The following is a 121,896-nucleotide window of genomic DNA, read 5'->3' as shown; positions in this document are numbered from 1 at the left end:
TAAGGCCAGGCTGGTCAGAGTCCAGGGCGGTTTTTCAGTCCCAGTCCCGCCCCTGTCCTCAACTGAAAGCCAAAAATGACCACATTAACCTTTTCGTCACTATACGTGCTTTACGTTGTGAATGTAACGAAGCGCGCGTGAAGTGCACAGAGTCCCACGATCGCCCCGCCCATTCATTTTGACAGTAGCCAATAGCGTGCAAGTTTCATTTCTGCGCCCGGACTTTCTCTCTCTCCCCGCGTTCAATGAGCCCCACTCGACTCTATGAACCTCTTGTTGGCGCGCCGTGGCTGCCGCTCATTCAGACAGACTGCGGGGCCAGGGGAGGAGCGGGAGCGCCTCTCTCCATCACCGAGCGTGCGTGTGTCCGTGTGGAGGCTGCACGGGGAGCAAGGCGGGAGGTAAAACCCGCTCAGAGGGGGGTAAAGCCGGAGCGCGTTCCTTCGTCGGGCACTTTTGAGGAGGACTGCGCAGCGCGGGCGATGGAAGCGACAGCGGCGGTGCAACAAGGTGAGGAGGGCTATTTCACGTTTTCTGAAACTCTCAGCGTCGGACTTTACAAGCGCTTTCCTCCGCAGTTGTAAAATGTGGACTGTGACCAGAAATAAAGCGTCAACTCGGAAAAAACGAGACTGTAAAGCATTTCAGTTGTCATTATTGCACTCTTTGTTGTCCGCGCACCTGGCATTTTCAAGTAATTAAGTAATTAGGCTACGTTTCATCGCTCGTATAGCCGACGTGTAAGCACCGCTCAGCTCAAAAAACTGTTTGGCGAAGGAACTGGTTATGGTTGTGTTTTTAATGTGCATATAACGAGTTTGTGCCCATGTCCATCCATCCATCCATTTTCTTCCGCTTTATCCGGGGCCGGGTCGCGGGGGCAGCAGTCTCAGCAGAGATGCCCAAACTTCCCGATCCACACACACCTCCTCCAGCTGTTCTGGGGGGACCCCGAGGCGACACCAGGCCAGCTCGGAGACATAGTCCCACCACCGTGTCCTGGGCCTTCCACGAGGCCTTGTCCCACTAGGACATGCCTGGAACACCTCCCGCGGGAGGCGACCAGGAGGCATCCGAAACAGATGCCCGAGCCACCTCAGCTGGCTCCTTTCGACGTGAAGGAGCAGCGACTCTACTCTGAGCTCCTCCCGGGTAACTGAGCTCCTCACCCGATCTCGGAGGGTGCGCCCAGCCACCCTGCGAAGGAAACTCATTTCGGCCGCTTGTATTCGCGATCTTGTCCTTTCGGTCATTACCCAAATCTCATGACCATAGGTGAGGGTGGGAACGTAGATCGATCGGTAAATCGAGAGCTTTGCCCCCCGACTCAGCTCCCTCTTCACCACGACAGACCGATACAGCGACCGCATCACTGCTGACGCCGCACCGATCCGTCTATCGATCTCACGCTCCATCCGTCCCTCACTCGTGAACAAGACCCCGAGATACTTGAACTCCTCCACTTGAGGCAAGGACTCCCCACCGACCTGCAGAGGGGAAGCCACCTTTTTCCGGTGGAGAACCATGGCCTCGGATTTGGAGGTGCTGATCCTCATCCCGGCCGCTACACACTCGGCTGCAAACCGCCCCAGTGCGTGCTGAAGGTCCTGGTTCGTTGAAGCCATCAGAACAACATCGTCCGCAAACAGCAGAGATGAGACTCTGAGGCTCCCAAACCGGACACCCTCCGGCCCCTGGCTGCGCCTAGAAATTCTGTCCATAAAAGTAATGAACAGAACCGGTGACAAAGGGCAGCCCTGGCGGAGACCAACACGCACCGGGAACAGGTCTGACTTACTGCCGGCAATGCGAACCAAGCTCCTGCTGCGGTCATACAGGGAACGGACAGCCCTTAGCAGAGGGCCCCGGACCCCATACTCCCGGAGCACCCCCCACAGGGCACCACGAGGGACGCGGTCGAACGCTTTCTCCAGATCCACAAAACACATGTGGACTGGTTGGGCGAACTCCCACGAACCCTCGAGTACCCGATGAAGGGTATAGAGTTGGTCCAGTGTGCCACGACCAGGACGAAAACCGCATTGTTCCTCCTGGATCCGAGGTTCAACTATCGGCCGGATCCTCCTCTCCAGCACCCCGGAATAGACCTTACCGGGGAGGCTAAGGAGGGTGATTCCTCTGTAATTGGAACACACCCTCCGATCCCCCTTTTTAAAGAGAGGGACCACCACCCCGGTCTGCCAATCCAGAGGCACTGTCCCCGACCGCCACGCGATGTTGCAGAGACGTGTCAGCCAAGACAGTCCTACAACATCCAGAGACTTAAGGTACTCAGGGCGAATCTCATCCACCCCCGGAGCCTTGCCACCAAGGAGCTTTCTCACCACCTTGGTGACTTCAGCCCCGGTGATGGGCGAGCCCACCCCCGAGTCCTCAGCCTCTGCTTCCTCATTGGAAGACGTGACGACGGGATTGAGGAGGTCCTCGAAGTACTCCTTCCACCGCCCGACGACATCCCCAGTCGAGGTCAGCAGCCCCCCACCCGCACTGTACACAGTGTTGGTGAAGCACTGCTTCCCCCTCCTGAGGCGCCGGATGGTTTGCCAGAATCTCTTCGAGGCCGACCGATAGTCTTCCTCCATGGCCTCCCCGAACTCCTCCCAGACCCGAGTTTTTGCCTCCGCAACCGCACGAGCCGCAGCACGCTTGGCCTGCCGGTACCTCTCAGCTGCCTCAGGAGTCCCACAAGCCAACAAGGCCAGGTAGGACTCCTTCTTCAGCTTGACGGCATCCCTTACTTCCGGGCGCCACCACCGGGTTCGGGGATTGCCGCCGCGACAGGCACCAGAGACCTTACGGCCACAACTACGAGCAGCCGCATCGACAATGGAGGAGGAGAACAGAGTCCACTCTGACTCCATGTCCCCCGCCTCCCCCGGAATCTGGGTGAAGCTCTTCCGGAGGTGGGAGTTGAAGACCCCACTGACAGAGGGATCCACCAGACGTTCCCAGCAGACCCTCACAACACGCTTGGGCCTGCCAGGTCTGACCGGCTTCCTCCCCTGCCAGCGGATCCAGCTCACCACCAGGTGGTGATCGGTTGACAGCTCAGCCCCTCTCTTCACCCGAGTGTCCGAGACACGCGGCCGGAGGTCAGATGACACAACTACAAAGTCGATCATCGACCTCCTGCCTAGGGTGTCCTGGTGCCACGTGCACTTATGGACACCCTTGTGCTCGAACATGGTGTTCGTTATGGACAAACTGTGACTAGCACAGAAGTCCAACAACAGAACACCACTCGGGTTCAGATCGGGGAGGCCGTTCTTCCCAATCACCCCCTCCCAGTTTGTGCCCATGTTCTTCTGATAATTACCGAATAAGTAACTACCACCTGAGCCATGCACATTGTCTCCAGTTTGGCTTCTTGAAAATGAGTGCAAATAGCAATGAAAACGAGACATAAACGAAGATAAAAACACACAAAAGAAATGACCAAAAAAATGACAAAAAGCAACAAAAATGTATTCGAACAGTTACAAAAAACACACAACGAAAATGCAACAAAACTTGGTAAAAAAGTAATGAAAACACGACGCAAATGTAAAAAAAAAAAAAGTGAAAAAAAAAAAAGCAAAAACTCAGCGCCGCGGTCTTAGCTTTCAAATGAGGCGTATAGGCCCATAGGCTGTGAACTCTCCAGTCGAGCAGCTTTTTGGTTTGGGTAAAGCTAGGCCTGTCACGATCGCAAATTTGGAGTTCAGTAATTCGAGGCAGGAAAGTATCGCGATAAACGATATTATTGATTCTAACGATACTAGATACTGTCAACTCTCAAGCATAAATGACAGTAAAACTTTGTTCTAAAACTGCATAATCACATCCTAAAATACCACACACGCTGCAATAAACTTGAAATGTAATGCAACTCAATTTACTTGCGCTAGATTTCAAAGTTTTACAAAGAAAGAATGGGGGGGATGCTAATAAATGTACAAACGATAAATATCCAAAAGTGTATCGTTTATCTGTTATTCATTGAACGATAAGTCGATGTAGTAATTATCAGCATGCTAACAAGCTAAACATGGAGAAAATGTGCTCGGTTAAGGCGGGGGTCATAATGATAATGTGTCTCGTAGTTTTCCCGCGGTGAAGTGATAAGTTTATGAAGAAAAGCTGGAGAAAAAGGGTTTTGTTGATTACGTGTAAACTAAGTTGTAGGAAGAAGGAACATTTCTGCGTTCCAACAGATCAGACGGTGCACTTGATGGAAATATGTTGTACGTATGCGTGGTAAGATAATAAAAAAGCGCATTAAATAACAAAATCGATTTCCTTAGTATCAAAATCGAGCTTTAAGTGCTTTGTATTCACCTCACTCACCTGTATTTTTTAACCGGTTGCGCTTTGGACTTAGGGCAAGAAGAAGCTCCTCAATTAAATCAACAAAGTCCAGTCGATGGAATTTGAATCTCTATTACAGTGGGAAATTCAGAATAATCACGGTTCAAATGGATGAAGACAGAAGTCTGAAATGGCGTCCGACCAGAGAGTTTTTCTGGTTCCGTGTTTGCTCCAATGTGCTTTAAACTGAAAATCCTCACGAAGTTTATGTGACAAGTCTTGACCGTGAATTAGATCTTTTAAAGCTTCTCCAATTCTCCGCACATTCGGTGGAGTCTGGTGTCAGAGACATCATTTTTGAAAAGTGGAGAATGTCAGGTTTGTTTAATTAAGTGCAGGAGCTGATGCTAATGTTTGCCGTCAACCTTCCAGATTTTTATTAAAAGGAAATCCACTTAAGTAATCACATCACTGAGGTCTTCCATCTGACTGAGCTTCACCCATTCAGGAGGCTGCCATTGTTTCCCTCCATCCAAATTCCACACAAAAACTGTTAAAATATTTCATTTTCATGTCTCGAGTAACAAAGCAATTCACTACAACTTTATTACAGACTCAGAGTTCAAAGATTGACAATTTCTTAAAGGGGCTACATGCAAGTTGGTCATTTTTATACTCCCTGCTGCCACTACTGCCACCTCTGGTCTTGTGCATAACTGCAGCTTCTATATTAAAGGGATGTTTCAGGGTTTTTGACATAGGGCCTCATTTCCTAGTTATCCAGAGTGTTGCTGATTTCTGGAGATATTTTTTTTGTAATTCATGCAGTTCTTATATTTGAAGCGCTTCGTGGCGCTAGGCTAATGCAAGGCTAGCGTATTTCTACGATATCAGCTAGTCTGCATTAAAAACAGTCTGACCCGCTCCACAGAGCACCTGAGGCAAATCACTTATAACACCAGACTAACCATATACAGTGGGGAAAAAAAGTATTTGGTCAGTTTCACATAGACATTCTATTGGATTTTGGCCAAATACTTTTTTTTCCCCACTGTAAATGTCAGTGCACCACCACATGACATTTCACCCAAGATATAGAATAAAATACAAGCACTCATTTTATATCAGATGTATTTATTTTTGTCCAAAAATAGAATGGATAATGACAAAACAGATGTGGGTTTGCTGTGAGGAGCTCACCTTTCCTCAGACCTGACTGTACATTTGCAGGGAGTCTCCAGCTCATCTCCATGGAGATGATGCGTAAAGACAGCCAAATATGAGATTTAAAGGTCCATTCTTTGATTAACCACTGCTGGACTTTCCAGTGTTGGGCTGGTCATGAGGAGCAGCTTTTGCATTGGCACACAATGTACCTTTTTAAAGATGTACAGCAAAACAAAACAAAAAAAAGTCTGGAGTTTTTCCCTTGTAACGAAGCAAACTGCTCCATAATTCACCTGAGCCGAGAAACATAAAACTGAAAATATGGCCCAGGCTTCCCCTTCAACATGTGTTTGGTTATTACACTTAAAACATATAAGTATATACTTTTCCTGTTTTGCATGTTTTCCCCCCAGATCCTCTCAATCAAGTGCTGAACATTTTTCTGCTAAAATATCCACAGAATAAGAGATCTTTGACCGTAATTTGCATATTTTACCCCCCAAAAAATGTAACAGTGCCCCCTGCTGACTGAGATATGAGTGTGATATAACCAACAACAACAGTTTAAGACATTATTTCCCTAATTGTGTTCCATTTTAGCTTGGTTCTGTTTCTGGTCCTGGTCTTGAATTTTTTATGTCTTGTTTGGACATAATTGGATGAAAAACATCAATTTGCTCACGATGTCATCATCCCAATATTGAAAGCAGTTATCAAATATATTTTCTTGATCGTGCGCAGACCTAAATTGTATCATTTCTCATCCATGTTCGTTTTTAAATGAAACATCCAAATCATCAACTTGTAACGCGCTCTTCCCCGTCGCTCTCCTGACTCGCCATTATGAATTCTCCGAACATCGTCTGCGGCGCATGAACCTTCACACCTCTGTTTAAATGGAAGATGGTGTTTGCACAGAAATTGCCTCTGCATAAATAATGAGAAGTTTGAACGGAGTCGCCCTGGGTCCCGTCATGTGACTCTATGATTCCCTCCTTTTCCCTCCAATTTGTCAATCAATATTAAAGAATGCGAACTCAAAAACAATCAGTGTGTGTATCTGCGGCTGAGTAAGACGCTGTGATCCCTCTGTGGCTCATTGATTGGTTTGTCTTGCTAACGGAGTGAAGGATTGTCTCAAAGCGTCACATTAAGGCCATGCAGTGTTGAGAGATGTTTATTTATTTGTTCTTGCAGGCGCCGCTCTGACTGAACGGCACAGCTGAATGCTCCGCTGAGGATGCATTGTGGAAATCTGGATGTTTTTTATTGATTCTATGTGCGGCGAGCGTCACAGATCAGGTAAGTGATTACAAGGATGATCAGGTGGGGAGAAAGAGCAGCTTCCCCCCTTAGGCATAAACAGTACTTCAGTTTGCTGTTGTTCTTGAGGTGATGAGAACAAGAACAAAGTTTGCTTGGGCATTGCTATTTACACTTCAAAAGAGGCATTTTTTAGTTTGGCATTTTTAGTATTTAATCGTGTTGTGCTTGTTTTGACAGGCTAGTTAAAATAGTTTTAGGCCATATCCACTAGTTTGTTTTCAACATGATACTGAATGTCTGCAAAAATCAATGAATGAAGTATGAAATGTATTGAAAATGGCCCATGGCTATAATCTGGCGAGGCGTGTTTACATGCGTGAGTCCCGTGTGTGTTTTAGAATCAGAATCAGAATCATTTTACTGGCCGTTGTTTGTGAACAGGTTCACAACTAGGAGTTTTTTTTCACGAAACATAAAACATATAACACATAGCTTGGATAAATAATAAACTATAAAAGCTTTAAACTGCAAGACTATAAGGGCACGCATACGAAGATTCAATTTAAACTATGGCAAAGACAACAACAATGTGACATGGAACCACAGCGTGAGTGTATTCACAGATGTGCAGGTGTTTGGAGTGTTAGCAGCAGATATGAGTGTGGACCAGGGGCGGACTGGCCATATGTCCATTCTGGAAGAGCACAGAGGGGCCACTGGCTCTAGGTCCACCAGTCCCGCCTCAACCGAGCTTTACCCAAATCTAAAAGCTAAAAAGAAAAGCATCAAAATAGCGACAAATACAAAAAACAAACAAAAATGTGATGAAAAATGTGATGAAAAGGCGACAAAAAATGATAGAAAAAATAAACAAACAACAAAAATATGCCAAAAATGACGTGACAAAAAGTTTCCATCACTTTTGTAGGTCTTAGCTTTCAAATGAGGCGTTACATTGTTGATCTCCAGTCGAGAAGCTTTTAGATTTGGGTAAAGCCCAGTATATAAAAACATGAATCTAAAAGGAATTCCGTGGAGTATGGTGTACCACAAGGTTCGATTTTGGGACCATTATTATTTATTATTTATATGAATGATTTAGCTTCTGTTTCTATGACCACATTTCCAGTTCTTTTTGCTGATGATGCCAATAAAAATAATAATAATAAAAAGTCGAAAATGCTCTCGGTTAAGGCGGGGGGGGTAAGAGGTTAAAATATGTATTTGTGGAAGTCACAATTACGCTAATTTGGGCCAGGCTGGTCAGAGTCCAGGGCTGTTTTTCAGTCCCAGTCCGCCCCTGGTGTGGACAGACCACAGTGCAAATGGTGGGAACAGGTTATTACGTTCATGAGTCTAATACAGAGAAGATGAACAAAACAGGCACTGTTGTGACCAAATAAACAAATGCATAAATAGAATATAGCTGAGGAGTGAGTGGGTAGGCCATTCATAAGTGTTGGCCCTCTGCCTGTCTCGGTGTACGCTTAACAGCCCAGGATATGGCTTTCATTTTATGGCCTATGGTGACCTGACAAGAGCCTGATATACAGTTACAGTGCCAATAACATAAGCACTGATACCAATCTGGGTACAAGTCCTGCTCTTCTGAGGTGCTCAGAACAAGCCGCAAAAACTATTGAACAGGAGCTGCACAAACAAAATGACTTCATTTTTGACGGCTCTGGATGCAAGACCAAAGTTCTTATGAATATAAATAGGCCTTTTTTTTTAAATGGCCAATATCAGGCTTCATTTAATTTGGCCATAAAACTTTAGTACAATCATGAAATAAAAATCAGGATCACATGGAACTACATGTAGGTTTATCTTTATGTGCCCCCACGTGGTTCCCGCCTGTCCTTCCTCTCCCTGAGCGCCCATCTTATTGTCCAGGAAGAAATCAAGTGGGGAAACTGTGCATGTAGCCCATTGTCAGTTTTTCAACATATAACAAATTAAGAAGATTTGCAAAAAAGAAGAGGAGGAACAAACTGGGGACATGTTGTCAGAATGCATAGAAACAAGCCTGGACATGTGCTATGGAAAGGAAGAACGGCAGGACGCTCCGGCCTCGGGACTGGCCTCGGGACGACAGGGTCCACTGGAGAAGAGTGCTTTGTGCCTCATGTAAAACAGAGTAATTCTGTAATGTAAAAGGTATAGAGAATAGATATTGTGTTACTCTCAAAAGCGTCTGGAGACTCAGCAATGAGTAGAGAGCCTAAAAAACAAGTAAATATGGCCATCTTTTTTGAGAGCGGACGAACAGTTGCCAGAAAAACAGCAGGTGGTCGGGATCTGTGCAAAAATAACAATGTGACAAGATGGAGACTCTCGTGATTCATTTGGATCGTAACATGTATATGTGGGGGGTGAGCCGCCATTCCATCTCCATAAAAAGAGTGAGTCCCGCCCTGTTGATTAATTCATTATAATATATTGTATTTATAATCACTTCCGGTAAAGTCTGTACCTGAGTTCCTTTTCTCTGGTGACGACAAGTGCTCGCGTCGGAAAAGCGCTTCTCTAGATTGAACGTTGTTGCCTCATTGTACCCATCAGTCTGTGTCTAGCTGATCATTAGGAGCATGTTTTTTTCTTTGTTTTTAGTAGTTCTTTCAAGGTGGAAGAACTTGTGCTTTTCTGCGGTGGCTTAAAATAAGTAGAACGGGGAAAAGGAAGGGATTGAAACGAGGCTGAGCCGGAGGCTGTAGCGAGGGCAGCCAATGGACCATTTGCTTCTTCCACTGACCTTTGTTTTTCATCAAGGGAAATGAACAAGTAATGATTCTCAATGAACATCATAATAACAGTAAAAGCATCCAAGTCCAAATGTTCACCTGATGAGCAGTGTAATTAGCAGAACGGATGAGCTCCTGTCAGGGCTCAGAGGCCCATGGGCTTGATGTGGGCCCCGACATGGTGTTTGGATTTAGTTAAATTTTTTGAATCTGTGTTGGTGGATTTGACTCCATTGACTCTGTTGTGTTTTTCGGTACAATAGTCTTGGGAGAAACAGAAAAACGTGCTTTTCCAAACAGTGAAACGGTCTAATGAGCTGATTGGTCACACACAGCTGCATCCAGAAATCCCTCTGCACTCGGGCCATCTCAGGCGAGGAGTCGCATCCTTTAAACAACCTCCTCCCGTCTGAGATGTAAACTTCAGCAGTTTGAAAATAGCGTTTCTTTAAAAGTGCAGTTTTAGTGCCGACGAAGCGGTAAATTACCTCATCAGAACTGAAGGCTCTCTCGTCATGATTTTACAAGAGTTGTATGTATTTTGTCTTTGTATTTGGCTGTTTATAAATTCTGTCTAATTAATGTCTGAAAGAGTGGATTTTGTGCTTTTTGGTAATTATTTATTATTATACTTTGTTGGTTAGAAAATGCAATTTTAAAACAGCTGAGGGCTACTGTCGGCCCCTCCCACCCCCTCCTCTTGCTCCCCTTCGCTGCGCAACTGTTTCAGCGAAGAGAAAATAAAAGGGAAAAAATAGACTGTGATTTTAGTGAAGCCATCTGAGTGTTTTTACTCCAAGCTGCTAAAAACAGCTCCTGATGAAGAACCAAAGATTACTCAAAGATGCGTGACATTGTAACATTGGTATAAAGCTAAAACTAAACAAAAAAAGGTTGATCTTACAGAATACACCCATTTAAAACTGCAAAACAATTCTACCAATGGTTATAAGTAAAGTTACCTCAACCTTATTAACCCCCATCCGGGTGCATTTTCACCAGTTCTGCTGAACCCAAATCTAAAAGTTTCTTGACTGGAGAGCTGCTATAAGCTACGTTTCATTTGAAAGCGAAGACCAACAAAACTGTTTTTTGCCACTTTTTCCATCGTCTTTATTGTTGCACTTTCATCCTCGTTTTCGTCTCGTTTTTTTGTCACTATTTTGACGCTTTTTTCAAGAAGCTTTCAGATTTGGGTAATGACAAACTGGAGAAAATGTGCTTGGCTCAGGTGGACGGTAAGAGGTTAGCATCTTTCCACGTGAAAAACATCATCGCGTCCCTTCACCCTGGCCCGCCAAGGAAAAAAAGGGCACCACTAATTGCATATTATTAGATTCAAAGGCTGTTAATTAAATAATTAACTACTTTTGTTCCTGTGTGAAAACATGGCGTCCTTAATTAAGCCCAAAGGCCTTTTGCTCCTCTCCAGTTCGTTTGAAAAGTCCAGCTGTGGCCTTGCCTTTGTTCATTCTTCTCTGCATTTGTCTCTACATGTTTGACATTTGTTGTCCCATCGCCAACGGTTTGATGCGTTTTCTGCCAGACTTTCCCGTAATGAATGTAACTGAGCACAAAGTAAAGCCCTAATTAGCCACAATGCTCTGAAGGTGTGCTGGAATAGCTGCTTTATGCCTTCGCTGGAGCCGTGCCGAGCATCTGGAAGGTCCCTCAATGGTTGACAAAGGATCGCACGCCCATAATATATTGGCCTACAACTTGTCACAAACCTCAAATTTATGGCGGCGTCCTAAACGTGTTTCCAGCTTGCCCTCCTTTGTTTTTCTTTCCGCTCTGTCGGCTCAGCGCATAAACAAAAGTCATCAGCAGCACTTTGTTTTCTCATAAAACCGTGTCAAAAACAAAGCTTAAAAGATACAAAATCATGATCAAAACAAGGCCAAAATGGAACTGAATCGGGAAAATCTGCATTCAGATATGATTTAGCAGCTATATGTGGTGAAAGGTTCGGTTTCACATCAGCTTCTCTTGGGGATTCATCCAAGCGTTTATGGTACGGGCCAGAGAACATGCTCGATGTAAACCCTCTTGGCCTTTTCAACAGAACAACAGGTCAAATAGAAATGGACATTCAACAACCATCGCCAGCTTCAAGTATACAGTATCCCCGCAAACAGGAGCAGATGCTAGTGTGACCTTTTCACAATGCTGTTCAAATCTAGTGGTATTTGAAGACCCAACCCCGGGGAGCCTTCTAATCCCGTTTTGGTAATGTGTACCAGGGCTCGTGTGCATTGCTGCCCAAGTGTGAAAGTGTGAAGTCGACAGAGTGTGTGTGTTACATCGCGTCGACACCAGTGGGGACGGTTTATCCAGGGGTTGAGCTTTAGTTCAGTTCTCTCAGTCTTTGCTCAGACGTTCTGCAACAAAACATCCATTGCTTTTGACGCTTTTTTGTATCGGCTCAGGACATTCACGATGTTTGTGGAGGATGTTTTTTTTGCCAAAAGTCTTTCACGAATGTCACAATTCACCTCCTTCTCCCTCATCGGATGTGTATTGCCTTGGATATATTTCGTCATAGATGAAACACAAGCTCTGAGCAAAAGTGTGTTCACAGCGCCAGTTGCTAACCGCGCTCTAAGCCCTTCCCACTGCTGCCTGCAGAGGGAGCTCCAGGAAAACCCCTGACCATCCCAGACGTCTTTTCCACACCTATACATTATTTAAAATTCATATAATGTACATATCAATGCTGGGCTGCGCTAAATCATATTCTCAAGACTAAAATATGCGTGTGTCTGCTCAAGATCTCGTCATCTGTATTTATTTCCAAACATTGTCTAAAAAAAAATAGACAGAGAAGCAAGTATCAGGTGCCCTCAGTTTGATTGGTGGAGAATTTGACAGCCGTACCCTAGAGACGACCTAAAATATCACTATATTCAAATTGCACCTGCCAGATATCCTTTGCAAATGACATTTTTCTTCAGGGCAAAACATCCAGCGTTCATTTTCCAAGGTTGTTCTGTAAATACAAGATATGCTTCCAACACCTCCCTTTAGAAACTCCAAAGCTCATGCTGCCCATAAACCAAGACAAACACAAACTGTGTTTCTCCCTTTGGGCCGTTTTTGGAGACGGGACGCTTCACGGAGCGGCTTTCATCTTTCACGAGGCTCCCGAAGAACCTGCTCTGTTTACACTGCCCACGTAAGCCCATCAAACCTGCCGACCCCTGGGCCGTTACAAGAGCGCCATAAACTCCCCATTAAATCCACGGGTGTCAAAGTCAATATCCCAGCCTGTGAAATCTATAGGTTTGCCACAGCGGGAAATGTCTTGTGCTATAAGGTCAGCAGGTGAGATGGGGCATGGATTTATTGGTTGGAAGTGAGGCGTTCAGGGAAATGCAGTATGTGGAACGTGAGGGTGAAATACTGTGTTTTTGCAACAGTACAGTCTCTTTAAGAATAATTACATGCTCGTGCGTCAGGATCGAGGTCTGAGGTCATTATCGATCTGACCGGCTTGGCTTGAGCAAACATGCAACTTGCATAAACTGTGAAAACTGACCTAAGGTGTTTTCATGGCAAAATGATTGAAACGTTTACGCAATGTCCCACATCCCATGTTTTTGTGAGCATTCTGACCCAGCGTTTATAATGGCCTTAAATAGCATTAAAAGTCTTTGGTGTCATTATAAAGCAAACATTAGATTCCAAATGGCATTAAATCTACATTTCGTGGAAAACACTATAATTATAAGATTGCTTGACTATTTTTGCTGCTTTTTATACAAATACATTACACAACAGTAATATTGCCTGAAATTTTCCATAATTTTTTGCTCATAAGTTTCCCGTTATTTGCTTTTGAATATTGAAATTCCTGTCATTCCATTGATAAAATATTTCCAAGAAATGCACCATTTTTTTTTGTCTTTGTGGCATTCAAAATAACAGTATTTGGGCATTAAAAAGCATTATATTTGCGTTTCTGTTCCATGTATAAACCCTTGTTAGGGATAGTGCACCACAAAACAATGAATCCTGTTTTTGCCGTGAGTGTGAAGTGCTGGGAGACATGCAGGATCAGTTCCCAGGCCGGAGAAGCCACAGTACACAAACATCACTGAGGTCTGTCATTGGTCAGGCATTTACAGATGTTTTTCTAATACGCCAGACAAAGACACACTGACTTTAAAATGTGCAAAAGTTACATATATTTTTGTAAGGAGAATACTGTGTTGAAATTGTTAAGTAAAATATCATTATGCAATATTCAAAACAGCTGTCAAATATTTCAGTTTTCACGCAGCCCCGGCGTTTAACAGTCTGAAATGTCAGAAATGTTATGTTGACCACTCCATCCTGTTGATTATTACATTAGCTTAAAAAGTCTCATTATAAAATCCATTTTTAATATTTGCTCTTCCTCTGACGAGTCTAGTTCAGACTCAATAGAAACATGTTTGACCTTGAACAAGGAGAAATGTTGCTCTTGCAACATTCAATTCTTTATTTTCTGTTGATAATAAAGAAAATTTCATGTCTAAACATGTGGTCCTTTTCCCTCTTTATTTATTTGTTTATTTATTTATTTTTTTCAGACCTGAGGCTTTGGCTTCCTTTTAAATGAAATTCAGCGGATGTTTTATTTATTCCACAGTATTCAGACTCTTTGAAACTTACTTTATTCTGACATCATATACTTTTGTTACTTTACTATCTTTGCTGACATTTCTTTAATGGGCTCTCAGTGAATCACACCTTTTCGTGTTGGGTAATCCAAGAATGAATTTTCGCAACTTTCCTGCAACTGACATTTTCATCAGTTAAATCCGTTTTGCTTGTTTAATGAGAGTGTTGCGTCAACTGTTTTGGCCTGTTCCCTAAATCCATCCCTTCAATCCAGAAGTGCTCCTGAAACTTTACAAATGAAGCATTGGATCGGCTGTTACGCCGTGTGATGTGGCGCACGTTTATGTGATGTGGCGCACGTTCATGTGATGTGGCGCCCGTTCATGTGATGTGGCGCCCGTTCATGTGATGTGGCGCACGTTCGTGTGATGTGGCGCACGTTCGTGTGATGTGCTTTCTTTGCTGCACCATCTGTAGGAGTCACAAGTGGAGCGGTGCAGAATGGGCCAACAGGAGGCGCTGTGGGGCTACATTCAGGTCAATTAATGCAGAGTTAGAACTACTTAATACTTTTTGCCAAGTTTTTCATATTTATTTCAACTCTGTGCCGCTCTGTGGTTTGTGATTTTCACTCATAAGGCCAAGCAGTAGATGCTTTCTAAATGTTTCCAAACCAGAAACAGAAACGGCTTTTACTTAAACTAGCTTTGTTTTGTTAAACATTTATCTCAACATTAAGCTGCCATTCTCTTAGAACAAGACACTGATCACCAGAACAGGCGAGCACTTGGTGAAATAGCCTCTCTTCTCAGGCCACGACCCCCAAAATCACTCAACAAAGTAAAATATAATTAGTGTTTACTGTATAATAATTTAAAGATCAAAGAATCTTTTTCTGTGTTGTCAGTTGGAAACTGTATATGGATATGTGGCCTTTATTTCAATAAAATATGTTATTTTCAATACAAAAATGTTAAACAATATTCTCATATTCATCTTACGACCCCCACTCTGTAGTGAGGGTCCTGCGACCTTCAATGCCTATTTAAAGTCTTCTCTCATTCCCCAGAGCCTTTTGGGTTAAAATGATGCAAACAAAAGCTTCTTTCTGATGTAAAAAATTGGTTTTAATTTTTTTAATTAGTTTTTTTTAAGCAGAAAAAAAATCACAGCTTTTCATTATAACTCTTGGAAAAAATGGTCCGCAAAGTCAGGCATTTTAGGCTTGCAACAAAAACAAAAAATGGCTGCAGAACCCTGGAGGGACTGACTGGTGAATGAGTGATGTAAAGCGCTTTCAGGTTCAGGTTTTTTTTTCAGGATAAATACAGACTATTTACTTCTTAACATCAGGTGTTTTTATTCTAGCCTGTGTTGGTCAAAAGTGTTACTTGGCGATAAGTTGCACAGCTCTGGCTATGGTCTTCTAATAGACACGTATATGATGGATAAATGGGCTAATATGTAAAAGCTCTGGTAACGCTTTAGAATACAGCCCGTGTTCCAGGTATAAGAACGGGGTAACAAAAAAGTAATTACACATAACAAGGCAGTACAACATGTAACAACGTGTAACTACGTGTCAAGGTATTCATTTTCATTTTTTTCTTTATTTCATTCAAAAGTGACATCATACAATCATAACAAAACCGCCAATACAGCATGAATGAATCGGAACAATTAGTGGTGCTGAGCGATCACATAGTTGTGGCAAAAGGAAATGTGGTATTATGTGCATACATTTTAATGTTGCAGGACAGTATTACTGTGGTGAAAGTGAAGACATGACCCCAGGCATTTTTATTGATTGATCTTTCTTTTTTTATATTGAAAGTAATTACACATGTAATTACATGTAACAAGCAGAAGCAAGAGTGAACAGAGAAAAATAAGAACAAGTGTCCAAAAATGATCACGCTCAATCATCATTTCTAAGTCAGACGAAGCCTTTTTGTGCTGATGTGAAGCCTATTGTTTGTAGTTGTCGGAGAAACAGGAGGAAAAACATGCACATCTGCACAGAAAGGCTCCGTCTGAATTGAACCCGGGACTTTCTTGCTGTGAAGCAAAAGCGCTAACCACTGCATCATCATATCTCATGTACTTATGGTACATGCACTTTGATAGTGTGATCATTTTTGGAGATGTTTCCTCTGTTCACTGTTAACTCTGTTTACTCTCTGTTCAATCAATAAAAATGCCTGGAGTCATGTCTTCACTTTCACAACAGTAATACTGTTGTCCTGCAACATTAAAATTGATGCACAATTGATAAAACCACATTCCCTTTTGCCACAACTATGTGTTAGCTCAGCACCATTAATTGCTCTTTGAATATCTTTACTTCACCTTGACACGTAGTTACGCTTTGTACTGCCTTGTTACATATTGTTCCCCCTTGTTACACATGTAAGAGTACCTGTACTTACATGTGTAATTACATTCTTGTTACTTGTACTTACACCTGGAACGTGGGCTGTATTCTAAAGCGCTACCAGAACTCTTTATCTGTTTAGGTCAAAGTCACCATGACATTATGAATGTGTCTGCTCTGCTCAAAGGCCAAGCCCTGTTGTGTCTGGCTTTCTCCAAAGCAACAGCAAAGACACATTCCTGTCCTGTTGCCCTTTCGCCTGGCTCTGTTGAGAGCCGTTAAAGATAATGCGCGTCGTATCTACGATGACTTGACTGTCATCGCCTCGTTATTCATCCTGTCCCCCGTTTTGTCTGATCCATTCCCAGGCCGGCCATGACCGCCGCTGCGACACCATGACTTTGTTGAACGACTCCGACGAAGCGCCTTCTCCCTTCGCCGAAAACAACCTGTCCCTCTTTGTCTCGAATGACCCCTTCTCTCCCAACTGCACCGTCCCGCCGCTGGTCGCCTCTCCCCCGTACAACTTCTACGCCGTGTTGCTGGTCCTGCTCATCTTCTGCGTGGTGTTCGGGAACGTGCTGGTGTGCGTGGCGGTGTCGAGAGAGCGGGCGCTGCAGACCACCACCAATTACCTCATCGTCTCCCTGGCGGTGTCGGACCTGCTGCTGGCCGTCCTGGTCATGCCATGGGGGGTCTACCTGGAGGTTTGTATGAGTGAAGTGTCCATTCAAGCAATAAGAATGGAAAGACATTAAGGCAATTTTAAAGGGCTGGGGAATCAAAAACTAATCATGATCTGTTCCCAGTGAAAAACTGCCAAAGTGCCAGATTCACATTTTGTGTAATTTTTGTTATTAACCGGGATATTAAGCAAAAGAGTTAATTGTTTGGGGATTGTACAACTTTGGCTATCGGCCGATCTAGTGCGGATAAAAGTCGATATCCCCGAGACCGAAAGTGATTGAGACTTCCTTAGGTCTCAGGGGGGACTAGGGCTGAACGCTTAATCGTATTTGCGATTTTATCGCGATATTACACAACGCGATTTCGAAATCGCACAGACACGCGATTTTGACCCATGCAGCGGATGCCGCTGCCCATAGAAGTGAGTGTAGTAGCGAGAGACGCCACAGACGTCCAGCTCCGGGCTCCATCGCGTGCTTTTGTTTACTTCTCCGTCTACTTAAGGTGCGCGTAGATCGTGGATATACTGTGAAAATATCAGCGTGTATAATGCAGCCACCGCGAAGGACTATTGCTGATGCAGCTGATGGCCGCGGTCCATAAAAGTGAATGTAGTAGCGAGAGACACCACAGACGTCCGCTCTGCGCTCCACCGCATGCTTGTGTTTACTTCTCCGTCTACTTAAGGTGCGCGGTAGATCGTGGATGTACTGTTAAAATATCAGCGCATATAAAGCAGCCACCGCTCAGGACTATTGCTGTTTCCTCCGTTAGCATTGCGTTAGCTGCAGCGCTACACGGTCTCATCCACTGATCACAGAAACTTTCCTCCGGATTCACACGTCTCGGCCTCCACACAGATGAAGCTGAGCCTGGGCTGCTTGTTGAGAGCAGCTCACTTTGCGGCTCACTTTTCGAGGCTTATGTTTGGGAATGTTTTGGATAAAGATAAGAACTTATCTCACAACCACTGACTAAAACACAAGAGCAAATAGCAAGAAATTATTTAGGCTATTTACAAAAAAAAAAATCAATATAAGCCTACTGGAAATTATGTGGCTAAATGACTATGTGGACTATTATTATTATCTTCATGTGATTATAAAGGACTTAAGAGTTAGTAATACTTTATTAAATCAGTGGTAAATATTTAATTGTATTGCAACAAAAAGTTATTAGCGGAAAATCGCAATAAAATCGAAATCGCAATATTGATTGAAAAAAATTGCAATATTGATTTTTGGCAAAATCGTTCAGCCCTAGGGGGGACAGAGAAACATCAAGATCAAAATTGGTTTGCTACAAATTAGTTAAATACAAGTTTCACTAAACCTCAGTCAATATGTACATGCTGTACCGCATTTTTAGGCAGAGAACCTGGAGAATGCAGTCGGCGCAATTGCATTTTTGATCGCCACGCAAAATGCCGCGGTTAGTAATAGTTTGCTAATGCTAGCGGCAGCGTGCTAATGCTGGCAGCAACTAACCCAAGCTGGAACAGAAACTGGTCTATTGAAACTAGACCTGAACAAAACGCTCCAAGTTAACCTCTTAACCCAGCACAGTTCGGCTCTACTCAAATCTAAAAGCTTCTTGACTGGAGCTTACAGCCTATAGGCCAGTGTAACGCCTCAGTCGAAAGCTACAAAATGAACTGTTGTTGCCGTCACTTTTTTTTCCACTTTCTCTTGTGTTTTTGTCACTTTTTTTCTTTTAATGTGGCAGCTTTTTTGTTGACTTCTCATCACTTTTTTTTGGTCACTTCACACAGCGTTTTTGTGACAGTTTTGACGCTTTTTTTGTTGTTTTTTTTGTTTAAAGCTTTTAGATTTGGGTAATGCCAAACTGGAGAAAATGTGTTAGGTATGGGTTAAAAACATTGCACGTTGCATAGCTTTGCAAAACAACACGAGGCAAAAAAACCTCAGCCGAACATGTGCATCAGAAATTAAATACCTTCTTTTTCTTCTTTGTTGAATCTTGTGTAGTTGTTTTTCCAATAATGCAAACGCTAATAGGATTTTCTTGTGCTCTGCTGAAAATGATTGTTCACACACTTATATATTCTCTTTCTTCTTATTTTTACATATCAATACAGAGACTCGAGACTTTGAAATCTCTTCAAAACATGACGGCACCTCCATGGTGACGAACCCCCCTTACCCAGAGACACCACATTCCACTTGGATTTTCTTGTGCAGTAGAATTGGCTGAGGTTTAGTGCATGGGCAGTGGACATGACACGGAATAGTAATCCAGTCAGAGGCTTGTGTCACCTCAAAAGAGACTGTTGCAGCCCGTCTGCAAAAGAAGCGGTCGCCATGGCCCAAAAAAGAACAGAAGAGTGGCTGAAAAATGCAGTTTCATAGGAAGTTTGAAGGCCAGCGTGTACAGCTCTCAGTGCCGTTTGGGTTACTAATGAGGGCACATAAAAATTATTTCCTAAAGTTGGCCGAGCTCCTTGACAGACGAGCAGGAGGGTGTACAATATATATATACGTACAAAGACCTTTTTCTGCTTCACTACTTTAATTGCCTTGGCACTAATGAATGGACCTTTGTTACCCTGTTCCTTTTTTTTTGTAGTATAAGCAATAATTTGTCATTTCCTTGTTACCCTTAACTCGTATAGAAGATAATTCATTACAACTGATGACATCTAATCCCACTTTCATGAATAGTTTTATAAATGGGGTGATTCGAAGTGATGGAAATTGGTCTTGCTCTATTAATCAATCAATTTTTGTTCCGCTTCACGTCAAAACAGTGGTTCCTGATCAGATCACACAGGGAATAGCTTAAAAACAAGGAGGAAATGAAGTGTCCAACAGTGGAGCAGCAGATCAATCATTAAATTATTCCTCGTCATTAAAACATTACATACATCACATTCCAGGAGGTATTAAATCTAATGTCTTTGAATGAAGTATCACCACTTGATCTTTTATGCCGTAGATTTGTCAAAACTCCAAAAACATCTGGTCCAAAAACACTGGTCTAAAACTTTGTCTATTTTTTGACATTCTTGCGAGCGCACACAGCAGCGTGGGTATTCCCAGGTTACATTCTTGCATGAATGAAAATTAAAGTTTTAAAGGTGCCCATGATGCAACTTTGTACGTGTGGTCAGCATGGCGCCTATACTTTCAATCACGGTGGTCTCTAGGACGCTCCAGGATCAATTGTTTGTAGGTTTTCTGGTGAGAGACTCCATCAGCAAGAAGAAAAACCTTCCAAACCATTGATCCTGATTGAAAGTAAAGGCACCATGCTGTCCACTCATACAACCGCTGGATCCCTGCAAGCTCAAATATGGACAAATTTCTTTTTCCACATAAAAAGTTGCATAATGTACCTTTATGTTAACAAAACGTTATCATATTTGTTTATGGTTGGCTTTAAAATGTAGAACTGTGGTAATGCTGTAATCAAAGCTTAAGGCACTACAACCAAATATTAGGGCCTGTGACCTTATTTTTAACTTGCTGCTATCTGCACAAACCCTGAGCAAAGAGCATATACAAAAAGAAAAAGGGAAGAAGAAAATAAGTAAATGAATAAGTAAGTATAAAAGCCCTTTCGTCTTGATGTAACAACTGAATCATGTCCATTCTCCTTTGTACAGAATTGCTTATATAATTAATCTGTTTCCTAATTCATGTTTCATCTTAGAATACATATTGACACATCTACAACAGATGATTCCAGTTTATGAATGCATTATAAATGCATGGCAAGATCAACAGTAATTCTACAGTGGAATGTATCCAATTTGAACACGTGCATTATTTACGAGTCCCTTCATGATATTGTGACAGAATCACTTTTTTCTATTTATTTTCAAATGGTCTCCTGTCCGGACTCCCCCTCAGCTCTTCACTTTCCATTGCCTCACCCACCGACCGAGACATAGAAGCTCTTCCTGGTTATGAGTTCTGTTGCATGTTGGAATTTTAGTGCATACAGTAATCAGGGCCACTTTGGTGCCCAAAGCAGAACGGTCTCTTGAAACTTCACTAATAATATTTGTAGAATTGATTTAATTGAGTTTAGATTAATAGTTGGTGCCCCCTCCTCCTGGGACCTGAGCTTCTCTGCTCCGCCCCTGCAGCCACACTGCACTTCAGCTCAGATGTGTCCAGCCTGTCAATCAATCAATCAATCAAATTTTATTTGTATAGCGCCCAACAACAACCAGAAGGTGCCCAGAGCGCTTTCCAGGATAAAAACAAGAATCATAGTAAACAACAATAAATACAAAACACATAAAAACAGCAGTCGAGTCGGTGGCTCTGTATCGAAGGCTTTCCTGAAAAAATGTCTGTCTGTGTGTCAGCCTGTCTGTGCCTTCCCCTTATTCCTTTTCACATGGCGCTGCAAGACCAGGCACCAGAAAACACTACATGAGGCAGAGGTTTTCTCAGGAAATGAACTTAAGTTTGAAGCAAATTTACTCCGTTTGAATGAACGGGCCGTGGGTGAAGTGCAGCACAGAGCTATGTGCGTTTCTATAACTCTTCTTTCTCATCGTTCTCATAGAATACTGGACTTTTTTTCTTAGCTGCATTAATAAAATACTACACAGTGGCCTCGTGTGGTGCCCCAACGCGAGTTATGAGCATAGAGGAAGCGACGGCACCGTGTTTCATCCCCTCCTCTATTTAAGTTTTTTTTTTTGTGCTTTCCAGAATTTACGTTTCACTTTCTGCATTATTTATACTCATAAATAATAATAATATAATAATGCATTGGTTTTATATAGTGCTTTTCTGGACACTCAAAGATGCTTTACATTGCATTATTCATTCACTCCATACTTGCTGGTGGTAAGCTAACTATTGTAGCCACAGCTGCCCTGGTGTAGACTGACGAGGCAACCAGTCTGCGCCATCGGCCCCTCCGGCCACCAACCACTCGCTACATTTGTCAGGCTTCCCAAACGGTCTCCCATCCAAGTGCTGCCATGCCCTTCCCTGCTTAGCTTCAGAGGACGGACGGGATCGGGCATAGCAAAGGCGGTATGGCCACAAAATAAATAAACATTCTACCAGATCTGGAAATTTCAACACACTTAAGTCTGGAAAAGAAAAAAAAAAAAAGATAATGTTTTATTTAAAGTGGACATATGATGCGAAATGTTCCAACAATGTCCTAATGTGTAGAATGAGCTCAGACCTGTTCACCACAACTTCCTCTAAAATCCTGCACTGTCACTCAAAAAGTTGTTACTACGGGTCCGAAGTGCCGTCATGCACAAGCTTAATATAGAGACTGCAGTTACGCACAAGACCGGAGGTGGCAGTAGCAAGTGTAAAATCACCAACTTGCATCTAGTCTCTTAAATGTTGCATGTAATAACTTTGTTTAGGTTGAAAGTTTTAACATCATTCCAAAATGGAACTGGGTTGTATGTTTTTGCTCATAAGAAATAAAAAATGCACCAAAATCTGCAAAACTTTACATTTTTACAAATTTGGTACAGGAACCATAAAATGTTTCAATATCTGCAAAGCTTTCATTTCGAACCTGATAATTCTAGAGGGACAAAATCTGCATCGAGGCATCATCCAGACAGCCTCTCTCCAGAAGGAAGTGGGACAGAAATGTCTCCCGCTCACTTACTAAACACTTGTGTCTCGTTTGTTTGTGTTTAGGTGGTGGGAGAGTGGCGCTTCAGCCTCATTCACTGTGACATCCTGCTCACTCTGGACGTCATGATGTGCACCGCCAGCATCCTCAACCTGTGCGCCATCAGCATTGACAGGTGCATCATGGTCTTCCGCTCACTTCCCCAGACACCTACAGATCTTCACAAACTGTCAGGGTTTCTGGGGAAACCTTTGAATTTCCTTCCTCAAAGACACACTGTGTTCCAAATTATTATGCAAACTCAAATGAGAGTCTTTAACTGGTAGAGGATCATTGAAATGTGGTTGAAAAAACCTCCCAGTGATAACAGTATTTTTTTCAAAAATAAATATAGTAAAAAACTCCAAATCTGCTGTTCCAAATTATTATGCATCGTTTCGATACATTTTAAAGCTTGTAATTAACTGAAAATTATCATTTGTTGAATTTGCAGCATTAGGAGGTCACATTTACTGAAATCAAAAGCTATTTCGATCAAAAACATCTTAACAGGTGAAGTTATATTTTAACATAAGAGGCCTTCTTTGATAGCATCTTAAAAATGTTTAAATCCATTAAACTTGTGACTTTCTGGACAGTTTCTGCTTGGATTTCTTTGCAGGATGTTAGAATAGCCTCCCAGAGCTGCTGCTTGGATGAAAACTGCCTCCCACCCTAATAGAAGTTTTTTTTGTTGAGGCTCCAAAGGTTCTCAATAGGGTTGAGGTCAGGGGAGGAGGGGGTCCACATCATGAGTTTCTCTCCTTTTATGCCCATAGCAGCCTGTGATGCAGAGGTATTCTTTGCAGTATGACATGGTGCGTTGTCATGATGAAGATGATTTTGTTCGGGAAAACACAGCTCTTCTTTTTTGTACCATAGAAGACAGTGGTCAGTCAGAAACTCCACATATTTTTCAAAGGTCATTTTCACACCTTCAGGGATCCTAAAAGGGCCGACCAGCTCTCTCCTCATGATTCTGGCCCAACACATGACTCCGACACGTCTTTACTGACGTCACAGCCTTGTTGGGACATGGTGGCCATTCACCAACCATCCACTACTCCATCCATCTGACCATCCAGGGTTACACGGCCTCATCAGAGAACAAGACTGTTTGAAAATGAGTGTTCATGTATTTCTGAGCCACTGCAGCCGTTTCTGTTCATCAGCTTCAATGAACCAGCGCAGAACCAGTCGCTGAAATAAGCGTTCTTGTCACCGGTTTTAATCCTGGGTGTTTCGGTAACAGAAACACTGATGTGTGTCTTTGTAAAAGTCTGCTGTGGCTCCGGTTCACAACACATGAAGCTAATCCTCCATGATGACTCTGTTTAAATCTTAGGGCTAGACACTGCGGGGAGGGGGTTCTGCTGAGGAGCAGTGGTTGGTTACTCGGCTGGTGACGAAAGGTCGGAGGCGTCTGCGAGGAGATGGAGGCGTTCCGAGGAGGACTCAGGCGTTTTATCCCTAAAATGGCCGCCATCAGAGTTTTTACAGATTACTCAAAAATACGTGAATGTGCCAAGGCAACACTTCAGGCATGTGTTTAATGAGGGAATGACATAATAACATGATGTAAAGCTTGAAAAAGTCGATTTTGCACAATACCCCCCCTTTAAAAACTTGTTTTTTTTTACCTTTTTGACACTGAAATACAATTTGCATAATAATTTGGAACGCGGTGTATGTTCAGTGACTTTTAAGATAAGAGACAGAAATTCAGGTAACACCAAGGAGGTTTGGGAGTAGAATGCAACGGTAGCAAGGTTTCATCATCTGTACTTGGTTGTTTAAGTATTGCAGATGTTTCGCCTCTGACGAGGGTTTTCAGTTTCAGCACAAGAAAATGAGTGACCAGTAAAACAGCACAATGATGTGATTAATTAATGCATATGGTTTAAGATTTGAATAGTAAATGTACACATTTGTCATTGGGGTCAGAGGGTCCTCGTCCTGAGAGATTTTGTAGGAATCAGGGCTCCTTTCCTCTGTTTTGGTGGATTTTAGAGGTTTCATATGCAATAATGCCCTAATTAATGAAGGTTTCTTTTGCTTTAACTCCATAGTTTACAGCAATCTGATTAGTAAGAAGTGGCCGAACACATTTATTGATTTATTTGGTCACTAAATTAACAATAATTAGTAGCCTTTCTGTGATAAGCACTCTTCTTTTTTGAGCCCCTGTGTCCAAAGGGCACCAGTTTGTCAGGACAGCTGAACATTTTTAAGGAACCTAAATATACAGAGCTGTTGTGAGGATTCTGCCTTTCCTTTCCGTGCTTGTTTATCTACGAGTGTGCTGTATCTCTGTGGCCGACCTGTTTGTGCAGACCTGTTTTCATTAGACTTCTGAGTGCAGATTGTTGCGAATATTAGGCTGATTTTCATCATCTAATAAAAATGTCTTGAAGATTAGGAGCTGATGATGATGATGCACTGATTTTTTTTTAAAAGTACAATGTTCACCATATACACTTATAGAGAAAAGTCCACTCTGGACGCTCTGCTCTGTGACAAAAATATGGAACAAAGACCGTATTTGGCAAAGTTTTACAGCCAAATACGGAACAATTCCGTATTAAAAAGACGAGTAGCAACCCAACATGACCCAAGAAGCTTTGTCAGTGACTACTAGGGGTGTAACGGTACGCTAAAATTGTATTCGGTTCGGTTCACGGTTTTGGAGGGCTTGGTTCGGTTAATTTTCGGTACAAATAAATAAGAACTAACAAAATTTTTCTTTTGAAAAGCTGCCAATACACAATAGAATTCTTGCATAAAATAAATAAAAGTGACCCATTTGGGTGATATTTTAAATAAATTGCACTCTATAATGAGAGTTACTGTAACTCATGAGAACCATGTGGATTCAACTCAACAAAAGGGCCACAGTGAACGGCTTTTTACTCTCGTCTACTCGCCAAACTACTGTCCTGATACTCTAGACTCACCAGACACAGTAAGAAGAGGGTTTAAATGAGAGAGAGGCCCAGAGTCTGCGCAGAGAAAACATGAGAGCTGCGCCCGGGACACAGGTGACGTGATGCAGCCGCGGAGGAGCCGCGCATGAGGCGAAGCACCGGGAGACAGACGGCCGAGCGGGACACGAGCGGAGAAGCACTCGCGCTTTGGAAGAGACAGGGGGAAGGCGGTCGGTCTCTCCTGCTCTTTCACTTAAGCAGACTACTCCGTTTTGGTGTTATATGTGGCGAAGTAGGCGGAGAGTGAGTGCGCGCTGGAAGAGCCTGTCCCCATAACAACAACGCGTTGATTAATCAGTGAAACAACACTACGTAGTTTGCGTATAGGAAGAACCGGCTCTGAGCGCTGGTGTAACTTTTTGGCTGAAGTGCGGACGTGACGGGATATTGTAGCGAGGCTCAAGACTTTTAATCAAATACTTATAGCCAGCGCCTGTAGTTTCTCTCGGCTACTCATGCAGCTTCAATGTACGTCACTCAATAGCGTCCGTGCGGAAACTCGCGTAGGAACTTTGTTCCGCGGCACTTAATATGACGCTAATAATAAATTTACATTATTTAATGAAAATAATACACCGAAACGGTACGCAAGTGGACCGAACCGAACAGGCCGAACCGAACGGTTCAATACATCCCCGTGAACCGTTACACCCCTAGTGACTACTGATCTTTGTGTGGCAGCAGGTCAAATATACCGATCCTGTCTGCTACTCTGAACTTTCAGCAGTCACAGTTTGTGGTTGAGTTGAGTGATTTGCTCCACTATGGCCTCCTTTTGAGCCCGGCAGGAAGTGAGCAGACTCCCCTGTGGGCAGACTGTCTGCAGCTGTGGCCTAATTGCCCTTTCTCAGTTGACACAGAGGCTGAATTGGTTCCAGCTACAGTTTTGATTATTACTGAGATTCAAAAGGATGCAAGATTTCATTTATTGTCAATTTCTACAGACCAGTCCTGACATAGGAAGTAACCGAAATACCGCTTCTGCTCCCAAAGAGCGAGTGTTACAGTCAATACTTCTGCTTTATCTGAAGGGGGTCTGTTAGTGAATGCCAACTTTGAAGTGTATGCGTGTTAGGACTAATTAGCATGTCACCAACTATCATTCACCTTAAAGGACTAGAAGTACTGAGTGCAACAGGCAGAGGAGGACACGAATCCAAAACACAAATCCAAACTTAGAACCAAGAAAACCCCAAAAGAAAAAATCTCAGTCCGCGCTCATGTACCCACCCAAATGTTTGGGGATGAGGATTTGCCCTCATTACAGAATGATTCAATAGATATAACCTGTACATCACAAAATGTTCCTTTTCTTTTGACGTACGAGCGCGGGTCTGCCTCTTATACTCGGAGCGCCCGACTTGTAAACACAAATTAACGAGATTGAGGCCGACGCTAGTCTTCAACAAATAACGTCAATGCAATGCACATTTAGTCCTGTTTATTAGTGGCGCATTAAAAAGTTTTAGCAGTAATACATTAGTGCTTCACTTGCCATTAATAAGACTAAAAGTAGAATTAGCAACTTGTTTCTGAATAAACAGGGCATCTGTAATTTATTATCATTATATTTACATGTTTTCTGGAATTCATTTGTACGAGATTTAAATCGACGCCACATTAACTACAGTAACTGTTCAAACCAAATTTAAGAGCGTGTGACCTTTTGTTTTGTGGCATTTTCTTTTCTTTTCTTTTTCAGCGTCCACATTCTCTTGCTATATTCTGACCGAACATACTCCAATAGTTTGCTCAAGAATGGATTTGCTCTGTAAGAAGGATTTCATGCCCCCGTCTACTTTGTTCTAATGAATGCACAGACACAGTGAAGGGATCACACTGTGACCCTGCATAACGAGAACACGCGTGCCTGTTTTCACAGATACACCGCCGTGGCCATGCCGCTGCTCTACAACACTCGCTACAGCTCCAGGAGGCGGGTGGCCGTGATGATCGCCGTCGTGTGGTTTCTCTCTTTCGCCATCTCCTGCCCCTTGCTGTTTGGACTCAACAACACTGGTAAAATTCCATGGAACTTATTACCTACTGCACCAAAGCCAACCGTTTACAGCTCAGTTTTGAAAAGAGGCTCCTCACGAAAGGCTGTTTGTGTTCTTTTAAAGCAATGATTTGTTTGCGCGTGCACGGCTCCGTCTCTCAACTGTGGTCTTATCATTTCAAGACAGATGGCCAAACAAACACCAACTGTCTGCCACAATTCAAGTAATTCATTAACGTGTTGGAGAAGTAACTGCCGACCGCTAAATCAGGACTTCAAATTAGGTCGGTTGGGACTTTCATTTTCACATTACTTTAAATGCCTATGTGCATAAAGTTGTGAAATGACATCAAAATGAGCAGACTTTGGGAAATAACTTTCAGCAGAAGCGAAAAGGGCTTCAACAACAGTTTTTGTGAAATATTAATTCCGTATGGCCTGCTTATTAATAGTGATGCATATGCTGTACAGATCATCATTATAAGTTTTGTGAGCTGCAATGAGAACAAATGTGGACAAATGCTGCCTTCTGGTGGGGGTTATGCAAATGTTATGCTAACACCAGCTAAAGGCAAATGCTAATATCGGCAAAATCCCCTTTTAGAACAATCAAACTTTATTTATAAAGCGTTTTTCATACCGAATGGTATCACAAAGTGCTTTACAGATTACAACATTTAAAACAATGCGCCTGGCACAACCTCCCATATATATTATTTATTAGGACTAAATAAACAGATGTCAGTTAGCTAAGCTAAAAAGGTGGGTCTTGAGCTGCTCTTAAAAACATGAACGTTCTCTGCAGCCCTGAGCTCCTCCTCAGGTCGTTCCAGAGGCGAGGGCCGTAATATTGGAAAGACGCCTCACTGTGAGTCTTTTTGAACAGTGGTATGATGTTGTGAAATATTAAATCCATATGACCTAATAGTGAGGGCTGTTCACTCTCTCGCTGCCAATCAGAGGCCAGCAGTCTGTTCACGTCACATCAAACACGGATTAGCGCACTTTGGCCACAGCCAGAGGTTGGTCACGAAACGTATGCCTGGTCAGACCGATTTGGTCCTGGCCTGTGTTATGGAAACCTAACCGGGCTGACCAGGCTGAGTAGGGCCTGCCAGTGGAAACACTCCATGTACCCCCAAGTATTTGTGAAACTGAAAAATTACAAACAAAAAAACAAAACCACAAGACGTAAAGTGCATTAACACAGCAAAATGTTGGTTTAACATGAAGTGCTGTGTAACTGCTCCTGAATAGATATTACATTTAAGTATCGATACTTCCATTAATCATCGTTTAGCGACAATTATGAGCCTTTCCTTCGATTGTGAAGAAGCAGATAGATAATGTTTACCTTACCGGGACAGTATGTCTATATGTCAGTCTGCTTATAAACTTATCCCTGTGAAGAATTGGGATGTTAGAAATGAGTTTGTGTCACAGCTAGCGTTTCAAATTGACACACTCCCTGTGTCGTAATACCTCTACAATTAACTGGGGAAATCCTTTTGAGAGCAACCTGCTCTGAGGCTAAGAGTGGAGTCGCACACACTGTAATCAGTCATTTGTTAGGGCCTTTTGAAGGAGCAACTCAAAACAAGTGGCTTCACCTAATCCTCCATCTCTTCTAACAACAAAAGGACAAGGACGGGCCTGATGGAAGAGCCATTAAGATAGATAGTGTCTTGTTTGAGCCAGACTCTGCCATGGTAACAACTATTTCCTTACGGGATGCTTTCAAGGACCAGCGATCACTTTTTTTAACTTCTTCCATAAAAAGCTGAAACAATATATTGTCAATAAAATCATTCTGTTGTATATCATTTGTCTGGTATATTTGAGTTTAGGGCCGCTCCATTTGAGGGATAATATTGCAACTGTATTGGATATTACAATAATGATTTGATTGTGGTCTTTTAATTAACCATTTTGATAAGGCCCGAACGATATGGATTTTTGAGGTCCGATACCATGCACAATATTAGGGATTACTGTAGTTATATATTTTCTCTTTTCTCTCTTTGATTCTAATATACAGTATAACAAGTGTTTGCTCTTGTGCAAAGCGAATAGCACAGGCAAAAGTGGATCAGCAGCATAGTCATCATTTATGCATTTCTTTTTTTCATTCTGCATTGTCTTAGGGCGCGCTGTCGTCCATGCCACCTGAGACAATGTTTTATTGTGTGTCGTTTTTTATCCGTAAATGATAGTAACATACTTTTTTTTGCACCAAAACCGTAAGATTTTGAAGTTTGCGAGTCAGCGCCATTTTGAAATGCCTTAAGAAACTTCAGAATGGCGTTGTGGCAAACACTATCCAATCGACGCATCTCCTTTTTGCACATGGCCGCGGTTCTCCAGTTGTAGCGCAGGGAAGCTTCTACCAAGAGTAAGAGCTGGTCAAGATAGCTCTGACCTGGAAACGATGTCAGACGCAGAGGCAAGAACAGGAAGTGGAATTGTGTTACCCTCGCCCAAAACAAACAAGACCTTTGTGGATTTTACGCACAGGAACATGGATAATAAACCGCCGTAGGCCCGGAAAGGATCACACACCAGCAGCCCGAAATCTGCACTTGCATAATGTTTTTTTTGAGCCAGATGCTCAAAGGATTTTCTGAACAGAAAGATACTTGTACAATAGTTACAACTTTGGGCTCTTGTTTTTTGACCAATTGGACCACATGCAACAAAAATAAGGTAAAGCAAATAGGGATTGTCCAATATGAACATTTTCTGCCGATATCGATATCTGATATTTGCTTCGCTGCTGTGGCCGATATCCGATGCAGCCCGTCTACACTGCTGCTGCATTCAGGTGCGCTACGACATTACAGTGCAGTAAATAATTCAAAGAAGAAAAAAGAACGATGTGTGAAAATATGACAAATATCGGCCGCAAATATCGGCGGCGCCAATATATTGGCCATCCCTAATAGCAAATAATATAGAATATTGAAATAATAGGAAAAAATGTACAGTAAAGAGGAAAATATACAGGCGAGAATACCAAAATATACCCCTCGGATGCCTGGGGGTTAACTTATCAGATTTGGGGCCCTAACACTATAATACACACAACATCAAATGGTTTAAAGTGCAACATGCCCACAAACTAGCATATTTTAGTCCTCAGTTTATACCCACTATTTAACACCTGCATTGGTGAAAGACCCCCTAAGTGATTTGTCCTTTTGGGTCCCTTGTTTTTTAAACTTGAGACAAACTCAGTTCATTTTGAAGTCATATTTATAAACATTGCTGACCCTCTTCACTGAGCCGCAATTGTTATCTCATTTAGCTATAATTAAATTAGCACAAAAATGCGCATGTTCACTCCTTGTTTTCACACTTCTTTCACAAAACAGTAAACATGAGTTCTGCGAGTGGCTCTTCTAGAGAATAGACATGGCTTGAGAAGCTTCATGCTAACACATGCATTTATTCTCACTTTTATTTTGGCACTCTCTATAAAAACTGTAACATATGCTACATGTTTGAGAAAAAAAACAGTATTTCAATCAATCAATAAATCAATTAATCAATCAATCAATCAATCAGTCCCTTATTGTCACTGCATTACAGCAGTACGTAGTATGTTGTTGAAAGTGCATAAATAAATGGTGCAGATCCCATTTATAAATACCCACTGTGTAAACATGGCACAATACGATTATATCGCTGTTCAGGCACAAAATACAATAACATTCTTTCTTGGCAGCAGCAAAGAGGCATTACAAAACAGATGAAAGGGGCGTCAGAAACGGACAATATGGTCAAAATTGGACATAGATGTAATTAATTCAGCAATGCCAAGTCCAGTTCACAGTTATTGCAGAGTGGGGTATGGTTTACTGTCCATGGGGAGAGGGGAGAAAGGGGAGGGGGCCTCATTAAGCAGCCTCACTGCCTAATTGCATTGTTGCATTTACGTATCGAGTATGGTTTGGAATGGGCGATTGTGCAACAGCAGTTCTGAAAAAGGAGGGAACATTTTTGGACACAAATCTTCAACGCTATGTCACACAGCTTCTCCAAGCTGGTCCAGAGACCAATGAGGCATGAAATGGAAGAAAAGTCTCTTATTCATTTTCGTTTCGGAGATTTTCACAAAAGTCGGTGAGTAAACAAGCAACACCCCTATCTTGGTACAGTTGCGTTTTTCGCCTTTTTCTGCCAACACATTTGTGGCTGAACCCATTTGAGACCTACACATTTCTTCTTCTTAAACACTGAAGAGGCACCAAGAGCCCCCACACTTGCAGCACAGTGGAGGCAGCACATAAGGCGCTATGGGAAACAAGGAAGGGACAAAGGAGAAGGTATCAGGGCAAGACTCGCAGCTAAGCCTTGTGCCTTCTGGATAATGAACGTTCACTGGAGAATTAAACAGATTAACTGTTAAGCTTTTCCCAGAAGATAGTGTTGTGGAGGGAGCTGCGCAGGAGGAAGAGGAAGGAGGAGGTGCAGCTGAACAGTGCAGGACACCACGCTCTGAAACAGGGGCACACCCAGGAGGCACTGCACCGTTTCAGAGGATCACAGGAGCACTGAAGGCAGCTAGTCAGGTTTCCTCCGGGTGCTACAGTTTCTCCGACCTCCAAAAACATGCTGGTCACTTTGGCCCACAGAGGCAGTGTGGCTCAGTCGCAGCGGCTCAGGACTAACACCTGAACACTATTTCATTGTATGGTTGTACAATGATAAAGTACTTATGTACTCACTCACCTACTTGACATCGGCACAATTTAGCCGATATTTCCTCTGGGTGCCTATATCGGCCGATCAATGTGAACTAAAATTTAACTTTTACACGTTTATACTTACCATTAATTTTAGTTTTAGGCTGCGTTTGGAAAAAAAAAATCCTAAATCTCAGTCAGAAATAAGACCTCAGTGATTTTGCAAGATGTTGTGTCTTCTTGGGATATGGTTATTGCCATAACGATCATTCTGGTGACATATTTGGGGGGTTTCCCTTCCCTGTTTCTCACTAGCGGGTCGAGATGGCGCCACGTGCAGCTTTGCGGACCCGGCCTTTGTGGTTTACTCGTCAGTGGCCTCGTTTTACGTCCCCTTCATCGTGACGCTGCTGGTGTACGCTCAGATCTGTGTGGTGCTGCGCAAACGCGGCCGACGCACCGCCCCACCACGAAGACGCACCACGCAAGCACGGGCCGGCACTGAGGGGGCAGAGGGCCACAGGCATCGGAAGGTATGGTATTTTAAGTGTTTTAAGATTAGGCAGACTAGCGTCCAATAGATTTGAGTTGTTTGTGTTAGAACAAACTTGGCTGGAGGACAGTCCGCTGTGGATGATTCACATGGTTTAAAATAGCAATGTTCATGCTCATCTTTTGCTGCAACAGATAGGGCTCCATACAATACTTTGTCCTTAATAACGATACCTGAACTATGCTTTTTCCAATGTCTACTTGTCATCTAGAACCAGAAAACAGAACAATAATGTAATTTATTTGAGCTGAAACAACCATGTCACTTCCTTTAATGCTGTCCCGAGACCAACTTCATGAAAACTTCGATACTTGGTAGTGCCTACATTGTATTTTCCAATAACATACTGGTATTGCTTAACGGTGCCCAACCCTCAAAGGTTGAATAGAAGAAATCTCATTCACTATTTAAAAAACAAATATCCATAAAGAAAATGAACAAATGCAGGCCGTTATCATTTCTGTTCATGATTGGTCTCACAATTATGATGCCATATTAATCTTACATCTTAATGTCTCTTCAAATGGCTACAACTAGTACAACCTATAGATTCAGATGGCATTGTTGCAAATGCCCATATATGGCCATGTTGGAAGCAGCCACAGGGTGAAAAAGAAGAGAATAAACTTAACTTTCTCCCATTTCTCTAGCATTACTTCGAACACTGAATTCCGAATATATTTTTTGACTAAATAAAGATACAGAGCCCATAAATACTTGAAAAATGGGCAATGCTAACCAGGAAGCTATGCTAGCTTCATGCTACGTATGCTAACGTTAGCGAAGTAACGCTAGCAATTGCCTTTTTTCACTTCTACCGAACAATTTGCTGTGAAAAAAACATCTATATAGACCCGATGTTGGCTTGAATTTATTGATGTGTGATAAATATAGTCCGCCAGAAAAGGACTAAAAGAGTGAAAAATTATGATTCCCATGAGAGGTTTTTGTATGACACGTCGCTGTCTGCATCTGTTCAGTGTTTTCCCTTATCCTGTGAAAATGATCAGACTTATCATCTTGTGTGTTGTAGAGCAGTGCATGTGTCGTGTTTTCTCTTCCGTACCGCACTCATCCAGTGTCTACTGCATTGCATTTCAGAATAAATGCACCCAACCAGAAGACGTGAAGCTCTGTACTTTGATTCTGAGGCCGTCCACGGCTGCTCCTCCGAGAAAGAAAGTGGTCAGTTCTTTGCAATTTGTTCTGCTTTTAGTCTCCCCTTTAACTCTCTTATCACATATTTGAAAAAAGTTACGCTGTGCTTCGACACAAAAATGTGCTTGGTGTGATAGAGGGTCAACACAGTAGTTTACTTTATTACACATATGCTTGATGTCTCCAACCAGTTTTAGCCTGAGTGTTAACAACGATGACAGAGCTTTCTATCTTAAAAGGTCTGTCTTTAAAGGAGCACATCTTTATCATTATCTTACACTTCACTTCAGCTGTTTCAAAAAGCACACAAAGCAGGTGTTGCTTAACATGGTCATTTCAATCATGCAACAACATGACTGAAAGTGGCGATGGACACTCATCTGGGTGTCACGGGCCATGTGTCACAACAAGTCAATGTTGCATTAACATCACCGCATGTTTTCGTGAAACATTGCACACACATCTTTTTTAGTTCAAATAAAATCTGCAGAACTTCATGTCTGTGTCTGAACTTCCCAGACCTTGGTGAAGGAGGCGCTGGTCCACCCTCTGGAGATGGAGCCCGGTCAGTTCTTGCCGCAGACGGAGCAGACGTTGAGCGCTGCAGCTGCTCCTCAAACTTCCAGTCACAGTGGCCGTGCCAGGATCTCTCTGTCCATCTCCGTGGGCCCCTCCCCTGTTGTGCCCGCCACAGTGTCCCGCTCCGCCCTCACGCCCCGCTCGCCCACTCTGGACGACGGCATGAGGGGCCGCGAGGGTTGGAGGGAGCGCAGTTCGGCCAGAGACAAGTGGGGGCTCAACAAGGACCGAGTGAGAGGGAGGCTTTCGCAACAGAAAGAACGCAAAGCCACGCAGATGCTCGCCATTGTGCTCGGTGAGGAAACACAATGATGCACTGGCTGTAGCATTATTGCAATGCACTGTTGATGAGGGTCTGTTTGATTTTGAGGTAGAGTTTAGAAAGCTCCTAAAGCTGAACCAGATAGACTTGTTTTGGAAGATGGCGGCTGCAAAAAAAGTCCATCGGAACATGCACGCGCATGAGCAGACATTGAAAACTTCAGGGCCCGTTTTCTCAAAGCAGACATGTCAGACTCAAAGGGCTGGATGATTTTTGTTGGGCCCTGACATGATTCTTTCCCGGCCCGCGGATGAATTGTATTAAAGATGCCAGTAGAACTTCATTTCCTATAAGCCTCGAGCAGATGAAGATTTTTTTTGCGGTTCAAAGCTCAGTAAATCCGGCAGGAATTAGATATGAATCCCTCTGGAGTCTGTTGAACTAAAGTGGAGGTGTTGTTGCAAGCGTGGAAAACACACACATGCACATGTTAATTTCTCCTGACTTTTGCCGCGGCCACGGCCAAAGCCGTCTCTTAGGAAGGGAATGATTTGGATTACAGTGAAAAATATATCAGAAAGTAAGAAAGGGGGAGTTCAGTCTTTATTTTTTACTTTTTCTGACATTGAGAAAATTGATTAAAGATCCCGACCACTGTGTGAAATAATTTGTCATTTTACATGAATTAAGGAAGAAAAATCTTCTACCATTGGCATCATGAAGGTGATGTTTTTTGCTGTGCGTGGTGTTTTGTAAATGCAAATAAACGACCTTCACTCCGAGCCTGTTTGCTCAGCAGCTCTGCCTCTCCGTTTCCCCAGGCGTGTTCATCATCTGCTGGCTGCCGTTCTTCCTGACCCACGTGCTCAAAGCCCACTGCCGGAGCTGCTGCATCACCCCCTCCCTCTACAGCGCCGTCACCTGGCTCGGATATCTCAACAGCGCCGTCAACCCCGTCATCTACACCACCTTCAACATCGAGTTCCGCAAAGCCTTCATCAAAATCCTCCACTGCTGAAAAACGGATATGTGCGCGTGTGTTTTTTCCGGGGAGGAAATAGCCTGTCGTTCAACATCAAAGTTGTGAGGAAGTAAAAAAAAAAAAACTATGGCAGTATGCTGGAGATTGGTTGATGTGAACGCCAGACTGGGAAGTCACTTTTGTTAGAAAGATGACATGCCGGGATGATTTATATTTATGGAAATCTTTATCGTACAGAGACAAGTTTTTCTTGTGTATAAAATGTGGGAAACAGATCTGCAACTCTCTTTTTTTCTTTACAGAATCTCCAAGAAAAGATGACCTCCGTTTCCTTTTTGTCGCAACTCTCGATTGGTGCCAGACTCTCGGATATTCTTGTTACTTGTCCACATATGTCCAAAGTGTGTTTAAGTATTGATGCAAGTGGCCAGTGCAATGCTTATTTTTCAAAAGAACAAAAGGCTGATCTGTGATTGTCTCTGCTTGACTTGACAATACTTCATTATTTCTACCAAGTCTTTTCATAAACGTCATTCCTGAAGTGTGGGAGGGGGGAACCGTAGACTAGACCACAATGCAATAACAGTCAGAGCTATATTTTCATACTTGCAATGAAATAAGATTTCCTCATTTGACTTATATATACATATAGAAACTGATGAATAGGGCTGGGTACCGTTAATCGAAACCAGTCTGGCATCGGGAAAAAAAACATTTAGGTACTACCGGAATCGAACAAAATGAAAGTATCGACAGCAGGAACTGAAAAAAAAAATCCCAACATCTTTTGATGTAGTTGGTTCAGTGACTGCATAACAAGGAAGTGCCTTGGTTGTTTCAGCTCAAAGATTTATTTCTTTTTTCACCTAATTTTTTGTGCCTATTTTTTCCCATTTTTCAAATTTTTTTGCCCAATGTTTTCCCCGATACCGGTGTCGAAAAGAATGTAACGGTGCCCAGCCCTAGCGACGAACAAAGAGTTAGGACTGGACCACGTTGACCATTGTGTCACTTCCTGTTGCTCTCGGAACATACTACACCCAACACCCCCATCACCAGCCTCCTGTGGTAAAGTCTGCACTTTCTGATGCCTGTGCTGCCAGTGAGTCTGTAATAATAACCCCATATTGTTTTTTGACATGATTTACCCGGACTAAAACGGACGACTTTGCAGCGTAAGTGTGCCGCGTTTGTCTCGAATATCGAGGAGCTGTCACATCAAAAAATGATCCGAAAGTTTGCGAAAGCGTAAAGAAGAGTGCTCATAAAGAGTATATTTTTCTCTTTCCTTTGAGACACTGACTTGATGATATGGCTGCTGTTTGTTTTTGTAGATAATAATTTCCTGCTTCAGCGCTTACGCATTGTACAAACAATCGACTAGCTTAAATGTGTTCTTTCAGTCGTTGCTTTTTCAGCTGTGAAGACTCCACATCTCAAAAGGCCTGCGAAATGCATTAAATCTAATCTATCAAAACAAACTTTTATTACAGATGTGTTGATTTACATCGTAGCATTTTGAGAGACCGTGTCATTTTTTATTTTCATTCATTTCTTTACAGATCTAAGGCCAGTACTAAGAGCTTCCAAACGTCATCAGTTCTCAATTACTCGTCCAAGAGTCAAGAGGAGTGGGGTCAGTTTTAGTTTGTCAGCCAAGCCTGAAAATGATTTGGAGATACAGAACACATTCAGTCAGTGAAGATATAAACACATCAGCAGGTGAACATAAGAGCATGCCTGAGCCTGAGGTCACAACAAAGGGTCAAATTTAAAAGAAATGCAGTGGCAACACTACAAAACCAAATCTAAAAACTTCTCGACTGGAGAGTTTACAGCCTATAGGCCAGTGTAATGCCTGATTTGAAAGTTAAGACCTACAAAACAACAACTTTGTTGTCATCTAGCCTGGCATCCAGACTAATCTCCGATGTGTATTAATTAATAAACAGGAGACTAGTCTAAAAGCTACTGCTTGAGGCGGGACTAATGTGGGACAACCGAAGCGCAGCAGCCAATGGGAACATGGCGGATGTGACGACAGAAACAGCGACAAGAAAGTTGTATCATTCGGACATTAACAATGGCGCTCCCGGTTGCTTGTGTTGAAAAACTACAAAACAAAGGCGCAACAACGTGACATCTGTTCAGGGAGCTGCTCTGATTGGTCGGTATAGGCTCCATATCGCTGCGTCACTTCCTTTGAAAGTGTGCAATGGAGTGTTGCCAGACCCTCTACTGTAAAGAAGCGGCGTCTGGTTGGCGAGACTAGTTGTCGTCACATATTTCTGAAGCTTTTTTGTTGCTTTTATGCCATGTTTGTGTCACTTCTTAATGTGGTCATAAAAGTTGATATTTGTCAGTAGTGACCCGATGAGTGGTCAGCATGGTGCCTTTACTTGACATCACAATGGGTCTCTAGGACGCTCCAGGATCAGTTGTTTGGAAGGTTTTCTCTACTGACGGAGCGTTTCATCAGAAAACCTACAAAACAATTGATCCTGGCGCGTTGTAGAGACCGCCATGAAAGTAAAGGTGCTATTCTTACCACTCATGAGCCGCAGGGTTACTACAAGGTCAAATATGCACAAATATATATAAAAAGTTGCATAATGCAGCTTTAAGATATAACAAAAAGAAACCTAAATCTTGTATTTAATATATTCATGTGAAAACCTCATAGATTTATGACTTGAGCTCAAGTAACAAAGTGAACAATGTAAATACTAAACCCACATTTTAAAAGTGTCTTTGTTCTTACAGTAGGGGTCCTGGATTGTTTGCGTTGTCATTACGGGGGGGTCTCAGCTTGAAAAGGTTGGCAGTTCCTGGCCTAGAGGTGAACATTATCACCCAGTTATGTAAGAAAAGGCCAACTTAAGTCCTGCAGCGTGGGATCTTACAGTACTGATCCATGAAGCCTCTGGTGACTCTATTACTGCTTTGCCCCTGAATAAATGAACAGACTGATTCTTTCAAAGCTTAGGACTTTCTCAAGGATATCGCATAGATGGAAGCAATGAGGATATTTGGGTCCCAGTACTGGACCTGAGCGTTTTATATGACCATGGATTAGATATTTGACAAAAAAGGTCTGAAAACATTTCATTTTTTGGAGGCTAACAGGCTTTTGGAAAGACTCAATGATTGATTTGGCCTTATCCGCCACAGGTAGACTGACAGTCTGGTCAGGCGAGACTCAATTTGGAGAGAATATTTTCAATCCAGAGCAAGTGTTCTGTGTAACTGCTGCGCGCTCGCGTTTACACAGAGACCACGACTCCAAAAATCCATCACTTTTAATGAGCTGTGAATGTATCACACCGGTTTGGGTCACAGGCCTCTGAATGAATCTCAACTTCAGTTTGTCACAGGCCGTAACTTTCATGGCAGACTGGGTAAACATTTTGGTGAGATTTCCTCTGCATACAGTGAGAGTTTGTATTAACCTGTCAGGCTGTGTTGTCACCACCTCTATAAGCTGCGGCTGCTCGTTCCGATTGCAAAAAGCGGACTGTGTTGTTCCTTTTACTGTGACGGCGCCGGTCGCAGAGGTCGAGCCGAGCGGAGTCTGTCAGAGCCACTTTAAATTGGTGCAAGTTGCCAGTCACCGAGATTGGAGTAAACAAGCTCGCTGACTCCCAACACGGCGGCGGCGGCAATCCGTCCACTCTGGCTTTTATTTATTCATATATTCTGCCACTAGTTGGCAGTACAACAATACAATACAAGCTAGGACAGTGCAAGTTGGATGAGGTATCTACAGTATTTTTCCCAATTAGTATTATAAGCACGTCCAGGAGAATGAATGATGAATACTTTGAGAGACGTCTGCATCTGTACTTTCTGCTCCTATACATTTTGAAAAGTAGAAACATTTCAAATTCTGGTTTAAACAAATGTTTTCTCCACAGAGGTCACTGACCTCTCGGTGACCTCAGTCAGTGAATCGAAAGCTGCAGCAAAACCTTTCTGGTCAAAAATAATGAAGTCAGAAAACAGAAGCGGCTCGTACAACGACCAGAGTTAGATAACAACATAACAACAGCCCCGTTCTTTACCACACATCTTTTATTCTGCCACTTCAGTAGAATTTTAATATGATACTGATACTTTTTACTATACAGTATATACACATTTGCTAAGTCAAAGAACTTAGCAAATGTTTGAAAAAATTGGGAGGCTGGAGTGCTACTCGGATGTAAAAAGTTGTATAAGTTTTAGTCTTTTGGGTGCTCTTCAGTGCAGGGATCCGTTTCAGCAAAAAATCAAACAAACTGAGGCACTCCAAAGGTAGAAGTATTAAAAAGCCTTTATTTAAACATGGCTAGATAAGGTCAAATTGCCAACGCGTTTCGGCTCTAGGCCTTCCTCAGGGCGAGCTCGAGATGGCTGCCTCTGTATAAGCTTACAGCATTGGTCACATGTCCAAAGTGGGTTGGTCCAAGGTGGGTGTGTTCATAGTCACCTGGTTTGTAGAACACAAAACATTAAAATATGTACAATACACTGTTCTTTACAAGACCATAAAGAGAGATGCAAATAATTATAAAATCCATACATTTTACAAAAATACAGACAAATCTAATTCTCCATGTGGAGTGCCTCAGTTTGTTTGATTTTTAACTTAGCAAATGTGTTGCTACTGTATCTTGAAGTAACAATATGTTGTAGTACCAGTACTGTCTGGTTAACCTGTAGTTCCGTGTGTGTGTGTGTGTGTGTGTGTGTGTGTGTGTGTGTGTGTGTGTGTGTGTGTGTGTGTGTGTGTGTGTGTGTGTGTGTGTGTCCTTTTTCTGTCACTTATTACTCTACTTATTTTCTGACATTATTACTATTTTCAGTTTATATTTTGCCAAAGGTAACTCAGAAGTAACTTAAAGTAGTGTAACTCTCATTTTTGAAACAGTAATGTGTAATACAAACATATTACATTTAAAGATGTGTACTTCAATAGAATATATTACAGTTTTAAGTAACTTGCCCAACACTGTGGACTGCACCGACAAACTCTGAAGGGTGTTCACCTTAACTCTGCACTGAGTCAGTTCAGGGTCCCATGGCATCTCCTGCTTCAGCACTGAATGTAAAGTGCTGTGTGAAAGTTCTTTCTGATTTCAACACTAAACTAAACGTGTGGAGGGGCTTCAAGGATAATCAGGGCCTGGTCTAAACTGCAGGGTAACCAAGTTTAAAACCTAAACCTCCCTGAACAGAGCTCTCATATTATTTCACCTCTATAACTCACATGGCACAAGTCGAAAAAACAGTGATTTAAAATGCATCCAACCCTGAAGAAATTGTTTTTGGCCTCTTATATGACTTAATCAGCCTGGAGCTTCTCCTCTCTGGACTCTCTGTCTGACTTGTATTTTTATAAGGAGGCCTGATGGCTGCTGCACGTGGCGGCGTCATGGGAAACTAAAATGTCATGCGTCAGCGGCGCACTCGGTAATCGGGAGAGTCGGGGGACGTTTCCCTGTGGGCTGCGGTGCTTTTGGCCCATCAGACAAAAATAATTAATAACCGACTCCCACAGTTGTGCTACTCCAGGCTGAAAGGCTTTAACTGGGCTGCAGCAGAGGCCTGGGCTGCTTTTTGACACGCCCTAAAACTCCGTAGACATTTGGCTGGTCTAAATCACTACGATCACGGGCCAAAATGGAGTCCAAACTCAAGACAAAGTGTCAAAAGGGAGGGCAAAGGGTCAAAAGTGAGGACACGTACGAAAGCTTCAGAAAATAAGCCACTGTATTTTTAATGTTATGTTAAATTCAAATGTTCAGTGCATCAATATTGTTGTATTGTCGGAAAATAAAATGCCATTAGCCTATAAAAGAATCATTATTTTGTCACATGGTGCAGCTATGCCTTTAATCGTGAGTAAGAGGTCTCCCTGTCTGACCTCATCCACATTTACACTCCCTCCTGGTCTCTCCGCTCACTGTTCCCCCGTTCCAGGTTGCAGACCATGGGAGACAGAGCCTTCTGCGTCCAGGCCCCCACACTCTGGAGCTCACTCTCTTCACACATACAAACTGATGATATTAGTCATTACAAATCCGTCCTTAAAACACCATCCGTCCATCCATCCATCCATTTCTTCCACTTTTCCGCTTCCAGGCTGTGGGGGCGGCTGTTGGAGCTGCCCAGATCACATTGTACCAGCCCCTTATGGCTCCTCCTGCAGGTGGTGGGTCCACGGAAGGACGGCCTCATGGTTCTAAACGGGCCTGTTGGTCTCTCATAAGGGGCTTCTGAACCGCTCTTTGTCTGACCCGTCACCTATAGGACCTGTTTGCCATGGGACACCCTACCAGGGACACGAAGCCCCCGACAACAGAGCTCCCAGGATCCTTCAGGTGACTCTTTTTTTTCCTTATCGGTTCCCACACTTTGGTGAAGGACAAAACCAAACAGAGCAATGAATTTGTGATACCTCTATCTACCTATTGTTGATACCTGTCTCCTGGCTCAGAACCATGGGGGGGGGGGCAAAAGGTGAATGTTTCCCATAGCGATCGTGGCAAATCTAAATGAACACGCGATTTAAAGAGCCAACAGTGCAGAGAATAGAGCACTTCTAGGGAGGCATCGGTGTGCACTGATGAACAGCTGCTGAAACCATAAAACCAGACAATTGCCCAAAAAGGAGGTCAGGCTTTCTTCGTCCGGACACAAGGCTCAAAAAACTGTCCGGACGAAATGCCAGCATGCCTCTGCTAGTTTCAAACTTACTGCCCTTTTATCACATAGTTACTATCCTTGTGAGCTAAAACTACAACTATCTCCCTCATAGTTTTTACTGGTCTTTTACCCTGCACCAGACCAGCGATCATCCCATGGCCACGAAAACGGACATTTTGTTGTTAATTTGTCTCACTGTATGTCGTTCATCGTCACCAAATCACAAACTCGTCTTTAAAATCAGTCCTGTTTTATTATACTTGCTCCATTCGCTGTGAGTGGAAGTTGTCTGAAGTTCTGTCGACAAATAATGTGCCGAACGCCCTCTAAAGCAAAGTCACAAGGTGGAACCGGCAAAGATGCTGCAGTGTAACGTTACGATCAGCTTAATTTCTCTATCTCTGTCCTACAGGAAGCATTACGCGTATGGAAGTCATTAAAAGCACAAGACAACGAGGCGTACGGCTTTGATGCGGAAAACCGAGGGGTATTTGGCAGAGGACTTGAATCCCCCAATAACAATAAAGGCCTGAGGAATGGAACACTTCATGCGGAAGGTGACACGAGGTGAGAAAAAGCAACGCGTTTATGCTTATTATGTCACAGAGCCTGTAATGAATGACTTTTGGATGAAACCTAACCGGTGGCTGGTGTAAAAATGGGCTGCACCGAGAGGGCAACAGACAGCAGGTGTTTGCAGACGGGTAATTTCACGATCTGCTGAAATTAGCATGATAGCGTGACATGATGTTTACTTGTTTATTGGGGAAACCATTTAGAGAGAGACAGGAAGAAGAGTGAATAAAAGCCACTGCCCAAAGAGGACCGGCCATGGTGAGACATAACAATAACAGCTTGTCGAAGTGTTCTGTGAGTATATCGGGGGTTTTTTGTGAGTCACTTGACAAAAACACCATCCGCCGACTTACTGGATCATGTTTCTATGTCAGACTGAACCTGAAGTGAAGTCACAAACCGCTCATCTATCCTGCCTTTCTTCATGTTTTTCTGTCACAGAAAGGCAACAGAAATGACTACAACCACAGGGCATTGCACAGAATGTAGCCACGTCTTAAAGCGATAGTCTGTAAGTGTAAATGTTTTACAAAATGTGACCGCAAGTGATATGAAGTAACTGTATTTTTTCTTTTTGCTAATCTCTTTGCAACTAATTAGAATCCCCGGTGCCATCTCTTTGACCAATGAGACGAGCTTTCCTGTCAAGTGGTCTGTCAGGTCCAATCAGGAGGGAAGGGTGAAGGAGCTCCACATTTTTCAATCTTACAGAGTATCCTTTAAATTTAAAAAAATATATAATTATAATATGTAAATATAAATATATATATAAATATATAATATAATAGGTTTCCTTCTGGACTCCTCTGAAAAAGAGATTCTTAATCTCAGTGGGACTTGGTTAAATAAAGTTTAAATAGAATAAAATAAACTAAAATAATCCTTTTAAAGCAGGGGTGTCCAAAGAGCGGCCCAGGGGCAAACAATTGGCACACATCCCCAGAGATGGTACTTTTACCGCAATCTTAATAATGCCATACAATTAAAACCTCAAACAGCAACATTTGTTGTGAGACAGAGCTGGCATTATTGAGTTCCCTAATACATGAAATGCAAGGTTTAAAATAAATATGCCTTGCCTTTTGATTCCAAGCCTGAATAAAGGTGTGGGGCATGGCTTAAACCTCTCTTAAATACACACAGTTTTTGTTTTGGACAGTGCATGTTGATGAACATACATGGACACATGCATGTAAACACGACACGCTGGATTGCAGCCATAGGCTAATTTCCATCCGTCGTCCCACCCTCGCACTCTCAAACACACTCTCATTCATCCTGGCCTATTGTACATGTTTTTAGTGGAAGGGGAAACCAGAGTACTCAGAGGAAACAGACACAGGGAGAACATGCAAAATCCTCACAGAAAGGCCCCGTTCAGGTGGGAATAGAACCCGGGACCTTCTTGCTGTGAAGCACTAGTGCTAACTGCTGTACAACCGTGCCGTGCCGAGTTGAATGTTTGAATTCTGTGCCCCTCCACGCTGCATACATGTCAATATGCAGCCCTCGGTGAAAAAGGGCTCACGAGTGCCCCCCATTCGGTCGTTATTACAAACTGCATTTCCATGAGTGCGACTAAATATTTTTGGCTGCACTCGTGCACTTGCCCTTTTACCAGACATGATTTACATAAAGTTAATTCAATAAACTTGTTCATCTTAATACATCTATTTTAGACCAATTCATTGTCATTTATACCAAGAACATTGTTAAACATTTAAAATTATGTAAAATGTATTTCATAGAAGATAAACGATAGTATACAGCCATAAATAATAAGTGTGTCGACACTGAAGGATGTTTTGGGGGCATTTTCAAAGTGATGAGCTTAAAAAATGTCCAACCAAACCAAAATGTTAATTTGGAGCCCTGACAACTCATATCCCTGTCATGGGCACAGCTGTAAGGCCAATTTGGAGAATTTACTCGGATGAGCATTTTAGTATCAGAACAGTTATGATTAGAGACAGACTCACTGCTCTCGCCTGCTGCTGCTGTATTCTCCTCCATCATCAGCTTCACAGCGGACAAACTCAGGCTCTGACTGTCCACACTTGCCCAGTGTACATTGCATGTTTTTTTTTCTTTGTCTTGATTTTTAGACATCACATTGCATGATTGCAAAAATGAGCCTGCACTTGTCTCCACTGTGCGATAGATCAAAATGTTCAAACCTGGCTTTGGTTTAAGATTTTAGCCGAGTCCTCAACATGTGTGACTATGGAAGATGAACGGATCGAGCAAATTTCTAAATGTTCAATATTGTGAATCCAGCTTGTAGAGGTGCACCCAAATGATCTAACTGTGTGCTCATTCTTCTTTCTATTATTGATTATATCAGCAGAACCAGTATTTGTACATGTGTGTACCTCCCAACCCAGATTCGCCCAAAAAATCTTACATTCGCCACTTTGCAGTTATTCGATCAAGGGTATTGAGGGGGAAATGAATAAATAAAAAGAAAAACACAAACACAGTAATATGTACTGCTGAGTGTTGTGTGTGAGGACCCCAGCATGATTTTGTTTCCCCCGCTGGACTACTGTTTTATTTACTTTATTTCCCCCAAAACCTATCCCAGACACCACCTTGGGGAAACCACCAAAACATACTTGAATAATTGATCACTCTCAAAAAAATCCACCCAACTCCAAAATGTAAAGGCACTTTTAAGTAAGAACTTTCATTGGTATAAACACCGATGTGAACTGCAGAAATGTAATTAGCCACTAGACGACTCTCGGTCATTAATTATAGAGCAGCATTACTCCAAAAGTCTGCGGCGGATTATTGGTCCACTGCAGGGGGAAAGTTTGGCCAGGTGTTTTTCTCATTTCAAACAACGGTGGGCTGAGTCTCCTCATTTTCACCCATGGATTGGTCCACTACAGAGTCCAGATCTTAATCCCATTGAGAATCTTTGGCTGAAACAGGTCCAACCAAATAGCAGAGCGTGTGACCCTTTTTTCAACAATTGCTGCTCATCTACCGGCCTGGGTGTAATCATCTTGGGTGCCAGAAGACATAACAGATACAACTTTTAAGACCCTGGCCTGACTTTTCCATGGTCTACTGGGCTTTGAACCCAGCGAACTTCTGTAAGTATTAAAGTACTCTCTCTCTCTCTCTCTCCCTCATGCATTTTACATTGCCTGAAACTTCGAATAGAAAGTTATAGCTACGGTATCGTCTCCGTAGGAAAATGTGCCCTCTGCTTTTGACCCATCCTTCAACGCTGTCATGGAGCAGTGGGCGAGCGCAGACCATCACCCGTGGACCCGGCTCCAGATGAGACCTGTTCATTTTTAAGTATGAATCTCCTCTACAAAATTAAAATGAATAATTAAAACTGTAGAGCCATTTTATATTTGGAAAAAAAAGGAGTTGTTTTAGCACTGAAAGTGTAAAATGGGGAATAATCAAAAGTGTTCACCATTTTGCATACGGTGTCTATATACATCTCTTTTGAAGCAAGAGGTTATAACATACTGTGTTAGCTTAATAGGCCTGGGCAATCAGACACACCTCATCAGGGGCGGACTGGGACTGAAAAACAGCCCTGGACTCTGACCAGCCTGGCCCAAATTAGCGTAATTGTGCACTTCCACAAATACATGTTTTAACCTCTTACCTCCCGCCTTAACATTAACGAGTGCATTTTCCCCAGTTCGGCTTTTTATTATTATTATTTTTATTGGTATCATCAGTAAAAAGAGCGGGAAAGGTGTTCGTAGAAACAGAAGCAAAATCATTAATATAAATAATAAATAATAATGGTCCCAAAATTTAACCTTGTGGTACGCCATACTCCACTGAATTCCTTATAGATTCAGACTGGAGACCAAAGGAAAGCTAAGACCTACAAAAGTGATATTTTTTTCAGTTGTTTGTGTTTTTCTCACGTTTTTGTAGTTTTTTTTGTCCGTGTTTTTTCTCATGTTTTTGTTGCCTTTTCATCATATTTTTTGTCACTTTTTGTTGCTTTTCCAGCCCATTTTTGTTTTGTTTTCATCTTCTTTTTCTCGCTATTTTGATGCTTTTCTTTTTTAGCTTTTAGATTTGGGTAAAGCTCGGTTGAGGCGGGACCGGTGGCCCTAGAGCCAGTGGCCCTTCTGTGCTCTTCCAGAATGGACATATGGCCAGTCCGCCCCTGCACCTCATGACATTTCACCCACTAAACCCCAGACTTTTGCTCATAATTTCACCACCATAAGAGATAGTCTTTTGTTTTGGAATCTCTCCCTTTGAAGCACCTTTTAAAGCAGAACTAAGTAACTCTTGCCCCTAGAGGCCATAAGCGCCACTGCAGGTGTCTTAGCATGTTGCATTTTTTACTCATTAATTGTCCGTGAGAGTAAATACTACACTGACAGAAAAGACAAAGGGAGAGAGGGATATTGTACATTCAATTGCACAATTGTTTTTTTTCACACAAACTTGGCTGTAAATACAGTTCAAGTGGCGCTAGCCCGCAGTTAGCTTTGCCCGTTAGCCTGTTATCTTCTTCTTCCTGATTCTACTAGTGTGTATTGGTGACTCCGACCCGGTGGCAAGGATGGTGCAATTGTCTGACCAGAGACACCAGGGGGAGATGAAAGACCCTCCAATCATCCCATCAACACGATGTATGTATGTATGTATGTATATCGGCATTGGCCAATAAAATGCCAACAAAATCGGCATTGGTCTTCTAATTTAAATAGGTCCTCATCCAAATCCGTTCTCTGATTACCTACTGCAAAAATAGCATTTTCTGTGTCTTGCCGGTCAAGAGGAGCATGTGCCTTTAACCTCATAACCCCCACCTGACCCAAGCACATTCCACATAACAGAAAGCTGCTTGAAGAAAAATAGCAACAAAATGTGACGAAAAGGAGGATGAAAATGACAAAAATGTGACAAAAAAGCAACAAAAAATACAAAAAGGTGTCGACAAGGCAGCAACAAGATGAGGAAAAAGATTTGTCTGTAATGAGGTGTTACACTGGCCTGTACGCTGTAAACATTTAAATTTCAGTAAAGCTGAATTGGAGAAAATGCATTCGGTTTCATGAGCAGGTGGTTTATTTGTCTCGTGAGTATGAGCAGAGGATGCTTTTTGTTTTGCAGACTCTTTCACTTTTCTCAGATCTACATATACAGTAGGCTATAAACTACATCAACAACATACACTTTCTGTTCGCCAAGCTGTCAATATATTTCCTCTCCTTGTTGTTTACTGTTTGTTTACGCCATCCCCATGGACTTGAATCTGTCCCCTCCTCCTCTTCTTCCTGATCTTTGAGATGAAGTCACTGTCACCGAGAAGACGTAAGAACACCCTCGCTCAACTCGTCTGCGGCGGAGGCTTCACTCTGTCATCTCGGGTAACGCGATCGCGCGAACAAAACACCCCCGGTGAGATTGAGCACGCGGTGCTATCTGGAGAAAAAAAATCCACATCTGCGCCTTGTCAAAACTCCCCCTCCCCCAAAAAACCATCAGTTTGATTCTTGAGCACATCTGTTTGGGCTGTAATTCAATTCCTGGTTCCTTTTCCCATTGTGATTCAGAATGGTGTCGGTTACCGTTTGTCGCCAAACCATGACCTGGGTTTACAATTAACCTTATGCATATTTCATAGGAGGCCGATAGCGAGAATCCAGCTATCCGTTACTGACCTGGCTGTGAGAAAAAGGAGAGTGGCGAGCTCGGGAGTGGATGGACGGCGATGGTAATGAAGAGGCTGGCACAAAAGCCGTATTAGGTGGACACTGGGAGAAGGAGCGGAGAGGTGGTAGTAGCGGTGAAGTACAGTGAAGGACGACCGGGCCGTGGTGAAGGAGTGGATGTTTATCTGGGAAAGATGCAGCGCAAAGAAGCAAAAGGCACAGGCTGGTCGTTCGGGTCTTGTTGCTGATGTCGCTGTTTTTTTGTTTTGTCTCCCTCAGTGACAGGCAGTTTTATAAAGAGAAGGAGCTGAAGTCGAGCTGGATGAGCAAGAGTTTCAAATGATTCACGACAGTTTGTGCGAATGACGGCAGGTAAGGAATCAAAGGTGAGAAAGGCCATTGTTGTTTTCTGTGCTAGCAAATTATTTTTTGTTTTATGCGTAGCTTCAACCATATCATGATAAGTGAGGGGTCACACGAAATCGCAATAATGGTCAAATGCAGACACGGGATTACTGAAGGATCCATATGTTAGCTGATCCACACACGTCATCGCCAGACCGTGATAGTTGCGTCCCGTACGTCTCCGAATGTTAAGTCACAAACATTTAACCGATTCGAGAATCCTATTGCGATATTTTACTAAACCATTTGATTTAAACCAAAAATCTCCAAAGTATTTTTTTTCTTCTTTAGGAAATTGTGTCACTTGTTTTAAGCCGGGCCTATTCAGATGGCCCACCACCTGCTAATGCTACCCAGGCTACCGCTAATGTCCACTGCAGTTTTGTCTCTCTGAGGAGGTTCTGCCCCTTTAAAAGGAAGAGGCCACCGTTTTTACATATTGAGATGTTCTGACCTGAGCTTATACGAGTTGATGTGTACCTGTTTGGTCTTTGTCAGCATTTATCCGCTCCCGGCAAAGGTCCAGCTCCAAACTGGGGTGAGTCAGAAGCTACCAAGCTGTTCCACATTTTCCCTATTTAAAGGGGCTGGAAGCAAGTTCGCCATTTTATACTCACTACTGCCACCTCAGGTCATATGTGTAACTGCACCTTCTATATTAAGCTCGTGCATGACGGCAATTCGGGCCGAAGTGACACATTTTTGAGTGACCGTACAGGATTTTAGAGGCAGTTGTGGTGAACAGGTCTGCGCTCATTCTACACATTAGGACATGGCTGGAACATGTAGGGGGAGGAAAATACTTAATTTTAACATTTTTAAACTCCTTATAGTCCCTTTAAATACAGTTACGCGAGCCTTGACATGATCCAAGTCTAGTTACACAAAATGAAAGATGTCGATTTTCTAAGCGAATAAAAAGGGGCACTACGTTGTGAGGCGTAGTAACGCCTGTAGTACTTTGACGATATTACAGCACGGATGTGAATATTTAAAAACTGTGGCCTATTCCCTTTAAAAACATAGATATTACAGACAGTTCGAGTTACCTTTGCAGTGCCTCTGTTTAGCCTTAATAGTAAGATTGAGTCTTTTTGAATTGAGTGTTTTTAATGCAGGCTACAAGTTACCATAGACATGCGCTTGCCTAGCACCACTGAACTCTTCAATTATCAGGACTGCATGAATAAAATCAAAAAATAAAAATCTCCAGAAATCAACAACACTCTGGATAACTAGGAAATGAGGCCTGATGTCAAAAATCCTGAAATAATTTGTGCTGCAGGGCAAGTGACATCAGAGTTTGCCTTTAACATCAGATTTCACGGCTACTTCAATAGTGGCACCAAATTCAAAAAGCAATTGCAGTACAGACATTTCACCTGTAGAGGCGCCACACTGGTTATTTTAGGCAGAAAGTTGATCTATTTACTTTTTTGCACTAAATTGCACAAATTATGACCATGACATGTAGACAGCAGTATTGGACACTCATTTATACAATTTGTCAGCAAAAAAAGTGGATTTAAGGGCAAATTTTCCTTTAATGATTCATTGTTAGTAAAATGTATTACGGTTAAATACAGTGTAGTTATTTTAAAGTTTCGATCTTATACCCGAGTCGGGCTGAGATATCACGCATGACAGTCGGGTTTGGCTTGGGCTTGGGCTTCAAGATTTTTTAAACTTTCTTCTTCTTCTTCTTCTTCTTCTTCTTCTTCTTCTTCTTCTTCTTCTTCTTCTTCTTCTTCTTCTTCTTCTTCTTCTTCTTCTTCTTCTTCTTCTTCTTCTTCTTCTTCTTCTTCTTCTTCTTCTTCTTCTTCTTCTTCTTCTTCTTCTTCTTCTTCTTCTTCTTCTTCTTCTTCTTCTTCTTCTTCTCATTATACTTTTTATACTAATTGCATTTGCAGTTTTTGTCTTCCACATTGTTTTACAAGATGTTTTTGTACATCTTTGCCATGTTTTTGTGGAGTTCAGCAGATTTTTTACTGTCATAATAATAATAATAATAATATACCGGACAATGGAAGCTCGAGGGACCTTCCTGCTACAGAGCGGACAGAGTGATCTCCGAGGGAGGTAAGACGCGTGGAGGTGGACTCTGTGTCTACACCAATAACGCCTGGTGCCGTGATGTTGCCATGGTCTGCAAACACTGCTCACCCATCGTGGAATTTATGATCATTGAGTGTCGGCCTTTCTACCTACACAGGGAATTTACTGTTGTGCTGCTTGTGGCTGTGAACATCCCGCCCACCTCCAACATCAAACACAGGAAAGAGGCACTGAATCAACTGTTCTAGAGTGTCAGCGACCAGCGGGCAGCCCACCCAGATGCCTTTCTCACCTTAGCTGGGGATTTCAACCACGCAGACCCAAAGAGCGTTTTCCCCAAAGTCACCACTTTGACTTTCCAACAAGGGGAAACAACATCCTGGATCTGGTTTACACAACCAAAACAGCAGCTAATACACAAACTGCTCCACCTGGGGATCAGCACATCACTGTGCAACTGGCTGCTGGACTTTCTGACGGGGAGACCACAGGCTGTATGTGTTGGTGGCAAGTCCTCCAGAACCATCACACTGAACACGGGGGCTCCCCAAGGCTGTGTGCTGAGCCCCCTCCTGTTCACTCTGCTGACCCATGACTGCACTCCAAAGTATGACTCAAACCTCTTCATCAAGTTTGCAGACGACAACAGTGGTGGGCTTCATCAGCAACAGAGACGAGTCAAACTACAGGAGTGAGGTGAGCAGTCTGGCAATGGGGTGCACACAGACCAATCTCTCTCTAAATGTAGAGAAGACAAAAGAGATTGTTGTGGACTTTCGAGGAGCGCGGGTCCAACATGCTCCTCGCACGGCGCCAGCACTGCCTCCTGCCGAAGGAGCCTCCAGCGCATCGTGAGAGCAGCGGACAAGATCTGCGGAGCTCCTCTCCCCTCTATTGAGGACATGTACTCCACCCGTCTCACCCGCAAAGCCATCAAAATCATAAGGGACCGTTCACACCCATCACACAGTCTCTGACACCTTCAGGGAGGAGACTGCGGAATCTATGGGTCAGTTCCAGTCGACTGAGGAACAGTTTCATACACAGGGCCATCGGGAAGCTGAACTCCCGGCCCTCCCCCCAACCCCTCTTCTCCCTCCCCCCGCTCAACAATCAAGGATGAGAGAAACATAATTTCAAACCATTCACAAAAAATCTTGAATCTAGCTCAGCCTTTTTCCTCCTATGACACTGTCCGGCTTGCAGTGTGGGGAGTTGTGGTGACTAATTTAAATAGCTGTTTATCATATAAGCTTGGTTCCAAATGAATAAGAGCAGCGAGTGCTAACGTCCAGAACAGCTTCAATACACTCACTAAAGAGGCTCTGCACCTGCTAAAAATATCATTATTCCTTGGAAAGCGTTGCCTTCGCAGTCAACAAGTGCTTCCCTGTCGTCTTCAGATCAGTTAGAACTCTGGCATAAATGAGCCCAACAGCGGCAGTCAGAAGCGCTAAACAAGTATGTACTTTTTAATATGCATATTGTAGCCATGTGCTCTGTGTGCATCTCATACACCTTATAGGTTTAAAGGGGCTTTAGATACTGGGAAATTCTTCATGTTCATGTCCCAACTTGCACTCCTTCTCCCGTGTTTGAGCACGCGCCGCTCAAATCAACACTGACCTCGGCTAGCACGTATTTTGGCAGTGAGGAATTGAAAAACCCGGCTTCAGGCTGTGTTAGCAAAACATCAGCTCATTGTGCATCTCTTCATAAAATAAACTTCAATTACTTGCTCAAAACCACCTGTTTTCTTAGGCATCCCTTTGAGATAACGAAGCTGTGCTTAGAAACATGCTCGCATTTTAGATTAATTAGGCAATGGCGCGCTTTTACTGCACAAATTAACTTTTTTATTTTGTCAGCAGGCTTAAAAACCTCTTGCAACATCCAAATCTCTGAACTCTCAGTTTTCCAATCTCATCTTTTCAGGGAATAAGTTCAGCACTCAGATGTCATGGGAATGTGAATGTTTTTCATCAGTCATATTTAGCAGGCAGATCATTTACTCTTATGTACCCGAGTTGTTTACTACATTACTGTTGCGTGAAAAGCTGACAACCACATCCAAGAGCCTTGTGATTATGACTCCTTGCATTACTGTTGCAGAAAATAGTATCTAATGCATCTTTTGATGGACCTTTTACTTCTTTTCTCCACCTTATGTTTGTGAGATTCAGGACATGAATCACACGTGGCCACTTCACTCGTAGAAAGGCGAGAACGAAGGCTTAATAGAAGCCATTAACAAAGCATGAATTAGGACTTTTAAAAGGCATAGCTGTTGTTTTGTCACATCTACAAATAACCACTGTCACTTCTCATTTTCCTGTTTGTTTTTAGGAGAAAGACATTGCCATTTCTTCCGTCCTCCGACACACTGATCCCAACAAGCTCCTTATGTCCTGTGCCGTTCCAAAGCCACGCTCTGAACCTAATACATTTGAGACTGTATTCATGCGGTTGTGCTCAAAATGGCCAGCCCATATTCTCCGACAGGCAGCGACCCCTGCACCCCTGAGCAGCCCCTGCCTCCCATCGCACCAATCAATCTGAGCATCCTCCCTCCTTTAACCTCTGTACCACCGGCTGACCCCAGGAGTGACCAGACACCGAGCGCACCTTCGCTAGCCCCCCCCTCCACGGTCATGACGCTGGCCCCTGACGGTTATCCCACTGGGAGACTGTACCCCAATCTGCCCACCGTTTGCGCGCTAGTGGAGGACCCACATTGCCACAACACCGCCTGCTCTCAGAATCCCCCTGTGATCAGCTGCCCATCAGACGGGATCGCACCGCTGCCCACCGTTGTTCCGGGAGAGTTGGTGCAGAGGAAGCCGTCCAATGGGGGCCCAGTGGAAGAGGGGGCGGTGAACCTAATGCTGCCCAAAGATGCCCAAGCTGAGGAGCCAGGTATGATGATAACAGTGTTTATGTCCAGATATAGTTTTTGTAAATATTTGTAACATATGAGTAGGTAATGATAATATTAATAACGCATATGTTTTAGTTACTCAAATGCAGAAGACTCAAACTGCATATCATTCATTCATTCACCTTTTATTAAAATACTTTTGCACTTTGCCTTTTGATTTGGCCGAAGATGGCGATTTTCAGTGTGATATTTCTTGTTAAATTGAATGTAGTTGCTTACGGTAAGCCGCCATGTTGGATAAACCATGTGTTTATCTGTCAGCTAGTCTGACTGGCCAGGCTACTTGCACACCACAGTCATACTTAGGCAAGGTGGATGAAATGTTTTGGCCAAGAACAGAACGACGGTCTGCACCTGCAGGAGATGGGGTTTGAACTGCCACCCTCCCGCTCTACCATCTGAGCTCTCAAACATGAGAAATCGTCAGAAAAATCTCCAGTGTTAAGTAATTGCAATAATCAATAAGCAAAGAAACAAAAGCATGACTTACTTTTTCCAGGTTGTTGTTTGATATGACGATATTTTGGTAATGTTACATTGAAGTGGTGCTAAAGATCAAACTCCGCCAACATTTGCAGTTTGAAAACCATGGGTGGAAGCGAGAGGAGCAGTCAGTGCCACAAGAATCCGTTGTGTACAGAAAAAAAGAAGAAAATTCTACGTGCTAATGACACACACGCCTGATGCTTTGTGGATATAACACTGTAATAACACCCACACTTCTGCTTCCTCTTTTGCTGGCCGGGATCAGGGAAGGATCCACTTATAGATGATTGTGATAGCACCATCTTAGATATTTGCGCTCTATAGTTGAGGCCACAGTGCAGAACATTCCAAGATTAGAGATTAGAGGCTACATCACAAGAACATCTAAACTCTTCACGCAACTCATATCATCATATCATAGACACAAATTTCAAAGATAACAAAAGGTGCTGGTGGTGTCGCGCTCCCAGCAAAGTGTCCAGTCAGGTCTCAGACGAGGCACCGATAAAACCAACTATACTCAAATGAAAGCTCATATTGGTGACCAGACACAGAAAGTAAGGACACAAGTCAGTTCTGGGGCAGTTTGAGCTATTCACAGATTATGAACGTGTAGTCTCCAAGCTGTCCAAAGATGTGCAACACATGGATAATATTTGGGGAACCTGTGAACATTTGAAGCTAAAGCTTGTTTCTTTTTTCAAACTTTCACTCACCCGTCTGAAGTAACCTTTGCGTGCCTTCTGCTCTGCAAACTCGTTCACTATTGTGTTAAAATCCAGTTTCGTCACTCAGTTATTTTCAATGTAGAGTTATGCAAATCCGTGCCACATCCTTCTGTCTTAAAACAAGCTCTAAAGGCGAGTTGGCTCTGGAAACATAATGGTCAGCAGGGGGCGCTGTGCATGCTTTCAGCCAGGGCATCATCAGTCGCACTGGAAAAATTAGCCTGGAAAAGTTCACTGGTTTCACGCGGAAAAACTAACATCTGTATTCCAGCGTTAGCAGCAGCGCAGGGCCTCTGTCTCGCGTTCTTTCTCGCGTTCTTTCTGCGACTTTTTCACCCTGAGATTTCACGCTTTTAAATACACCAATACTGTTTTCTAAAACATGGTGAGGCTTCTTCGTGATCTCAACTGAACGATTCACCAATTTTCCAAAAGAACTCTTCTTTCTCGATTTGTGGGAAACTGAGTCAGATTAGAAACAGTCTTTAACGAGGGATGCCATAGTTCAAACCCCTCAAGTCATTGAGTCCGAAAACTTCAAACTTAGATCCATTTCATTGAAATACTTTGTTAATGTCCAGCTGTTTGGTCAACTCAAAGTGTTAACATCTGGGTGACTTACTGCAACAGGGATATAAAGCTGCAAAACTCATTTAAATCTGGTGGGATCCTGTCACTATAAAGTTTGGAATGTATCCTCAAGTGGAATTTGGACAGGGAAATACATTTTGCCATAAAAAAGTTAATCCCATTTTGATGCATATCTACATGTGCTTTGAGACCTTATGAAACTTTAACAATAACTTTATTTACGTAGCACTTTTTAAAACAAACTGAGGATGAAATAGAAGAAGAAAAGTGAAGGTAAACTAAACGATCAGACGCATAGCAAATCCAGGACAAGATTAAAGAATAATGGACGATAAAACAACACACTGCAGATTCAGACTCACTCAGATATAAAGTCCTTCCTGTTGTTGAGTCCAGAGGTTTTCTTCTTACAACAAACTCCCAGAAAGTAGTTTCCCCTGAGTGAACTGTAAATCTTTAAGATGATACTTCCAACATATCCAGCATCAAGGGCAAGTTCTATCACCCCTTTTTTTTAGGCTTCAAGCTTGAGTGGTTTAAGATTTCACTGCCTCCATGTAAAATATTAAGTGCCTCATCCTCTTCTCTGAGGTAATATGGACAGATGTTGTTTTATGTTGACTTTCCACCCAGATGGCACATTTAAATTCAGCACAGCTCCAGCTCCATGCCCACTTCTGCTCTTCGGTGGTGGTAGTTTGAATTAAATGTGTTAATGGAACGATAAGTACGCTGCAAAACGCCGTGTGTTTTAGATAATTATTGGATGTCACCTTTTCTGCCGCAGTGGTTGAGAGGTAGAGAGGAGGGATTTGGGGCTGCTGCAGTTGGCCAGGTCTCGGTTCAGCAACACTATGGATTTCTTTTTTCCCTGATGGCTCGGGATGTCCCGATCCGCTTTTTGGCGCCCCTGATCCGGTATTATGACTTCATGCTACCCTTTGAAAGAATGAGAAAAGAGAAGCAACGTACACCTAAAGTTATATCAGAGGTGGAGGAAAATCTTCAAAATTCAAAAAAGTGGCATCTAGGGCTGGGTGATTTGGCCAAACATTAAAATCTTGATTTTTTTTTTTTACGCAGTATGGGTGATTATGATTTTTAGCGATTTTATTGGAAATAAACTTAAAAGGGTCTCCTGATCTTTCATATGAAGAAAACCGCAGAGTCCAGACCATTTATATTAAGATTCATAATATAGCCTACAATTGTTTAAAAATGTTACGTCTGTTTTAAATATTCCTTGTCTGCTCCGAAGACCAAAACTTTATAGTAAGTCATGGAGTTTTCAAAAGCGTTTTACTTTTCTCATCCTCATGCCTCAAGTTTTGCTGTGATTGACAACCGTCTCTATGGAGACTCTGGGGGAAAGAGCGGAGTTAAGCTGTGTGTCTCACAGTGAGAGCAGGGCAGAGGATCAGACTGGGGGAAACTCTGTTTTAGCAAAGAAAACTCCATTACGCACTCTGAAAACAGTCGCTATGAAGCCATGGAGACATGGATTGACGGATCCGATTGTATGATTTAGCCATTTTTCCCATCGTCTGTTTTTAAAAGCATGAATGAATCAAATTAATTAGATTTTTTTCCCAGCCCTACCGATACCGATACTGAATATAAGATCGGGACATCTCTACTGATACTGATCCTTACTTTGCATATTCCAAAATGACGATGCCAGGATTCATCGGGCTCACGTTGTGAAAGAGCGGTTCAGGGACCACGAGACAAACCCTATTAACCCCTTAACCCTATTGAGGATCTTTGGGTTGTGCTGGAGAAGGCTTTGCACGGTGGTCACACTCTTCAATCGTCAATACAAGAATTTGGTGAAAATGAATGAACACTGGATATTTTGACATCGCTGAAGGTCATTGAAACAAAGCCACAGTGAATGTGCGTCGATAATCGAAGCTAAAGGCGCTACAGCCAGATAGAGTATTAGAGCTTGGTGCCTTTTTTGTTGTTGTAGCGGCTTTCTCTTGTTTTGGTCAGGCAGTGTAGACGGCACAGGTGGAGCAGGCTTGCATCTGTTTATTGCAGCTTGACCTTGACGTAGCGGTGATGCAAAAAGTCTTGTTGCGTGATTTGCTTTGATTGAACCTAAGTGACATCTGGATTAGAGCCAAAGCCCCGTACTGAATAGCAGCAAATTGATTATTTTTGTCTTCCTGAGAGGCTTTCTCAAAGCGATTGGCTTAATTACAGCCCTGTGGTGTAATGTGTCATTTTAATCGCACTCTTTACCGTTACAGCGTCAGACTGGAGGACGCTGAGGTCTGGCTAATTACAGCTAATGATTGAAATCAGCATGCAATGATAGGACTTTGGAATCCCCCAGCAGTAAACAGTCCACATCATTTCAGTCAACATTATTTGGCTTTTACATGTGATTTAGTTTGAATGTTATATTAGGTCTCCATTAAGCAGACTGTGTGACTATAAGTCCCATCATTTCAGCTTTCTGCTGGAACATCATGATCCGCTCAGTGACATGTTTTAGCTTTCAAACACATCACAATAGTTTTTTTTTTTTTTTCTTTTTTCATCTCTGCACATTCAAAAGCATAGGAGCTGTGTGCCACGAGTATGAATGAGCGCCTCTATAGCTTCCCATTCCCTGACCTATGACCCCTCATGATGTACGCGCTGTTCGTATCTGCCTCTCCGATTTAAGTTTTTTTTTTACTCTTCGATCTGCTCGAAAACGTTGAAACAGCGCGAACCTTTAAGTGAATAATGTTGAACTTAAATGAAAGAATGTGTCAACTTGAAGCTGAACTGAACAAACTGAAATAGGAAATGGAAAGGAAAGGAAATGTCTCAAACAGACTGAACCGGAAAATAAAGGTTCCTTTAATACAAGATTTAAAAAAGTGACAAGTTATCAAGTTACATCTATTTGTATGTATATTTATTATCAGTTAAAAGAATCACTTTGTGAATTTTACGACAAATACGAAATAGTCTATCAGCAATATCTAGCTGTAGAAAGTTTAGGAAAATTATAAACCAGGCTTTAAAGTTGTTTTTAACGTGTCTAAAGTGCAATGCATTCCAATAGGAGACTAGCAGCTAAATGGAGGTAGTACAGCAATGGCGGACCAATGGCGGACCATAGTGTCGTCGTCACAAAGCAGAGCAGAGCACTGCATTGTACTGGTTTATAGAATACTGCATGATGTGGCCCCGCCCCCTCTGCAGGAATTCATCCACCTAAAAGACGGCGTAGGCACACGAGCCCAAAGCAGAGGAGACTGAGCCGTTCCTTTCAGGAAAATATCTTTTGGTCAGTTGAGCTTTTCAATGAGGGCTGCTCACACTTGAAACATCCGTAACATCCAACACTGAGAGCCTTCACTAGATCAGCAAAACTCTAGCTCCAGGACGATCAAACCTGCAGGACATATAGGTTTTCTACCAATAGCGTTTAAAATGTCATATTTATTGTCTTATTTGTCTGTGTCGACTTGTTTATAATGTCTGCTTTCCGTTATTGTGTGTTAACTTACATGTGGACCTTGAGGGCTCATGTTAATTAATGTACACATCTTAAATAAATAAATAAATAAAAATCAATTTATCGATGGATCAAAGTATCATTTTCACCACCAACCCAAGACCTACAGTTAAGCATCCCAATTCTTTTCGCAGAGATGAGTTTATAAGCAAGTTTCAGGAATCAATACTGTCATCGCGATTGAAAAAACTCTAAATTACAATATGCTCAGGAAGTGATTGTCGTTAAGATTGCAATGAGAGGCAGATTTCAAACGTTGACACCAGGGATTCTGATTAGTTGCAGGTCCAGGCCGTCAATCATGCACATTCTATTAAAGTTGTAAAACAGCTAAACTTGCAGACTGTCACTTTAAAATTTTTATTTTTTATATCTATTTCTATGCCAGCACTTACACGCAGGGTCGTTTCAACTAAATACCGCGCAGTTCTTTAAGTGTACCTTGAACAGTGTTAATTTCGTCGACTAAAATATTTAGTCTTAATTTTAGTCAAAGTGATATTTTTGACGACTAAAATTGGACTAAAACTAAATTAAAAGTTTTTTATGAGACTAAAACTATGACTAAAATGTCCAGATATTTTAGTCGACTAAAATAAGACTAAATAAAATGAAAGGGAGAGACTAAAATCATCCAAACGTCTATTGACCGACAAGATTAAATATGATTATAATGAATATCATCAATGCAAAGTCGACTAAATTTGTCTTAAATTTAGTCGACTAATTTACTTGCAATTTTAGTCGACTAAATCTAGACTAAAATTGAAGATATTTTTTTGACTAAAACTAGACTAAAATTGAATTACATTTTCATCAAAAGACTTAGACTAAAAATAAAATAAAATATGTTGTCAAAATTAACACTGACCTTGAATGACAATACAGTTATTTATCTTTAGTGTTTGGGGAATGGAAACTTGAGGGGATGGGAAAAAAAGGAGAATCCAAGGCACTCTTCTTATATCAATGTTATATATTGCAATATTTGCATCCTCTAAAACTTTCTTAGTTATGTAAACTACATCAACCAGCCCGCTAGTTCAGGTTATGTACACGGCGCACAAAGGTCTATATCACAATGAACGACTTTACAATGAATGACAAAACAACAACAGTCCACTACCATAAAATGTAGCTACACCGTGTTGTAACCTGGTTTAAATTATTGCCCATTTAACATCCTTGTTTTCATTCCAAGGCCCTAATCTGTAATCTAAACATGTGTGATACATCATTATTATAAATATATGGCACAGAGCCCTGAAACTACGGCTTTAATGTCATAAAAAATGACATTGACCTTCAAACACTTGTGTTACAGACCCTTTAATGGCCCGTGTTGTCGGCGTACATTAGTTCCTGTCTCTAACAACAGTCAGGGGTAATACATTCCTGGCACTCTCAGTTTCATCGCTTTGACATTTACATTTCAGGGAGCAGTTGCTGTGAAGTCTGCCGCAAGCGGCCATCAGTCGAGCTGTAAATAGGTTTTGAATTATTCCCCAATATTATATATCAGCACCAGCGTACAGTGCCCTCTAGTGTGGCTATAAAAAGCAATGTGTGTGTGAAAATAGCCCCCATCTCCCCTACTTTTATCCAATTAAACCTAAAATTATTTCCTATTAAATGTGCATGCCTTACACTGCAGGACAATTACATTTGTACCAAAACTATCAAACACAAGATCAAACTGGAGTAGAAATGTAAATAAAATGACTGAAAGTTGGCCGTCCCAGGCTCATATTGTCGTCAGTTTAGGGGCTTTGGTTTGAAAATCGTCAAAGACTCTTGTGTTAAATCATTTTCAGGGAAGTGTGAAGTTATCACTAATGATAAGCATGCAGTGTTTTAGGTCTATATACTTTGACCCCCCCCCTCCAAGTTACACAAATGGAAAACACCTGCTTTACTGACCGTATTTGTTTTGTTTTTGCAGAACAGAGTTCTCGCCGCCGCACACGCCGTGACCTCCTTTTGATTGTGGGCATCACTATCACCGTCATACTGGTCGTCCTCGCTGCGCTGCTAAGTAAGTCTTCATTCTGCCGTCTGCAGCACTTAGATTTATAAATCAAACAAATATCAGAATAACTAGAGATTACCCAGATTACCACTGGCATTAGCACAGATGTCTTTGGATGCGCGTTATTAATTTTACTGCTGCTAAATCTTCAAATGACAAAATGTGCCAGATGGTGAAGGCTGTGGTGTAAGTCTGAGAGACGTTTAGAAACTTCTAAGTACTTTAACGTGAAAAGATGTGCGTGTTGTTCTTCAGACGTCTTATTTGATCAACGAGATGTTTAGCTATTAAAGTGAAATGGAATTATATGATGATTCACTGAACACACACACATAAGTACAAGAGTGTGCTAGTCTCACCTCACGTTATTTGAGGCTAAGTTACTGATGAACATTTTGTGTTTTAAGAAAAGATAGATAAGATAATCTTTTATTGATCTCGCAATGGAGAAATTCACTAAGAAACTAGACAGTAAATGTTCAGACAGTTAAATCGTAGAAAAAAGAGGTATCTTATGTACTGCATCTTCTACTTTTCATGGACGATACAGTGATATTCGCAGCTTTACGTGAGAGTATGCAGGACAAACTGAGACAACAAATGGAGATGACACAACCCCCTTTCAAATAGACAACATCACCATTAATTACACAAATAAATATACTTACCTCGGGGCTTCTGTGTCGAATGATGACATCTCTGAGCAGATCAACACACAAATTGCCAGTAAGAAAGCTCACGTGACAAAATTCATATCATTCCTTTCAAAGAACAGCGTCAACAGCGTCTGGTCGAGCGCTCTGAATGCAGCAATCATGTACTCCTCAGAAACATGGGGAACAACAAACTTGAGAAAAATAGAGCCCTGCTACACCACAACTCTACTGGGAGTCCGATTACAAACCTGTAATGACCTTATATATGCAGAAACAGGATACCTGGATGCTAAAACCGTGATAAGGTCAAGACAGAAAAAGTTTCTCCAGAAAGAACAGAAGAATGCACAATATTACATCATTCACACCATGAATGAAGCCATAAGACAAAAGACTCCAATGGGACGAGTGATGAAAGATTTCACCAATTCTAAAAATAGCCCACAACAAAAAAAAATCAAAGAACTACGAGACAAAATCAAACTCTCCACCTCAACCAGACGAAAAATGTACACTCTGTCTAGATCAGGGGTGCCCAAACTGTTTGTCTCTGAGGGTCAAAATGAAAAAGTGCCTGTGGGTCGCGGGCCAAACATGGCGATGTCAAGGATGAAACACATATAACTGGATATAATAATAGTTACTTTGTTTTCTTTTTCGGTATACATTTGCATCTAATTCTATATATGCAAATACCATGCTATGGCAAAAGCCTAGTTTTAGTAGAACAAAATCAGCTATTGTAGCAATATAGCACAAAATGTAAACAAATACACCTATATCTACAGTACCTACAGTGACTTTAGCCCATAACTCAAAGAAAATGCCAAAATAGATCATTTGAAAGTGTCAATTCAGCATACATTCTTTTATAAATACATTTTTGACATGTACCTTTGTTGATGTCAACAACCTTTGCAATAAAAGTTGGAAAACTGGGAAAGTTGATGCTACAACGCTGTGATTGATAAACACCAAGACACCATAACTGTGTTACCTTAAAGGGGCTGGAAGCAAGTTTGCCATTTTATACTCACTACTGCCACCTCAGGCCATATGTGTAACTGCACCTTCTATATTAAGCTCGTGCATGACGGCAATTCGGGCCGAAGTGACACATTTTTGAGTGACAGTGCAGGATTTTAGAGGCAGTTGTGGTGAACAGGTCTGAGCTCATTCTACACATTAGGACATGGCTGGAACATGTAGGGGGAGGAAAATACTTAATTTTAACATTTTTAAACTCCTTATAGTCCCTTTAACTTTGCGAAAGGAGTGAAACAGCGCCCCCAATTTGACGCTGGTGGCCAAAAAGTGTACTGCATCCATATTTACCATTGAGAATAAATGGGAGAGAGTTGGTATTAATCATACTAGCGCAAAAGTAGGTCACCCTCAGGAGGGCCAACAGAATTGTTTCGGAGGGCCACATTTGGCCCGCGGGCCCCACTTTGGGCACTCCTGGTATAGATCAATCCTGACCTGTCCCCGAGTCCTGTCCTGTCTTTCAAGTTAAACAACCCGATCAATGAGCAAGACAGGATAGCCTTCACTCAAAAAAAGATGGTCATGGATACCTCCGGACCGAAGAACTTGTCCAAGCGGTCTGGACATCCAGAGTGAGATCCATGTAATCTCTAATTGTTGTAGAGATATAGAGAACTTGTACAATGTTGCTTTGTACTGCAGACAAATCCTAAAACTGTTTTGCTCACCTGCACTTATTATAATTACTTTGCCCGTCTATTGTTGTTTTAACGTTTTGTATATTTTAACTTGTTTTTAACTACAATAATAAGTAAAAGAAAAAATCCTAGGGAATTATAACAATAAGGAAATAAGAATAAATAAAAATAGAATAAAAATTAGAACAGACTCTAAAAAGTAGAATGTCGAGGTGCATTTTCTTCAGTTTGGCTTTACTCAAATCTAAAAGCTTCTGGAGTTTACAGCCTGTTTGAGTTTAGAATTTAGGCCAATTTTTTGTCACAATTTTAAAAAGGTTCTTGTTGTGTTTTCATTTCTTTTTTGTTGTTGCTTTTTTGACGGATTTTTGTCACTTTTTGTTTTTGTCACGTTTTGGTCACTTTTTTATTATGTTATTGTTGCTTTTCCGGCACATTAGTGTTTTTGTGCTTCTCTTGTGTCTTTTTTGTGTCTTGTTGCTTTTTCATAATTTTTTTAGTCTTTTTTGTGTTGTTGCTGTTGTGGGGATACGAAGTTTTTAAAAAGCAACGAATTAGATTCTAACTGGCATTAAATTTTATTGGAAAATTATGAAATTACTGAACAATATTTACTGTAGTTCATCGAAATGACCAACATGATTCTGTGGCTTGAAAATAAATGTGAAAAAGTGACATGTACTATATATCACATACATAAGGGCTTTTTAGAATTACTTCTGTGCCCACTTGCATTGGCATCATTGATTCAACAGTGTGAGAAATGAGAATATTGTGCTTCATTTGGATTTCAGTCAGGACTGGGAGCGCACTCTCTGACACAGCACTTGACTACAGATGGTACAACATCCTGGAATGATACTTTGGGCATTACTGCGATGAATCCACTCTAATTGGTTTTGCAAATTTCAAATGTCAGATAATGTCCTCTCATGAGCCCCCTCTCATTAATTTAGACCAAATCTGAATCATTTATGAAGTGAAAAGCTGCACCCAGGAGGGACAGAGATTATTATTTTTAGCTCGGAAACATTCAGAGCGTTTTATGGGCCCGTTACAGTTTGCTGCATATCAAAATGTCCCAGTTACAGGCTCCATTGTTTTTAGATTCCAGTTAGATCTCACAACATTAACAGTCAAAAAGTTGCCCAACTGTTTTCTGAACTTTGAATCTCTCTTTGTCTCCCTCTGCCAGTCAAGTTTGTTGCGTTTCGGATGGATTCGGAGAGCCATAATCCCTTGCTCTGTGAAGTGATAGGAAACTGCAACGACACGAGTCAGATTCCGTCCCAAAATCCAGCTAATAAGACCAACCAAACCAACACTGGAGGTAAGTGTAGACCAGAGAGTGCTCTAAACGTACTGCACTGCCAGAGCCGTGGGAAGACATTTTAGTTAGGGGATACTGAGGAAAAAAATGTACCCCAAAAACGTTTTTTCTGTGCACATTTCCTATTTATTAATATTGCCTGCAGTTCACAAACTATCCACCAGGGGGTGCTGCTGCGCCCTCAGCGCCCTGGGTTCCCACGGCCTTGTGCACTGCCAATGTCGTCAACCAATATATGAGATAAACTGAGCTGTTTTCATGTTCATAAATAGAAATGGAAAAATAGAGATAATTCTTATTATGGAATGGAAGGTCCGGTTAAGCAGCATTGAAACTCAAAATATGAATGAAGAGTACCATGGCCACCAGTGTCACTTTAAAGCAGGCCTTCTCAAACTCTGGTGACTTTTATCACCATAGCGGTTAAAGAGGGGGTATTATGCTTTTTTCTATCATATAGCACCAGTCTATATCACACTACAATGATGACCAAACCTTCTGTTGGTCTGTAAATTAGAATAACTGCCTTGTATAAAATGTCTCTCTCAAAATGGCTGTAGTGAATGTCTTGAAATAGGCCTCTGTCTCTTTAAGAACCTCTGAGCCTTTCAGACACGCCCCCTCCACACGCTGTCTGTGGCATCAGTGGGGAGGGGGTTCTGCTGAGGAGCAGTGGTTGGTTACTCGGCTGGTGACGAAAGCTCGGAGGCGTCTCCAGGAGGTGAGGGCGTTCCTAGGAGGACTCAGGCAAAACCTATCCCTAAAATGGCCGCCATCAGAGTTTTTACAGATTACTCAAAAATACGTGAATGTGCCAAGGCAACACTTCAGGCATGTTTTTAATGAGGGAGTGACATAACATGATGTAAAGCTTGAAAAAGTCGATTTTGCATAATACCCCCCCCTTTAACAGAACTTGCAGCATTACCATGAGTGCAGTTGCAACTTTGGCCTGTAGGGGGCCATCATGAAAAGAGAAGCATGTTCTTTAACCTCTTAACCAAGTGCATTTTCTCCAGTTTTACCCAAATCTTAAAGCTTCTGGACTGGAGCTTACAGCCTAGAGGCCCGTGTATGCCTTTTTTGAAAGCTAAGGCCTACAAAACTGATCGAAGATTTTTCCTCGCGTTTCCATGCACTGTTGCCGCATTGTCATCACTTTTTCGCTGCTTTTTTGTCACTTTTTTGCTGTGTTCTTGTTGTTTCTCTCATATGTCTCACATGACACTTTTTTCAGGAAGCTTAAAGATTTGAGTAATGCCTGGATACCTGGATGATAACTGAAGAAAATTTGCTTGTGTAAGCGGGGGTTAAGAGGATAAACATAGCTGCGAACACTATGCTCTTGAGATGCCGTTGCTTGTATAAAAATCATTGAATAAAGATAGTGTAATAATTGATATTCTTTCAACACCCTTAACTGATGATAGAGCTGTAAAAATTAATATAAAATGTGTCCTGGTGATGAAAGCACAAAGCACTCCCCTTATTCGAAAATGAATAGCTCTCTTTTGAAACATAGTGATCGGCAAACTAATTCACCTTCACTGGCATAAGGTTTTGTTTGAGAAAAATGTGGAGCTTTTAAAATTTGAAATTGGTATGTAAGCCTATGAGAACAGTGATCTGGCTAAAACGAACAGGAAAATCTAGAGAAAGGGTTATTTTGGACAAAACAACTTTATCATAGTGCCTGTGCATGCACGTTATAAAGAACTCCAATCACAGAGTCTGCGTGATGTAGCTTCAGATCAGTCCCTTCTTCTTGCAACAACATCCTTTGTACCACGTTTTAGGAGCTTACAGACAACAGGCAGTGCTATGTCTCAGTACAAAACTGCTTTTTACTATTTTTTTCTTCTTAAAGCAGTACTAAGTAACTCATGCCCCAGAGGCCATAAGCACGTTACGTTTTTGTTACTCATTAATTGTCCGTGAGAGTAAATACTACGCTGACAGAAAAGACAAAGGGAGAGAGGGATATCGTACATCACATTACACAATGGAGATCATTTTTTTCACTCAAACTTGGCTGTAAATACTGTTTAAGCAGCGCTCGCCAGCAGTTAGCTTTGCCCATTAGCCTGTTAGCTTCTACTTCGTGATCCCATTAGTGTGTATTGGTGACTCCTACCCGGAGGCAGGGAAGTTGCAGTTGTGGTTTTCTGGCAAGAGACACCAGGGGGAGATGAAAGACTCCCCAATCAACCCATTAACACTTGGATTACTCCCAGAGGGACTACGGAAAGGATTTATGAAGATTAACAAGTTAGGTTTGGTTAGGTTAGGCTAGGTTACATTATTTATACCCGTGGGTGAAATCGTCTTACAATTCTGAGAACTAGTCAAAACATTAAAACACATTATACAAAGATAAAACATCACACATATCTAAATATGAAGCTTGTAAGTGCTCCAGATACTAACAGGATGTGCCTTTGGTACAGATACAACTGAAATTTAAGCCACTGGACAGAAACAAAGATAAAAAGCTGTGTCAGGGGCAATTTGATCCCGACTTGTTCATCAAGGAAAGGGCAGCGGGAACAAAACCTTTCTAAAATGGTTCATATGGCTTGTTGGCATCAAAAGCCTACGCCCAGATGGAAGCAATCGAAACTCTGAATGCTAAGGATGCTCAGTGTCTTTTATGATGCTTCGTGCCATCCTCTCTAACTGTTTATCATGCAGAAAGTCCAAACTGGTCTGAGGCTGGCCAGTGACTTTACTTGACCACTTGACCAGCAGATTCAGGGCGTTTTTGTTTCTAACAGAGGGGCTCCCATACCATGCGACCAGGCAGAAAATTAGGGTCGCTTTGATGAATAAAAAAGTGTCATCACAGTTTTATCTACAAGAAAGAAGGACAGTTTCCAAAGACAATACAGTGGTTGGTGACCCTTTTTTCCAAACAACAGCACAGTTTTCATTCAGTTTACAATCTATAATTGTTCCAAGATACCTGTAGGACTCCACTGGTTGTCCCTTTATATATGTTACAACATGTGGTGAGTCGATGATCATATCTTTTGTTTTTGCAACGTTTAAGAGAAGATACGACTCATCACACCATTTGACAAAATCCTCAACAACTGGGCCATGCTGACTTTCATTTTTTTGGAGTAGACTTACAATAACTGAGTCATCTGCGTATTTTAAGATGATTCTGTTTTTTGACGGTCACTCTGACACATGCACAATGTGTACAATATAAACAACAGGGGTGAGAAAACAGAACCTTGGGGTGAGCCTGTCGAAACAGTGCACTGGTCAAAGAGTTCACCATTGACTCTCACTCTTTGATTGCTTTTAGTTAAAAAGTCAAGAACCCAGATGACAAAGTTTAAATCAAGATTAAAAAGTTCCATAAGCCGTTTGGCAAGCACATATGGTTGCATCGTATTAAAAGCTGACGTGAAGTCAATAAAAAGAAGGCGTGCATAAGTCCCTTTTCCCCTCCAAGTGTTTGAGGAGCAGATGAAGCAAGGTTGTAGTGGCATCCTCAACGCCTCTTTTCGGCCTGTAAGCGAACTGATTTTTTTTTTTCTGATTTGAAAGTCCTCCAACCTTTTGGGTCTATTCGATTTAGGGACTGGGACAATCACTGAATCTTTCCAGATTTGCGGTACCTGTTGCTTTTCCAGGGACAAATTAAACATGTGCAAGAAAATTGAGCTCAGTTCTTTGGCACAATTTTTAAGAGTGTGGCCGCAGATGTTGTCAGGACCCCGACTCTTGTTAACATTGGTCAACTTAAAGACATTTTCCACTTGTTTTTGTGAGGTTTCAAAAGCGAGAATGGAGATCATTGAATGCATTTGTCAATTTAATGTTGGATTTAAAACCTTCAAGGAGCATCTGACAACTGCCTTCCTTGTGAAGACCAGTCGTGCTACACCAAAAAGAACCCAGTCTGTTGTCAGCCATCTTTTTCTCCAACTCATTTTTATAGCTTTTTTAGGCTCTTAAAATTTCAGTTACGTAGTACTGCTTTAAATAAATTCCATTTATTTTTTTGTTCAAACATTTACAGTTTTAGTGCAATAAGCATTTTTGGTTTAGTAAAAAACAAATTTTTCGGACCTTTTGATTTAAAGTTTGAGAATCCCTGCTTTAAAGCCTGGAGCACACATTTCGCAGAGTCTCAATCGCTGTTTAGATTTTTTGATAGAACTTAAATCACCTCTGCTTATTCTAACTTCCTCCCTTTACTGTGGTTACTGTGGTGGGGGAATCCTACACAGACACACAGCGAGGCCCCTCCTGGCCCAGAAATCAAATTCAGGGCCTTCTTTGCTGCACTGTGCCTGACAACCCATTTTTTTCTCCCATTTGTTGTTGTTGTTTTGTTCCTTTTGTGCTATGTCCCTTCGTGCTATTGTGAAATGAGAATTTTTTCTTGCATCGAGTTTTTGGGGTGGGCGGTCATAAGCTTCGTGCTTTGGCCCACTCCTTTTGAGCAGAATGTTTATTGCTCAAATAGACTAAACTAAACCCCTACACATAACACATGCACATCCATTCATCCACATATGCTGTGCTCATGTGTGAATGCATTTTATTGATGTAGATTTATTATCTTCTCATAAATGCCTCATGTCTATGTGCATATGCAGTGAATGTTGATTTGCATACATGCACATAATTAGAGACCGTGGCTCAGGGAATTAGGAATTTGCCCTCTAACCCATAGATGTCAGACACAGATTTTTGTTTGCCCTGACATGATTTCTAACTCATAACCGGCTTTCCGATCAGTTGTATTAAAGACGTCAGAGCTACATTTCCCATAAGCCCTGGCCCCGCTCCATCTTCCCCCCTGCGCCTTTGCAAATGCAGCTCTTTTACTGGGGCCCCCGGCTTTTCTGTTTTTTATTGTTGTTTTTTTAAAGAAATGGACAAAGAGCAAAAGCTTTGGTCGTGATGATCTAGGATGTACCGTAGCATATTTTATTGTTTTCTATTGTATTCTATTATTGATTAATCGTGTTTTCACAACAGACTTGACATTCATTCACTCCTAAGGCTGCCAGTCTGGAAAAAGAAATTAGATAAATAGATAAATGTCCTTTATGCTCTTCCATTTGCAGATTGTAAATTGGCCCTGGACGACAGACAGCGGGTAGTGGGAGGCTCGCTGGCGTCCAGAGGAGAGTGGAAGTGGCTGGGCAGCATACAGTGGAAGGGGAAGCACATCTGCGGAGGAGCCGTCATCTCGCCGCTCTGGGTCATTACGGCTGCCCACTGCTTTGTCGAGTAAGACACAGAGCAAATTTTGCCAATTTCTAAAAGGGCTCATCAAAGGCTTTGCACATGTCTGTGAAAGCTCTTCTTCTTCTTTCATTTGAGTTTTTTAGTGAAACTTTCTTGAGATGTTGTCCTCAGAGAAACTGACGTTAATGCTAGCCAAAATAAAATGTACCTGATATTTTATACATGTATTAAACCAAGGTTTAGCTTTTGAGATGCTGACACCAAATTTAAATGTTAAATGTTTCTGAAAATCAGATAAAATACTGTTTTTATTTGCTGTCCTCAAAAGCCCAACTTTCTGACATAAAAATCACATGAACACAAACCAAGTGGGGACAATAATGTCACATCTCGGCCAAAAACAAGCTCTGCAGTTCACACGAACGCAGCATTCACAAACGCAACTAAATGGTGTAAAAATACTGAGTAAACATGCTACTGATAATCAGACACTGACACGGCTATTTTTGCAGTGGGACTGTCATTGTAAAGCAGGGGTGCCCAAAGTGTGGCCTGGGGCCAAATGTGGCCCTCAGACTCATTTTATTGGCCCTCAGGCCTCTTGCTGAGGTGGCACACGATGCCAAAGATGGTCCTTTTTACTAAGCTTGATCATTTTCATTACTTACTACATTAAACCTCAATCACTAACATTTCAGTGTGAGACAGAGCTGACATTCATGTTTAAACAAAGGGCTGGTGTCACAGTTAAAACTTGCTAAAAGCCCCCAGAGGACTGTTTCTCTGCATCTGTGGCTCTTTTATATTCACATCAATATGCAGATCACAATGACAAACGTTTGAATACCTCTGTTGTAAAGCATTGAAGGACATTATTTATTGAAACTTTTTGTTTGGCTCGTGGCTATTGGTCCAAGCAATGCAGCAACATCTCCATGTTGTCCTGCTCCTGGCAAATACAAGGTCTGAATTCCATCTGATGAGAGTCTAGCCTGGCCAGACATACTCAGTTCTTTCTCTTTATAATTGAAATATATTCAAAATAAACTCATTTTAGAATAAACAGAGAATAGTATGGCTGGCCAGCGCATCTATTCAGCTCGACTTGGTTGACTTACTCGGCTTCTCATGTACTTCGTGTACCCAGCACACACGAGGGTTTTCTCTTTAATGCTGGACCACATTTGTAGAAAGTAAACCACAGAGACACCTGCTGTAGGCAAGAGGTCGGAAAAAGTCTTCTGTTACATAAAACCTTTCACTTCCTGCGACACAGAATCACATGTAGAGCTTAATGTTGACAGTGTATTACACTGAAACTTATTCTCAGTTAATGTCTCCTTAACAACTGAACACATGCTGAATGTATGTAATTGTTGGTTTGGGACATTTTTAGGGATTGAATTGCAGCTTAGACTTCCTCCTCCGCGATCCGGCCCTGGATAAAGCGGAAGAAAATGGATAGATGGAAGAATTGTGGAAACGCAAAATTTAGACTCGTACCTTCATATTCAATACCCAATGACTCACTGTGGGTGCATGTGGGGGCGTGTGGAGGCGGTGGGAAATGTGTGGGAGGCTCAAATAGTCGTCAAAAATACGCATTCAGGGACAATATTTGTGGTGGCATGCATTTATAATGGAAGTCTATGGGGCACAACAAAACAAACTGACTATACACAAAAGCAAAACAAAAAACTAGTAGCCATAGTAAAAAAAAAACCACAGTGTTTACCATCAACAAACAACAATTTTACATAACATGCAGTAATTCTAAAATAATATGTACATATTTTTTTGTCTATTGTCTGTTTGACCGGCCTGTCATGTGGATAATCAGTAGGAAAATTGAATTGCTTTTTTTGTGTGTGTATAAAGTCAGTTTGAAAAAAATGTCTCTTTTGGGAGATTTTCATGCATTCTGTGTATTTCGACATTTAAACTACCATAAAATTATGAGTTATTACAAAGAAATGTCCTCTATAGTCCCTATAACCCTTCACTCAGTATAGCTGTGGACCCACACTAAGTAGACCAGTGGTTCCCAACCCATTCCAAAAACTATGGCCACTACAAATGTATAAAAGAATGAAAGCTCAAAATAATTTCAAACAAACAAAGCTTTCCTCACGGAGATGAGGAAGGTAATGGAAAAAGCAAGTACCCAAAAGGTACAGCCAGATGCCCATACCTGAAGCATTGGAAACTGCCAAACAAAGGCTCCAAGCCTTGGCCAGCCGCCTAAAGAGGTACATGAGAGACAATGAAGCCAGACAAGTAAATCGGCTGTTCGCAACTCAACCAGCGAAAGTGTACGCTCAGTGGCAGGGTAACAAGAACAGAGCAGACCCACCAAGGCTGGAAACTGAACAGTACTGGAAAGGCATATGGGAGAAGGAGGCAGCACACAACAGTGATGCACAGTGGCTGGTGGCTCTGAGAGAGGACCACAGCAACCTCCCTGAACAGAATCCAGTTACCATCACAGTGGCAGACGTCCAAGAAAGAGCCTCAGGTATGAAAAACTGGACAGCACCAGGCCCTGACATGATACACGCCTACTGGCTTAAGAAACTCACAGCACTCCATGAACCAGGGAATCACCCTGAATGGTTAACCGAAGGGCGCACAATCCTGATCCTGAAGGATCCCTGAAAGGGTACAGTCCCATCCAACTATCGGCCAATAACCTGCCTCTGTCCTCATTGAGGACAGTTACAAGTACCTCGGAATCCCACAAGCAAATGGCAACCTTGAAGAGGTGACAAGGAAAGCGGCTACGGCCAAATACCTCCAACGAGTAAGGCAGGTCCTAAGAAGCAGCTCAATGGCAAGAACAAGTCCCGGGCAATAAACAGCTACACCCTGCCAGTAATCAGATACCCTGCAGGAATAATAAGCTGGCCAAAGGATGAGATACAGACCACAGATGTTAAGACGCGAAAGCTCCTAACCATGCACGGAGGGTTCCACCCCAAATCCAGCACTCTGAGACTGTACGCTAGACGTAAGGAAGGAGGCCGAGGACTAGTGAGTGTGAGAGCCACTATCCAGGATGAAACATCCAAGATCCATAAGTACATCAAGGACAAGGCTCCAACAGATGACGTGCTCAGTGAATGTCTCAGACAATGGGGAACAGAAGATGAGGTGCTGGAGGTCACGTCATGGGAGGACAAGCCCCTACACGGCATGTACCACCGAAACATAACTGAAGTGGCGGATATACAGAAATCCTACCAATGGCTAGACAGAGCCGGACTAAAGGACAGCACAGAGGCTCATCATGGCTGCACAGGAGCCTTGAGCACCAGAGCAATAGAGGCCCAGATCTACCACACCAGACAAGACCCCAGGTGTAGACTGTGCAAAGAGGCCAATGAGACAATCCAGCACATAACTGCAGGGTGTAAGAACATAACTGCAGGTGTAAGAACATAACTGCAGGGTGTAAGATGCTGCAGGGAAAGCTTACATGGAGCGCCATAACCAAGTGGCTGGTATAGTGTACAGGAACATCTGTGCAGAGTATGGGCTGGAAACCCCAAGGTCAAAGTGGGAAACACCTCCAAAGGTGGTCGAGAATGACCGAGCCAAGATCCTGTGGGACTTCCAGATACAGACGGACAGAATGGTAATGGCGAACTAACCGGACATTGTGTGTTGGACAAAGAGCAGAGGAAAGCCGTTGTGGTCGACATAGCAATACCAAGCGACTTCAACATCAGGAAAAAGGAACATGAGAAACTAGAGAAATACCAGGGGCTCAGAGAAGAGCTGGAGAAAACCTGGAGGGTGAAGGCATCAGTGGTGCCCGTGGTCGTTGGGGCACTCGGGGCAGTGACCCCCAAACTGGAGGAGTGGCTCCAGCAGATCCCAGGAAATACATCAGACATCTCGGTCCAGAAAAGTGCAGTTCTAGGAACAGCAAAGATACTGCGCAGAACCCTCAAGCTCCCAGGCCTCTGATAGAGGACCCGAGCTTGGAGGAAAAAGAGACCGCCCGCGGAGGGTGAGGAAGAGTTTTCATATATTAAATATTATTTGTTTTTAATTTTCTTTTTTTACATATTAACTTTATAAATCATATCAATTGTATCCGATGATGTCTGACGTACTCGAACTACAAGTTTCCATATGTCGAATAGCGTTATCATCTTGCCGTCCCTCCTCATTCTGTGATTGGTCCCCAAATCCATGCGAAGATTTCGGCCATGGTCCCCAGGCTGATGTGCAGTTCGAAATGATTACAATCAGAGATGTATTAAAGCAGTACTAAGTAACTCTTCCCCCTAGAGGCCATAAGCGCAACTGCAGGTGTAGTAGCAAGTTACGATTTTTTAATTTATTAATTGTCTTGGAGAGTAAATACTACGCTGACAGGAAAGGCGAAGGGACAGAGGGTTACTGTGCATCCAATTATACAACGGAAATATTTTTTTTCACTCAAACTTGGCTGTAAATACTGTTTAAAGTGACGTTAGCCGCAGTTAGCTTTGCCCGTTAGCATGTTAGCTTCTTCTTCGTGATTCCATTAGTGTGTATTGCTTTCTCCGCACCGGGGGCAGTCAAGTTGCAAACATGGTTTTCTGGCCAGAGACACCAGGGGGAGATGAAAGACCCTCCAATCATCCCATAAACACTTGTATTACCCCCACAGGGACTACGGAAAGGATTTATTAAGGTAAATAAGTTACTTAGTACTGCTTTAAGATTAGGCACCAGCCCACTATCCTTAAAAGGGCTAGATGCAAGTTAGCCATTTCATACTCACTACTGCCACCTCAGGTCATACGTGTAACTGCAGCTTCTATATTAAGCTCGTGCATGACGGCACTTCAGACCCGAATTAACACCATTTTGAGTGACAGTGCAGGATTTTAGAGGCAGTTGTGGTGACTATGTCTGGGCTCATTCTACACCTCAGGACATTGTTGAAAGATGTAGGGGGAGGAAAATACTTAATTTTAACATAACTCCGTAAAGTCCCTTTAAAGAGGGGGTATTATGCTTTTTTCAATCACATAGCACCAGTCTATATCACACTACAATGATGACCAAACCTTCTGTTGGTCTGTAAATGCAGTAAATTAGAATAACTGCCTTGTATAAAATGTCTCTCTCAAAATGGCTGTAGTGAATGTCTTGAAATAGGCCTCTGTCTCTTTAAGAACCTCTGACCCTTTCTGACACGCCCCCTCCACACGCTGTCTGTGGCATCAGTGGGGAGGGGGTTCTGCTGAGGAGCAGTGGTTGGTTACTCGGCTGGTGACGAAAGCTCGGAGGCGTCTCCAGGAGGTGGGGGCGTTCCTAGGAGGACTCAGGCAAACCTATCCCTAAAATGGCCGCCATCAGAGTTTTTACAGATTACTCAAAAATACGTGAATGTGCCAAGGCAACACTTCAGGCATGTTTTTAATGAGGGAATGACAGAATAACATGATGTAAAGCTTGAAAAAGGCCATTTTACATAATACCCCCCTTGAAGTTAGTGGCTAGGGCAGGGTCAGGGTTAAGCTGATTGGTTGATACATGTATGACGTTTCACTCTCATGACTTGTGACTGGCTGATCTACCAACTATTCTAGGAAAAATATTGTCGCTCCCAGGCTAGGCTCAAAGCATCGGAATACACAGACTGTACGAAACATATAAAGTCAGCAACAGGACAGTGTGGTTGATCCATTTCACATTGACATTTAACATGTATCTGGGACAACATCTGCCAAAAACGTCAGGTGCTTCACATTTGTTTTATTTACTTACATGTCACATTGGGTTTTTTGTCATGTTTTTTGTTGCATTCTTCATCGCTTTGTTTCCTGCTTTTTTTAAAAACGCTTTTTAGTTGTGTTTTTGTCGCTTTTCAATTGGATGCTTTTTTTTTCCTGCACGTGTTCTTTGCTCCTCTGTGGCTTTTCAGTCGTGTTTTTGTCACTCGTGTCTGTAAAATGACTGACCTTTTTAAAACTAGGTTGGGAAATCCGAGGTTGAAATGGAACTTTCCGCCTCATACACTTTGACCCCCTCAACAACATACGATAGGGGAAGCACCATTGTGGTTTTGCACGTGTAGATTTAAAACGCTGCGAGGAGGGGGGGCGTGGTTTCACCTCCTGAAAGTGGTATACAACTGGAGCGCTTCAGAAAGTTGCACAGTACCTCAACCTCGACCACCACGAAACAACACTTCTGAAGATCACGGTCTGGATTATCGAGATGGAGGATTTTGACTTGTCTCAAGCTTTGGACAAGTGAGTACATGTTAACTTTTTACTAAATTACTAAATCCTTGGTTTAGTAATGGTAGAAAACACAATATTGTATATGTTTTACTTTGGTTCCTGCTAAAACTGCTAAAATCTTGTGTTCTACTACACAGCACGCCTTTGGAGAAACCACCGCGTTCCTGCTGCGGCTTTACAGCACAAGCAGAGGTACTGAAACATTTATGTAGAGGATGGAGAAAGAAACACAGAGTCATACCTGTTGATTTATTTATTTTTCCTAAACACAGGATGAAAGCTGCCCCTATGACATGCGACTCGTCATTTCTTGCAACCACAAAACTATGCAGCGTGTGGCCGACCTGACCGTGGTGATTCTCAAGTTCAAGAAAGCCCTGAGCAATTTTGGAGAGTTGAGCGACAAAGAGCAGTGCAATGCCCTTTTTGAGAGGTTGATTGAAGGTTTGCGCCATAGCCAAATGTGTTTTATTTGTTGTATTTACCGAGTAAATAACCTTTTTTCTACACAGAACGGAGTACAGAAATATTGGAATCAAATGTGAAGAAAAGAGTGTACCAGCGTGTCGACAGTGTTAATCAATGCACACTGTGTGATGGAGCACAGAAGGATCTGACCCATACGCCGGGGGAAGTGAAACTACACGCCATAACCCTCAAAGGAGGAAACTGTGAACAAAAAGGTGAAATCAACCACAACAATGCACAAAGAAATGGCATGACAGTTAACTATTTAATTGCACAACAGCCACGGACCCAAAACAAAGAGACACGCACTGCTGCTGTGTCCTTGTGTTCCTCACAGAGTGGTGGCCACGTTTCAGTTAAACAGCTCCAGGGCAGATGTGTCAGCGCATTTCCGTAACTGTAGAGAAATGTTTGTCAAGCTGTTGTGCTGAAGGGCCTATCTCACCGGCCTGGAGACTAGTTGGAGACTCGAGTTGCCACTGGTCACAGAGATGTCTCCGAGATAAAGCGAGTATCCAGGTTGTCTTAGTGAAAACAAAATGTTCGATTTCAACGGATACTGTATAGAGACTTTTCTCCATGTGGTCTCCACATGGTCTCTGAGAGGTCTATGTTGGCTCAAGCAGTTGTGTCGCAAATACTATTTGTTGTCCTCAACCTGTGAGACGTTTCTGTGACGTCCCTGCAATGTCTCAGAGACCTGTCGGAGACCAAGGAGATCTCAATCAGTCGAATGGAGTCTCTTTGAGATCTCCTTGATCTCCTCACAGGTTGAGAACAAAAAATAGTGTTTGCAACATTGCCACTGCTGCTTGAGGCCACGTAGACCTCTTGGAGAACTCTCAGAGACCATGCAGAGACTGCTGAAATCGAACCTGTTCGTTTTCACCATGGCTACCTGGAGACTTGCCTTATTGCCAGGAGACAAATCGGTTTTACTCACTTTTAGGTTGGTCTTTGTTCAGGAGTACTTAGTCAAGCGTAGACCTAGGACGGTCTATGATGGTAGACTATTGGTAGACTATCCCACAACAGTGCCACAGTTGGTAGAGTGGGTCCTGAAGGTTCCCACTGTCGTTGTGTCTTTGGGCAAGACACTTCACCCAGTCTTCAATAATGTATCTATATTGTGAATCGCTCTAAATATTTGCTCTAAACATTTGCTATTCTTCTTATGCTCCCCTCTTCTTTTCTTTTTTTTTTTTTTATATATATATTTAGTAAGGTTTGAGCTGTGCAAATACATCTCCACCGAAGCAAAAGGAACACTAGTTCTCCTGACCATCATAAACAGCGACCTGCACCTTACATGCTCTATGGAAGGCTCGCAAGCGGTCCTGAATCTTGAGGTAATAAAGTTATTAATTAGGTAATCAAAAGTCACGATGATAACAGAAGTGAATGTTTCAAGTTTTTCATGGTCTGTATGATACAGGATTGTACGGTGTCAGAGCTGAAGAGGATCAGCAGTGAAAACAACATGGACCGGTTCCTGTTTTACAAAATCATCACAGGAATGGGGATGAGAAAGTTTGAGTCTGTCAGCTGCCCGGGCTGGTACATCAGCACGTCTTCGACGGATGAGAACCAGCCTGTGGAAATGTGCCGAGTGAACAACGCAGCCACACGACTGACCGAATTCAGAGAGCACTAGCACATGTTAGTGAATAATTGAGAATTAAGAAGCCCAGAGCAAGTGCCACGAATGAGGTCCACTACGAAGCTTATGATTTAATGTGACCAACCACTAGAAATCACTGTTACCTACGAATGTAAGATGGCTTATTCCTAAGGTCAGAAAGACAGAAGCTTCTTTTTCTTTACTTCTTTTCGATGTTTTTGTATTTAACATGTAAAATTGCTGCAAATAAAGCCAAAGAGTTTGACTTTATTACATTTTGTATCATGTCATTGTCCACTTTTCAAAATAAGCTGCAAATCAGTAAATGTACCACTCTTCTAAACTGGTACTGATGACCATTTATGTTCATAAACCTTGGAAAAACATAAATGCTCTTTGAAAACTCACTTGCAGGTCTCAGGGCATTTTTGAACCATGTTTCTTGCCTTTTATTGCTCATGAAACATCACCTTATAATGCAGTATTATGTAAACCTCATAACGTAACAGCGCGCGGTGATACTGCACTATTATGTGTTGTACATCTTTGGTTTCAGGGCTCTTGATATTTTCATCATACTTACTGTATGTTGCAGAAGGGTCGAAAGATTGTATAACACTTGATAAAGCCAAGGAATACAACACAGAAATCAGAGGGAAAATACATTTTCTGCACAATCAAGGGTCAAAAATGAGGGGTGGGATCAGTGTGTTTCAGGGTAAAGGATCTGGGAGTGATTTTGCAGGATATGCGATAATAAAATGGTGTTTAAAGGTGCATAATGCAACTTTTTATGTGGAAAAAAAAAGTGTATGTGTACAAGGTCAAACACCTAGAAGGCATTTGACCTTGTAGTGACCCAGCGGCTGTATGAGTGCAGCATGGTGCCTTTACTTTCCATCCCAGTGGTCTCTACAACGCTCCAGGTTCTATTGTTTGTAGGTTTTCTGGTGTACAAACCTTGCAAACAATTGATTCTAGAGCGTTTTAGAGACCACTGATGGAAAGTAAAGGCTCCATGCTGACCACTCATACAGCCGCTGGATCACTTCAAGGTCAAATACCCACAAACATAAACTTTTTATTCCACATAAAAAGTTGCATAATGCAGCTTTAAGGAGAGTTTTCTTGTACCTGTTTGGGACAGTTCCCTGAATCAATCACATCCATCCAAAAGTGTTCCTGGAACTACTAATTTACAAATTAAAGCAGAACTAAGCAACTTTTGCCCCTAGAGGCCACAAGCACCACTGCAGCTGTTGCGGGGTTTTTTACTCATTAATTGTCCGTGAGAGTAAATAACTCGCTGACAAAAGACAAAGGGAGAGAGGGATACTGTGCATTGTACCACAAGCCAATTACACAATGGAGATATTTTTCTCTCAAACTTGGCTGTAAATACTGTTTAAGTGACGCTAGCCCGCAGTTAGCTTTGCCCGTTTGCCTTTTAGTTTCTTCTGATCGGGATAAACCAAATAACATTTTGCAAAATGTTCATCAACAAACCGAAAGCTGTAGACAGAATACGGTCAGGACTTACCTGTACCATGTCACAAACCTCAGAAATGCGAGCCAAAAGTGATTTTGTAGACAACTGAGAGCAGCGAGGGAGATGTTTTCTATTAGTGTGTATTGGGGCTGCCGGGTCGGAAGCAGAGAAAGTTGCAAGAGTTGTTTTCTACGAGAAACACTTGGAGGAGATGAAAGTCCCCAATCATCCCCCTCAGAGGGCTACGAAAAGGATTTACACCTAGTTCTACTTAAAGCTCTGGGTGAGATCGACGTCCAAGATGAAATTTGGAAAATTTGCGTATCATTGGTAAATTGTATTGTATTTTTGTAGCTATATTAAAATGAAGGCTTTTCCACAGACTAATTTCTAATGATGATAAACTTCCCAAGATGTAGGCAAGGCAAGGCAAGTTTATTTGTAGAGCGCAATTCATACACAAGGCAATTCAAAGTGCTTCACAGTTGCATAAATATAAGAAAACAAATACAATCAATAAAAACATCAACATAGAATTAATCAATTACAGTAAGAGGCAAGACTGTAGATAAAATACTTTCAGTTATATGCATTTTTAAGTCTTGTTTAGATTCGCTCTGTCTTGAGAACTATTTCACTCTGTCTTGAGCACTATTTCACTCTGTCTTGAGCACTATTTTTCTTGCTCGTTCACACAAAGTTACCTAACCTCTGTTTTGTCGCTCCTTCTCCTCTGGACATCAACATAAAATTAATCAATTACAGTAAAAGGCAAGAGTGTAGATAAAATACATTCACTCATATGCACGGGCAAAAAGAACTGTTTTCAGCCTGGATTTGAACATTGTCAGAGTTACAACTCATTCAGTTTGTCCCAGATGTAAAATGTCTGTGTCCTTAAATTATATAAAAACCCTTAATGAAAAAAAATGTCTTGAATTTGATTCTATTTGTTGGGTGAAATGTGTTGGCTTTAATTTTGTGTTCACTTATTTCATTTACTCAGTGATAGTTCTAACAGAGTTTTTCCTCCTCTTTAGAAACGGCATGTTAGATGCCTCAGATTGGCACGTGCACGTGAACAGTGTGACCATTGGAGAGGGCTCCCTGGGGAGACGCTACAGGGCGCTGCAGGTGGTCTATCACCCCAAATACCACGCCGCCAACAACGACTACGATGTGGGTCTGCTGCGGACCATCACAGAGATCAACATGAACGGTAAGCAGGGGAAGGTGGCGCCATCTGGAGGAATACAGGCGGTGATGCAGGCTGGTGGGGGTCATGTCCGGTCATTTTTTTTTCTTTTTCTTATGATTGTTGCTACACAGGCGCGGGTACATGTACTACTATATGTACATACTCTTGCATGTAGTGTTTTCTCGCCGTACGTTTTACTTCTACTTGAGTTCTTTTGAAATAAAGTAACTGTTACTCTTGAGTAAAAGAAATTGTTGATACATTTTGTGTTTGGTTTACTTCATTTATAATAATTTATTTATTTTTATTTTCAAATGTTATGGTATTTCCAATGTGCACATTATTTCAGGTTTTCTTTTCTCATCATTTATGTCACAACAGAAACATAAATCAAACTTTTACACTCAAACACAGTACTCACACTATACTCATTTTTACTCTTGAGTAACTATTTGGGCCACTACTTTTTACTTCTATTCAAGTCAATTATTTCAAAGTAACTTTACTCTTACGTGGGTAAATATGTTAACTACTCTACCCAATTCTGGTACACAGTATACATACTGTATATCAACTGGTTAGGGGGTCCTATTTTTTCCCAACTATCCTTGGGAGGGAAAAAAATTGTGTCCATAAACATAACAGTAATGTTAAAGGTCGGTCAGTTTTAGTCCTAATTTTACAAATTCTTATTCTTGTTTAGGTCTTAGATAGTATTTTGTTTATTATCTTTTAACCCAATTCAACCTCTTAACCCCCACCGGTACCGAGCACATTTTCTCCAGTTTGCCATTACTCAAATCTAAAAGCTTCTTGAAAAAAGCGTCAAAATAGTGACAAATATTAAAAGAAAACCAGGATGAAAATGCAACAAAAAAAGCATCAAAAAGTGACAACAAAAAGCAACAAAAGAGCAAAAAAAGGAATCAAAAACGTAACAAAAACATGACAAAAAAGCATCAAAAGAGTAACAAGTGATCAATTTTTGCAACAAAAAAAGTGTCAGAATTGTGATGAAAAAGAACGTGGAAAAAGTGACAGCAACAACGCAAGGCATGAGATCAGTTCAACCTGGACAGACTCAAACAGGCAAAAGTGGCGACTAGGAAAATGTATTGACATGTATATTAGCTTTGGCGATCACAGCCCGGAGGTCGACATCGATGTATGAAAGTCAGTATGGAGGAACAGCTTGGAGTTAGGGAAGTCTTCCCCCGGAGCCTGGACACTGGTGGTGGTATGGAGACCCGTGAAGGATGGAGCAGGGAGAAGCCGTGGGCAGCAGAGGTGGAGACGGGGCGGAGGTGGGTCGCAGCACGAATGAACCATGATTGCTGGGGCTTAAAGGAATAGGCCACCGTTTTTACATACTGAGATATGCTCTTACCTCACTTTAGTCGAGTTAATATATCCCCGTCTGGTCTTTGTCCGTGCGCTCTGTCATGCAAACGGAGCACATACGCAGCCTCTCCCACATGTCATATAGCTCCAAAAAAGCTCACGATAGAAGCTACCAAGCTCTTCCACGTGTTCCCTATTTAAATAAAGTTACGTGAAGTGTTTTCATGCGAAGTATATTTACACAGAAATGTAGCATGTCGATTTTATAAGCAAATAAAAAGGGGAACTATATTGTGAGGCGTAATGATACGAGGAGCAAAACGTCCGCGCAGTAACTCCTAAAGGTTATTGACGGAAGTGAGCGGGGGAAGTCTTTTGGAGTTACTGCGCGGACGCTGTGCTCCTGTATCATTACGCCTCACAATATAGTCCCCCTTTTTATCTGCTTATAAAATCGACATGCTACATTTCTGTGTAAATATACTTCGCATGAAAACACTTCACGTAACTTTATTTAAATAGGCAACACGTGGAAGAGCTTGGTAGCTTCTATCGTGAGCTTTTTTGGAGCTATGTGACATGTGGGAGAGGCTGCGTATGTGCTCCGTTTGCCTGGCAGAGCGCACGGACAAAGACCAGACGGGGATATATTAACTCGGCTAAAGTGAGGTAAGAGCATATCTCAGTATGTAAAAACGGTGGCCTATTCCTTTAAATGTGGGACCAATGGCAATGATTGGCTGCTACAGAGGTGCAGCTCTTACATTGATGGCTGAGATGGGGGTGTGGCCCTCTCAGAAGCGATCATTGGCCGCAGGCAGGTGATGCTGAAATGTTTGTAGGTCTTAGCTTTCAAATGATGCGTTGTACTGGCCTTTAGGTTGTCAGCTCCAGTCGAGATGCTTTTAGATTTGGTAAGGCGAACTGGAGAAAATGCGCTCGGTTAAGGCGGGGGGTGGAATTCCTTCCAGTTCGGCTTTACCCAAATTGTTACTGTGTTGTTGTCGCTTTTTTTTGTAACCTTGTTGTCGCGGCGGTTAGCACTCACACGTCACAGCTAGAAGGTCCTGGGTTCGATTCCCATCTGGACGGTTCCTTTCTGTGTGGGGTTTGCATGTTCTCCCCGTGTCTGCGTAGGCTTCCTGTAAACCCAGAGTTAGAGTTTCCCCTAACTCTAAAAACATGTACAATAGACCAGGATGAATGCTGTGTGTGAATGCATGGTAGTGGTCGGAGGGAACGCTGGCACAGATGTGTGCAGTCACGACACTTTTCTGTCAGTCTCCCCAGGAGAAACTGAACACCACCGAGTCTGGAGTGAATGTATAATTGTCTCATTCTTCTTCTTCTTTTTGACGGTCTTTTATGTTGCGTTTTCATAACGTTTTTGTTGCGCTTTTGGCTTTTAGATTTGGATAATGCCTGGATACCTGGATAAAAGTAACTGGATATGTTGGTGGGGTTAAGAGGTTAATGAACATAAAGTTGCTTTCAGTTCTGTTTAAATTTAATGGAAAGATAATCCTGTGAGAAGAAAAGCTTTCTCTGAACTCGCCCTCGTTCGACCATCAATCATTTACCGAATGCAGTCGTACAGTAGATCATTAGATGATCCGGTGATTGTAAACACTTGGCGATCACAATGAAATGAAAAGTCTTATCTTGTGAACTTTGGCAGGTGGCGTGCGTCCCGTGTGTTTGCCCCGAGCGGAGGATTCCTTTTCCCCTGGTGCCAACTGCTGGATCACAGGCTGGGGCCACACGGAGGAGGGAGGTGGGCTGCTGCAAACATGAAGTATTTTAGTCCACTCTAAAAGCAAAACCACGAGCAAGTCTTTGTGATCGACTTCTAGTATCCATTTAGTTCAGCACACGTATAGCAGGTAAATTATTTAAGTCCCAAACTGGTACTCGGGGCAATCTGCAATAGATTCAATTATATATACATTTATTTATGCTTTACTTTTGGTATTTTTGGGGTCTTGACATGGTTTCCACCCAGCCGTGGCATAATTTAGTCCAAATTAAGTGTCTTTAGCCCCTTTTTAGAAACGTTTTAAGCCGCACTTGATCTTGATCTAGGCTTAGCGGTGCTTCCGATATCAAGTGTCTTATGAGGTTGTACTTGGAAGGTCAAGTCATTTCTAAGGTGGTGCTTTGGGTGACTTAAACACTGACCTAAGCCATTGATAAGTATTAATCATATTCTTACATTGCAAAAAAAAAAAAAAAAAAAAATGCTGTATTGCAAGTACACAAATTGTATTGAAAAAAATAATGCCACATGCCAGGGTGTATATTTTGTTTTAAAATCTTTTCTGTAATCTGATCCTCCCAAAATGATCATATAAGAGAGAATATCACAGTAAAGTATGTAAAATTGGGCATCTTTGTCACAGACATAGAGCAAAAAACACCCATGTTTTTTTTACTTGTCAGATAATTACTGTGCCATCGACAGACCAGGGAAAGACAGTTTCACATAACCCCTGATTTTATATTATTTGTAATGGCCCTGGCTCTGTACCTTGATGGCCTTAACTTGATGTGATCTGAACATGATTTCCACATAATTGCTCTAGTCTTGAATGCATTGTATCCTATTGTAACATGGATCGGACTCAATTTATTTGTCCTCTCTTTAGGGTTTATAACCACTGAGCTCAGGCAGGCTCAGGTCAAAGTGATCGCCCAGTCTGTGTGTTCACGTCCAAATGTCTATGGTGCATTCCTTACTCCTCGCATGATGTGCGCCGGCAGCATGAGCGGAGGGGTTGACTCCTGCCAGGTATAGCCTACAGACAATGAAGTGTCCTCGATTTGGAAACCTGTCTGACAAGAAACCTTTTATTTATTTATTTGTAATGGTCCGAAGGGAGACAGTGGAGGGCCTCTCATATGTGAAACCGCCATCGGAGAGTGGAGACTGGCGGGAGTGGTCAGTTGGGGAGAGGGCTGTGGCCGACGCAACAAACCAGGAGTGTACACACGAGTGACACACATGATGAAGTGGGTCGGGGGATACTTGGAGGTATGCATAATTGTACAAAGTGATAAAAACCTACAGCGGCACTTGTTTTCAAATACTAACAGCCTTGGCCTTTTGTAGGGCTCACCCTGACGACTGCAGCGCACAACACCTGCCCTTACTGATAAGACCTGGACTTAGATAATAAAATATAAAGCCAAGGGACAAACCCTGCGTGTTGTGTTTTCTTTAATCATTCTCTTAAATGTCCCATTTTAGCCCAAAGAATAAAGTCTATAGCCGCAGAAGAGTGTCTCTTCAGGTGTCAGATAGGTCTGTAGTCTCGGCCAGATATGGCCAAGGTTTTTGATGCCAGGGTCACATTGGATATTTGAACTTTCCACACGGGCCAGACCGATTTGGTTGTTTCAAACAATTACTATTCTCATTAAAAGAGCAACATGCGGTGTTTAAACCAAAAGCCTTGTCACCACCGTTCCAGTAGAGGGCGCCTCATGCCCAGTGGTGCATCGTTACAGGCGCAGAGCAACTTATGTTCTATTTCATCCCTTCTGACCGCCAGAGGCGGTGCTACAAGCACTGAATGATCATTCAAAATAATAACACCACAGTCACCTGTGACATCCGGTGACCTACGTGAGTCTATAAAGTCACGTGACACCGGAACCACAGTCCCTTTCATTCTTCTCGCACATGGTCGAGTGCTATCGGATTGACGGACTCCACTGCTGCGTTTCTTCTGACTCCACTGCTGTTTTCGGCCCCTTCACCGTGGTGGGAGCTGCGAGCGTGTCTCGCCCTCCTGGGCTGCGTGGACTGTTGTCGCCACGTGGTGTGCGTCCCGGTGAGTATCCCTGTTGTCGTTTACGGTTTGGGCTGTGTTTTTCAGTGTCTGGTGCCGTTTTCGGCGGGACGTTTCATTATACTGCGGCCAGTTTTGTGGCTTGTTTTCCTTTCGGAGCGGCGCTGCCGTGTTCGGCTGTCCTGTTTTTGTTTGTCTTCGTGATATCTTTATCGGCAGTGGTTTGTCCCCTGCTCGCGTTGTTTTGTCTACACCAGTAGCATACTCGCTCGTGTGGTATTCACTTGTTTCGTTATTTATTTATTTTTACGGGTCGTGAGTGCCGTTTACGGCCGCATTGGCCCGGAGACATGCTGGGCTCACCTTGTTGCAAGGACTGTGTAGCCCCGCTGGCATTGGACGACGGGCACGATCTGTGCGCCTCGTGCCTCGGTGTTGGTCACCTTTGGGAGGGCCTCACCGAGGCCGCTTGCATGGACTGCCGGGTGATGCTGCTGTCGCTCCGTGAGGCTCGCCCGGCTGCAAGCGGGGGCGCGGAGACGTGGACGCAGGGGCTGGTCTCTCTGCTTCCTGCTCAGCGGGCACCGGACGTGGAGCGCTCCGCTGCTGGAGCTCCTACCTCCTCTGCCCGGAAAAAATGCAAGGTTGGTCGTCCTTCTTGGTTGGCGATGAAAGTCGACAGTTTGTCGTCTGAACTGGCCCAGATGAAGGGTCTCCTTCAGGCCCTTCACGGGGAGGGTCCGCGTCAAGAGGGGGGATTGCAGCGGCAGGAGGACGTGGCGTCCCTTCACGACGATGACGCCCTATCGGTTGCTGCATCGGACTCCCAATTTCGTGATGTGGATCCACGTTCCCCTGACCCCGTGGACGGGCATACGGAGGCGTCTGAAGTGGGCAGCGGAACTTCTGACTCCTCCGCCAGGGACGTTGACGGCGCGGCGATTTCTCCTATGCGCACCGCGCTTGTGCGTTTGCAGCTGGCATCCCTGGAATACATCGGCCAGCTTCAGGCGTGCTGGACCGATGCCAAGGCTTTTTCTAAGCCGACAGCGGAAGGCAGGGCACTTGCGTCCATGCAGGAGGCGGCCAAGTTTGGGCTGGACCGCATGCCGTCCGTCGAACCTGCGGTGGCCTCGCTGATAGTGTCTCCGGATGAGGCCCTGAGGTCTGATGCGAGGTGTCCACGTCCTCAGTGTCGCGCCACTGATGAGCTATTGTGCAAGGCATACGAGGCCGGTGCGCGCATGGGGCGCATCGGGAACTCCTTATCCCATTTGCTGCTGGGTCTGGCGTCATCTTTGGAGGACGTCGGCTTGGAGTCCCCGACGCAAGGCCTGGTGGACACGTCCTTGCAGGCCTTTGCCTTCATGTCCAGGGAACTCGGCCGCCTGTTCTCCAGTCTAACGCAGGCTCGTAGGCAGGTCTGGTTAGCCCAGTCTCCTCTGACTGAGTCGTCTAGGAGGACTCTGCGGTTCGGCTGCGCTGGAGGCTCTACAGCGGACTGCGCAGGCCACCCAGACGCGTCAGCAGTTGGCGGGCCTTCGCAGGACCCCTTTGTTTTTCCTCAGAGGCCATTTCCGCGATGATCGACCTAGGACGCAGGCTTCTCGTCCGCCCCGCACGGGGCAACAGTCTCGGCAACCCTCCCGGTCCGCTAGGGGCAGTGGTGGTCGACAGTGAGACCCACAGGCCGGCGGTCGGTCGTTTCACCCCAGAACAACTCCGTTACTGGGCAGCTCACACCCGGGACGCCTGGGTGTTGTCCACATTATCCGGGGGTTACAGGCTACAGTTCCGCCACCGGCCTCCGGCTTCTGGCCTGGTCCGGGTCACTCACATCCGCGACCCATCGAAGCCATGACACTACAACGGGAAATTGGGACCTTACTGGACAAGGGTGCAATTATACCTGTGGATCCCCTGCGGGATCCAGTTTTTTTTTATTCACGCTACTTTCTGGTCCCGTAAAAGACCGGGGATCTGCGTCCCGTGTTGGACCTGAGAGGTCTCAACATGTTTTTAAAGGTCTTACCATTCCACATGTTGCGCACCGCGGAAGTGCTTCGCACTATTGCGAGGGGCGAATGGTTCACCAGCATCGATCTGAAGGATGCGTATTTTCATGTCCCGATCGCTCCTCCTCATTGGAGGTTTCTATGCTTCGCTTTTCAAGGCCGCCATTATCAGTTCAGGGTTCTCCCGTTTGGTCTCTCGCTGTCCCCCCGTGTGTTCACGAGATTTGTGGCGGCGGCATTGGCACCATTACAGGTGCAGGGTTTGAAGATACTTCCCTACATAGACGATTGGTTGGTTTGTGCACCGTCCCGTGCACAGGCTATTAGGGACACGGAGACTGTACTTGCGCACGTACGCCAGTTGGGGTTCAGAGTGAATCTCCCCAAGAGCAAGTTGGTTCCGACCCAGGCCACGGTTTTTCTGAGGATTGCTCTAGACACGGTCTCAATGACCGCTCGATCCTCCCCTCTGAGAGTCGACGGCATCATGGAGGCCCTCTCTGCGTTTCGGGGGACCAGCAGGTTGCCTTTTATCAAATTCCTGCGGCTCTTAGGCAAGCTGGTGTCGGTCTCCGGTGTGGTTCCATTGGGACTGCTCCGTCTGCGCCCCCTGCAAATATGGCTGAACGACCGCCATCTGGATCCGTCGCGGCTTTCACACCGGCGCGTGCCCTTGCTGGTGTCTCGTCCATGTCTGGCGGCTCTGGCTCCATGGAGGGACAGGCTTTGGCTCGAACAGGGTGTCCGACTGGGGGATTGTCCGTCTCGGCGGGAAGTTGTGTGTACAGATGCGTCGTCCACAGGCTGGGGTGCGACGTGGCAGGGCCGGATAGCGCAGGGTGCGTGGTCCCCTCAGTTGAGGCAGGAACACATAAATGTCTTGGAGCTGCTTGCGGTGCATTTTGCTCTTCGTCATTTCCTGCTGCATCTGCGGGGCCGACATGTTTTGATACGGTCGGACAACACGTCGGTGGTCTACCACATCAACCACATGGGGGGAACCAGATCAGTCAGGTTGACGCAGGTGACGGGTCAGCTGCTTACGTGGGCTTGGCCTTGATTGGCGGGGTTGCGTGCAACCCATATACCGGGACCGCTAAATCAAGTGGCCGATTTCCTGTCCCGCCATTCGATGCCGGCCGGGGAGTGGATGCTCCATCCGGAGGTGGTGAGCGGGATATGGATGTCCTTCGGCAGGGCGGAGGTGGATCTCTTCACCTCGAGAGAGGCAAACCATTGCCCACTCTGGTTCTCTCTGGCGGATGCCTCCTGTCCGATGGGCCAGGACGCGCTGGCACACGACTGGCCGAGAGTGCTGCTGTACGCCTTCCCACCGCTGTCGCTCGTTTTCCTGACACTTCTGGTTGTCCATGAAGACTGCGTTCCTCTTGGCGATGGTCTCGGCAAAGTGGGTGGGTGAATTGCAGGCCTTCTCTATTGAGGACTCCTGCTGTCAATGGAACCCGGATGGTTCGGGGGTCACTCTTTGGCCTAATCCTTCTTTTGTTCCCAAGGTGCCCTCTGCATCTCCGGTCGGGCCCTTGAAACTCGCCCGTTTTGAGTCTGACTCCGAGCATCTGTGCCCTGTCCGCTCACTGACCGCTTACGTGAGGGCGACCACGGCAATACGTAAGTCTGAGCAACTGTTTGTGTGCTTTGCGGGACCCAGAGTGGGTCAGCCGCTGTCTAAGCAACGTTTGTCGCAATGGGTCGTCGCTGTTATTGCAGAAGCTTATGCACAGTGTGGTCGGCCACTGCCTGCAGGAGTGAGGTGTCATTCCACCAGGGGCGTCTCCACTTCCTGGGCTGCAATGACGGGCGTTCCACTGGAAACGGTGTGTGCTGCGGCTTCATGGACATCTGCGAGCACCTTTGCCCCCCGGTTCTACAGGGTAAATGTGGCTTGTTTGCACCGTTAAGGCCGTCGGAGAAGAAACTCGCGGAGCTAATTTAGCTCATGAAGACACATTTTGTGCCGAAGACCAACTTTATTGCAGAAAGATACAAGTTCAATACAAGAAATCAGTGAGACAACGAATCTTTAAGTGAGTACATGGCAAGCCTATGGAAGCCAGCAGCCACGTGTAAATTTGGTAATTTCCTAGATGACGCTCTCAGAGATAGATTTGTGTGTGGGGTCAACAAGCTCCGTGACCGGGTTCTGCTCACACTAAAGACCTAACGCTTGCAGCAGCAGCATACGCCCCGGGACTGTTTTCGAGGTAACACAGCAAAATGCCCAACAGTGGTCCCAGAAAACGTACAAAGCTAACGCTATTTCTAAGACGAGCACAAGCAAGAAAGAAGAGCGAGGGAAACCATGTTACCGATGTGCGGGCCACGGACACGCGCCATCTGACTGCAGATTCAGAGACGTGGAATGTCGGTGTGTAAGGGACACATTGCAAAAGCCTGCAGGTCCCAGCAAGATGGTAAAAAGGACACACCAACGAAGTGGACAAAGCACCTGGATGCTGTCGTGTTCTTAGGTTTGATGAAATAATACGTGGGACAACTGTGTGCTGTTAACATGAGGCTTTACTGAACAGACTGAATCAAACAACGCATGTTACGTCACTACGTCAGGTGTGTGACCAAAGATCATTAGAATGAACAAGATGATACTGTGTCATTGAATACACCACATCTCCCTTTTTTTATAAAAACAAAACAAAAGCAGTTTTTTCCCTTCTTCTTTTTGTTTCACACTTGTAAGGGTGCATATTCAACTTTCCTTTTTTTTTGTTTTTTTTTTGTTTACTTTATTCTCTTCCTATGACATGTAAACAATGAACTTTGCGCTTGGGTTACCTCTTAAAACATAAAGCTTAGTACCATAGTTGAATGGTCTGTGTATTATACAGCGTTTCTTACAGATCTAGCCTTTTAGGTTGAACAATAGCTCGTCCTGATCTAGTTCTGACAACATCAGTGTTTACAGGAGTAACTGGAGGTTCATTCAGTGTTTTTGACACATGTTCAAATGGTACATCTGACACTCTCTGCTTTATCTCAGACTTATGCAAAGGAATCAAATGCAAGCGATTGCGTCTCACTGTCCCATGTGGTAAGTCGACTGTGTAAGATCTTGGTGTAGAGTGACTTTGGAAAACAGTGCCTGATGTTTTAGCATCAGTCACCCACACATGTTCACCTGGTGACAACTTGCACAAAGGTTTTGCTCGATGACGCTTGTAGTTGGAGATGTCTGACATCCTCTTCTCCCTTTCCTTTTGAGCCAGTGTGGCGCTGTCCGGCAGTGTTGGGGCCAGCTGCGAGGGAAGGGTCGGAAGAGTTGTCTGCAGGCGTCGGCCCATGAGAAGTTCAGCAGGGCTGTATCCATTTTGGAGACGAGTAGCTCTGTAGGCAAGGAGAGCTAAATATGGATCGGATGCTTTTTTCAGTAGGTTTTTCACAGTCTGAACGGCACGTTCCGCTTCTCCGTTACTTTGCGGAAACCTTGGGCTACTCGTGACGTGTTGGAATCCATAAGCAGCGGCAAAGTCTGTGAAAGTCTGTCCGGAAAACTGTGGCCCATTGTCTGACATTAGGACCTCGGGGACGCCATGAATGACACCAAAAATGATTTTAGGTGAGTAATGATGTCGTTGGATTTTGTTTTGTTTAGTAGGGCAATCTCAACAAACCTGGAAAGATAGTCCACAGCAAGAAGGTAAGTTTTCCCCCCTAGCTCGAACTGATCTGTACCCACCCTTTGCCACGGACGGTCAGGGCATGCTGTTGGCATAAGTGGCTCATTGTGGTTGTGTCTCTCTTGAATGCACGTTCTACACTCCAACACCATTTCACTAATTTGCTGGCTGAGCCCAGGCCAACATACTGTCTGGCGAGCTCGAGCTTTGCATTTTACAACGCCTTGGTGTCCTTCGTGTAGTTTTGTTAACACGTCATTTCGCATTGTTGAAGGAATAACGAGTCTTGAATCTTTCAACAGCAAGCCATCGTTCACAGTGAGTGTGGCTCGGTCTGGCCAGTAGTTTCGCAGTAGAGGTTCTTGTTTTGCGTGATCTGGCCAACCTTGACTGCACATGTCCATTACTCGCGCACACACACTGTCCATTTTTAGCTGTTGCTTGAGTGTTTGCATATATGATGAACTGACGGGCATATTTTCAATAATGCTGTCTACATATATGTCTGTGTTTTCCATTAAGTTTTTTTCAGATTGTGTCGCTTTTGCTACCAGTGGTGAGCGGGACAGAGTATCTGCTGTTTAGAGCGATTTTCCTGGAGCTTCCTCTACCTTATACGAGTAACGCATGAGCCTCATTCTGAAGCGCTGAATCCTTGGTGGAAGTAGATCCAGGGCTTGTCCTCCTAGTAATGAAACAAGAGGTTTGTGATCTGTTTCCAGGCAGAAGTGTCTGCCTAATAGGAAATTACGGAACCGCTCACATGCCCATGTAGACGCTAAGGCCTCTTTCTCCACTTGTGCATAACGTTGTTCTGTAGGAGACAGCGACCTGGAAGCATAAGCTACTGGTCTCCATACCTCCTCCCACAGCTGTAGAAGAACACCTCCTAACCCGTATGATGAAGCATCGGCTGATACTTTAGTGTCTCTGTTTGGGTCATACATTGCCATCACTGGGGGTGAGGTTAGGGCATCTTTCAGTGTTTTGAACGCTTTGACTTGATCTATGCCCAATACCAACTGTTCTTCTTGGACAAAAGATCTCTCAGTGCCTTGTCTTTCTCTGCCAGATGGGGGATGAACTTGCCCACCTGATTTACCATGCCCAGAAAACTTCTTAGCTCTGGTTCGTTTGTTGGCTCTTTCATCCCTGAGATGGACTCTGTTTTCTGTGGGTCGGGACTTATGCCTGTGTCTGCGATGACATGACCTAGGAAAGTCACTTTGGTCTGTGAAAGATCGCATTTCTCCACATTCAGGGTTATACCTGCTCTTTCCAGTCTCTGCAGGGTGGCATGGAGTCGGGCATCGTGCTCCTCCTGGTCGCGACCCCATACCAGCACATCATCAATGTGGCAGACCACCCCTTCAAGTCCTTCAATGACCTCTGACATCATGCGCTGAAAATGCTCGGGTGCAGAGTTGATGCCGAAAGGTAGGCGTTAAAGTGGAACTGCCCAAAAGGTGTTATGAACTTGGTCAACTTGGTGGACCCCTCTGACAAGAGAATTTGCCTGAGGCCCATGTTGGCGTCCAGTTTGCTTAACACTTTAGCTCCCGCACGCATCCCAAGGCTTTGTTCGACAGAAGGCAGCACAAATTTCTCTCTGTACACGTACTCATTTAGTCCCGTAAAGTCCACGCACAGTATCAGCCTGGGACTGTTCTTCTTTGGAACAACGACCATGCCGGCGCACCAGTCCGTAGGTTCCTCCACTCTCGTGATAACTCCAAGCTCTTCCATCCTGCAGAGTTCCTCCTTTACTTTTCCCATTAAAGGTATTGGAATCCTCCTAGGGGTGTTGAGCGAGTACGGGACAGCGTTTGGTTTGAGTTTTATGTGGTAGGGTTGCTGCACTTCACCGAGTCCATTGCACAGTTTGGGGTAAGTTGTTTTCAGAGTGTCCATTGAAACAGCATTAACACGCACCAGAAGGCCAAGAGCTGTAATGACGGGCAGGCCTAACAGTGGTGTGCTAAGATTTTTCACTATATAGACCTTCTCTGTTGTCAACTTTGTTCTGTACCTGAGCTGTAGATTTGTGAATCCTGCAACATCCACTGGCGTCCTCCCTGGGCCTAACAAAGGTTTCTCTGGCTGCTGGAGAAGCATAGCTTTTGGAAATACTTTGACCAAGTCTGCTTCTGCTATTGCAGTCACATCTGCTCCCGTGTCCCGAGTTTGAAAGTCATTTTTGTGTCTTTCACCTGTAGTTCTGCTGTCCATGCCTGGTTGTCTGTAGAGACTGAGCCAAGGAAGAAACTTTGCTCCTCTTCCTCCTCAATACATTGCACTGTCTTACTTTGTCTGCAGACACGCTGGTAGTGGCCTTTCTTTTCACAAGAATGACATGTTGCATTGTTGGCGGGGCACTCCTGTTTTGAAAGAAGAGAGCCTCCGCATTTGTAGCACCGTGCATTAGGTGTGCTTTTACTGTTAAACTGCTGGTGTGCTTTCACTGTTTTAAATCTTGACTTAAACTTCGATTTGTCATACTGTTTGTTTTTAATGACTGTCCTCAGAACTCACGTTCATTTGCATCACGTTGCTTTCACTTCTCAGAGCACTTTGTTGCTTTTTGATCTCTTCTGATTGTCTTGCCATGTTTACAGCTTTTTCCAAGTCCAAGTTCTTTTCCATTTGCATGCGCTCCGACAGCCGTGTGTCGGCCAAGCCCACTACTATTCTGTCTCTTATGAGCTCATCATGGAGTGTACCATAGTTGCAATGCTCCGCTAATGCATGCAGGGCAGTTACGAATGCATCTACAGTCTCATTTGGCTCTTGTTTGCGCATATTGAACCGTGCGCGCTCGTACACATTTTTCTTGACAACGAAAAAGTTATGGAAGCCATCTCTCACTTTGCTGTATTCCCGCTGCTCTGCTTCAGTTAGCTTTAAGCCTCTCAGGACGTCATCCGCTTTGTCTTCCATGCAGTATATCAATGTGTTGACTTGATTTTCCTCCGAACTTGCTGACAGATTACTTTCCTGGCGAAATCTCTCGAAGCGACGTATCCACTTTGTCCATTCGTGTGATTTGGAAAAATCAAAGGGCTCCGGTGGCTGTATGCTGAACGTAGCGCTGGGAGTGCTAGCCGCTGTGCTAACTCCTGCCCTCGGCCGTCGATCTTCATGGTCTGACATTTCTGCACACCTCTCTCCCTTTTTCCACTTGATGGACCCTTAGTGCCTTTCTTAGCAGCCACACAGCACTTCTGACACCATGTCGTGTTCTTAGGTTTGATGAAATAATACGTGGGACAACTGTGTGCTGTTAACATGAGGCTTTACTGAACAGACTGAATCAAACAGCACTACGTGCGTGATCAAAGATCATTAGAATGAACAAGATGATACTGTGTCATTGAATACACCACAGATGCCATGAAGCAGAGTGACCGCGACAGGATGAAGACAGTAAGATCCAGTCCGGGAGGGCCAGACCGCCGGAAGATCTGCCGGCAAACATCAACTCTTCAGAGAGAGAGGCTTCCACCTCACCTACAGAGCCACAGCCTACAGCCAGGGAAGAGAAGGTCAAAGCCAAGCCAGGGTTTGCCACAGGGTACCGGGCAGGTAACATCAAAGATGTAGAGCTGTTTTCAGTGAAAGCAGACGGTGAGGACAGTGACTCTAAAGCAGACATTGTAAAACCTTATGTGTATTTAAGGGTGAATGACAAAGTAGGAAGTATGGAAGTAGACACAGGAGCAGCTATATCTGTGATTTCTGAAAGTCTGTACAAACGTGGGTTCAGGAAGCAAATGTCGATGCCTTCAAACTGTGTGCTGAGAACATACAGTAAGCAATCTCTGAGACTGAGAGGGAGTATTTCTGTTACTGCTAAATGTAATGGGATCACTCGGGTACTTAATCTACTTGCGGTTAAGGCTAACGGTCCAGCTTTATTGGGAAGAGACTGGATAAAAAGGTTAAAACTAAATTGGTCATTTGTGAACAGGGTAGCACCCCAGAGTTGTGAAGAACTTTGTGAAAAATACACATATTTGAGCCAAGCCTGGGTAAAGTAACAGGAATCAAAGCAAAACTACATGTAGTGCCAGAGGGCATTCCAAAGTTTTGTGAGCCTCGCACTGTGCCTTATGCTCTCAGAGAAGCAGTTGAAGGGCAGTTAAAGAAAATGGAAGCTGTTAGAGTTATCACACCTGTCAGTTATAGCGAATGGGCTGCACCTGCTGTGAATATTCCAAAAGTGGATCAGACGGTTAGGATTTGTGGTAGGGGTGGGCGATATGGCAAAAAAAAGAATATCACGATTTTTGAATTATAAACGTACAATTTTTATAACGACGAAATTACTAAAATTGCACACTGAAGAAGAAAAATACTACACTCATTTATTCAACTTTGTGATAATCAACACAGCATTAATAGACTTAGGCCTAAAGCAAACTCACTTTATAAAAGAAAAACACAATGAAACTTCAGATAATAAAATTAAGTAGAAGTAAGTAAAAGAGTAAGTTTGATTAAAGCTTGTTTGTTGTTGTTTGGCATCTTTTGGTCTCTCCCATGACGTCGAGCTGCTGTAAATGTAATGTAATGTCACTGTTGGACCCTTTCATAATAAGAGTCTTACTAAAGGGATAACATGCAGTGACTTTTATTGTGTAAAACAGGAACAGTTTGTTACTGTTCGGCCACTTGATAAGGAACTGAGAGTCACGGTGTTTTTGAAGAACTTTATTAAAGACATGGATAAACAGCGCATTTGCGAACAAAGCCCAGCATTGACGTTAGACAAATCAGAAGGATGTGCATCTGACAGAACTGTACGGACAAAGGAGACACTCGCTTCTTCGCACATGTGCCAAGTGAATAAATAAACACACGCGGCATCTACGGAGAGCAGAGAAAAGAGTAAACTGTGCTGAAGTGCAAAAAAAGGTGATAAAACGATCCCACAAAAATGACAGATCGTCAACTCTGGAGATCGTAAGACGGTCTAATATCGGCATATCGCCCAGCCCGAATTTGTGGGGACTACAAAGTGCCTATCAACCCATGGCTTGAGGTAGATCAGTACCCCATACATAGACCACAGGATCTGTTCACAAAGCTTGCAGGAGGTGAGAGATTTACCAAACTGGACTTGTCACAAGCGTACCAGCAAGTAGAGCGAGATGATGGTTCCAAACAGTACCTGACAATCAACACACATAAGGGACTATACCAAGTGAACAAATGTCAATGAAGACATTGGTGTTTTCCCCGTTATTATTATTGACATGTGCATGATCCTTATTGGATCATACAAAGACTACACAGATACCCCAATAACAGCTGGGATATCTGTGTAGTCTATTTAAAAAATATTTTAGGCACACATTTTTTAACTTGCACACATGGAGTAGCTATATATGCTAGTAGCTAGATATGACACTGTTTCTGTCCGATAGATACTTTTTGATAACGTCATGTAGGGCAGGGCGACTATGGCCTAAAATCTCTATCACGATATGAAAAAGAAATATCATGATAATGATATATTTCAATCGACAACAGACAAACTACTTCAAAATTCCAGCATTATGCCTATGGAGATTAATGCAAGATATTTCATTCTTTTTTTTTTAGCGCCATACTAATTTCCTCGCAAATTTGATCTAATCAAGCAATTTACATCCTTCATTTCATTTCATCGTGTCCACAACAATATAAAAAATTACAACGATATCAAAATATTATATCATGATAACAATATGCAATACGATATGGCCCAACCCTAAAGTCATGCACATTAATGATGCAGCAGTGCTCCACAGTTTTCAGTCAATAATGATCAAGAATTCAGTCAGAACAGCAGAGGGCAGCACTTGGGCCAAACACTGTCACACAAATATATCTACTTTTAATGATCGTTTTCAAAATTATGAATAAGATTAACCTGTTAACCCCCACCTGAACAGAGCACATTTTCTCTAGTTTGGTGCTACCCAAATCTAATAGCTTCTTGAAAAAATGACAAAAAGCTATCGAAAACGTGAGTAAAAAGATCAATTTAGAGGAGTTTTGTCGGTCTTCACTTTCAAATGAGGAATTACACTGGTCTATTGGCTGCAACCTTTTAGATTTGGGTAAAGCTGGACTGGAGAAAATACACTCAGTTAAGGCAGGGGTTAAGAGGTTAATTTGGGGTTGATTCATTCTTTTTGAAATAGGTCCGTGGTTTCTTGTTTATTTAAATGTAAAGTTTAGTGAGGCCATTGACAAATCAATAGACCCAATTTCAGTAAGTCAGGGACCATTTTTTCACTTTCAGTCTCTGCCCTAATACAATTTTCATGCATTTTTTTTTCTATCCCCCCTCCCTCCTCTGTTTAATAAACGCTGTATCTGAGCAGGACTGTGGCTGTTTTTTCATGTTGACAGTAAACACACACTGCCATGCCGACCACATCACGAGCACAGGGCTCTGGAAGATGCAACTGTTTGGGCTGAAAAGTGCAATATGTAAACACAGTGGTGCCGCGGCTGACGTTCTCCTCAAAGAAGGGGACAAGATCACCTTTGGGAGACATGTGAGGATCAACTTCAACTGCCTTATCTGCCTTTTTGCTACTTTTTAAGTGACGACCGCATGTGTGATTTCCACAGTGTCTGGTCGCGAGGGAGACCCCGGGGCACACCGACGGCTGCATGACTCTGGTGACCGGCGATGAGAGCATGGCTTTCACTGGAGACGCACTCCTCGTCAGGGGCTGTGGCAGGACAGACTTCCAGCAAGGTAAATGATGAACAGCTCACCAACCATGACAATGTGTGTTTTGTAATACCTCAACACGTCCACTAGAGAGCAGTGTTGTATAATGTTGTTCACACACAGTAAGTTTAAGACCTACTTTTAACATGTTTGATGAGTAGCTGCAGACCCGGAGCCGAGACAGAAATACCATGACTCGAATCCACCATGATAGTGCGCCCTCTCCTGGTAAAGACGGATATACGACGGTATTGGCTCTTGGGAAGACTGAACTCAACGAACGTGAGTAGACTTTAACCAAGTTATTTAACTTTTTTAACTTTTCTGATTTCTTATGAACCAATTTTATAATCGTAGATGCTTCTATTGTTTGGTAAAGCTAGCACTTTAAACAACATACGAATTAAAAAAGTAATAGTAAAAACAATAAATAACCCCAATTACATGCTACCCAAAAAATGCAATTGTAGGCTGTAAAGTAGGCTAAATATATTATTCATATGTATTAAGGGTATCTACCTTTTATTTTCTGTGGCAAATTATTGCATATTTTAATTTGAAAGAATCTTGGCCAGGACACTCTTGAGATTTTTAATCTCAACGAGTTTTACCCTGGATAAATAAAGGACTTTTTTTTTTTTTTTTAAACGTTATGGCACCATTATTAATGGCGCATCGTTGCATGTATATGTCATTCCAGACTTATTATTATTATTATTAGGCCCAAGCAACGGACACGCAGTGTCTCGCGAGGGACTAACTAAAATCAATAACGGGGGAAAAAAACGCAAGAATTCACGCAGCAAACGTGAGAGAAAATACTAGAAGTTGGCTCAGTGGCGCCCACTCAAACAGGCAGTTTGCATTGAGTCAATGAGCCAGGTCGCAAAAAAAATCATCGTGCAAAATTGACATTGGCCAGGGATATAGACCACATCAAAGCATGTCAAAAATTATATTATTACAACGCCCTAAATGCTACAGGAAGTCGGCCATCTTGGCCTGAACCTCAAACCTTCAAAATCGCACCTCTTGAACTTCTGGCCCCTGATCCCCGAGTTTTCAATGGAAAGCCTCCAATTTTGACTAAATGTCCCAAACCCATGTGGCTTTCAAAATCATCATTTCAATTTTTTTTTAAATTATTGGGCGTGGTCATGACAAGGCCGCAACTGAGAGGCCATTTTCAGCAAATTTCAAAGCCTCATATCTTTGACAGACTTTGTCGGATTGGAACGGACACAATCCAGCGCGCGTGCACATTCCCGACCTGGACCTAATGGTGTGCAAACACAGCCGCTATCGCTATTGTAAGTGGCCCGCCCATCCTCCGTGAAAATAGCAGAGTTCTTAGCCTGACAGAGTTTCTCCTGAAATTTGTCACTATTCCAAATTTCCCCCTTTATTCACAAAAGCCACTGTTTTAGACTCGTACAGACTTATACTAACCCTCTGTCATCGAAAGAAGTTTTAATTTCTTAGTGTGTCTGCTGAGTCTAGAGTCAGGACAGTAGCTTGGTGAATAGACGAGAGTAAAAAGCCGTTCTACGTGGCCTTTTTTTTAAGTTAAAACTTACAGCACAGAAACTTACAGTAACTGGTTCTCTGAATGTGCACAGTCTAAAACGAATTGGGCGACTCACAGGCTGATTCTCAGTGGTCAGACAGAAATAACCGTCAGGTGCAGGTTTCAGTTCGTTATAAATCAGCGGTTCCCAAACCGTGGGTCAGGGACCAGAGGTGAGAGATTGGGACCATTTGCCACATTTACTATTTTAAAAAGGGAAATAGACTAGTAGTCATCCTAAATACCAGTCTCACACTGGCTTAGTGGTTAGTGGTTCTCACACGGAGGGGCAGGGCCTGAATTGAGGTCTGTATGTTCTGCTTCTGCCCTGCACTGCTGCACAGTTGAACCGTTTTTGGATTAGCTCTTCGTCGAATAGCCATGGGGCGCATGCTGTAGGGCCCCCATGTGGATTTTTGCTTTGGGCCCCAGAAGGGCCAGCATCGGCTCTGAAAAACAGCGACATCAGCAACAAGATCCGAACGACCAGCCTGTGCCTTTTGCTTCTTTGCGCTGCATCTTTCCCAGATAAACATCCACTCCTTCACCACGGCCCGGCCGTCCTTCACTGTACTTCACCGCTACTACCACCTCTCCGCTCCTTCTCCCAATGTCCACCTAGTACAGCTTATGTATCAGCCTCTTCATTACCATCTGTCCATCCACTCCCGAGCTCGCTCCACTCCTTTTTCTCACAGCCAGGTCAGTAACGGATAGCTGGATTCTCGCTCTCGGACTCCTACGAAATATGCATAAGGTTAATTGTAAACCCAGATCATGGTTTGGCGACAAACGGTAACCGACGCCATTCTGAATCACAATGGGGAAAAGGAACCAGGTATTGAATTACAGCCCAAACAGATGTGCTCAAGAATCAAACTGATGGTTTTTTGGGGGGGGAGTTTTGACAAGGCGCAGATGTGGATTTTTTCTCTCCAGATAGCACCGCAAGCTCAATCTCACCGGGGTGTTTTGTTCGTACGATCCCGTTACCCGAGATGACAGAGTGACACCTCCGCCGCAGACGAGTTGAGCGAGGGTGTTGTTACGTCTTCTCGGTGACAGTGACTTCATCTCAAAGATCAGATGAGGAGCAGGAAGAAGAGGAGGAGGGGACAGATTCAAGTCCATGGGGATGGCATAAACATATATGTTAATCTCTAAGCCCCACCTGACCCAAGCACATTCCACATGACAAAAAGTTACTTAAAAAAAAGTGGCAAAATAGGAAGAAAAATGTGGTGAAAACGAGGATGAAAATGCAATAAGAGTGACAAAAATGTGACAAAAAAGCAGCAAAAACACCACAAAAAAGCAACAAAAAAATGCCAAAAGTGAAAAAAAGCGTGGTGAAAATGTGACAAAGTGACGAGAAGAAAACAAGATGAGGAAAAAGATCTGTTGTGTAGTTTTGTTGATCTTCGCTTTCAAATGAGGTGCTACACTGGCCTGTAGGCTGTAAAGAGATTAAGATTGAGAATTAGATTGTAATTCAACTTTTTTGAATTTGTCAAACTGGTTTCTCTGTCTCGTGAGTATGAGCAGAGGATGCATTTTGTTTTGCAGACTCTTTCTCAGATCCACATATACAGTAGGCTATAAACTATATCAACAATATACACCTTCTGTTCGCCAAGCTGTCAATATATTTCCTCTCCTTGTTGTTTACTGTTTGTTTATGCCATTCCCATGGACTTGAATCTGTCCCCTCCTCCTCTTCTCCCTGCTCCTCGTCTGATCTTTGAGATGAAGTCACTGTCACCGAGATAATGTAACAACACCCTCGCTCAACTCGTCTGCGACGGAGGCTTCACTCTGTCATCTTGGGTAACGTGATCGCACAAACAAAAACACCCCGGTGAGGTTGAGCATGCGGTGCTATCTGGAAAAAATAAATAAAAAAATCCACTCCCCCCCAAAAAAAAAACAATTCCTGAGCACATCTATTTGGGCTGTAATTCAATTCCTGGTTCCATTTCCCATTGTGATTCAGAATGGTGTCGGTTACCGTTTGTCACCAAACCATGACCTGGGTTTACAATTAACCTTATGCATATTTCGTAGGAGTCCGATAGCGCGAATCCAGCTATCCGTTACTGACCTGGCTGTGAGAAAAAGGAGTGGAGCGAGCTCGGGAGTGGATGGACGGCGATGGTAATGAAGAGGCTGGCACAAAAGCCGTATTAGGTGGACACTGGGAGAAGGAGCGGAGAGGTGGTAGTAGCGGTGAAGTACAGTGAAGGACGGCTGGGCCGTGGTGAAGGAGTGGATGTTTATCTGGGAAAGATGCAGCGCAAAGAAGCAGGAGGCACAGGCTGGTCGTTCGGGTCTTGTTGCTGATGTCGCTGTTTTTTTAGGTCTCCCTCAGTGACAGGCAGTTTTATAAAGAGAAGCAGCTGAAGTCGAGCTGGATGAGCAAGAGTTTCAAATGATTCACGACAGTTTGTGCAAATGACGGCAGGGGAGAAATCAAAGGTGAGAAAGGCCATTGTTATTTTCTGTACTAGCAAATTATTTTTTGCTATATCGTAATAAATAAGGGGTCGCAAGAAATCGCAATAACGGTCAAATGCAGACACGAGATTACTGAAGATTATATTACGTATTGTCTCGTACGTCCCATCAGCAGTCTCCGAATGTGAAGTCACAAACGTTTAACCAATTCGAGAACTTGAATCCTATTGCAATATTTTACTAAGCCACTTGATATAACACCCAAAATCTCCAATCTCTTCTTCTTTAGGAAATTGTGTCAAAACAAAACTTAACTAAATCAGGACTAAGAGCAGTAGTTAATGTAAAAATAAAAAATCTGAAGTGAACTTTTGCACATTTTTCAAGTACAATGTGCACTTGTTTTAGGCCGGGCCAATTCAGATGGCCCGCCACCTGCTAATGCTACCAAGGCTATTGCTGATGTCCACTGCAGCTTTGTCTCTCTGAGGAGGTTCTGCCCCTTTAAAAGGAATTGGCCACCGTTTTTACATATTGAGATGTTCTGACCTGAGCTTATACGAGTTGATGTGTACCTGTTTGGTCTTTGTCAGCATTTAGCCGCTCCCGGAAAAGGTCCAGCTCCAAACTGGAGGTGAGTCAGAAGCTACCAAGCTGTTCCACATTTTCCCTATTTAAATACAGTTACGTGAGCCTTGACATGATCCAAGTCTAGTTACACAAAATTAAACATGTCGATTTTCGAATAAAGAAAGGGCACTATATTGTGAAGCGTAATAACACCTGGAGTACTTTGATGATATTACAGCGCGGATGTGAATATGTAAAACTGTGACCTATTCCTTTTAAAAACATAGATATTACAGACAGTTCGAGTTACCTTTGGAGGCTCTGCATCTGCTAAAAACATTATTGCAAGGAAAGCATTGCTTTTGCAGTGCTTCCCTGTCGCCTTTAGAGCAGTCACAACTCTGGTATGAATGAGCCCAACAACGGTAGTCGGAAGCACTAAACAAGTATGTACTTTTTTAATACTGATATTGTAGTCATGTGCTCTGTGTGCAACTCAAAGCGATACAATAGAACTGAGAAAGGTTTAAAGGAACTTAAAATACTTCATGTTTATGTCCCAACTTGCACTCCTTCTCCAGTGTTCCGCTCAAATCAACACTGACCTCGGCGAGCACGTATTTCGGCAGTGAGGAATTGAATAGCCCGGTTTCAGGCTGTGTTAGCAAAAACATCAGCTAATTGTGCATCCCCACAATTTCTTTTGTTTTCTTCTGCATCCCTTTGAGCTAACTAAGCTGTGTTCCCATGATTTACCCTTACACTTAGAAACATGCTCGCATTTTACATTAATTAGGCAATGGCGCGCTTTTACTGCACAGATTAACTTTTTTATTTTGTCGGCAGGCTTAAAAACCTCTTGCAGCATCCAAATCTCTAAACTCTCACTCAGATGTCATGGGAATGTGAATGTTTTTCATCAGTCATTTAGCAGGCAGATCATTTACTCTTATGTACCCGAGTTGTTGCATGAAAAACTGACAATCACATCCAAGAGCCTTGTAATTATCCTCCTTGCATTACTGTTGCAGAAAATAGTATCTAATGCATCTTTTGATGGACCTTTTACTTCTTTTCTCCACCTTATGTTTGTGAGATTCAGGACATGATGCTGCACACCGTAAACAAGGCTCACACGTGGCCACTTCACTCGTAGAAAGGCGAGAACGAAGGCTTAATAGAACCCATTAACCAATTTTTAACCCATCCATCTCCCTTTTCCTCTGATAACACCTCTTAGCCATTAGTCAGATCAAAAGCTCCATTAATAGGCAATGAAGTAGCTGAAAAAAGCCTGTATAAAGCATGATGTAGGACATTTAAAAGGCGTACCTGTTGTTTTGTCACATTAAAAACCATTGTAACTTATCTAATATTCCGGTTTGTTTTTTCGAGACAGACATTCTTCCGTCCTCCGACACACTGATCCCAACAAGCTCCTTATGTCCTGTGCCGTTCCGAGGCTACGCTCTGAACCTAATACATTTGAGACTGTATTCATGCGGTTGTGCTCGAAATGGCCAGCCCATATTCTCCGACAGGCAGCGACCCCTGCGCCCCTGAGCAGCCCCTGCCTCCCATCGCACCGATCGATCCGAGCATCCTCCCTCCTTTGACCTCTGTACCACCGGCTGACCCCAGGAGTGACCAGACACCGAGCGCACCTTCCACGGTCATGACGCTGGCCCCTGACGGTTATCCCACTGGGAGACTGTACCCCGATCTGCCCACTGTTTGCGCGCAAGTGGAGGACCCACATTGCAACGACGCCGTCTGCTCTAAGAATCCCCCCGCGGTCAGCTGCCCATCAGACGGGATCGCACCGCTGCCCGCCGATGTGCCGGGAGAGTTGGTGCAGAGGAAGCCGTCCAATGGGGGCCCAGTGGAAGAGGGGGCGGTGAACCTAATGCTGCCCAAAGATGCCCAAGCTGAGGAGCCAGGTATGATGATAACAGTGTTTATGTCCAGATATAGTTTTTGTAAATATTTGTAACATATGAGTAGGTAATAATAATATTAAAAAGTGTTTGTTTTGCATGTTTTAATTATTTTTTTCCAAGACACTGTACATTGCATCATTCGTTCGATTATTCTTACCAATCCCAAAATGTCTCAACTGAATGATTCTGCAAAAAAGTGAAAATCACCAATTTTCCAAAAGAACTCTTCTTTCTCGATTTGTGGGAAACTGCCCAGTTGTGTCCCTGGATTCCACAGCGGGGCACATTTTGTACTGTTTTCTTGGTGCAATGTCTTGGTGTGGTTTTGAATTACTCCCAGATTAGAAACAGTCTTTAACGAGGGATGCCATAGTTCAAACCCCTCAAGTCATTGAGTCCGAAAACTTCAAACTTAGATTCATTTCATTGAAATACTTTGTTAATGTCCAGCTGTTTGGTCAACTCAAAGTGTTAACATCTGGGTGACTTACTGCAACAAGGATATAAAGCTGCAAAACTCATTTGCACTAGTTTACATCTGGTGGGATCCTGTCACTATAAAGTTTGTATCCTCAAATTGAATTTGGACAGGGAAATATATTTTGCCATAAAAAAGTTGCTCCCATTTTGATGCGTATCTACATGTGCTTTGAGACCTTATGAAACTTTAACAATAACTTTTTTTACGTAGCACTTTTTAAAACAAACTGAGGATGAAATAGAAGTAGAAAAGTGAAGGAAAACTAAACGATCAGACGTATAGCAAATCCAGGACAAGATTTAAGAATAATGACATAAAAACAACACACTGCAGATTCAAACTCACTCAGATATAAAGTCCTTCCTGTTTTTGAGTCCAGAGGTGTTGGCACCTCTGCAGCGGGTCGTCTACCAGGAGCTGAACCCTGTTCTCCGGATTCAGTATCGGACATCCTTTCGGAAGATCCACCTCAGTCGCCAGGCAATCATGACACGGGAGACATGTTTCATATTTGGTAGTAGCCACACTGCCCCGGTGCTCGTGCTGAACTGAACCGCATGGGGAGGCTCCGCCTTTATTATTATAACGCTGCGCGTAACCCTGCGCTGCTGAACAAAGTAGTGCTCACAAAACAGTGGCAAAACATCGCACTCTAACACCCCCACTCGATGGTGCCACTCACATTGTTATAGCACTAGTTACCAAAAATATAACATTTAAACTTTTCTATTTTGGCTCTAGTGGCAGATTTTGTAAACACATCTGCGACCATGTTATCAGTTGGACAGTACACCAAAACAATTTTGCCCTGTAACACATTGGACCTGATGAAATGATACTTAATGTCCACATGTTTGCTCCTTTGACGGTTCACAGGGTTCTTTGCAAGGCATAATGTCCCCTGGTTATCCTCAAAAACTTTTGTTGGTTGCTCAAAACTGTGGTCCATGTCCTTTAATAGTTGAGTAAGATAGAGCGCTTCTTGAATAGTAGCTGCCAGCGCTACATATTCCGCTTCATATGTCGACAGTGCCACTGTTTGTTGTTTCTTTGTTTTCCATGAAACAACAGCACCATCCTGACTTAGGCTAAAGCAGTAGCCTGTAGTGCTCTTTCTGTCCTCGACGTCATTTGCCCAGTCCGCATCTGAGTATCCACTCAGCTCCAGATTAGTGGTACCCTGGCTATAACACAGTTCATAGTGCTTAGTCCCTTGTAAGTACCTGTACACATGCTTTAAAGCTGTCATGTGTTTTTCTCTGGGATCTGACATGTACTGTGACAGTCTACTCACAATCCAACTGATATCAGGCCTAGTACAGGTCATGATGTAGATGAGGCTGCCCAACATTTCTCTGTATTTTCTTTGATCAGTTTTATCCCCTTCTGGTGACAAGTCACATTTAGTTTCACTGGGTGTGGCTCTGGCTTTACACTCGGCCATACCAAACCTTTCCAGAATTTTCTTAATGTACCTGGATTGGTTCATTTTGACAGTGCCCTCTTTTTGTGTGAAATCAATCCCAATGAAGTGTGTGAGATGTCCGAGGTCTTTCATTTTAAACTTGCTCTTTAGTTTCTCTTTGACCTCTCTTAAACACATCTCATTACTTGCAGCCACAACTATATCATCGACCCACACTAATAAAATCACTTTTTCTTTGTCCGACAGTTTAGTGTAGATACAGTGGTCAGCTTGGCTCTGCACAAATTCATTCTCAATCAAAAATTCATGGAGCATCATGTTCCAATTCCTGCCAGACTGTTTAAGTCCGTAGATAGATTTGTTTAACTTGCACACAAGTTGTACACCATTCTTTGATTTAACCTGGAAACCTTCGGGTTGTTCCATGTATATTTCGCAGTCAATAGGCGCATGCAAGTATGCGGCCTTAACGTCCATCTGGTTTAGTGTAAGGTCGTGCTGTGCAGCCAGCTGCATCAGTACACGTAGTGACGTTAGGTTTGCAGTCAGAGAGAATGTCTCATAGTAGTCAAGTCCTTCTACCTGACTGTATCCCTTTGCTACATACCTAGCTTTGTATGTTTCATTCCCTTTTTCATCTTCTTTGAGAGCATATACCCACCTTCCCCCCACTGTCTGTCTACCCTCTGGTAACGGCACAAGTGAGAAGGTGTTGTTCTCTTTAAGTGCAGACATTTCATCTCTCATCGCGTTTTTCCACTTTTCAAATGTTGATGATGCCATAGCTTCCTTAAAAGTCTGTGGCAGCCCGACAGTAGCCCGATAACAGTAGTCAATAGTTAACTCACTGCTCTGCACTGTACATTCATAGTCCTCCAAGTACCTAGGTTTATTTCTGACTCTACCAGTGGTACGTGGAGTCTGTGTGTCAATGTCAGTGGTCAGATTTGTGTCTCTGTCTGGGTCCGGCTCAGTGTCTAAGTCTGTCTGCTCTGTTTGGTCAGTCTGTGGCTGACTAGTTTGACTTGGTATAGTTACCCACTCTACTAAGTGGTCCTCCATTTGGTCCGTGTCAGTCTGCGTCTGACTCTCAGTCACGTTCTTGGTAATGAAATGGACCAGTCTGTGTTTCTGAACCTTGTTGGTCTCTGGAAAATAAACCATATATGCAGGTGAATGACGATCAAAACCAACAAAAATTCGCTTTTTGCCTTTTGGATCTAGCTTTTTCCTGTTTTGCTCATACACCATACACTCTGAACCAAACTTTTTCATTTTAGATAAATCTGGTCTTTTTCCAGTGAAAAGGAAATAGGGCGTCTCCCCTGTTCTCTTACAGAAACACCTGTTCCTTATGACTGCAGCTGTCCTGGCTGCATAAGGCCACAACTCTTTGGGTAAACCTGACTCGATCAGCATGCATCGGACCATTTCGAACAATGTGCGCCAGTTCCTCTCCGCCGTCCCATTTTGATGGGGGGAGTAGGGCGCTGACCTCTCATGTTTTATAGCATTGTCTCTCAGCAATGACTGGTACTCCTCTGAAACAAATTCTGTTCCATTGTCTGATCTCAGACGCTTTACTTTACCATAAGGTGCTGTGTCTGCTAAAAACTGCTTAGTTGCCTCAACCGCCTTGTTTTTGCTTCTAAGGAAGTACACATAGAGAGCACCAGAAAAATCATCAGTGAAAGTAATAGCATATTTGTATCCTTCAAATGACTCTGGGGTAATTGGCCCGCCCAGGTCTGTATGTACCAACTCCAATGGCTCTTTGGCCCTCACATCACTTTGTCTATTTCTGCTTTGGGAAAATTTACCCTCTAGACAAATCTCACATTGGCTCGGTCTGCATGCTTTATCTTTGATTTTCATACCATTTACAACTGTTTCAAGTTTCAATATATCACCATAGTTGCAATGACCCATTATCTCATGCCAAGTTTTCAGATCACAAGATACATTACAGGAATCCTCACTGTTTACATCTTTCTCTGTGACAATGTCCAGATAGTACAGTCTGTCTTTTACCTTCATTCTACATGTTGTGCCATCAGGAAGAATCATTTTGTTGTTATTCTTCTCAAAGTTGAACCTTGCTCCTTTCGAAGCTGCTGCATCCACAGACAGGATGTTCTGTGGGTATCCTGGGATCAGGAGGGCGTCAGTGAGCTTGACACTCACCACTCTCCCGTTGCAGTCGGTCAGCTCGATCTGCGCATCTCCCTTCCTCTGTACGCTGCCGGTGATCCGGGTCCCATCTGCCAGCTGCATGATGTGGTTCTTGGGCCGGAATGTCTCGTCGAATCTGATGAAGGCTCCCTCTTCGGTCATGATGTGGGCAGAGGCTCCGCTGTCCACGAGTAGACCCTGCTGCTCCATGCCATGGGGTTTCCACTCACTCACCCGCAACACAAACGTCTCTTCGTCCTCCGTGGACTTATGTCGGTCTTTAACGCGGGGAGTGACTTGTCCAGTGTCTGTAACAGTGACCACCTTGTTGCTGTTATGTGCACTGGTCACTTTTCGCTGGGGTTTCTTGTCTTTGTTTCTACAGTCTCTGGCTCTATGTCCCATCTTATCACAAATAAAGCATTGTCCATTGAAATATTTCTTCTCCTCTTTAAACTTCGGTTTGGACGCTCTGTAGTTTCATTACTTCATCTGTTTGGGGCCTGCTACGGTAGCGGAGTGTGCACTCAAACCTTCTTAGCCTCGCCTTGAACTCGTTGAAGGTTAGCGCTTCCCTCGTCTGAGTAACATGCACAGAAAATGGGTTGTATTCATCTGTGAGTCCTTTTAATACCATCGCCACCAAAAGTGCATCACTGAGGGTCTCCTTAGCTCTGTTTAATGCGGCCACTATCTTCTCCACACGTGCGAGATAGTCCGCTAGCTCTTCCCCGTTAGCCATTAGCACATTGGTTAGCTCTGTGTACAGCCCGACGATCCGCGGCTTTTCTTCTGACTCGAAATGGCGTCTCAATATTTCTAAGCTTTTCTTGCCATCATCCGGTGCCTCATACAGGATTAGCGTTAGCGTTTTATCATCCAAACAACCACACAGTTCTGCATATGCCAGTTCATTTTTCCTACCAAGCTCCGCAGCTTCTTGTGCGCTAGCCCCCGCTGCTACATCACTTCCCAAGATAGCTTCCTTGAGGCCGATGGTTTTCAAGTACGCTAAAAACCTTGCCTCCCAGATGTGGTAGCGGGCTTCGTCTCCGTCGAAGCGCGGTGGCAGTCCCCTTCCGTGCATCGCTGTACCTGGGATTTGCCTGGGCCCATAACCTGTTGGCACCTCTGCAGCGGGTCGCCTACCAGGAGCTGAACCCTGTTCTCCGGATTCAGTATCGGACATCCTTTCGGAAGATCCACCTCAGTCGCCAGGCAATCATGACACGGGAGACATGTTTCATATTTGGTAGTAGCCACACTGCCCCGGTGCTCGTGCTGAACTGAACCGCATGGGGAGGCTCCGCCTTTATTATTATAACGCTGCGCGTAACCCTGCGCTGCTGAACAAAGTAGTGCTCACAAAACAGTGGCAAAACATCGCACTCTAACAAGAGGTTTTCTTCTTACAACAAACTCCCTGAAAGTAGTTTCAACTGAGTGAACTGTAAATCTGCTGCTGTTGGTCAGGCCTCGGTTCAGCAAGATGTAACACATAAAGACTTGGAAGTTGGCTGCGGATGCTAAGAAACACAGAAGTTGGTTTTCGTCACGGAGCCTGGGTTGTGAATGAATACACTGAGTCATAGATTTCAAGTTTTTTGTGTCTGTATTCAGTACATGACAACAAATAAACAGGAGTGCCTTTAATGACACGCACAAAATGCTATCATGCTTAAAGGGGGGAAACCCGGTACGATATGTCCACGGCCGAGACAGAGTTCAGTGAGATGTCACGTCCAAATTGGTCTGTCAATTAGGAAGGAGTTAGGAAAAGGAGCCTCGATGCTAACTATCATAGCCACTTTAGCATAGGGACCTCTGGTGCTAACTAACTCCCTCACCCTCGAGTGATTTATGTGCAACCACTGTTACTGACAGGTGCACATTTAATAATAAAAATAATACCAAAAAAATAAGATTCTGCACAAGCCAAACTTTATAAAAGTGAGAAAATACATGTTGTCGTCACCACAGCTCAGTCACATGTCAGTGTGTTAAAGAGCCGCCTCAGTAAGCAGATTAAACGGAGACAGTTTGTGCTTTTTCTTTCATTTAGTAGAAACTTAAGCCCAATGGCTAATTTGCATACTGTAGCTTTATGAAACAGCTGTTGAGATAAAATAACACTACAGGGAAATGTATGGCTCATTTGGATTTTGTTCTCCTTAAATGTCTTTATTTTGACAATATGTATTATGTTGTTGTTGGACACAATACAGTAGGTGGCAGCATGCGCTTTTGTTGCATCCACCAATCACTTTAGAGAAGAAGAACAGCAGCTGTTGATGTCACTTCTCCTTCCCCTGGGTAAGGACGGACGGATTGTGAAAAATAACTCTAGCTAAGCTCTAGTTCACTAATCTAACAGTTGACCCCAAGATAGGCAAGGATTAGTTGCTAATGTTAGTGCTTAGAGGCTATAATTTGATGGTTTCGGACGCAGCCACAAGTCTCCTCTGATGCTTCCTCTGTGAAATTGGCGGAGCAAGTTCTCATCCGGGGATTTACAGCAAACTTGCTGAGAAGCGAACTTTGAATTGGAACAGGACTTGGGCAGCGCTTGATGATGTTTCACGAGTCCAGGAGCACAGAAGTCCGCACAAGTACACAGATTGAGAAACCGGCCCATGCCACAGCCACAATGAAGACGGAGAGGACGTGAACACCGTGACCTGCAGCTCTGAGGAAGTGGGGAGTTTGGGGTGGCAAAGGAAGTGGGCCTGAAAAAATAAAAGGCTTTACTAAATGCGGGTTACAGACACTATGGATTTCTTTTTTCTCTGATGGCTCAGGATGTCCCAATCAGCTTTTTGGAGCTCCTGATCCGGTATTTTGACTTCATGCTACCGTTCGAAAGAATGAGAAAAGAGAAACTCACACCTTAAGAGGAAGATCTTCAAAATTTAAGAAAGTAGCATCCAGGGGCCGGGTCACGAGGGCAGCAGTCTCAGCAGAGATGCCCAAACTTCCCGATCCACGCGCACCTCCTCCAGCTGTTCTGGGGGGACCCCAAAGCGACACCAGGCCAGCTCGGAGACATAGTCCCACCAGCGTGCCCTGGGCCTTCCACGAGGTCTTGTCCCACTAGGACATGCCTGGAACACCTCCCGGCGACCAGGTGGCATCCGGAACAGATGCCCTAGCCACCTCAGCTTGCTCCTTTTAATGTGGAGCTGAGCTCCTCACCCGATCTTGAAGGGTGCGCCCAGCCACCCTGCGAAGGAAGCTCATTTCGGCTGCTTATATCCGCAATCTTGTCCTTTCTGTCACTACCCAAATCTCATGACCATAGGTGAGAGTGGGAACATAGATCGATCGGTAAATCAAGAGCTTATCAATTTTTATTGGAAATAATCTTAAAAGGGTCTCCAAATCTTTAATATCCATGAAGGAAACTGCTCAGAGTCCAGACCATTTAGATTTTTAGAACACAGCACTACAATTATATAAAATTGTTATTTCTGTTTTAAATATTCCTAGTCTGCTCTGAAGACTAAAACAAAAGCGTTTTGGTTTTCTCATTTTTGCTGTGATTGACAACCGTCTCTATGGAGACTCCAGGGAAAAGAGCGGAGTTAAGCTGTGTGTCTCAGCGTGAGAGCAGGCAGAGGATCCGACCGAGGGAAGTCCATTACGCACTCTGAAAACTCAACCCACGGCCTTTGTGAAGCAGCAGAGATCGTCAGAAAGTCACTAGGTCGCTACGAAGCGTCTAAAACGTTGCCAGACGGCGCATGTGAAGGGGACATGGAGTGACGGACCCAGTTGTAAGATTTAGCCACTTTTCACATCGTCTGTGTGGCTATAAAACAGCAATGTGACAAATAGCCCCCATCTCCCCTACTTTCATCCAATTTGACCTAAAATTATTTTCTGTTAAATGTGCATGTCTTACACTGCAGGATAATTACATTCAAGCAAAACTATCAAACACAAGATCCAACTGAAGTGGAAATGTAAATAAAATGACTGAAAGTTGGCCGTCCCAGGCTCATATTGTCGTCAGTTTGGGGGCTTTGGTTTGAAAATCGTCAAAGACTCAAAAGAGTTAAATCATTTTCAGGGAAGTGTGAAGTTATCACTAATGATAAGCATGCAGTGTTTTAGGTCTATATACTTTGACCCCCCCCCCCCCCCAAAAAAAAAAAAAACCTGATCCACTTATACCTTTCTAATGTCATGATATTCACAAGTTACACAAATGGAAAACTCCTGCTTTACTGACCGTATTTGTTTTGGTTTTGCAGAACAGAGTTCTTGCCGCTGCACACGCCGTGACCTCCTTTTGATTCTGGGCATAACTATCACCGTCATACTGGTCGTCCTCGCTGCGCTGCTAAGTAAGTCTTCATTCTGCCGTCTGCAGCACTTAGATTTATAAATCAAACTAATATCAGACAGCCCCGTGAACTGCTACCTTAACGTGGTGGGGTTGTTTGAGTGCCCGAATGATCCGAGGAGCTATGTTGTCTGGGGCTTTATGCCCCTGGTAGGGTCTCCCATGGCAAACAGGTCCGAGGTGACGGGTCAGACGAAGAGCAGTTCAAAAGACTCATATGGATGTGAAACACGCAAGGACCGTGACGTCGCCCGGCATGGCGCAGCCGGGGCCCCACCCTGGAGCAGCCAGACCTGGGGTTGGGGCCCGAACGCGAGTGTCTGGTGGCCGGGCCTCTGCCCACGGGGCCCGGCCGGGAACAGCCCGAAGGGACTGCCCGTGTGCCCGCCCTCCTGTGGACCCACCACCCACAGACGGATCCGTAGGAGTCGGGTGCGGAGAGGACTGGGTGGCAGTCAGAAGCAGGTGCCTCGACGACCTGGTCCGTGTGCGCAGTTTCTGGCGTTCGGGACTTGGAACTACACTTCGCTGGGGGGGAAGGAGCCTGAGCTTGTGCGGGAGGTTGAGAGATACCGGCTAGATATAGTCGGGCTCACCTCCACGCACAGCTTGGGTTCTGGATCCCAACTCCTGGAGAGAGGCTGCACTCTCCATTTTTCTGGAGTTGCCCACGGGGAGAGGCAGCGGGCTGGGCTGGGTTTGCTTTTAGCCCCCCAGCTCAGCCGTCATGTGTTGGAGTTCACCCCGGTGGACGAGAGGGTCGCGTCCCTACGCCTTCGGGTTGGGGACAGGTCTCTCACCATTGTCTCGGCCTACGGGCCCAACATTGGTGCAGAGTACTCGGCCTTCTCCATTGTTCTACTGGGGGACTTCAACGCCCACGTGGATAACGACAGTGAGACCTGGGAGGGAGTGATTGGGAAGAACGACCTCCCCGATCTGAACCCGAGTGGTGTTCTGTTGTCGGGCTTCTGTGCTAGTCACGGTTTGTCCATAGCACCATGTTCGAGCACAAGGGTGTCCATAAGTGCACGTGGCACCAGGACAACCTTGGCAGGAGGTCGATGATCGACTTTGTAGTTGTGTCGTCTGATCTCCGGCCACGTGTCTCGGACACTCGGGTGAAGAGAGGGGCTGAGCTGTCAACCGATCACCACCTGGTGGTGAGCTGGATCCGCTGGCAGGGGAGGAAGCCGGTCAGACCTGGCAGGCCCAAACGTGTTGTGAGGGTATGTTGGGAACGTCTGGCGGATCCCTCTGTCAGTGGGGTCTTCAACTCCCACCTCCGGAAGAGCCTCACCCAGATTCCGAGGGAGGCTGGGGACACAGAGTCCGAGTGGACCCTGTTCTCCTCCTCCATTGTCGATGCGGCCGCTCGTAGTTGTGGCCGTAAGGTCTCTGGTGCCTGTCGTGGCGGCAATCCCCGAACCCGGTGGTGGCGCCCGGAAATAAGGGATGCCGTCAAGCTGAAGAAGGAGTCTTACCTGGCCTTGTTGGCTTGTGGGACTCCTGAGGCAGCTGAGAGGTACCGGCAGGCCAAGCGTGCTGCAGCTCGGGCGGTCACAGAGACAAAAACTCGGGTCTGGGAGGAGTTCGGAGAAGCCATGAAGGACGACTATTGGTCGGCCTCGAGGAGATTCTGGCAAATCATCCGACGTCTCAGGAGGGGGAAGCAGTTCTTCACCAACACTGTTTACGGTGCAGGTGGGGAGTTGCTCACCTCGACTGGGGATGTTGTCGGGCGGTGGAAGGAGGACTTCGAGGATCTCCTCAATACCACCGTCACGTCTTCCGACGAGGAAGCAGAGGCTGGGGACTCGGGGGTTGGCTGGGCTTGCCCATCTTGCCCATCACCCAGGCTGAAGTCACCGAGGTGGTGAGAAAGCTCCTTGGTGGCAAGGCTCCGGGAGTGGATGAGATTCATCCTGAGTACCTTAACCCTCGTGTCGCCTTCGCGGGTCTTTTTGACCCGCTGTCATGTTCCGGGCATTTGGATGCAAGGTGACACAAGGGGGCGCCCTTCCAAACTTCTCAGTGTAAATGTGAGTTGACTTTCTTCAGAGTGAGACTTTAGGTCAGACACCATGAGTGACAGTAATATGACGCTAAATACAGTGAGCTCTTTGTTTCCAGTAAAAAGTCTGAGGCCTCATTGCTCTTCAGTCACAGACTGAAAAGTGAAGAAGGAATTCATGGAGCTTCTGCTTTAGACAGAACTTCAGGCTTCTGCTGCATGTAGGGGTCATATTATATCATATCAAATTTGGTATGCAAAGTGCTTTATAAATAAAGATTGATTGATCATAATCTGAAACTAGTAAAGACATAATATATGGAAATAATTATTACAATTACAAAAAGAAAAATATTTGAAAATCATCTATCTAATCAAAAAAATAGTTTTATTTAGTCTTATTCTAAAAAAAAACTAAAAAAAACAAACCATTTGTATCTGCTGTAAAGTCATGTTTGTCCCAGTTCCTCTGAGTCATGGTGGGTCATGGTGGACCATGACAGATGTGGACAGGACTGTGGTAGATCTACTTTTACTGTGGAGAAAATAGTTACTATAGTAACTGTTGAAGAAATGAACCTCACAAGCTTCTTCTGTAACATCTGTCCACATCAGTCCTGCTGCACCACGAATCAGAGGAACTGGGACAAACATGACTTTACAGCAGATACAAATGGTTAGGGTTTGTTTGGGTTTTCTTTTTTAGAATGAGAGTAAATTTAAAAAAAAAAACTATTTTTTTGATTAGATACAGCATTTTTGTAATTGTAGTTATTTCAATATATAATGTTTTTACTACAGATTTGAGTTTCAGAATATGATCAATCAATCAAACTTTATTTATAAAGCACTTTTCATAAAGAAAGATATCACAAAGTGCTTTACAGATTGCAACATTTGATATGATATAATATGACCCCTACATGCAGCAGAAGTTTGAACTTCTGTCTAAAGCAGAAGCTCCATGACTTCCTTCTTCACTTTTCAGTCTGTGACTGAAGAGCAAAGAGGCCTCAGCCTTTTTACTGGAAACAAAGAGCTCACTGTATTAAGTGTCATGTTACTGTCACTCATGGTGTCTGACCTAAAGTCTAACTCTGAAGAAAGTCAACTCACATTTACACTGAGAAGTTTGGAAGGGCGCCCCCTTGTGTCACCTTGCATCCAAATGCCCGGAACATGACAGCGGGTCAAAAAGACCCGCGAAGGCGACACGAGGGTTAAGTCTCTGGATGTTGTAGGACTGTCTTGGCTGACACATCTCTGCAACATTGCGTGGCGGTCGGGGACAGTGCCCCTGGATTGGCAGACCGGGGTGGTGGTCCCTCTTAAAAAGTGGGATCGGAGGGTGTGCTCCAATTACAGAGGGATCACACTCCTCAGCCTCCCCGGTAAGGTCTACTCCAGGGTGCTGGAGAGGAGGATCCGGCCGATAGTCGAACCTTGGATTCAAGAGGAACAATGCGGTTTTCGTCCTGGTCGTGGCACACTGGACCAGCTCTATACCCTTCATCGAGTGCTCGAGGGTTCGTGGGAGTTCGACCAAGCAGTCCACATGTGTTTTGTGGATCTGGAGAAAGCGTTCGACCGTGTCCCTCGTGGTGCCCTTTGGGCGTTGCTTCGGGAGTATGGGGTCCGGGGCCCTCTGCTAAGGGCTGTCCGTTGCCTGTATGACCGCAGCAGGAGCTTGGTTCGCATTGCCAGCAGTAAGTCAGACCTGTTCCCGGTGCGTGTTGGTCTCCGCCAGGGCTGCCCTTTGTCACCGATTCTGTTCATTACTTTTATGGACAGAATTCCTAGGCACAGCCAGGGGCCAGAGGGTGTTCGGTTTGGGACCCTCAGGATCTCATCTCTGCTGTTTGCGGATGATGTTGTTCTGTTGGCTTTAACAAATCAGGACCTTCAGCTGCTCTGGGGCGGTTTGCAGCCGAGTGTGTAGCGGCCGGGAAGAGGATCAGCCCCTCCAAATCTGAGGCCATGGTTCTCCACCGGAAAAAGGTTGCTTCCCCTCTACAGGTCGGTGGAGAGTCCTTACCTCAAGTGGAGTTCAAGTATCTTGGGGTCTTGTTCACGAGTGAAGGACGGATGGAGTGTGAGATCGACAGACGGATCGATGCGGAGTCAGCAGTGATGCGGTCGCTGTATCGGTCTGTCGTGGTGAAGAGGGAGCTGAGTCGGGGCAAAGCTCTCGATTTACCGATCGATCTACGTTCCCACTCTCACCTATGGTCATGAGATTTGGGTCATGACCGAAAGGACAAGATCGGCTATACAAGCAGCCGAAATGAGTTTCCTCCGCAGGGTGGCTGGGCACACCCTTCGAGATCGGGTGAGGAGCTCAGTTACCCGGGAGGAGCTCGGAGTAGGGTGGCTAGGGCATCTGTTCTGGATGCCTCCTGGTTGCCTCCCGCGGTAGGTGTTCCAGGCATGTCCTAGTGGGACAAGGCCTCGTGGAAGGCCCAGGGCACGCTGGTGGGACTATGTCTCCGAGCTGGCCTGGTGTCGCCTCGGGGTCCCCCCAGAACAGCTGGAGGAGGTGTGCGTGGATCGGGAAGTCTGGGCATCTCTGCTGAGACTGCTGCCCCCGTGACCCGGCCCCGGATAAAATGGAAGAAAAAAAATGGATGGATGGAAATATCAGAATAACTAGAGATTACCCAGATTACCACTGGCATTAGCACAGATGTCTTTGGATGCAAGTTATTAGTTCTACTGCTGCTAAATCTTCAAATGACAAAATGTGCCAGATGGTGAAGGCTGTGGTGTAAGTCTGAGAGATGTTTAGAAACTTCTAAGTACTTTAACGTGAAAAGATGTGCGTGTTGTTCTTCAGACGTCTTATTTGATCAACGAGATGTTTAGATCTTAAAGTGAAATGGAATTATGGACCCGGCCACGGATAAAGCGGAAGAAAATGGAATGATGGATGGATGGAATTATATGATGATTCACTGAACACACACACACATAAAAATGCAAAACAGACGTGTAATGTGTACAAGAGTTTGCTAGTCTCACCTCACGTTATTTGAGGGTAAGTTACTGATGGACTGTGACATGTTAACATTTTGTGTTTTTCAGTGGAAGATAATTGGTAACGTAAGATTAAAATAGTTTGAAGGAGAGGAGAGTCTGCCGTGCACTTTTCAAAAATGTTCATTTCAGGGTTCATGCGGGGCATTAAAAAGCATTCAAAGTGATTAATTTTTTCCAAAATCAAGGACATTAACCTCTTAACACCAGGTGGGGGTTAAGAAGTTTTGAAAAGCATCAAATTCGATTCAAACTGGCATTAAATTTATTCGAAAATTATGACATTGCTCAACAATATTTACTGTAGTTCATTGAAATGACCAAAATGATGGCATAAACTGTGGTTCTGTGACTTGAAAATCAATGTGAAAATGTGACATGTGCATAAGTACTGTATATCACATAAATAAGGGCTTTTTAGAATAACTTCTGTGCCCACTTGCATTGGCATCATTGATTCAACAGTGTGAGAAATGAGAATATTGTGCTTCATTTGGATTTCAGTCAGGACTGGGAGCGCACTCTCTGACACAGCACTTGACTACAGATGGTACAACATCCTGGAATGATACTTTGGGCATTACTGCGATGAATCCACTCTAATTGGTTTTGCAAATTTCAAATATCAGATAGTATCCTCTCATGAGCCCCCTCTCATTAATTTAGACCAAATCTGAATCATTTATGAAGTGAAAAGCTGCACCCTGGAGGGACAGAGATTATTACAGTTGTCCCAGTTACAGGCTCCATTGTTTTTATATTCCAGTTAGATCTCACAACATTTACAGTCAAAAAGTTGCCCAACTGTTTTCTGAACTTTCAATCTCTTTATCTCCCTCTTCCAGTCAAGTTTGTTGCGTTTCCGGAGAGCCATGATCCCTTTGGATTGATGATAGACTGCAAGGACACGACTGAGATTATTTCTATGTCCCAAAATCCAGCTAATCAGACCAACCAAAACAACACTGGAGGTAAGTGTTGACCAGAGAGTGCTCTAAACGTAATGCACTGCCAATGTCGTCAACCAATATATGAGATAAACAGAGCTGTTTTCATGTTCATAAATAGAAATGGGACAGGGAATTCTTAATGCGGAGGTAGCAGATATGGCAAAAATGAAACAAAAAACAAATCCTTACAAAAAGAAGTCCACATGGAATGGAAGATCCAGTTAAGCAGCATTGTGTCAGTTTGGTCTCTTTTCATCATAAAATAGTGTTATGTAAAATATGAATATAGAGTACTATGGTCACTCACTGGAGTACCAGCGTCACTTTAAAGCAGCCCTTTTTAAACTCCGACCTCAAAGTGATTGGGTCCGGACCCCGGACCGAATCAGTGACTTTTTTGCCATAGCGGTTAGCAGCGCTTTCAGCATTACCATGAGTGCAGTTGCAGCTGTAGGGGAGTGTCATGAAAATGTTTGCCTTGGTGTGTATGTGGCGTCTGGCCCATTAGTGTGTATGGGGGAATCCGGCCAATGGAGAGACTCCAGGCCTTTCAGCCATTTGTGCAGCTTCTGCCATTTCAACAGTTTGACCAGTTTATGGAATTTAAAAAGTTTATGCAATATTAATAATTTATGCAAATTAACCACTTTAAGGAATGTTATGCAACTTAAGAGTTTGTGCCATTTAGGATTTATGAGCATTAAAGAGTTCACACAATTAACATAATTTATGCTAATTAACACATTCATGCATTTTACCAGTTTATGCAGTTTATACAGTTTATGCAATCTTAAGTTTATGCAACATGACATTTTATGTATTTTACCTTTTACAAATTAACCAATTTATGCAATTTGAACACTTTATGCAATTTCTGCATTCGCTTCCCGCAATTTCGCAGTCAATCGCAATGGTGCAGCCATTGCAAAAGTTTCTAGTTAGTTTCTGTGTCGCTTTTTTGATTGTGTTATTGTCTCTATTTACTCTTTTGTTGCTTCGTGTTTTCGTCTCTTTTTATGTCTGGTCTTCGTAGTTCTTTGTCTTATTTTCTTCGTTTTTGTTGCCTTTTTCATCACATTTTCCTTGCTTTTTTGTCCCTTTTTAGTCTGTTTTTGTGGCTCTTTTTTTGTGTCACTTATTTTCATCCTCGTTTTCGTTGCTGTTTTGATGTTTTTTTCAAAAAGCTTTTAGATTCATTCACTCCATAGGCTGCCAATTTGGAAAAAGAAATTCTGTAGATGAATGACCTCTATGCGCTTCCATTTGCAGATTGTAACTTGGCCCACTTGGGCGACAGACAGCGGATAGTGGGAGGCTCATATGCGCCCAGTGGAGAGTGGAAGTGGATGGGCAGCATGCAGTGGAAGGGGTGGCACATCTGCGGAGGAAGCATCATCTCATCGCGCTGGGTCCTTACGGCTGCCCACTGCTTTGTCTAGTAAGACACAGAGCAAATGTAAATCCCTTAATTCTTTAGCTGGGGTCACCAAACTGTAGCCTACTCTCTCCCCAAAGGTTTTTTACATATCTGTTAAACTTCTTCTTCTTCGTCTTCTTCGTCTTCTTCTTTGTTCATCCATCATTTCATTTGAGTTTTTTAGTGAAACTTTCTTGAGTTTAGTGCGAGATGTTGTCCTCAGAGAAACTTAATAGTGAGAGAAAATAATAAAACAAAAATAAAATGTACCTGATATTTTATACATGTATTAAACCAAGGTTTAGCTTTTGAGATGCTGACACCAAATTTAAATGTTAATTCTGTGAATCAGATAAAATACTGTTTTTATTTGCTGTCCTCAAAAGCCCAACTTTCTGACATAAAAATCACATGAACACAAACCAAGTGGGGACAATAATG

The 121,896-nt window shown here is 43.5% G+C and overlaps 3 protein-coding genes and 1 long non-coding RNA gene across 7 annotated transcripts; 3 read left to right on the top strand and 1 right to left on the bottom strand.

Moving 5' to 3' along the window:
* Positions 1–388: 388 nt before the first annotated feature.
* drd2l (dopamine receptor D2 like) lies at positions 389–36,175 on the top strand. Its single transcript, XM_079561938.1, has 9 exons — positions 389–510; positions 6,673–6,777; positions 16,833–17,171; positions 22,806–22,915; positions 27,646–27,782; positions 32,763–32,980; positions 34,102–34,185; positions 34,678–35,032; positions 35,821–36,175. Exons 3-9 carry the CDS (start codon positions 16,860–16,862, stop codon positions 36,015–36,017), a joined length of 1,413 nt encoding a protein of 470 aa, XP_079418064.1. The 5' UTR covers positions 389–510; positions 6,673–6,777; positions 16,833–16,859; the 3' UTR covers positions 36,018–36,175.
* Positions 36,176–46,234: 10,059 nt separating this feature from the next.
* Positions 46,235–86,087, top strand: LOC306967037 (transmembrane protease serine 11D-like). Of its 4 annotated transcripts, none has more exons than XM_079561934.1 (11): positions 46,235–46,345; positions 48,871–49,284; positions 53,705–54,274; positions 61,564–61,656; positions 65,187–65,321; positions 70,412–70,577; positions 81,399–81,577; positions 84,576–84,671; positions 85,543–85,685; positions 85,773–85,928; positions 86,007–86,087. In XM_079561934.1, the coding sequence occupies exons 3-11, from the start codon at positions 53,836–53,838 to the stop codon at positions 86,016–86,018; spliced, it is 1,419 nt and encodes a 472-aa protein (XP_079418060.1). In that variant the 5' UTR covers positions 46,235–46,345; positions 48,871–49,284; positions 53,705–53,835; the 3' UTR covers positions 86,019–86,087. The 4 variants fall into 4 exon arrangements, with proteins under 4 accessions (XP_079418060.1, XP_079418058.1, XP_079418057.1 ...); XM_079561932.1 differs by lacking the exon at positions 46,235–46,345 and adding an exon at positions 48,542–48,644 and having other exon boundaries at positions 48,871–49,270; XM_079561931.1 differs by lacking the exon at positions 46,235–46,345 and adding an exon at positions 48,542–48,644.
* On the bottom strand, positions 73,360–73,939 carry LOC306966488. Its single transcript, XR_013793111.1, has 2 exons — positions 73,700–73,939; positions 73,360–73,435 (listed from the first exon to the last, which is right to left on the bottom strand). It is a non-coding gene; the product is annotated as an uncharacterized lncRNA (long non-coding RNA).
* On the top strand, positions 76,711–79,179 carry LOC306967063 (interleukin-1 beta-like). The gene is made up of 6 exons (XM_079561968.1): positions 76,711–76,789; positions 76,918–76,972; positions 77,053–77,224; positions 77,293–77,463; positions 78,470–78,597; positions 78,684–79,179. Exons 1-6 carry the CDS (start codon positions 76,755–76,757, stop codon positions 78,900–78,902), a joined length of 780 nt encoding a protein of 259 aa, XP_079418094.1. The 5' UTR covers positions 76,711–76,754; the 3' UTR covers positions 78,903–79,179.
* Positions 86,088–121,896: the final 35,809 nt, after the last annotated feature.

This window comes from Gobius niger, assembly GCF_951799975.1.
Source record: "Gobius niger genome assembly, chromosome: 8".
Lineage (NCBI taxonomy): Eukaryota > Metazoa > Chordata > Actinopteri > Gobiiformes > Gobiidae > Gobius > Gobius niger.
This window is presented reverse-complemented; position numbering and strand designations above follow the sequence as displayed.

What these genes read in the sequence shown, in the direction of transcription:
- drd2l (XM_079561938.1), top strand. Translation starts at nt 16,860, where the DNA reads ATGACTTTGTTGAACGACTCCGACGAAGCGCCTTCTCCCTTCGCCGAA. An exon ending in GTTTGGACTCAACAACACTG is followed by an intron (nt 27,783 to 32,762) that starts GTAAAATTCCAT and finishes GTTTCTCACTAG; the next exon opens with CGGGTCGAGATGGCGCCACG. An exon ending in CTCCTCCGAGAAAGAAAGTG is followed by an intron (nt 34,186 to 34,677) that starts GTCAGTTCTTTG and finishes TGAACTTCCCAG; the next exon opens with ACCTTGGTGAAGGAGGCGCT.
- LOC306967037 (XM_079561934.1), top strand. Translation starts at nt 53,836, where the DNA reads ATGGCCAGCCCATATTCTCCGACAGGCAGCGACCCCTGCACCCCTGAG. An exon ending in CGTCCTCGCTGCGCTGCTAA is followed by an intron (nt 61,657 to 65,186) that starts GTAAGTCTTCAT and finishes TCCCTCTGCCAG; the next exon opens with TCAAGTTTGTTGCGTTTCGG. An exon ending in GGGCCACACGGAGGAGGGAG is followed by an intron (nt 84,672 to 85,542) that starts GTGGGCTGCTGC and finishes TCCTCTCTTTAG; the next exon opens with GGTTTATAACCACTGAGCTC.
- LOC306967063 (XM_079561968.1), top strand. Translation starts at nt 76,755, where the DNA reads ATGGAGGATTTTGACTTGTCTCAAGCTTTGGACAA. An exon ending in TTGTCTCAAGCTTTGGACAA is followed by an intron (nt 76,790 to 76,917) that starts GTGAGTACATGT and finishes TCTACTACACAG; the next exon opens with CACGCCTTTGGAGAAACCAC. An exon ending in AAGCGGTCCTGAATCTTGAG is followed by an intron (nt 78,598 to 78,683) that starts GTAATAAAGTTA and finishes TGTATGATACAG; the next exon opens with GATTGTACGGTGTCAGAGCT.